The sequence below is a fragment of the Hyperolius riggenbachi genome, chromosome 3 (genome assembly GCF_040937935.1).
Source record: "Hyperolius riggenbachi isolate aHypRig1 chromosome 3, aHypRig1.pri, whole genome shotgun sequence".
NCBI classification, from domain to species: domain Eukaryota; kingdom Metazoa; phylum Chordata; class Amphibia; order Anura; family Hyperoliidae; genus Hyperolius; species Hyperolius riggenbachi.
In genome coordinates, this window is record NC_090648.1 from 58,949,815 (window position 1) to 59,093,993 (window position 144,179).

Consider the following 144,179-nt stretch of genomic DNA (forward strand, 5'->3'; position numbering starts at 1 on the left):
GTCGTCTTCCAGATCTTGTCGGCCGACCTCCTGCAATTGCAACCCCTCCTGCCCAAATTGCTCTGGGATTTGGGTTTCCGAGTCCTCTTCGGACTCGCCTCGTATTTCAGTGCGCGGTGCATTTCCCACAGTTAACGGTTGTGAATCCAGGCACAACATTTCTGGCTGTTCCTCCATTGACCTTTGAAAGGTGGAAGTTTGTTGGGCTGGGAATAGCTCCTGCGAATACCCCATTGTGTCCTGAGGTAATTCATCGGACTGGTTATCTGGCAGTTGTGTGCGTGGTGTCGCTGCCGGTTGTGTCAGCTTTGTGCCCACTGGCTCCTTGTAACTGGCTGAGGACTCGGACCTCGTGCGTGATGTGCTGGTGCTGCTTAACCCACTGCTGGACGCTTGAGAGGTCATCCAAGTAATTATCTGGTCCTGTTCTTTTGGATTTGTGAGGGTTGTTGTCCTGGACAACATGGGCGGTATTGAGTGGGTTTTCTTGGGTGCTCCCCTGTGGCCTGTACGTGAACCGTCAGGGGAAACACCTCTTCCCTTGCCCCTCCCTCTTTCACCGGATTTCTTCCTCATTTCACTTATCCTTACAGTACACGCTGACTGGCAGCAGTACAGTGGCAGTACAGAAATGCTATACAGTACCACTATTCCCAGCAGCGACACAGAGCACAATGCTATACAGTGACGGGTGAGCGGTGTACCACTATTCCCAGCAGACACAGAACAGTACACAGAATGCTATATAGTGTGGCTGAACGAGCGGTGTACTACTGTTCCCAGCAGACACAGAACAGTGAACAGAATGCTATATAGTGTGGCTGAGCGAGCGGTGTACCACTATTCCCAGCAGACACAGAACAGTGAACAGAATGCTATATAGTGTGGCTGAACGAGCGGTGTACTACTGTTCCCAGCAGACACAGAACAGTACACAGAATGCTATATAGTGTGGCTGAACGAGCGGTGTACTACTGTTCCCAGCAGACACAGAACAGTACACAGAATGCTATATAGTGTGGCTGAACGAGCGGTGTACTACTGTTCCCAGCAGACACAGAACAGTACACAGAATGCTATATAGTGTGGCTGAACGAGCGGTGTACTACTGTTCCCAGCAGACACAGAACAGTGAACAGAATGCTATATAGTGTGGCTGAGCGAGCGGTGTACCACTATTCCCAGCAGACACAGAACAGTGAACAGAATGCTATATAGTGTGGCTGAACGAGCGGTGTACTACTGTTCCCAGCAGACACAGAACAGTACACAGAATGCTATATAGTGTGGCTGAACGAGCGGTGTACTACTGTTCCCAACAGACACAGAACAGTACACAGAATGCTATATAGTGTGGCTGAACGAGCGGTGTACTACTGTTCCCAGCAGACACAGAACAGTGAACAGAATGCTATATAGTGTGGCTGAGCGAGCGGTGTACCACTATTCCCAGCAGACACAGAACAGTGAACAGAATGCTATATAGTGTGGCTGAACGAGCGGTGTACTACTGTTCCCAGCAGACACAGAACAGTACACAGAATGCTATATAGTGTGGCTGAACGAGCGGTGTACTACTGTTCCCAGCAGACACAGAACAGTACACAGAATGCTATATAGTGTGGCTGAACGAGCGGTGTACTACTGTTCCCAGCAGACACAGAACAGTACACAGAATGCTATATAGTGTGGCTGAACGAGCGGTGTACTACTGTTCCCAGCAGACACAGAACAGTGAACAGAATGCTATATAGTGTGGCTGAGCGAGCGGTGTACCACTATTCCCAGCAGACACAGAACAGTGAACAGAATGCTATATAGTGTGGCTGAACGAGCGGTGTACTACTGTTCCCAGCAGACACAGAACAGTACACAGAATGCTATATAGTGTGGCTGAACGAGCGGTGTACTACTGTTCCCAGCAGACACAGAACAGTACACAGAATGCTATATAGTGTGGCTGAACGAGCGGTGTACTACTGTTCCCAGCAGACACAGAACAGTGAACAGAATGCTATATAGTGTGGCTGAGCGAGCGGTGTACCACTATTCCCAGCAGACACAGAACAGTGAACAGAATGCTATATAGTGTGGCTGAGCGAGCGGTGTACCACTATTCCCAGCAGACACAGAACAGTGAACAGAATGCTATATAGTGTGGCTGAGCGAGCGGTGTACCACTATTCCCAGCAGACACAGAACAGTAAACAGAATGCTATATAGTGTGGCTGAGCGAGCGGTGTACCACTATTCCCAGCAGACACAGAACAGTGAACAGAATGCTATATAGTGTGGCTGAGCGAGCGGTGTACCACTATTCCCAGCAGACACAGAACAGTGAACAGAATGCTATATAGTGTGGCTGAGCGAGCGGTGTACCACTATTCCCAGCAGACACAGAACAGTGAACAGAATGCTATATAGTGTGGCTGAGCGAGCGGTGTACTACTGTTCCCAGCAGACACAGAACAGTACACAGAATGCTATATAGTGTGGCTGAACGAGCGGTGTACTACTGTTCCCAGCAGACACAGAACAGTACACAGAATGCTATATAGTGTGGCTGAACGAGCGGTGTACCACTATTCCAAGCAGACACAGAACAGTGAACAGAATGCTATATAGTGTGGCTGAGCGAGCGGTGTACCACTATTCCCAGCAGACACAGAGTGGCAGTAAACAGAATGCTATATAGTGTGGCTGAGCGAGGTACACAGAGTGGCAGTAAACAGAATGCTATATAGTGTGGCTGAGCAAGCGGTGTACTACTATTCCCAGCAGACACAGAGTGGCAGTAAACAGAATGCTATATAGTGTGGCTGAGCGAGGTACACAGAGTGGCAGTAAACAGAATGCTGAGCGAGCGGTGTACTACTATTCCCAGCAGCGACACACAATGACTGGGGGGGACCCTGGCTAGCGTGGCTGGAGCGCGAACTACCCTGCCTGCCTACCCAAAGCTAAACCCACAGACAAATGGCGGAGATATGACGTGGTTCGGGTATTTATTTACCCGAACCACGTGACAGTTCGGCCAATCAGAGCGCGTTCGGGTCCGAACCACGTGACCCGTTCGGCCAATCACAGCGCTAGCCGAACGTTCGGGGAACGTTCGGCCATGCGCTCTTAGTTCGGCCATATGGCCGAACGGTTTGGCCGAGCACCGTCAGGTGTTCGGCCGAACTCGAACATCACCCGAACAGGGTGATGTTCTGCAGAACCCGAACAGTGGCGAACACTGTTCGCCCAACACTACATGCAAACCTAGCCATTTTTTAAATATATGTTTACATTATGTGCACAATTGACTGTAATAATAGAAGGATACCCATTTTATCATGTAGTGTTAGGTTTATTATCTGTAACTTGCCCTTGGTATTATATTATCTGTAACTTGCCATGGTATTATTAACTTTGATGGGAAGTAATTCTACAACTTTTTTTTCCTATATTTGCATGAATGTTTGATTATTATTGGGTTTAGATAAATTATGTCAATTTAAAGTTGAAAGTCTTTGAGGCCATGATTGACTAATGCTAGGTACACACCATACAATTTTCTGGCAGATTTACCTGCCAGATCGATTATTTCCAACATGATTTTTATTCAGTTCTATGAAAATTGGTTAAAAAAATGAAAAAAGTGATTAAAAAATGTAATCGAAAAATTGATCGAAATTCAGATCGGACATGTTGGAAATAATCGATCTGGTAGGTAAATCTGCAAGAAAATTGTATGGTGCGTACATAAGGGTGGTGGGTGGTTAAAATTTTGCACATGTTTTGATTTGTTGTATGTGTTTTATCTGCTCATTGATGGAGGTGGTTGTGAGATTTAAGTTCTTTTTAATAAAAACTGTAAATTCTTTAATATGTGTTCTGTGTTGGATATATTGTTTGAAGTGTTATTCTATAATATGTATCTTTAGTTTGATTGCCACTGTATTATCTATTGAAGAAAAAAAATACAGGGCTCATCCTAGTACAGTTATCTGATTTATACAATCAGCAGAACATACAGAAAGACTAGCTCAGTGTTTCAGGACAGAATAATGGGGACCTGAGGAAAGGAATAAAGTCTGAAACATTATGCCGGTTTCGTCCCAACAGTTTTGGTGCCCCATTTTTAAACCTTAGGTCTTTTTAAGGCCAACTCACCTCACTGGCAGTGCTATTTATTCTCACAGCTTAGGCTAAGGCAGTGAGGCAAATTCTGTGCTTGTTTGCTTGTATTGCTGTTCCAGTACCAATCCTTGGCTGGTGACCCCAACTTCTCCATTTTCCACCTGTACTCACCTTGGCTAGTTCTCTGAAAACATTTGTTTTCTGTCTGCCCTAACTCTTGGCTTGTATCTTCGTCTACGCTGTCTTCTGCCTGTCCCAGCCTCGACTACGATTCATTGGATCCTGAACGACTCCACATTGCAGTTTCTCCTGTTCTCTTTCGTCACCGGTGGGGCAATCCCAGGGGTCCCAGATCAGGCATTTTTGTGATTACGCTTGTTATGGGTGTGAAGATCAGGATGGCCACACTTGTTTTATAGCCCTTGTGAGATGGATACCAAGGCATCGAGGAGAGGCAAAGGAAGGAGTGTTAATATTGTGGGAGGGACCAACAAAGTTTCACTGGGGGGCCCAATGAATTCTAGTTACGCAACTGGTGAGATGATGCTCTCTGGTCCTTATTAAATTTTTTGCTTAAGTTTTCTCCTAGTTGATAATTTCCCACCTTATCAAAAAAAAAAAAATTGCACGTTTTCAATTGCATAATGCTGAAAAGTTGTTTAAAACATTTTTTTGTATTATTTTATAATATTAATGTTTAATTTTTAAGACTTTAAATAGTGCTACTACATTCATCAGTACTTTTGACAGTATATAGTCATTTTTCTAACTGCCTCTGCTGCAGACATTTTGATGCCAGATATCACATGATACCTTTAACTACTTTATGACCGCTTCACGCCAATTGGCGTGGACGCGGAGGCAGCCCCAGGACCGCCTAACGCCGAGGGGCATGCCTTGCAGGAGATCGGTCAGATCTGTCTCCCAGCAGTGATTGCTGGTAGGACACTGTTAGACGGTGTAACCCCCGTCTAATAACACTGTACAGCGCTGCAATCTAAGACAGCTCTGTACTGGGAACAGACATGTGATATGGCTGTCCCCCTGGGAGGCACTGAAGTGATCCGCTGTGATAGGCCGAAGCCTGTCACAGTTGATCACTGTAATTGGCTGATGGAGGAAGGGAGGGAAGGAGAATAAAATTTTTAAAAATAGTAGAGTTTATTAGAAAAAAAAGGAAATAAATATTTATCAAAAAATAAACATTGGGGGAGCAATCAGAACCCACCAACAGAGTGCTCTGTTGGTGGGCAGAAAGGGGGGTTCACTTGTGTGCTGAGTTGTACGGCCCTGCAGAGAGCCATAAAGGTCCGTACACACGCCGGACTGCTGGCAACGACTGGTCCGTTGTCACCTCCCGCTGGGTGGGCGTTCCAGCGACAGTCCGGCATGTGTACAGTCTGTCTGCAGACTGATACGGCTGTTTCTGAGCGATCCGCCCGGCGGATTGCTCAGAAACAGCCGTATCAGTCCGCCGACAGACTGTACACACGCCGGACTGTCGCTGGAACGCCCACCCAGCGGGAGGTGACGACGGACCCGTCATTGCCTGCAGTCCGGCGTGTGTACGGACCTTAAAGCTGCAGTGGCCTAATTAGCAAAAAATGGCCTGGTCACTAGGGGGGTTTAAAGAGAACCAGAGATGAAAAAAATAACATATTTATACATAACTGAGGCTTCCTCCAGCCCCATCAGCCTGGATCGCTCCCACGCCGCCTTTCTCTGCTGCCTCTGTCTGCCAGTACCGGGTCCCGTCATTTCGGCCAGTCGATCCAGTCGACGCAAGCACAGTGCGCTCCCTCCATACTGCGCTGATGCCTATGAGAGCTGATCGCTGTGATTGGCTGGTGGGGGAGGGAGAAATTTAAAAAAAACAGCAATTTTATTCAAAATAAAATAACCAAAAAATTAATTAAAAAAACAAGAACTGGCAGCAGCGACCAGAGCCCACCAACATAAATCTGTAATGGTGGGCAGAAAAGGGGGAGATTGGTTTGTGTGCTACATTGTATGGCTCTGCATTTGACAGCTGCAGAGCACTGAATTGAAAAAAAATAGCCTGGTCAATGGGCAGGGGGGGGGGGGGGGGAGACTGTGGTTTATAAGTGGTTAAATTAAATGCAATTTATTAATTTAATTTAAAGTAAATTGATCAGTTTTCTGCATAATACTTTTATTTTTCAAAGTTGTATAGTATAAAAAAAACGGACTCTGGCTTTAATGATCCAGTGTGCTAGTAGCAGTAGCTGTTCTGGATTTAACTTTTAAAAATTAGACAAAAGAGTATTTGTAAGTTTTTATATTAGTTTTAAAAGGTTTTTTTATTATTAAAAAAAGTTTAATGATTTAAACATTTTGAAATATTGCTTTTCTAAAATGATGTTGAATAAATTAAAGTATAGATTATTTTTATTTTCTCATTTAATTTTAGAAGTTGTTTTAATGAAAAAAAGTTTTAGTTACATAGAAATGTATGAAATTTTGCTAGTGGGAGGAGGTCACCTGATAGCACAGCTAACAAGTTGCCAAAGTAAGGAGGTGAATTTTATGTTGTGGTACACAAGTTTTTCATATATTCAGATATTAAATATGTTTTAGGGCTCAGCAACACTATAAGCACTTTTCTGAGTACTTTGTGATTGATTTGGGCTTTCTGATCGCTTTTTAAAAATTGCAAATCACAATTTTAAAAATGTTAAATCACAGCGATTGCACAATTGCTTACGCAAAAAGTCACGGCTATTCTTGCACAATTTTTATTGCGATTTTAATGAAAGTGAATAGGAGCAATTTTTACACATGCCGTATTGTTACAAATGACTGGTCCGTCAGACGCTCCTGTGTGGAGGTCATTCTGCCGATAGTAGTGCGTGAGTACAGGCTGTCGGCAGACTGAGAAGACTGTTTTTGACTGCCTGTTCTCAAATACTACTGTCAGCAGAACGAACGCCTTGTGTGCATGCGCCTTAAGTGTCAGAGCTGGAAAATACAAAAAACAAACAAACAAAAACAAACAAACAAATGAATAAGAATAAAGGTTCCATTTAAAGATACATAAATGTATGTAAGATTTCTAATAAGATTTTAAGGAGATTGCTTTCCGAATTTGTGAATTTGTTACTGAACATTTTCTTACGTAAGCATAAAACGCTGAAACTGTCCATCCTCTGCTGACCTCTGTATTACATGGTTACATCTGTTGTTATTACATGTGGTTACATCTGTTATGTTATTGGAGGATCTCCAACCTTAATCAGCTTCTTCCATTTGCCTTTTGTTCATATTGTGGGATGATAATGAAGTGACCACCTTGCTGGGTGTGGGTAGATAAAGAAGTTTGTAAACTTCAATACTTCTGTAAACACACCTTTTGTTGTTAACAGTACACCCTTTTTTATCATGGAAAACAACCTCATGCTAGTGAATGGAGGAGACATGAATATAAGATGGGTCAGACTTAAATCAGTAGGATTTAATTTGGTTTTATATGCAGGTGTTGTTTCTCTAAACTAGCTCAGGTGAAGCATATTTGTTATGTAAGCATTCATTACATGCTGGGGAAACCTTTGTTTCTGAATGGATCCTCAGAAATGTAGTTTTTGTGTGTGATGTTGTAAAGCTCTCTCTTACGGGAAGTGATCATCACTAGTGATGTCATAAAATTTTTGGTTTGTAAACAAAACTTGATTTTTCCCAAAAAATTTGTGAACGGGCGAACTTGACGAACTGCCATAGACTTCAATGGGCAGGTTGTATCTTTTTTTTGAATGCTATGTGGAATTGCATATGCCTAAGGAAAATGCAGCAGCATCGTAGACTGTCATTACATTTGTTTCCACATGTATTTTTGGTATATAGCAAAAAGTTGTGGTTTCCCTGTGACCCCTGCCTCTCTTGTTGGGGGTCATGTTTGCTTTGACAGTATCTTAATCTTAAATATTATCAGTAAATTCTTGTGTACTCTGTATAGCTATGCCTATTCCATTAGTTACAGCAATTTACTTGCCATATAATTTTATAATATTAATGTTTAAATTTTGAAGTATTTATATTGTGCTGACATATTTATCAGTTCTTTTGACGGAATATAGTCATGTCCCTAACTGGCTCTGCTGCAGACATTTGGAGCCAGATATTGCAAGATACATTTGAAGGTGTCTTGGACCCCAAGCTCTACATAGGTCTGAGCTGTTTTGTTAGCATAAGGAGGTTTTTGAGAAAAAAAAATAGAAAGTTGTGTTTAAGTGTGTTTGATGACCAATATGTAATATAGTTTTGGTTTTTCCATAGTAACATCTGAAAATGAATATCTTCTGAAAACCTAAGGCACTTTTAATTAAATGGAAATGCCACGTTTGGTGATAAACAAATAAAAAATATAATTGCCATAAACACAGTTCAGTGTTGCACAAGGCATTTTGCATTCTAAGTTTAACAAATGTTTTTTACTTTTAGAATTTTCAAAAACGTACATAAGGCACAAAATATTCTGTAGTGGAACCTTGACTGCAATACTCTCTGCACTTTGTTTAAAGGGAATCTGAAATGAAAATAAACTTATGATATTATGATTTGTATGTGTAGTACTGCTAAGAAATAAAATATTATTAGCACAAATATGAGTCTCATATTGTTTCCAGTACAGGAAGAGTTAAGAAACTCTTCCTGTACTGCACTATGTGACAGAAGCCAGAAGACAACTGGAAGGCCCAGATGGGTTTTATGAAAAACTATCTAGGGACCCTAGCTGCCACTATAAAGATCTCCTACGTACTTTACTACGCAGGGGGGTTGAGTATGGATGGTTGTCTAAAAAACTGGGGGGGGGATCTTCTTCCCCCATTTCCTCGGAAGCCAGTCTGGTACTTCCTGCCTAAAGTGCATAAAAATCTGGAGGAGCCACCGGGACGCCCAATAGTGTCGGCCAGAGGTTCTCTTACAGAACCCTTATCCAAGTTTTTGGATTATCAATTAAGACCTTTTTTGACTTTAATTCCCTCTTATCTGGCCGACACTTTGGATGTCCTGTTAAAACTCCCAAATTTGCAATGGCGGGAGGGATTCAGACTGGCTTCCATTGATGTAGAAAGCTTATACACCAGGATCCCTCAAAAACTGGGGACGGAGGTGGTTGAGAATTTTCTGATTAAGAAGGGTAAAAATGGGGATTGGGCAAGGTATATCAGTCAATGTTTGCATTTTATCTTGTCTCATAACGCTTTTCTCTTCCAGGACTGTTGGTATAGACAGGCGTCTGGCGTGGCGATGGGGACCTCGGTGGCCCCGACTTTTGCTAACATTTTCTTGGCCGCCTGGGAGGAACAGTGTATTTTAACAAACATAAATCCCTATCGCCACGCCATAAAGTCATGGCTAAGATACATGGACGACGTCCTTTTGATCTGGGAGGGTGATGATACGGATTTTGCAAAGTTTATTGAATGGATCAATGTTAATGATTACAATATGCATTTTACAGGAGTGTGGGGTGGGGAAAAAATGGAATTTCTGGACCTTACAATAATGGTGGAGGATGGGGAATTAATTACAAAAGGCTACAGAAAACCCACAGCCACAAATAACATCCTTCTTTATTCCAGTTATCACCCAGAACATGTAAAAAATGCGATCCCTTACAGCCAGTTTATTCGTTTAAAAAGAAACAACAGCAAAAATTCAGATTTTTTGGAACAAAGTTTTGAATTAGGACGGAGATTCCTGTCCCGGGGTTACCCTCTGTCCCTCATTGTCACGGCCTTTAAGAGGGCCAATGAAAAATCGAGAACTGAACTGCTCAGTAGAAAGAGGAAAAAGAAGGGGAAGGGAGGAGATATGGCCCCTGGGGTACCTTTGGTTTTTGAATACTCACCTATGGCAAGAAAATTAAAAAATTCCATTCATATAAATTGGGGAGACCTTAGATTAAACCCTGTTCTAGGGAAAAAACTCCCTGAGAAACCCCTCATTACATTCCGCAGGGCCCAAACAATTGGGGATGTCATAGTGAGAAGTGAATGTAGAGCAGAGAAACAGTTGGATTGGTTGACAATAAATAGCAGCAAATGAGCCAAATTAGGTAAAAAAGTGCCATGGATGATTGTAGTCACAACTCAAACCAAAAAAGAAAGCCATCCATATAGCAAGTAATAATAATAATAAATTGTAATACACTAGGTACCAGCAAATATGAACAAGTTTATTAGGGACTTATCCCTTTAAAAACAAAAATAAAACACATAGCAGGGGAAATGGGCTAGCTGTCACAGCAAAGAATGACACATACAATAATGGTCATCAGCCACAAAATAAAGTATAATATTGTACAATGTAACACAGACCAATCTTAAAGTGAATACATGCATATATATGAGAGTACAAGCAATCCTCCTATCAATGTTTCTCCAGTAAACTGTTCTGCCGGCTATATGGAGAGAAAAACCACCAGAGTAAGTGAAGGGTGGATAAAAGAAAGGAGGAAGCTTACCACCAAAGGTCCCTGTATCGACAGCCTGGCCAGCACCCCTGCTAGATCTCACATGTTCCGCAGACCCCTCTGCTTCCTCGGAGATAAAAGAATTAGGGCTGGAAAGCCCCCTTATAAAGTTCCTACGCAGCGCGTATTAGCGCGGCATCCGTTCTGGTTGCTTCCTGATGGGCGTGGCCACGCCCCATGATGTCACCGCGCCGTGCGTTCCAGATGACGCACCGGCGCCATGCCATGAGTAACCATAAGGCTTTTGTGCGTTTCAAATGACGCACTAATATTAAACAGTCAAATTCAGAACGGAGTATTTTTGCCCATATATCGGGCTAGTGATATAATAAATAAATACGATTGATTAATAATGTAGTATGATAATTAAGATTCAAACAAGATGAAATATTAATGTATATATTTGGAGAGTATAATTTGTGAGCAAGAAAAGAGAAATGCAAGTCGGATAGCGCCACCTGGAGATCTTTTAACTAATTAAAAAGTTCTATCTCAATATACAAATTGATTCTTATGCCAAGATGGGTAAAAAGGTGTATACTCGTGACATTAAAAACATGACAACTCTAAACATATATATAGTGCAAAAATATATAAACAAATAACTCTTAATTTAAACGAATCTGTGACATAAAAAATATAAATATCAAAAAAGTGCTTGGTGCAAATACGTTGACGTCCATTGTGTTAAATCATCTTGATTTTAGTCCATCTGTGAACAATAAAAAATTTAATAACTCCAATCACAGTCACCTAGATTTTATTTGTAGCAAATTTGAACCGTGACCTGCATGACGCCATACATACTCTCTGTGATCTATCTATAACCGTATCTGGACTGCTACTCACCTCCAGTCCAGACAGATGAGAAAATATGTAAAAAGTGACTTATGCATAGTGATAGTGAAACAATGATTACATCCTGCTGTATACTCACTTACAGCATATGCAATATAATTATAATTCAAGTGATACAAATAAATTAATAATTGCAATATGCTGTTTACTCACTTCCAGCATTATGCAATAAGTGTAAAGTGTAAGGTGATATGTTAGGTAATTATATGTGCTCATATAATATGATACAAAGTGCTACGTGCATATCAAGGTGCTAATGCACCTCAAAGTGAACTGTGCAATAAAGTGCAGATGAGGGACAACTGAAAATCAAACATGATTGTTACTCACCTATAAGATTCTCATTGAGGCATATCTTCACAAACCTAAAGAACTAAGATATAAACGCATCCAAGTGTTAAAATCAAATTATAAATATACTCAACATCAAGACATGATAAAATACAAGCCACTATATGGAAGCAATCACTGAGGAAGATAACATGCAAAACTGAAGTCATCATTCAGTCCTGCAGGGCTACGAGTTTGCAATTTATAAATCCATCTCAGCTCAGCACGGAGGAGCCTGTTAACTACATCTCCTTCTCGGATATTGGTCTTAATGTGCTGTAACCCAGTAAATAGCCATCCTCTCAGGGACCCGTCATGACTGTTTAATGCATGTGTTGCCAAAGTGGTCAGTGTTTTTCCATTCATTTTATCTCGGCCGGCTAGTTTTGCTACTGAAACATGTTTCTGTAGCCTTAGCTTGAGTATGTTCTTGGTCTGGCCAACATATTGCCAACCGCAAGGGCATTGTAATAAGTAAATCACAGCAGCGGTTTTGCAATTAATGTAGTCATTTATAAAGAATTTTTTCCCATTAGCTGTGCTGATCACATATTTTGTGGCTCTCATGTTAGGACAGATTGAACAATTACCACATGCATAACTGCCTTTTATTCCCCCAATACGTGAAGGTCTCTGAAAGTGGCTATTACATAGTATGTTTCTCAAGGTGGGTGCTCTTTTAGCTGTGATGTTCGGTCGCTCAGTTAGGAAAGGTTTTAATTCCTTATCATTCAGTAAGACATTCCAGTGTCTAGAGATTGTTTTATATAGTTCATTCCACTGGCAATTGAAGGGAGTGGTTATTCTCACCTTCCCACTCTGTTTATTGCCCCATATATTTTTCGTTTGGGCTGTAATAAATCAGATCTAGGAGTAGCTCTGGCTCTCCTTAGTGCTGTCTCCAAACATCTCCTGGGGTAACCTCTCGCCTGGAACCGTCTCTTAAGTACCTCTGCTTCATGTTCAAATTCTCTCTCTCCTGAGCAATTACGCTTGACTCTTATGAATTGACCTATAGGTATACTCTTTTTTAATTTATTAGTATGATGTGAACTAAACTGCAATAAACTGTTAACGGCTGTTGGTTTTCTATATATAGTTGTAGAAATAGTGCCAGTAGTAGCTCCTTTCTTTATCAATAAATCCAAAAACTCAACTTGATCTCTGGAGGTATGGTAGGTAAGGAACAAATTGAGATCGTTTTCGTTCAAAGCCTCAAAAAACTTCACACAGAGATCATGTGGCCCCTGCCATAATATTAATAAATCGTCAATAAATCTGTACCACCCAAGTATATATGGGTGGTACAGTTTAAATTTTTCTAACCACACGATCTCTCGTTCCCACCATCCAAGATATAAATTAGCAATCGAGGGGGCACACTTGGCCCCTATCGCAACGCCTCTTACCTGTAAGTAGAATCTTGAATCAAAAACAAAGAAGTTGTGCGTTAAAACAAATGCAATCAGTTCCAAAAGAAACTCTTTTTTCTGTACAGTAAAATTGCCCATATCAAGGAAATATCTGATGGATCTGATACTTTCTGGATGTCCCACGTTTGAATATAGTGACTCAACATCACATGTAATTAATATGGTGTCGTCAGACAATTCTAGGCCATCGAGATGGTTCAAAAGATCACCCGTATCCCTTATGTATGACTCTAATGATGTCACCATTGGTTGTAAAAAAGAGTCAATAAATTGACTGGCTTTTTCAGTCATATTTCCTATCCCCGAAATAATTGGTCTACCTGGGGGATATGATGCGTTTTTATGAATTTTGGGGAGCATGTAAAATGTTGCGATAGTGGGTTTCTGTATCAATAAAAATTTCTGTTCTTTCTCTGAGATTAGGCCCTCCATTAAAGCTGTATCTAGGAGGGATTTAAAATCTAATTGATAGCGTTCGAGAGGATTACAGGGCAACAACCGATAATATCTCACGTCATGAAGTTGTCGTTTTGCCTCTCGCAAATACATCTCGGTTGGCCAGATCACTACGTTGCCCCCCTTATCCGCCTCTTTTATAAGTATATCTGTTCTCTTGCGGAGAGATTGGAGGGCCTTTTGTTCCAAAGGTTCTAAATTGCTCAATGTTCTTTGATGAATATTCATATTTTGTAGATCTTTACACACTAGATCAAAGAATATCCTGATTTCCGGTGTAAAAGAAGGCAGTGTTCTCCCCAGGCTCTTTTACCCGGGTGCTCCACCCGGCTAGATTTGGTATCCACCCGGCTGTCATCGGCTCACCTCCTCACCTTCTCCTATGCTGTAAGCACAGTTGCCCTGCATTTATAACTCGCCCCACCCGGCCACTTTTTCATGCCACCCGGCTACTATTTCATGCCACCCGGCTGGAAAAAAATTCTGGGGAGAACACTGGAAGGTATAAATTTAGATGGTGGTTTTAGGCCATGATCACTCACCTGACGATCTTCATTTTCTTGTAAGAGGTCCAACAGATCTTCCAATGCTTGTTGGTCATGTGTATCAAATCCAAGATCAATCAGCTCTTGGTCTTGTAAAGTTTTAGTAGCATATATTTTTTTAAGAGTTAACCGTCTGCAAAATAAGAAAACATCTTTTAGAACTTCAAATTGATCCATCTGATTATTAGGGGCAAAAGACAAACCCCTAGACAAAACTTTAATCTCATAGGGTGAGAGTGGTTGTGGTGACAAATTTACCACCTGTAGTACCTCATCTTCAGGTCGTTGTTGTCCAATCTTGCGTTTCTTGATCTTTGGATCTCCTCGACTCCCCGAGGTGTATGAACAGGAGGCCCCCTGTCTCCCATCCTGTGTCCCTTCAGTATCGGACTCAGTTATTTCACTTGAGTCAGAAACATATGAGTTCAGGCTCGCACCATGTGGTCTAGGGGGTACTTTGTTGGGTGGGTCATCTATAGGATTTTGACCTTTTTTGGGTATCCTCTTCTTTCTTTTCCAGAGCCCCCCACCCTTTGGGTTTCCAGAATGTCTCCATAGAAATGCTTTTTTCAAGCTATAGTCCATCCTATCCCTATCTAATTTCTTCCTCTTGGTGTTAATAATATCTTGTTCAATTTTACTGAGTTCCTTTTTGAGATCAATCATAAAGACTTCAATCCTATCTTTTGGACCCGCCTGGATCACCTGTTTTTTTAGGTCTGCAATTTTAGTCTTTAGTTGTTCTAATAGTTCTCTATCATAGTCAAGAAGCATTTCAACAATAATGTGTGAGCATTTGGCTAACCCACCTTCCCAGATTTTTTTCTTTTCTGGGTTAAGTTGCCAAGATGGAAATATTTGCACTCGTAGCCCACGTGGGTAGATACCCTCAGTGTCATAACCCTCCAGTGACTTGACATTCCACCAGGTCTTAATGTAAGAGATATGTGCATCCTTCAATTCATGAAAAATGCGTCTGGCGTCTTCCGAGACTCCATTGCCCACCCTACTCACAGTATCCCTCACAAATAAGGTTTTAAGTTTATCTTCCCAACAGGATTCCAATGTGTCCAACAAATCTAAATTCATCTTGAGCTTGTAGTGGGCTCTAGAAGAAACCAAAGAGATTCCATTTATTAGAAATAAATAGCAGCAAATTAGGTAAAAAAGTGCCATGGATGATTGTAGTCACAACTCAAACCAAAAAAGAAAGCCATCCATATAGCAAGTAATAATAATAATAAATTGTAATACACTAGGTACCAGCAAATATGAACAAGTTTATTAGGGACTTATCCCTTTAAAAACAAAAATAAAACACATAGCAGGGGAAACGGGCTAGCTGTCACAGCAAAGAATGACACATACAATAGTCTCGGAAGACGCCAGACGCATTTTTCATGAATTGAAGGATGCACATATCTCTTACATTAAGACCTGGTGGAATGTCAAGTCACTGAAGGGTTATGACACTGAGGGTATCTACTAGTGTTGGGCGAACATCTAGATGTTCGGGTTCGGGCCGAACAGGCCGAACATGGCCGCGATGTTCGGGTGTTCGACCCGAACTCCGAACATAATGGAAGTCAATGGGGACCCGAACTTTTGTGCTTTGTAAAGCCTCCTTACATGCTACATACCCCAAATTTACAGGGTATGTGCACCTTGGGAGTGGGTACAAGAGGAAAAAAAAATTTAGCAAAAAGAGCTTATAGTTTTTGAGAAAATCGATTTTAAAGTTTCAAAGGGAAAACTGTCTTTTAAATGCGGGAAATGTCTGTTTTCTTTGCACAGGTAACATGCTTTTTGTCGGCATGCAGTCATAAATGTAATACATATAAGAGGTTCCAGGAAAAGGGACCGGTACCGCTAACCCAGCAGCAGCACACGTGATGGAACAAGAGGAGGGTGGCGCAGGAGGAGAAGGCCACGCTTTGAGACACAACAACCCAGGCCTTGCATGAGGACAAGAAGCGTGCGGATAGCAATTTGCATTTTGTTGCCATGCAGTCATAAATGTAATACAGATGAGAGGTTCAATAAACAGGGACCGGAAACGCTAACCCATCACAGATGTTCATTGGTCATGCTACTTGGTTGGGGTCCGGGAGTGTTGCGTAGTCGTTTCCAATCCAGGATTGATTCATTTTAATTTGAGTCAGACGGTCTGCATTTTCTGTGGAGAGGCGGATACGCCGCCGATCTGTGACGATGCCTCCGGCAGCACTGAAACAGCGTTCCGACATAACGCTGGCTGCCGGGCAAGCCAGCACCTCTATTGCGTACATTGGCAGTTTGTGCCAGGTGTCTAGCTTCGATACCCAATAGTTGAAGGGTGCAGATGGATTGTTCAACACAGCTACGCCATCTGACATGTAGTCCTTGACCATCTTCTCCAGGCGATCGGTGTTGGAGGTGGATCTGCACGCTTGCTGTTCTGTGTGCTGCTGCATGGGTGTCAGAAAATTTTCCCACTCCAAGGACACTGCCGATACCATTCCCTTTTGGGCACTAGCTGTGGCTTGTGTTGTTTGCTGCCCTCCTGGTCGTCCTGGGTTTGCGGAAGTCAGTCTGTCGGCGTACAACTGGCTAGAGGAGGGGGAGGATGTCAATCTCCTCTCTAAAGTCTCCACAAGGGCCTGCTGGTATTCTTCCATTTTGACCTGTCTGGCTCTTTCTTCAAGCAGTTTTGGAACATTGTGTTTGTACCGTGGATCCAGAAGGGTATAAACCCAGTAATTGGTGTTGTCCAGAATGCGCACAATGCGTGGGTCGCGTTCAATGCAGTCCTAGGCCGAAGAGGTCATAGCCTAGGGTCACAAAACCTGTTTATTGGGCAATTTCAATGGTGGCGAGTCTGACGTACATAAATCGCAGCAATGGCCGTTAGCAACGTCTGAATCTCACGAAATGTCTCATGCAGGTAGAAGACATATTGTTAGACTTGGGCTCCAAAGATGGGTTCCCTACATCTCTGCAAACCAGAGTTACAGGGCTCCAAATTTGGTAAAATCCCCCATAGGCTTTCATTGGGCCTCCTATTTACAGTTCCAAAATCTCACATCTTTTCAAAGGGCAATTACTCAGCAGTGGCAAATTTTCTAGCATTGTAGGGACCCTTAGGGGGAACATGACTGGTGAGTTTCGGGCCCCTAGGCCGAAGAGGTCATAGCCTAGGGTCACAAAAACCTGTTTATTGGGGCTATTTCAATGGTAGTGATGGTGACGTACATAAATCGCAGCAATGGCTGTTAGCAAAGTCTGAATCTCACGAAATGTCTCATGCAGGTAGAAGACATATTGTTAGACTTGGATTCCAAAGATGGGGTCCCTACATCTCTGCAAACCAGAGTTACAGGGGTCCAAAATTGGTAAAATCCCCCATAGGATTTCATTGGCTCCCTATTTCACTTTCCAAAATCTCACATCTTTTCAAAGGGCAATGGTTCAGCAGTGGCAAATGTTCTAGCATTGTAGGGACCCTTAGGGGGAACATGACTGGTGAGTTTCGGGCCCCTAGGCCGAAGAGGTCATAGCCTAGGGTCACAAAAACCTGTTTATTGGGGCTATTTCAATGGTAGTGATGGTGACGTACATAAATCGCAGCAATGGCCGTTAGCAAAGTCTGAATCTCACGAAATGTCTCATGCAGGTAGAAGACATATTGTTAGACTTGGATTCCAAAGATGGGGTCCCTACATCTCTGCAAACCAGAGTTACAGGGGTCCAAAATTGGTAAAATCCCCCATAGGATTTCATTGGCTCCCTATTTCACTTTCCAAAATCTCACATCTTTTCAAAGGGCAATGGCTCAGCAGTACCAAATTTTCTAGCATTGTAGGGACCCTTAGGGGGAACATGACTGGTGAGTTTCGGGCCCCTAGGCCGAAGAGGTCATAGCCTAGGGTCACAAAAACCTGTTTATTGGGGCTATTTCAATGGTAGTGATGGTGACGTACATAAATCGCAGCAATGGCCGTTAGCAAAGTCTGAATCTCACGAAATGTCTCATGCAGGTAGAAGACATATTGTTAGACTTGGATTCCAAAGATGGGGTCCCTACATCTCTGCAAACCAGAGTTACAGGGGTCCAAAATTGGTAAAATCCCCCATAGGATTTCATTGGCTCCCTATTTCACTTTCCAAAATCTCACATCTTTTCAAAGGGCAATGGCTCAGCAGTACCAAATTTTCTAGCATTGTAGGGACCCTTAGGGGGAACATGACTGGTGAGTTTCGGGCCCCTAGGCCGAAGAGGTCATAGCCTAGGGTCACAAAAACCTGTTTATTGGGGCTATTTCAATGGTAGTGATGGTGACGTACATAAATCGCAGCAATGGCCGTTAGCAAAGTCTGAATCTCACGAAATGTCTCATGCAGGTAGAAGACATATTGTTAGACTTGGATTCCAAAGATGGGGTCCCTACATCTCTGCAAACCAGAGTTACAGGGGTCCAAAATTGGTAAAATCCCCCATAGGATTTCATTGGCTCCCTATTTCACTTTCCAAAATCTCACATCTTTTCAAAGGGCAATGGCTCAGCAGTACCAAATTTTCTAGCATTGTAGGGACCCTTAGGGGGAACATGACTGGTGAGTTTCGGGCCCCTAGGCCGAAGAGGTCATAGCCTAGGGTCACAAAAACCTGTTTATTTGGGCTATTTCAATGGTAGTGATGGTGGCGTACATAAATCTCAGCCATGGCCGTTAGCAACGTCTGAATCTCACGAAATGTCTCATGCAGGTAGAAGACATATTGTTAGACTTAGATTCCAAAGATGGGGTCCCTACATCTCTGCAAACCAGAGTTACAGGGGTCCAAAATTGGTAAAATCCCCCATAGGCTTTCATTGGGCCTCCTATTTACCGTTCCAAAATCTCACACCATTTCAAAGGGCAATGGCTCAGCAGTGGCAAAACTCACTAGTCATGTTCCCCCTAAGGGTCCCTACAATGCTAGAAAATTTGGTACTGCTGAGCCATTGCCCTTTGAAAAGATGTGAGATTTTGGAAAGTGAAATAGGGAGCCAATGAAATCCTATGGGGGATTTTACCAATTTTGGACCCCTGTAACTCTGGTTTGCAGAGATGTAGGGACCCCATCTTTGGAATCCAAGTCTAACAATATGTCTTCTACCTGCATGAGACATTTCGTGAGATTCAGACTTTGCTAACGGCCATTGCTGCGATTTATGTACGTCACCATCACTACCATTGAAATAGCCCCAATAAACAGGTTTTTGTGACCCTAGGCTATGACCTCTTCGGCCTAGGGGCCCGAAACTCACCAGTCATGTTCCCCCTAAGGGTCCCTACAATGCTAGAAAATTTGGTACTGCTGAGCCATTGCCCTTTGAAAAGATGTGAGATTTTGGAAAGTGAAATAGGGAGCCAATGAAATCCTATGGGGGATTTTACCAATTTTGGACCCCTGTAACTCTGGTTTGCAGAGATGTAGGGACCCCATCTTTGGAATCCAAGTCTAACAATATGTCTTCTACCTGCATGAGACATTTCGTGAGATTCAGACTTTGCTAACGGCCATTGCTGTGATTTATGTACGTCACCATCACTACCATTGAAATAGCCCCAATAAACAGGTTTTTGTGACCCTAGGCTATGACCTCTTCGGCCTAGGGGCCCGAAACTCACCAGTCATGTTCCCCCTAAGGGTCCCTACAATGCTAGAAAATTTGGTACTGCTGAGCCATTGCCCTTTGAAAAGATGTGAGATTTTGGAAAGTGAAATAGGGAGCCAATGAAATCCTATGGGGGATTTTACCAATTTTGGACCCCTGTAACTCTGGTTTGCAGAGATGTAGGGACCCCATCTTTGGAATCCAAGTCTAACAATATGTCTTCTACCTGCATGAGACATTTCGTGAGATTCAGACTTTGCTAACGGCCATTGCTGCGATTTATGTACGTCACCATCACTACCATTGAAATAGCCCCAATAAACAGGTTTTTGTGACCCTAGGCTATGACCTCTTCGGCCTAGGGGCCCGAAACTCACCAGTCATGTTCCCCCTAAGGGTCCCTACAATGCTAGAAAATTTGCCACTGCTGAGTAATTGCCCTTTGAAAAGATGTGAGATTTTGGAACTGTAAATAGGAGGCCCAATGAAAGCCTATGGGGGATTTTACCAAATTTGGAGCCCTGTAACTCTGGTTTGCAGAGATGTAGGGAACCCATCTTTGGAGCCCAAGTCTAACAATATGTCTTCTACCTGCATGAGACATTTCGTGAGATTCAGACGTTGCTAACGGCCATTGCTGCGATTTATGTACGTCAGACTCGCCACCATTGAAATTGCCCAATAAACAGGTTTTGTGACCCTAGGCTATGACCTCTTCGGCCTAGGACTGCATTGAACGCGACCCACGCATTGTGCGCATTCTGGACAACACCAATTACTGGGTTTATACCCTTCTGGATCCACGGTACAAACACAATGTTCCAAAACTGCTTGAAGAAAGAGCCAGACAGGTCAAAATGGAAGAATACCAGCAGGCCCTTGTGGAGACTTTAGAGAGGAGATTGACATCCTCCCCCTCCTCTAGCCAGTTGTACGCCGACAGACTGACTTCCGCAAACCCAGGACGACCAGGAGGGCAGCAAACAACACAAGCCGCAGCTAGTGCCCAAAAGGGAATGGTATCGGCAGTGTCCTTGGAGTGGGAAAATTTTCTGACACCCATGCAGCAGCACACAGAACAGCAAGCGTGCAGATCCACCTCCAACACCGATCGCCTGGAGAAGATGGTCAAGGACTACATGTCAGATGGCGGAGCTGTGTTGAACAATCCATCTGCACCCTTCAACTATTGGGTATCGAAGCTAGACACCTGGCACAAACTGGCAATGTACGCAATAGAGGTGCTGGCTTGCCCGGCAGCCAGCGTTATGTCGGAACGCTGTTTCAGTGCTGCCGGAGGCATCGTCACAGATCGGCGGCGTATCCGCCTCTCCACAGAAAATGCAGACCGTCTGACTCAAATTAAAATGAATCAATCCTGGATTGAAAACGACTACGCAACACACCCGGACCCCAACCAAGTAACATGAACAATGAACATCTGTGATGGGTTAGCGTTTCCGGTCCCTGTTTATTGAACCTCTCATCTGTATTACATTTATGACTGCATGGCGACAAAATGCAAATTGCTATCCGCACGCTTCTTGTCCTCATGCAAGGCCTGGGTTGTTGTGTCTCAAAGCGTGGCCTTCTCCTCCTGCGCCACCCTCCTCTTGTTCCATCACGTGTGCTGCTGCTGGGTTAGCGTTACCGGTCCCTTTTCCTGGAACCTCTTATATGTATTACATTTATGACTGCATGCCGACAAAAAGCATGTTACCTGTGCAAAGAAAACAGACATTTCCCGCATTTAAAAGACAGTTTTCCCTTTGAAACTTTAAAATCGATTTTCTCAAAAACTATAAGCTCTTTTTGCAAAAAAAATTTTTCCTTTTGTACCCACTCCCAAGGTGCACATACCCTGTAAATTTGGGGTATGTAGCATGTAAGGAGGCTTTACAAAGCACGAAAGTTCGGGTCCCCATTGACTTCCATTATGTTCGGAGTTCGGCCATGTTCGGCCCGAACCCGAACATCTAGATGTTCGCCCAACACTACACGTGACCCGTTCGGCCAATCACAGCGCTAGCCGAACGTTCGGGTAACGTTCGGCCATGCGCTCTTAGTTCGGCCATATGGCCGAACAGTTTGGCCGAACACCATCAGGTGTTCGGCCGAACCCGAACATCACCCGAACAGGGTGATGTTCTGCAGAACCCGAACAGTGGCGAACACTGTTCGCCCAACACTAGTATCTACCCACGTGGGCTACGAGTGCAAATATTTCCATCTTGGCAACTTAACCCAGAAAAGAAAAAAATCTGGGAAGGTGGGTTAGCCAAATGCTCGCACATTATTGTTGAAATGCTTCTTGACTATGATAGAGAACTATTAGAACAACTAAAGACTAAAATTGCAGACCTAAAAAAACAGGTGATCCAGGCGGGTCCAAAAGATAGGATTGAAGTCTTTATGATTGATCTCAAAAAGGAACTCAGTAAAATTGAACAAGATATTATTAACACCAAGAGGAAGAAATTAGATAGGGATAGGATGGACTATAGCTTGAAAAAAGCATTTCTATGGAGACATTCTGGAAACCCAAAGGGTGGGGGGCTCTGGAAAAGAAAGAAGAGGATACCCAAAAAAGGTCAAAATCCTATAGATGACCCACCCAACAAAGTACCCCCTAGACCACATGGTGCGAGCCTGAACTCATATGTTTCTGACTCAAGTGAAATAACTGAGTCCGATACTGAAGGGACACAGGATGGGAGACAGGGGGCCTCCTGTTCATACACCTCGGGGAGTCGAGGAGATCCAAAGATCAAGAAACGCAAGATTGGACAACAACGACCTGAAGATGAGGTACTAAAGGTGGTAAATTTGTCACCACAACCACTCTCACCCTATGAGATTAAAGTTTTGTCTAGGGGTTTGTCTTTTGCCCCTAATAATCAGATGGATCAATTTGAAGTTCTAAAAGATGTTTTCTTATTTTGCAGACGGTTAACTCTTAAAAAAATATATGCTACTAAACCTTTACAAGACCAAGAGCTGATTGATCTTGGATTTGATACACATGACCAACAAGCATTGGAAGATCTGTTGGACCTCTTACAAGAAAATGAAGATCGTCAGGTGAGTGATCATGGCCTAAAACCACCATCTAAATTTATACCTTCTTTTACACCGGAAATCAGGATATTCTTTGATCTAGTGTGTAAAGATCTACAAAATATGAATATTCATCAAAGAACATTGAGCAATTTAGAACCTTTGGAACAAAAGGCCCTCCAATCTCTCCGCAAGAGAACAGATATACTTATAAAAGAGGCGGATAAGGGGGGCAACGTAGTGATCTGGCCAACTGAGATGTATTTGCGAGAGGCAAAACGACAACTTCATGACGTGAGATATTATCGGTTGTTGCCCTGTAATCCTCTCGAACGCTATCAATTAGATTTTAAATCCCTCCTAGATACAGCTTTAATGGAGGGCCTAATCTCAGAGAAAGAACAGAAATTTTTATTGATACAGAAACCCACTATCGCAACATTTTACATGCTCCCCAAAATTCATAAAAACGCATCATATCCCCCAGGTAGACCAATTATTTTGGGGATAGGAAATATGACTGAAAAAGCCAGTCAATTTATTGACTCTTTTTTACAACCAATGGTGACATCATTAGAGTCATACATAAGGGATACGGGTGATCTTTTGAACCATCTCGATGGCCTAGAATTGTCTGACGACACCATATTAATTACATGTGATGTTGAGTCACTATATTCAAACGTGGGACATCCAGAAAGTATCAGATCCATCAGATATTTCCTTGATATGGGCAATTTTACTGTACAGAAAAAAGAGTTTCTTTTGGAACTGATTGCATTTGTTTTAACGCACAACTTCTTTGTTTTTGATTGAATCCCATGAGTGGGGTGTGCACTTTTTTGCAGGTAAGCACTCATCTGTTTTTAAGTAGCGCTGTTCATTTCTTTGCTGTGTTTGATTTAATTCTGGTCAGCTGCTCCCACTTGTTAGTGTTTCTTTGGTGTATATGCAGAGCCTCTGTTTGGTTCAAGGTGCGTTCGTAGTTCCTGGGGGGGCTCAGCGCATCTCTGAGCTGAGGCCATTCAGGGGCGGCCTGGTGATGCGCTGATCCCACTTTTTCTGCGCAATTCTTGATTTTACTGGTAGCGCGCCCAGGCTATGCATATGCACAGGTAGGTTTAGTTAGTGTTAGGTCCCCTCCCATGGAGGAAAGACTTCTGCGACAGTGGGAGGGACAAGTACCTAACAATTGCAAATTGTTAGTGAAACTAACATCCTCCAAGTGGTAGACAGGTCATGTGTGTGCTCATTGTGTATTTGAATCCCATGAGTGGGGTGTGCACTTTTTTGCAGGTAAGCACTCATCTGTTTTTAAGTAGCGCTGTTCATTTCTTTGCTGTGTTTGATTTAATTCTGGTCAGCTGCTCCCACTTGTTAGTGTTTCTTTGGTGTATATGCAGAGCCTCTGTTTGGTTCAAGGTGCGTTCGTAGTTCCTGGGGGGGCTCAGCGCATCTCTGAGCTGAGGCCATTCAGGGGCGGCCTGGTGATGCGCTGATCCCACTTTTTCTGCGCAATTCTTGATTTTACTGGTAGCGCGCCCAGGCTATGCATATGCACAGGTAGGTTTAGTTAGTGTTAGGTCCCCTCCCATGGAGGAAAGACTTCTGCGACAGTGGGAGGGACAAGTACCTAACAATTGCAAATTGTTAGTGAAACTAACATCCTCCAAGTGGTAGACAGGTCATGTGTGTGCTCATTGTGTATTTGAATCCCATGAGTGGGGTGTGCACTTTTTTGCAGGTAAGCACTCATCTGTTTTTAAGTAGCGCTGTTCATTTCTTTGCTGTATATATAGAAAACCAACAGCCGTTAACAGTTTATTGCAGTTTAGTTCACATCATACTAATAAATTAAAAAAGAGTATACCTATAGGTCAATTCATAAGAGTCAAGCGTAATTGCTCAGGAGAGAGAGAATTTGAACATGAAGCAGAGGTACTTAAGAGACGGTTCCAGGCGAGAGGTTACCCCAGGAGATGTTTGGAGACAGCACTAAGGAGAGCCAGAGCTACTCCTAGATCTGATTTATTACAGCCCAAACGAAAAATATATGGGGCAATAAACAGAGTGGGAAGGTGAGAATAACCACTCCCTTCAATTGCCAGTGGAATGAACTATATAAAACAATCTCTAGACACTGGAATGTCTTACTGAATGATAAGGAATTAAAACCTTTCCTAACTGAGCGACTGAACATCACAGCTAAAAGAGCACCCACCTTGAGAAACATACTATGTAATAGCCACTTTCAGAGACCTTCACGTATTGGGGGAATAAAAGGCAGTTATGCATGTGGTAATTGTTCAATCTGTCCTAACATGAGAGCCACAAAATATGTGATCAGCAAAGCTAATGGGAAAAAATTCTTTATAAATGACTACATTAATTGCAAAACCGCTGCTGTGATTTACTTATTACAATGCCCTTGCGGTTGGCAATATGTTGGCCAGACCAAGAACATACTCAAGCTAAGGCTACAGAAACATGTTTCAGTAGCAAAACTAGCCGGCCGAGATAAAATGAATGGAAAAACGCTGACCACTTTGGCAACACATGCATTAAACAGTCATGGCGGGTCCCTGAGAGGATGGCTATTTACTGGGTTACAGCACATTAAGACCAATATCCGAGAAGGAGATGTAGTTAACAGGCTCCTCCGTGCTGAGCTGAGATGGATTTATAAATTGCAAACTCGTAGCCCTGCAGGACTGAATGATGACTTCAGTTTTGCATGTTATCTTCCTCAGTGATTGCTTCCATATAGTGGCTTGTATTTTATCATGTCTTGATGTTGAGTATATTTATAATTTGATTTTAACACTTGGATGCGTTTATATCTTAGTTCTTTAGGTTTGTGAAGATATGCCTCAATGAGAATCTTATAGGTGAGTAACAATCATGTTTGATTTTCAGTTGTCCCTCACCTGCACTTTATTGCACAGTTCACTTTGAGGTGCATTAGCACCTTGATATGCACGTAGCACTTTGTATCATATTATATGAGCACATATAATTACCTAACATATCACCTTACACTTTACACTTATTGCATAATGCTGGAAGTGAGTAAACAGCATATTGCAATTATTAATTTATTTGTATCACTTGAATTATAATTATATTGCATATGCTGTAAGTGAGTATACAGCAGGATGTAATCATTGTTTCACTATCACTATGCATAAGTCACTTTTTACATATTTTCTCATCTGTCTGGACTGGAGGTGAGTAGCAGTCCAGATACGGTTATAGATAGATCACAGAGAGTATGTATGGCGTCATGCAGGTCACGGTTCAAATTTGCTACAAATAAAATCTAGGTGACTGTGATTGGAGTTATTAAATTTTTTATTGTTCACAGATGGACTAAAATCAAGATGATTTAACACAATGGACGTCAACGTATTTGCACCAAGCACTTTTTTGATATTTATATTTTTTATGTCACAGATTCGTTTAAATTAAGAGTTATTTGTTTATATATTTTTGCACTATATATATGTTTAGAGTTGTCATGTTTTTAATGTCACGAGTATACACCTTTTTACCCATCTTGGCATAAGAATCAATTTGTATATTGAGATAGAACTTTTTAATTAGTTAAAAGATCTCCAGGTGGCGCTATCCGACTTGCATTTCTCTTTTCTTGCTCACAAATTATACTCTCCAAATATATACATTAATATTTCATCTTGTTTGAATCTTAATTATCATACTACATTATTAATCAATCGTATTTATTTATTATATCACTAGCCCGATATATGGGCAAAAATACTCCGTTCTGAATTTGACTGTTTAATATTAGTGCGTCATTTGAAACGCACAAAAGCCTTATGGTTACTCATGGCATGGCGCCGGTGCATCATCTGGAACGCACGGCGCGGTGACATCATGGGGCGTGGCCACGCCCATCAGGAAGCAACCAGAACGGATGCCGCGCTAATACGCGCTGCGTAGGAACTTTATAAGGGGGCTTTCCAGCCCTAATTCTTTTATCTCCGAGGAAGCAGAGGGGTCTGCGGAACATGTGAGATCTAGCAGGGGTGCTGGCCAGGCTGTCGATACAGGGACCTTTGGTGGTAAGCTTCCTCCTTTCTTTTATCCACCCTTCACTTACTCTGGTGGTTTTTCTCTCCATATAGCCGGCAGAACAGTTTACTGGAGAAACATTGATAGGAGGATTGCTTGTACTCTCATATATATGCATGTATTCACTTTAAGATTGGTCTCTGTTACATTGTACAATATTATACTTTATTTTGTGGCTGATGACCATTATTGTATGTGTCATTCTTTGCTGTGACAGCTAGCCCGTTTCCCCTGCTATGTGTTTTATTTTTGTTTTTAAAGGGATAAGTCCCTAATAAACTTGTTCATATTTGCTGGTACCTAGTGTATTACAATTTATTATTATTATTACTTGCTATATGGATGGCTTTCTTTTTTGGTTTGGATTGGTTGACAAGTCTAAAACCTAAAGGTTGTTTTAAATGTGGGAATTGCAATCACTGTCTCAAATTTGTACCAGGGAAACACATTATACTGGGTGGTGAAACAATCCGGATTAAAGATTTCTTACACTGTCGTTCAACACATGTGGTATATGCAATACTCTGCCCCTGCGATCGCTTTTATATTGGAATGACCACTAGGCAACTTTGTACAAGGTTTCAGGAACACGTTAATTCGCTTAAAACTAAGAAAGGAGCAGGACGTATGATTAAACATGTTCTAGAGGCCCATGAAAATGTGAATTCCCCTTTAAGGTTTACTTGTATAAAGGCGGTGGACCAACCGAGGAGAGGGGGGGACTGGGAAAAACTTCTTAGACAGGAAGAAGCTAAGTGGATATCTAGAACAAAGGCCTGTGGACGTCTGGGCCTTAACGAAAGGAATGAGCTTTACTGTTTTCTTGAAAAATATTGAGCATTTTTTCGTGTCTCTGATGCTACTGTATGGGATGTTTATCCCAACTTTTTTCCTAAACGAAAGTGTCTTGCCAAAATCCTTTTAGGAATGCCTCACTGTAATGTTTTTAATTTACCTTGATTGTTTGTAATTTTCATATTTATAATAATTATTTATTGTTGTGTTTTTTGTCCCTGTCTTTAGGGTACCAGAAGGCTCCCCTGTAATTGGGCATGAAGATATCTGAATGGACTCTGGTCGGTAAGCTGACCTACCAGCATCAATTCCATGCCTTGCTCTGAGAACTGTAGTTTGCTGAGTTTGAGATTAAGCGAAAGCTTATGGACATAACCTGTTCTTTATGGGATAATGGGACATACCGGACTGGGTGTTCCTGATAGGTCCTGATACATGTAAAATCATGTGCTATTCTTGCAAATTATAGAACTCATGGTAACTGTGGTGTAATAAAACAGAGGAAATGTTTTTTCATTTAAATAACTGTGCTTTTCCATATTGGTGTAGTCGGAGGAATGATCTGACACCACGCTGTTTGGAAATGCGCCCAGCGTGGTCATCACTATGGTTACAACAGCTTTTTGTCCTCTGTAGCTTGCCGTCCCCCGCTGTGCGTCTATTGGCCGGCTGATACCGGCCTTTGTGTAGCGCTGATTGGTGAGGAAACCGCCGCCTAATAGGCTGTATGACATCAGAGGGGCGTTCCCGGGAGGGACGGACCCGAACGGCCGCGGCAGGCGTCTCCCACTAGCGCTATGGAATCAGAAAGGGAGGTAGGTTTATAGTACACTATGTATATATATGGGGGAGCCTTTTTACGTGCCCTATCTATGTGCCTCTGAAGAAGCAGGGAGACCTGCGAAACGGCTGTTAGGCCGACCCTTTCACTACCTGTCTGTATGCTGTACCCACTGGATTAAAGGAAATTGGTTAACTGCAGCCGGTGCCAGATCTGCCTTAATTCTCCTTCTTAAGAAACTTAAGTTATCTATGCAAAAGAGCTTCTTTGAGCTCTGTGACTTTATAAAGTCATGGACAGCACTGTCTTTTGAAGCTCTTATCTCAACTGGCTCTCTTTGTTTCCTCTTTGTTTATGGTTTTTCTGCAGAGAAAAGTTCAATGAGTCACTAGCCTGCTCTGTGAAATCATTTAAAATGCTGAGTGTATTGTGGAAACTGCAATTATTACAGATTGATGCAATGTTATAAAAAAAACTATATACCTGAAAATAAATATATGACACTATGTTCTTTGCTACCAATGTTCTAGTAATTATCCATATTACACCCAATTCATTATATCATGAGTTTTTTTTTTTTTTTTTTTTTTTTTGCTTCAGTGTCACTTTAAGGAACTGTTATTATTTAACCCTTCAGAAAATCTTTCTACATGAGCAATTAGCTGCACATGGGAAGAGTGTTTCTTGCATACTTTCAATATCTGGAATAATTCATTGTCTGGTGTCAAACTTTCATACTCCTACCTGCCAGTTTCTGTTAGATCCATTTGAGTGTCGCTTGTTTTATCAATACACAGAAACAAAGCAATTAAAGGGCAACTGAAGTGTGAAGAATATGGAGGCTGTCATATGTATTTCCATTTAAACAATACCAGTTGCCTGGTAGCACTGCTGTTCCATTTGGCAGCAGTAGTGTTTAAATCACACCAGAAACAAGCATGCAACTAATCTTTTCAGACAAGTATGTCAGAAGCACCTGTTCTGCATATGCCTATTCAGTGTCTAGGGCTTAAAGAAACACTGTAGGGGGGTCAGGGGAAAATGAGTTGAAGTTACCCAGTGGTCCCCCGCAGACATGCTGTACCCACGCAGCCACTCCTCAATGCTCCGGCCCCGCCTCTGGTTCACTTCTGGAATTTCAGTATTTAAAGTCTGAAAACCACTGCGCCTGTGTTGCCGGGTCCTCACTCCCACTGCTCCTGGTGACATCAGGGGAAGCGAGGAAATGGCAAACCAGGAGCAATGGTTTTCAGACTTTAAAGTCTGAAATTCCAAAAGTGAACCGAAGGCGGGGCTGGAGCATCAGTGAGTGGCTGCGCGGGTACAGCATGTCTGCGGGGGACCATTAGAAGCCCCGGGTAACTTCAACTCATTTTCCCCCAAACCCCCTACAGTATCCCTTTAAAGTATTATGCTGAGAATATACAGTTAGATTCTGAGCCATTTAGATGGCTCGACTGATAATTTCTAACACCTCTGATCTCCCGCCTGATCGTTTTCGCATAGAGGACAATGAAAAAAGATAAGAAAAATGAGTGGAAGATAAGAGAATTGCCCGCGGAAATAATGCGGCGAAACAATTGAGTGGGAGAATTGAGCGGAAAATTGAGCCGTGTATTCCCAGCATTAGAGGCAGAGGATCAGAAGTATAACCTGGAACTATTTGAGTATTGTTTGTGTTATCAACACACAGAAGCAAAGCAATTAAGTTGAAACAATAGTTGGCCTCAAAATATGAAGCCAACCTGTAAATACTGAGTTTTACTGCAATGAATTTCCATTTAAGTAACAGTAGCAAAAAAGTTTCTGTACCGTGTTAGCCAAACAAATTATATCGGTAGAAAAAAACAATGTTTTGTAAAAAATAATACCTTTTAATGGCTAACTAATATAGTTAAATGATGCAAGCTTTACTTCAGTATTACTGAGGTTACTTCAGCTAACATCTGGAAATATGCCTGAAGAAAGGGACTAGATCCCAGAAAGCTTGCATCATTTACCTCTATTAGTTAGCCATTAAAAGGTATTATTTTTTACAAAACGTTGTTTTTTTCTACCTATACATTTAAGTAACAAAGACAATACTTTTCAGCTTGAAGAGCAGGCCACAATTCTTCTATGAAAACCATAATAACCATAATTCAAGAGGACCTGTCTGTGATTTCGCAATCTTTAGCACTATGAACATCATTTTAAGGCAGTATTATCTTTTATAAAACAGAGGTGAGCATAAATAAACCATAAACAAGCACAGATTACATTTTTATAGTCTATCTTTTTAAGCATACTAAGACAGACTTTTTACAATTTTTTTTCCCAATAAAGAATATTGTACTATTATATTGCCGGTATATTATATTATTTAGTACAGTTATGATAAAAATATTGTACTAAATTATCCTGCAAAAAAAGGTTACAGTTAATCATATTTTAGAATTTTAAATACATTTTAAATAAATGCAATTTCTTGATTTATTTTAAAGTAAGCTGACCAGTAGCCTTTATAATAATATGTTTTTTCTCAAACTTGTATAGAATAAAAAAGACTCAAATGCAAGAATAACATCAACCTAGAGGATTGCCTGCATGGATTATCCAGGCAATACAAATAGCATTTTATTATCACTAATACATGTAGCTGCTTCCAAGTCAGTCTGGTTAGAGTGATTCATTGTGACATCAGCAGACATGCTCTCTAAAATTAAGTTGAATAGAATGAGTGAAGAGTATGTTTTTTTATTTTCAAATTTGTTTTAAATAAATAAAAAAAAAGTCTAGCTAAATAGAAAAGTATGAAATAAACCTAATGAGAGGAGGTCACTGGATAGCAGGGCTAACATGTTTGCAGTAGGAATAATAATTTCGTGCTGTGGTATACAAATATTGAATGTATTCAGCTATTAAATGCTGTATATTTTAGTGTCAGAGCAAAAAAAATAATAGAAAAAATAAATGAATAAATGTCGGGGAGAGTGTTTTCCAAATTTGTGAATTAGGTACTGAATATATTATTGTGTATGCATAGAACTCTGAAACTGTCTATCATCTACTGACCTCTGTGTTGTAAGGTTAATGCAGTTTTGATCAGCACCTTTAACTGTCCTTTGTTCGTTTGGTGGAATGTTAATGAAGTTATCACCTGGCTGGATGGGGGTGAGTTTAAATAAAGAGGTCTTAAAACTGTTCTTTAATCCTACTGTAAACACACCTTTTGTTGTTAACAATAAACCCTTTTCAACCAATGGTAAACCACCTCATGCTAGTGAATAGAGGCGAAGCGAATATAAGATGGTTTAGGCTTAAGTCAGGTAGCAGAATACCAGAGACTTCCCAGGAATAAGAAGCCCCAATACTACATCCTACCAGGTAACTATGATCATTCTGATTTACTCAGCTGCAATATTAGTCTAAATACATTGCAGTTAGAATTGGATTGTGTTATTTTGTTTTCTTTAGTTTGTATTTTTAAGATAAAGTATGTTAATAAGTTTGGCATTACAGAAACCAGTTATTTGTAAGTATGACTCTTATGACTGGGTAGCACATATGCCCCACTGTGTGAATGTTATACAATAGAAAAGTGTAGCTGTTAGAGGGAGAACATTAAGGCTAACTATCAATTTTTAAGATGAATTATGTTAGTAAGTTTGATATTACATAAAAGAACAGTAAGTGTAACTCTCATAACTGGGTGACACGTGTGAGCTTTATACTGTATAAAAGTGCACCTGTTATAAGGAGAGCGTTAAAACAAGAGTTAGGCCTGGGATACACTTTTTTGTAGGTGCTTAAAAGATTTAACTTCTTGACAACAGTTGTTCTTTACTTCAACTTTGTTATTTGCTTTAAAAAAAAAGTGTAAACAGTATCATTGTACATAAAGAGTCTGAATAAATCCCACATGCAAAATAGAATTTGATAAATAAATTATAATAATAAAAGGGATGCACAGTTTATCAGACTTTAGTATCCAGTTATGAGGCAATATATAGGTCAGTTAAAAAGAACGTAGATAATGTAACATTTTAAAAGAGAGGTATAACAATCTAAAATGTTAAAGGGCAGTAGTCAGATAAGAACTAAATACTGACTGGCAATGGATAATAGAGAAGGGGGGACTGACAATGAGTGGCCAGAGGGCACAGCACTCTTAGTCATCTGAGGGTAAGTGGTATGAGGAATAGTGGTATGAGCCAGTAAAAAATAATGCCCTCCCTGGCAAGGACCTATACCAAGATGCCAAGAAGCCTGCTAACTTTTGGCACACTATTCTGGCACCTGGAGAGTGCAGTTGTGTATGTGTAAAAGAGGCATAAAGTGTAAATGTGCAAATTTGGACAGAGGCGCCAGGCAGGTTAAAATGATCTTAAAACAACTAAAAAGGAGGAGTACAGGTGGACTTACCTCCTGAAATGATGGACAATTGAGATTGTTCAAATTGCAAATAACAATTTATTTTGGCACTCCGCAACGCGTTTCGCAGGTATAACCCGCTTCATCAGGCAAGGAGTGCAAGCTTAAAAAAGTCCAATAGTGGCAATGCGCCTCTGTGAGAGCTTGCACTCCTTGCCTGATGAAGTGGGTTATACCTGCGAAACGCGTTTCGGAGTGCCAAAATAAATTGTTATTTGCGATTTGAACAATCTCGATTGTCCATCATTTCAGGAGGTAAGTCCACCTGTACTCCTCCTTTTTAGTTGTTTTTAGATCATTTAACCTGCCTGGCGCCTCTGTCCAAATTTGCAAAGTATATAGTCCACCTTGGGTGGAGGGGACTCTCCCCTTCTTTCTATCTACAGAGAGCGACTTCTTAAACCTGAGTGGGGTCAGGTTCTAATGCTCCCCACCTGCATTTCAAGTGGTTGCCTATGTGGTAACCCGTGTTTGTGAATATATCCACATCTGTTAATTATTTTGCCAACAATTGTTAGACTTACTGCACTATATTGGGCTCTCGGTTTTTCTTTTTGTTTCAAGTGCATAAAGTGTAAATGTTGGTCCTGTTCTTGCTGTTGTTATGACAATTGTTAACAATATTGTAATAACAGCTCAGCATTAGTCATTTGAATGTCACTATAATCATTGCTTAACCACTTGAGGACTGCAGTGTTAAACCCCCCCTAAAGACCAGGCCATTTTTCTTGAAATTGGCCACTGCAGCTTTAAGGCCTCGCTGCAGGGCCGTACAACTCAGCACACAAGTGATTTCCCCCCCCCCTCCCTTTTTCTCCCAACCAACAGAGCTCTCTGTTGGTGGGGTCTGATCACTCCCTCAATGTTTATTTTTTTATAAATATTTATTTTATTATTTTGATGATAAATTTCACAATTGTTTTAAATAATTTTCTTACCCTCCCTCCCCCTGTCAGCCTATTACTGCGATCGGCTGTGATAAGCTTCAGCCTATCACTGCCTATTGCTTCTGTGTCCCCCAGGGGGACAGTCGTGTCACACGGATGTCCCCAGTACAGCGCTGCCTTAGATCGCAGTGCTGTACAGCCTAATTAGACAGCGGTTTTGCCATCTAAGAGTGTCCGAGTGGCGCATGCAATCTCCTGCTAGCCCCATAGAAAGCCGTTCATGCCAATCGGCGTGGAGCGTCCTGGGGCTGCTGCCGTGTTCACGCCAATTGGCATGGAGCGATTGGCTAGTAGTTAATTGGAGGGGTCCACTGTCACATGGGAGGTGCTGTAAGCATCCCCACACCTCCCCACACTCACACATAGCTGCTACATCTTTCTGCTATCCTCCTGTGTTTTTTAGTGTGTGACACTCCACAGCCCACTGACACCCAGAGCTGTGTGCACACTACTGCTGTGGCCCATTAAGTTGCAGGCGCAGAACCCTCCAGTGCATTAATATTTCACTGTATTCTGATAGTACTATTGCATTTCTCTGTGTGAGACACTCCACAGCCCACTGACACCCAGAGCTGTGCATAATGTATTGCCTGCCCTTTAGGGATTAAAATCCGACTTTGCGTCAACTCTATAATTTGTGGTGAGAGTTTCTGCATGGATCCCCCTTTGACATGACACAGTCCAGGTGTTAAACCCCTTGAAACAGCTTTTTCATCACTTTTGTGGCTGTCTTTGTAGGATTTAAAATTTGCCTGCCCATTGAAAACTATGGCGGTTCGCCAGATTCGCCTGTTCGGGAACATTTGCGGAAGTTCACATTCGGAGTTCGCAAACGGAAAATTCTATGTTTGCGACATCTCTAATGTCCAATCTACACGATACGATTCTTTGTGCGATTCGATTACGATTCGATTTACGATTCGATTAAATCCGACATATCCGATTTGGATTCGATTCGATTCAGTTCGATTTTTAATTGCAAAACAATGGCAAATTGAATTGCATTGAATCGAATCCCGATCGGACATGTCGGATTTAATCGAGTCGTAAATAGAATCATAATCGAATCGTACAAAGAATCGCATCGTGTAGATTGGGCTTAACCTCCTGCCGCCCGCGTCACGCCAGTAGGCGTGGCCGCGGCGGCAGCCCCAGGACCGCCTAACGCCAATTGGCGTAAAGTCCTGGGGCTCTGTTTAGCATGAGATCGCGCGCATGGTGCGCACGCATCTCATGCTCGGAGGGCGGAGCTCCGCCCCGCCTTCAGTCTCCGAGCGGTTATTGCCGCTCGGGAGACTGTTAGACGGCGATTACGCCGTCTATTTACACTGTGCAGCACTGTGATGAGCAGCAGCGCTGCACTGGGGACAGCCGTGTGACACGGCTGTCCCCATGGGGGACAAGAGAGCGATCGGCTCTCATAGGCAGAAGCCTATGACAGCCGATCGCCATAATTGGCCGGCTGTGGGGAGGGAGGGAGGGAGGGAATTTAAAGAAACAGTTTTTTTTCCTAAAATCCCACAACAATAATATTTATTTAAAAAAAAATAAACATGGGGGGAGCGATCAGACCCCACCAACAGAGAGCTCTGTTGGTGGGGAGGGGATCACTTGTGTGCTGAGTTGTGTGGCCCTGCAGCTTGGCCTTAAAGCTGCAGTGGCCAATTTAGCTAAAAATGGCCTGGTCACTAGGGGGGTTTAGCCCTGCAGTCCTCAAGTGGTTAATGTCTACATGCAGCAGCTGTTATTTCTTAGGAAAATTAAAATGGATGTATTTCTGGATACAATACAAACCGGAAAAGAGGCGCCCAAAATGTGATAAAAATGCATTAAAAACAGCTAAAATGAAAAAAACAATCAGGTGGCTTATCTCAAGGAAGACAAATTTGAGTAATAGTAACAAACTGTAATATGCACTTGGCAACACATTTCGTGGGTCTCAGCTGACTTCCTCAGACCGAATACAGTGCCACAGTGTATTTAAGCCAGAGCTATAAGCACCTCTAGTATTAATGCAGTTTCATCACATTTTGGGTGCCTTTTTTGCCCTTTCTATCGCACACGCCCCTACGGGAGGGGTAGTCTACCTAATTGGGGTTGGGACACCACCCCGATCACCATTTAGTACCTTTTGTATCAAGAGATCGACCGTGTCCAATTTACCTGGACACCCGAGTGGAGTCAGGTTTTTGCATCTTCACCTGCCTACAGTGGTCGGTTGCGCGTCTGAAACCTTCCTTTGTGAAGTACCATTTTATACTCTACTAACTCACTAACTACTGTGATGTACTACACCATAAGAACTCCCATTGTTTTTGTTTTTTGTTTCTCTCCAGGGTGTTCCCACATCACCCCACTTGTATGAGTGTACGTCTATACTATATCAGCAGGTGCAATAGGTGTATTTACTTGGAGCCAATTATTCAAATTGCATTTTTTTAGTTTACATTTTTTTTTGTGAAATTCTTGTGAATGACCATCTGATAAGAAACAAGCAGCAATATGGATTATCCTGTGCTAATTCCAAGTGTCTTAAGAGTGATTATCATCTGAAGTATATTTTTATGGCATACCTATTTTTTGTTTGATATGGTGTAAGAGCTTCTGGGAGTATAGTAACAGTAATATATAATATCTTCAATTGCAGGTGCAAAAAGTATCTCCAGCAGCCTATGATGAGTCACAGAGGAGACAAGCCGCATCACTGCTCAGAGTGTGGGAAAAGCTTCACTCGTCCATCACAGCTTATTATACACCAGAGGGTTCACACTGGGGAGAGGCCATTTTTCTGTTCAGAGTGTCAGAAATGTTTCAGTCAGAAGGGACACCTAATGACTCATCAGAGAATTCATACTGGACAAAAGCCTTTTTCCTGCTCAGAATGTGACAAATCTTACATTGAGAAGTCACGCCTTACAAGGCATCAGAAAATGCATACTGGAGAGAAGCCTTTTTCCTGCTCAGAATGTGACAAATATTTTACTGACAACACAATAAAGGAAAGAGGCGCCCTGAGATATTAAAAGCGTTTAAAAACACTAAAAACAATCGATATTTTGAGGTAGCTTACCTCAATGACGAAATCTCTGTAAAGGTTACAAAAGATTTTTATTAGCACAAGCGGCAACGCGTTTCACGGGTCACAGCCCGCTTCATCAGGCCAATTGCAGTGCCATCTAGCAAAACAAACAACACTCGGTGCCTCTGTGTTACAGAGGCACCGAGTGTTGTTTGTTTTGCTAGATGGCACTGCAATTGGCCTGATGAAGCGGGCTGTGACCCGTGAAACGCGTTGCCGCTTGTGCTAATAAAAATCTTTTGTAACCTTTACAGAGATTTCGTCATTGAGGTAAGCTACCTCAAAATATCGATTGTTTTTAGTGTTTTTAAACGCTTTTAATATCTCAGGGCGCCTCTTTCCTTTATTGTGCTAAGTATACCCCCGAACAGAGCCTGTTCGAGGGGTGGTGCTACACCACTAGTGGGGCTCCACAGTGGTTGTCTCAACCTTTTTTATTAAGAGAGCGACCTACCGTCCGGTCCTGGCTAGGACCACCCCGAGTGGAGTCGGGTTTATTGTCTCCACCTGCTTCCTGTGGTTGGTTGCCCCCAGCAACCCTCCTTTGTGAGTAGTGCTTTTTATTCTTCTCTTCATATTGTGGTATCATACATATTGCACTACTGGGCTCCCGTTTTGTCTCCTGTACCTTTTCTTATAGGGTGCTGCATCACCCCCACCATTACTGATTTTACTGACAAGACAGCCCTTACAAAGCATCAGAGGATTCATACTGGAGAGAAGACTGTTTCCTGCTCTGAATGTCAGAAATGTTTTGCCACAGATTTATCTCTCAATTTGCACCAAAGAATTCACACTGGAGTGAAGCCATTTAAGTGTACAGAATGTTATAAATGTTTTTCACTTAAGGAATATCTTACTGTGCATCAGAGAACTCACACAGGAGAAAAACCATTTAAATGTACAGAATGTGATAAATGTTTTTCAGAAAATGCAAATCTTACTCGGCATCAGAAAACTCACACAGGAGAAAAGCCATTTAAATGTACAGAATGTGATAAATGTTTTTCACTTAAGGAATATCTTACTGGGCATCAGAGAACTCACACAGGAGAAAAGCCATTTAGCTGTTTAGAATGTGGCAAGAGCTTCTCACAACAGTCACATCTGAGAAGTCATCAGAAGATACATGAGTGAGTGGATGTAAGCCTGTAAACTGTTAATGAACATTTTGTTCAAACATCACAGGATTTTGTTTGATAAGTAGAAAAGATTCATTCACATGTGTGATTTGAGGGTTGATGCATGATGCTGCAGTAATATTGCTGTACACAGTGACAAACAATGGTTCACACGACAGCCGGGGGCCCCAGTCTCTCTCATTGGCTGGGGTCCCCACTGCCTCTGAACTGAATGTTACAAAACACACAATTTGCAAATTGTGTGTTTTGTAGCATTCAGTTCAGAAGCAGTGGGGGTGAGTTTCCTGGGGGTGAGAGGTCCAGGGCCCACCCGCACTTCCCTCTGGGTATCGCATGGTGGTTTGGGGGCCCCAGCCAGTGAGAGAGACTGGGGCCCCCGGCTGTCGTGCGAACCATTGTTTATGATTTTACATTTTTTTGCAGCTTCCACGATGCAGTAACGGCAGCAGTACTTGAGAACCGCAGGTTGCGTTAACAACAAAACTCGCAGTAACCTGCTGCCGGTAGTAACATTAATATTGCTGTGCACTGTTTGTGTACAGCAATATTACTGCAGCTTTGAGTACCATATCAGAGATCACAGAACAGACAGAATGTATATAACTTGTGGTGATGTATTAAGAAAATTGCAAATGAAATGAACTGTGGTCAGCTGGTACATGCAAACCTAGCCATTTTTTAAATATATGTTTACATTATGTGCACAATTGACTGTAATAATAGAAGGATACCCATTTTATCATGTAGTGTTAGGTTTATTATCTGTATCTTGTCCTTGGTATTCTATTATCTGTAACTTGCCATGGTATTATTAACTTTGATGGGAAGTAATTCTACAACTTTTTTTTTCCTATATTTGCACGAATGTGTGATTATTATTGGGTTTAGATAAATTATGTAAATTTAAAGTTGAAAGGGTTGATGCATGATGCTGCAGTAATATTGCTGTACACAGTGACAAGCAATGGTTCACACGACAGCCGGGGGCCCCAGTCTCTCTCATTGGCTGGGGTCCCCACTGCCTCTGAACTGAATGTTACAAAACACACAATTTGCAAATTGTGTGTTTTGTAGCATTCAGTTCAGAAGCAGTGGGGGTGAGTTTCCTGGGGGTGAGAGGTCCAGGGCCCACCCGCACTTCCCTCTGGGTATCGCATGGTGGTTTGGGGGCCCCAGCCAGTGAGAGAGACTGGGGCCCCCGGCTGTCGTGCGAACCATTGTTTATGATTTTACATTTTTTTGCAGCTTCCACGATGCAGTAACGGCAGCAGTACTTGAGAACCGCAGGTTGCGCTAACAACAAAACTCGCAGTAACCTGCTGCCGGTAGTAACATTAATATTGCTGTGCACTGTTTGTGTACAGCAATATTACTGCAGCTTTGAGTACCATATCAGAGATCACAGAACAGACAGAATGTATATAACTTGTGGTGATGTATTAAGAAAATTGCAAATGAAATGAACTGTGGTCAGCTGGTACATGCAAACCTAGCCATTTTTTAAATATATGTTTACATTATGTGCACAATTGACTGTAATAATAGAAGGATACCCATTTTATCATGTAGTGTTAGGTTTATTATCTGTATCTTGTCCTTGGTATTCTATTATCTGTAACTTGCCATGGTATTATTAACTTTGATGGGAAGTAATTCTACAACTTTTTTTTTCCTATATTTGCACGAATGTGTGATTATTATTGGGTTTAGATAAATTATGTAAATTTAAAGTTGAAAGTCTTTGAGGCCATGATTGACTAATGGTAGGTACACACCATACAATTTTCTGGCAGATTTACCTGCCAGATCGATTATTTTCAACATGTCCGATCTGAATTTCAATAGATTTTTCAATTTTCCGATTCGTATCGCTTTTTCGTTCGGTTTTTCGATTGATTTTCATTCAGTTCTATGAAAATTGGTTAAAAAAATGAAAAAAGTGATGAAAAAATGTAATTGAAAAATTGATCGAAATTCAGATCGGACATATTGGAAATAATCGATCTGGTAATTTTCTGCCAGAAAATTGTATGGTGTGTACCTAGCATAAGGGTGGTGGGTGGTTAAAATGTTGCACATGTTTTGATTTTTGTATGTGTTTTCTCTGCTCATTGTTGGAGGTGGTTGTGAGATTTAAGTTCTTTTTAATAAAAAACTGTAAATTCTTTAATATGTGTTCTGTGTTGAATATATTGTTTGAATTTCTATTCTATAATATGTATCTTTAGTTTGATTGCCACTGTATCTTCTATTGAAGAAAAAAACACAGGGCTCTTCCTAGTACAGTTATTTGATTTATACAATCAGCAGAACATACAGAAAGACTTGCTCAGTGTTTCAGGAGAGAATAATGGGGACCCGAGGAAAGGAATAAAGTCTGAAACATTATGCCGGTTTCGTCCCAACAGTTTTGGTGCCCGTTTTTAAACCTTAGGTCTTTTTAAGGCCAACTCACCTCACTGGCAGTGCTATTTGTTCTCACAGCTTGGGCTAAGGCAGTGAGGTGAATTCTGTGCTTGTTTGCTTGTATTGCTGTTCCAGTACCGATCCTTGGCTAGTGACCCCAACTTCTCTATTTGCCGCCTGTCCTCACCTTGGCTATCGTTCTCTGACAACATTTGTTTTCTGTCTGCCATAACTCTTGGCTTCTATCTCCGTCTACGCTGTCTTCTGCCTGTCCTGGCCTCGACTATGATTCATTGGATCCTGAATGACTCCCCATTGCAGCATCTCCTGTTCTCTTTGGTCACCGGTGGGGCAATCCCAGGGGTCGTGACCTGGTGGGTACCAGGCAGCAAAGTAATCCACTTCTTGCTAGGGGTAGCAGCCCCATCATCCCTTGCGGGGTGCTCTGGTGAAGACCCATGGCCACTTAGACCCCACACACTCAGAGAGCCAACTCCTACCTCCTGTGACTGACTCAACAGGGTCTGCTCGAACCCAGCATCGTAACACTAACCTTCCCTTCCTCTGATACAAGGGACTATACTTCAGATCAGGTATTTTTGTGATTACACTTGTTATGGGTGTAATGATCAGGATGACCACACTTGTTTTATAGCCCTTGTGAGATGGACACCACGGCTGTGAAAGGCATCGAGGGGAGGCAAAGGAAAGTGTGTTAACATTGGGGGAGGGGCCAACAAAGTTTCATTGGGGGGCCCAATGAATTCTAGTTACGCAACTGGTGTGATGGTGCTCTATGGTCTATTCAATTTTTCGCTTAAGTTTTCTCCTAGGTGATAATTTCCCACCTTATCAATAAAATTGCACTTTTTCAATTACATAATGCTGAAAAGTTATTTAAAACAGAAGGAGAAAAATTATCCCCTGGAGAAAATCTAGGAGAAAATGTTAATTGCATCAGACCCTCTCTATCTGTACAAATCTTCCTTTCAATACTAATTATAAAACATTTTCAATTTAGTTTCTGTATTATTTTATATTATTAATATTTAATTTTTAAGACTTTAAATAGTGCTACTACATTCATCAGTACTTTTGACAGTATATAGTCATTTTTCTAACTGCCTCTGCTGCAGACATTTTGATGCCAGATATCACATGATACCTTTAACTACTTTACGACCACTCCTTGCCGATTGGCATGCAGTCCTGGGGGCATGCCTTACAGGAGATCGGTCAGATCTGTCTTCCAGCTTTGATCGCCGGTAGGACACAGTTAGACGGTGAAACCTCCGTCTAATAACACTGTACAGCTCTGCAACACTGCAAGCGATTCCGATTCTGATTCCGCTTTTTAATCGTTTTTTTACATCCGATTCCGATTTGCAGTTTTCTCCCTGCACACTACAAATCAGAATCTGAATCAGATGTAAAAACCGATTAAAACGCGGAATCTGAATCAGAATCGCTTGCAGTGTGCAAGAGGCCTAAGGCAGCTCTGTACTGGGAACACCCGTGTGATATGGCTGTCCCCCTGGGAGGCACTGAAGTGATCCGCTGTGATAGGCTGAAGACTATCACAGCGGATAGGCTGAAGCCTATCACAGTCAATCGCTGTAATTGGCTGATGGAGGAAGGGAGGGAGGGAGAATAACATTTTAAAAAATAGTAGATTTTATTAGAAAAAAAGGAAATAAATATTTGTTCAAAAATAAAAATAAACATTGGGGGAGCAATCAGAACCCACCAACAGAGTGCTCTGTTGGTGGACAGAAAGGGGGGGTTCACTTGTGTGCTGAGTTGTATGGCCCTGCAGAGAGCCCTAAAGCTGCAGTGGCCTAATTAGCAAAAAATGGCCTGGTCACTAGGGGGGTTTAAAGATAACCAGAGATGAAAAAATAACATATTTATACATACCTGAGGCTCCCTCCAGCCCCATCAGCCTGAATCGCTCCCATGCTGCCTTTCTCCGCTGCCTCTGTCTGCCAGTACCGGGTCCCGTCATTTTGGCCTGTCGAGCCAGTTGACGCAAGCGCAGTGCGCTCCCTCCATACTGCGCACGTGCATGCATAAGGAGACGGAGGGAGCCCCTGTGAATGCAGAAGATTGGCTGCGTCCTTCAGAAGTGACGGGACCCGATACCAGCGATAGAGGCAGCGGAGGACGGCGGCGTGGGAGTGATCCAAGCTTGTTGGGCTGGAGGAAGCCCCAGGTATGTATAACATCTTTTTTTCCTTTTTACCATCCATTTGTCTCTGGTTCCCTTTAAGCCTGTGGTCCTTAAGTGGTTAAAGGTGTTTTAGCTGTTTTTTTGGCATGAGGGGATTTTGATAAAATATTAGAAAGGTTGGTTTATCATACACCGGAATTTTTTGTTTTTAGTTAGATACTTTAGTAAGGGGAAAACTCTGGGTTATCCAGAGGCTTCTCCAATCATCCATGAACCCTCTGGTCAGAACCATCTTTATCTTTGCTTCCATGCTTCCCTGCATGTACAAGTGTAGCCGCACTGCCCAGGCACCAGTGGTTTTGCTCCTTTGGAGCATTATGAAGTCACTCATACACAGAGAAAAAAAGCTATGCATGGAGAAAAACGTTTACTTCACAATAAAGAATATTGTACTAAAATAGTCTGAGAAATGTTACAGGTAATGATATTTTAGAATTTTAACTTCATCCTAACTGCCTAATGCCGATTGACGTTGGGAAGGTGGCAGCCCCAGGACCGCCTAACGTTGAAAGGCATCAAGGTTTTTCAGGGGATCACGTGCGTTAATGCGTGCACATCCCCGCTTGAGTGAAGGAGCTCTGCTCTGTCATCAGTTTAACAATAGAGATCGCTTCTAGCAGACTGTTAGACGGCAAAACCGCCATCTATTTACATTGCACAGCGCTGTAATCTACGGCAGCACTGTAAACTGCGGACAGCCGTATCACTCGACTGTCCCCTAGAGAGGCTCAGAGAGCAATCAGCTCTCATAGGCTGATGCTTATGAGAGCTGATCGCTGTGATTGGCTGGCGGGGGAGGGAGATGTTTAAAAAAGAGCAATTTTATTCAAAATAAAAGAACCAAAAAATGTATAAAAAAAAACTGGCAGCAGCGATCAGAGCCCACCTACATAAATCTGTAATGGTGGGCAGAAAAGGGGGCAGATTGGTTTGTGTGCTACATTGTATGGATTTGCAGCGAGCTTTGATAGCACTGAATTGTAAAAAATAGCCTGGTCACTGGGGGGAGGGGGGGTGGTAAAGCCTGTGGTCTATAAGTGGTTAAATTAAATGCAATTTATTGATTTAATTTAAAGTAAATTGATCAGTTTTCTGCATAATAATTTTATTTTGCAAAGTTGTATAGTATAAAAAACTGACTCTGGCTTTAATGATCCAGTGTGCTAATAGCAGCAACTGTTCTAGATTTAACTTCTAAAAATTAGACAAAAGAGTATTTGTAAGTTTTTATTTTAGTTTTAAAAGTTTTTTATTATTAAATTTTTTTTTTAATGATTTAAACATTTTGAAATATTGCTTTTCTAAAATTAAGTTGAATAAATTAAAGATTATTTTTATTTTTTCATTTAATTTTAGAAGTTGTTTTAACTAAAAAAAAAAGTTTTAGTTACATAGAAATGTATGAAATTTTGCTAGTGAGAGGAGGTCGCCTGATAGTATAGCTAACAAGTTGCCAAAGTAAGAAGGTGAATTTTATGCTGTGGTACACAAGTTTTTCATATATTCAGATATTAAATATGTTTTAGGTATATTTATCCCTTCCTCATTCCGATTCCGATTCTGATTCCGCTTTTTAATCGTTTTTTTACATCCGATTCCGATTTGCAGTTTTCTCCCTGCACACTACAAATCAGAATCTGAATCAGATGTAAAAACCGATTAAAACGCGGAATCTGAATCAGAATCGCTTGCAGTGTGCAAGAGGCCTAAGGCAGCTCTGTACAGGGAACACCAGTGTGATATGGCTGTCCCCCTGGGAGGCACTGAAGTGATCCGCTGTGATAGGCTGAAGACTATCACAGCGGATAGGCTGAAGCTTATCACAGTCAATCGCTGTAATTGGCTGATGGAGGAAGGGAGGGAGGGAGAATAACATTTTAAAAAATAGTAGATTTTATTAGAAAAAAAGGAAATAAATATTTGTTCAAAAATAAAAATAAACATTGGGGGAGCAATCAGAACCCACCAACAGAGTGCTCTGTTGGTGGACAGAAAGGGGGGGTTCACTTGTGTGCTGAGTTGTATGGCCCTGCAGAGAGCCCTAAAGCTGCAGTGGCCTAATTAGCAAAAAATGGCCTGGTCACTAGGGGGGTTTAAAGATAACCAGAGATGAAAAAATAACATATTTATACATACCTGAGGCTCCCTCCAGCCCCATCAGCCTGAATCGCTCCCATGCTGCCTTTCTCCGCTGCCTCTGTCTGCCAGTACCGGGTCCCGTCATTTTGGCCTGTCGAGCCAGTTGACGCAAGCGCAGTGCGCTCCCTCCATACTGCGCACGTGCATGCATAAGGAGACGGAGGGAGCCCCTGTGAATGCAGAAGATTGGCTGCGTCCTTCAGAAGTGACGGGACCCGATACCAGCGATAGAGGCAGCGGAGGACGGCGGCGTGGGAGTGATCCAAGCTTGTTGGGCTGGAGGAAGCCCCAGGTATGTATAACATCTTTTTTTCCTTTTTACCATCCATTTGTCTCTGGTTCCCTTTAAGCCTGTGGTCCTTAAGTGGTTAAAGGTGTTTTAGCTGTTTTTTTGGCATGAGGGGATTTTGATAAAATATTAGAAAGGTTGGTTTATCATACACCGGAATTTTTTGTTTTTAGTTAGATACTTTAGTAAGGGGAAAACTCTGGGTTATCCAGAGGCTTCTCCAATCATCCATGAACCCTCTGGTCAGAACCATCTTTATCTTTGCTTCCATGCTTCCCTGCATGTACAAGTGTAGCCGCACTGCCCAGGCACCAGTGGTTTTGCTCCTTTGGAGCATTATGAAGTCACTCATACACAGAGAAAAAAAGCTATGCATGGAGAAAAACGTTTACTTCACAATAAAGAATATTGTACTAAAATAGTCTGAGAAATGTTACAGGTAATGATATTTTAGAATTTTAACTTCATCCTAACTGCCTAATGCCGATTGACGTTGGGAAGGTGGCAGCCCCAGGACCGCCTAACGTTGAAAGGCATCAAGGTTTTTCAGGGGATCACGTGCGTTAATGCGTGCACATCCCCGCTTGAGTGAAGGAGCTCTGCTCTGTCATCAGTTTAACAATAGAGATCGCTTCTAGCAGACTGTTAGACGGCAAAACCGCCATCTATTTACATTGCACAGCGCTGTAATCTACGGCAGCACTGTAAACTGCGGACAGCCGTATCACTCGACTGTCCCCTAGAGAGGCTCAGAGAGCAATCAGCTCTCATAGGCTGATGCTTATGAGAGCTGATCGCTGTGATTGGCTGGCGGGGGAGGGAGATGTTTAAAAAAGAGCAATTTTATTCAAAATAAAAGAACCAAAAAATGTATAAAAAAAAACTGGCAGCAGCGATCAGAGCCCACCTACATAAATCTGTAATGGTGGGCAGAAAAGGGGGCAGATTGGTTTGTGTGCTACATTGTATGGATTTGCAGCGAGCTTTGATAGCACTGAATTGTAAAAAATAGCCTGGTCACTGGGGGGAGGGGGGGTGGTAAAGCCTGTGGTCTATAAGTGGTTAAATTAAATGCAATTTATTGATTTAATTTAAAGTAAATTGATCAGTTTTCTGCATAATAATTTTATTTTGCAAAGTTGTATAGTATAAAAAACTGACTCTGGCTTTAATGATCCAGTGTGCTAATAGCAGCAACTGTTCTAGATTTAACTTCTAAAAATTAGACAAAAGAGTATTTGTAAGTTTTTATTTTAGTTTTAAAAGTTTTTTATTATTAAATTTTTTTTTAAATGATTTAAACATTTTGAAATATTGCTTTTCTAAAATTAAGTTGAATAAATTAAAGATTATTTTTATTTTTTCATTTAATTTTAGAAGTTGTTTTAACTAAAAAAAAAAGTTTTAGTTACATAGAAATGTATGAAATTTTGCTAGTGAGAGGAGGTCGCCTGATAGTATAGCTAACAAGTTGCCAAAGTAAGAAGGTGAATTTTATGCTGTGGTACACAAGTTTTTCATATATTCAGATATTAAATATGTTTTAGGTATATTTATCCCTTCCTCATATTTTAAACAGGTCTCCCAAGCCTTCTCTCGCTTTATCTGGAAAGGCCGCAAACCGAGATTGAAATATACTATTCAGACGGCCCCCAAGGAGCTGGGCGGTATGGCAATACCAAACCCCCGACTATATCACACAGCTGCAGTCCTTACTAGAATCGTTGACTGGCATAGACATGCAGCTCACAAACGCTGGGTGGGTATTGAGGAGGAACTAATGGGACATAAATTAGATCTACTACCCTGGTCGCTTCATTCCCCTCCTGCTCCGACGATGGCCACGACTTTAATCAACCATACCCTGAAAATATTCCTGAAAGTGAGGGAGAAACCAGCTATCTCACCATGGCCTTCCCCCCTCCTTCCCATCCTGGGTAATCCTAATTTTCTACTGGGTCTAAGTAATAATAGCTACCAGAAATGGCGACTGGACACCCCTCTCAGGGCTATGCATTTGATCCTAGGGGGACGGTGGGTAAATCTCGAAGAACTCCGGGCCTCTCTTAATACCCCCAATCTCGATGCTTGGAGCCTTCTTCAGTTTGACCATTTTCTTATGTCACAAGGATCAAAGGCGAACTTCTCATTCTTTGAAAAAACGTGCATGGATAGGGGGATGATAAGAGGCACTCTCTCCTTGGTATATTCATTACTAACTGATATGGAGGACCCCTGTTCTACATACAAGGCCAAATGGGAAAGGGATCTGAACACTTCCTTCTCTGATAAGCAATGGCACAAAATACTCGTTTTCTCCCATAAGTCCTCTATTTCCTCAAGGGGCCAGGAGGCAGGCTGTAAAATATTTACCAGATGGTATCTGACCCCTTCCAGGCTCCACAAGATGTACCCGTCAACCTCCCCGCTATGCTGGAGATGTGGGTTGGAAACAGGCACTCTAGTACATATATTTTGGTCCTGCAGAAAACTGAGGCAATTTTGGGGGGATGTGAGAGAAATAATGCATACACTAACTGATTATCTTCCTCCTGACTCTCCCGCCTTCTTTCTATTACATCACAATCAGTGGTCGATTAAGAAATACAAAAAAACCCTTACTAGACACTTGATCAATGCTGCAAAAATTCTGATAGCTAGGAAATGGAAATTGCCAGATCCCCCCACCATACAGGAATGGCTTCGAGAAATTGATTGGGTAGAAAAAATGGAAGATCTAACTGCTAGCATGAGGGAAAAACGAGATCAGTATTGGAAAACCTGGTTCGGGTGGTTCGAATTTAAAGAATCACCCAGATACGCCTCTCTCACATCCACTTAGATCTACTATGTCCCAAACCCCCATCCACATGGAACCACACTGTGAATATAACTAAATCCCCTTGGCTAATGGGCGTGCCGGGTGGCGGGCGCTTGGATGGAGCGGTGCACATTCTCCTCATTCTCCTACTTCTTTCTTTTCTTCTTCTTTCCTCTTTCTTCCCTGACTATACCATACTCATTCAATATAGATTGATATAGATTAAGCATGCAGACGGTTACCCTGTTGGACTCCCACGCTAAGTTGTAGCTAAGCTATAATGGTGTCCTAGGTGTATGTTCCCTATGGGCCCTGGGATCCCCTTTGATTTACAGATACAATATAACTTGGCCTCTTTTGGCGTTATAAATCTATTTCAGGTTCATCTGACTCTTAAGATTCTAGACGGTAGTTCAGTTAAAGCCGATAAAAAAAAAGATGCTTGATGGCACTGGATTGCTATCAAGACAACATTGCTCACTATACCAATGCTTCTATACATTTATGTTGTATGTACTATTCAATATGCATATTCTTATGTAATGTTCCCTAAAAACTGTTGTTATAAATAAAGAATCTTAAAAAAAAAAAAAAAAAAAATATGTTTTAGGGCTCAGCCACACTATAAGCACTTTTCTGAGCGCTTTGTGATTGATTTGCGCTTTCTGATCGCTTTTTAAAAATTGCTCCCATCCACTTTCATTAAATTTGCGGTAAAAATTGCATAAAAATCGCCGCAATTGCACGATCGCTTACGCAAAAAAAAGCTTACGCTATTCTTGCGCAATTTTTACTGCGATTTTAATGAAAGTAAATAGGAGCAATTCTTAAAAAGCGCTATTCAATCACAAAGCGCTCACTTGTAGTGTGGCTGAGCCCTAAAGGCGCATACACATGCCGTATTGTTACAAATGACGGGTCTGTCAGGCGCTCCCGTGGGGTGGAAGTTCTGCCGACTGATAAGCTGTCGGCAGACTGATAAGCTATTGGCAGACTGATAAGCTGTCGGCAGACTGATAAGACTTATCAGTCTGCCGACAGCCTGTACTCACTTACTACGGTAGTCAGAACGACCGCCCCTGGGAGGGTCTGACAGACCCTTCATTTGTAACAATACGGTGTGTGTAAGTGCCTTAAGTGTCAGAGCTGGAAAATACCAAAAAAAAAAACAACAACAACAAATGAATAAAAAATAAAGGCTCCATTTAAAGATACACAAATGTATGTAAGACTTCTAGTAAGCTTTCAAGGAGATTGCTTTCCAAATTTGTGAATTTGTTACTGAACATATTATTCCGTATGTATAGAACACTGAAACTGCCAATTCTCTGCTGACCTCTGTATTACATGGTTACATCTGTTGTTTGTTATTACATGTGATTACTTCTGTTATGTTATTGAAGGATCTCCAACCTTAACCACTTGCCGACCGCCCACAGCCCATGGGCGGCGGCAAAGTGGACGCCTTAAGGACCGCAATACGCCTGACGGCGGCGGGTCCTTAAGGCGTGTCCGGGGAGCGATCGCGTCATCTATGACGCGCGCTCCCCGCGGCGAAAGGTCCCGCCCACCTTGCCCGATACCCCGCCGGCCAATTAGCAGCGCCGGCGGGGTTTAAAAATACGATCTGGCCAATAGTATTGTATAATACACTTTGTTTACGTAACAAAGTGTATTATACAGGCTGCCTCCTCCTCCTCTGCACGCATCTTCGCACGGATCTCGGAGGAGGAGGCAGCCCTGTTAGAGCAAGCACAGAACAGGTTTTTTACACCCACAGACCCCCCCGATCGCCCACCCCAGCCTTCAGAACCCCCCCTGACCACCCCAGCAGACCCAAGTTTGCACCCAAGCACCCCCTAATAAACCTATCAATCACCCCCTGCCACTATCTGCCGACGCTATTATTTAGATTAGGTCCCTAACTGCCCCCTAGGGTCCCTTGATCACCCCCCCCTACCCTCAGATCCCCCCAGACCCCCCCCCCCCAGCCCCCCACCCCTGTACACTGTATACTGTACTGCATCTGCCTCACCCACTGACCACCTGTCTATCACCTGTCTGTCACTTGTCTATCACCCCTTGTCACCACCACCCATCAGAGCAGACCCTAAACTGTCCCTTGGGGGCACCTGATCACCCACCCAGACCCCCAGATTGTCCTCAGACCCCCCCCTGATAACCTCCCCAGTGCATTGTTTACATCTATTCTCCCCTGTAATCACTCACTGACCTCCCATCGGTCACCCCCTGTGTCTGCCACCCATCAGATCAGGACCCAATCTGCCCCGTGCGGGCACCTAATCAACCCCCCTCACCCTCAGATCGCCCTCAGACCCCCCCCCCCCCAATCACCTTCCCAGTGCATTGTATTTGATTGTGCTGTCATATTGTGCTGTCATTGTATTTGATTGTCCCGTAATTGTATTTGATTGTCCCGTGATTGGCCTGTGATTGTCCCGTGATTGGCCTGTGATTGTCCCGTGATTGGCCTGTGATTGTCCCGTGATTGGCCTGTGATTGTCCCGTGATTGGCCTGTGATTGTCCTGTGATTGTCCCGTGATTGGCCCGTGATTGTCCCGTGATTGGCCTGTGATTGTCCCGTGATTGTCCCGTGATTGGCCTGTGATTGTCCCGTGATTGGCCTGTGATTGCCCCGTGATTGGCCTGTGATTGGCCCGTGATTGGCCTGTGATTGTCCCGTGATTGGCCTGTGATTGTCCCGTGATTGGCCTGTGATTGTCCCGTGATTGGCCTGTGATTGGCTTTGATTGTCCCGTGATTCGCCTGTGATTGTTTCTGATTGCTTCTGATTCCCCACTCGCCACCACCCCCCTGTCACTATCCTAGTGATCTAAAAACAGTGATCAGTGGAAACTGTCACTTTTTTAGTATCACTAGTGTTAGCAGTTAGGCCAGTTAGCTAGGCCCCTTTGTTAGTGTCAGTTAGTGCTCAGCCCACTGCACCACAGTCACTAATTAGCGTCATCACTGTCGCTAATCAACATTGTTACTATATAGTATCTGTAAGTGATCATTACTGATCGCAGTCAGATCTATTAGGGTCACTAGGATCCACTAAAAAACGCAGTGTTTGCCCGATCAGGTCTGATCGCTCGCCTGCACTTGCGTTCAGCCCACCCCACCGCAGTGACAGAATTTTTTTTCTGATCACTGCAAAAACCACTGTACACTAGCTGTGCACTGTAAACATCAGTTTTGATTTTTTTTTTAATCAAAACTCAGTGATCACAGCTTTCTACCGCTCAAATACTCCCTTTCGCTAAGTAGGTGCTCTTTTTTCTGGGTAGTCTCAGAGGAATACCCCCTAAATTTAGCAGTCCACCATGGCAAAAAAGGGGTATTCCGATGATGAGGTTCTCAGGTACATGGCCCAGTCGGATGAGGACGATTGGGACGAACCATTCGACGAATCATCTGGGTCAGAGTTTGTACCTGAATTGAGCAGTGGCTCACTGACCGATAGTGATGACGAGGTTGAGGTCCCGGCTAGAGCCAGCCGTACCACACCCCATGTCGTTGGACCGCAGGTGGCGCAGGATCAGCCTCAAGGGCAGCAGAGTGGTGCTCGTGCTGGTCTGAGATTTCATGGTGGGGCAGGCAGCACAGCATCTCCTGGACCTAGAACCAGTACTTCCGTACACCCTGGTGAAGTGGCGAGCACCAGCGTGGAAGTTGAAACTGGTTCGGTGGCACGTGTAGTAACACCCCAGTCGCAGCCATCAAGTAGACGGGCCCGTACTACCCCTAGTTTACCAGAGGTGCTGGCAAATCCAAATTGGCAATCCCCTGATACCGCCGCACCCGTACTGCCCCCTTTCACCGCCCAGTCTGGAGTCCAGGTGATGACAGATAATCTAGGATCGCCCCTAGACTTTTTTTATCTGTTCATCACCCAGGATCTCTTAGACCTAGTCGTGGCAGAGACCAACCGTAAAGCCACACAATTTCTAACCGCCAATCCGAATGTCTTCCTTGCCCAGCCATTTCGGTGGAAACCAGTCCAAGTTTCCGAACTTAAAATTTTTTTGGGCCTTCTCTTAAACATGGGTCAAATCAAACAAAATGTGTTGCGGTCTTATTGGTCTACAGACCCATCACAACATGTTCCCTTGTACTCTGCTGCCATGTCCAGGACACGATTTGAGAACATCCTGCGCTTCCTGCACTTCAATGATGATGAAACCTGTCATGAAAGTGACCACCCTGCTTTTGACCGGCTCCACAAAATGCGGCCCCTCATAGACCACCTGTCATCAAAATTTGCAGATGCTTATACCCCTGAACAGCAAATCTGCGTAGATGAGTCCCTCATACGTTTTACCGGGCGCCTTGGCATCAAACAGTACATCCCAAGCAAGCGCGCCCGGTATGGGGTGAAACTGTATAAGCTCTGTGAAAGGGCCACAGGCTATACATCTTATTTTAGAGTCTATGAGGGAAAAGACTCCAAATTGGAGCCGGTCGGATGCCCTGACTACCTGGGGAGCAGTGGAAAGGTTGTGTGGGACTTGGCGTCACCCTTGTTCCAGAAGGGGTACCATCTTTATGTGGACAATTACTACTCAAGTGTGGCCCTCTATCAGCACTTAAAGTTAGAAGGAATCCGATGCTGTGGCACCGTGCGGCATAGTCGCCGGGGCTTCCCCCAACGGCTCATTACCACCAAACTTCAACGGGGGCAGAGGGCCGCATTGAGTGCTGACGACCTGCTCGCGGTGAAATGGAAGGACAAGAGGGACGTTTACTTTCTGTCCACCATTCACGCAGACACGACAGTCCAAATTCAACGGCGAACTGAGGTCATTGAAAAACCCCTTGTCGTCCACGAGTATAATACCAACATGGGAGGGGTGGACTTCAATGACCAGAGGTTAGCGCCCTATTTACTTTCCCGCAAAACAAGGCGCTGGTATAAAAAAGTGTCCTTTTATTTAATTCAATTGGCAGTTTACAACAGCTTTGTTCTCTACAGTAAGGCTGGGAGAACTGGATCGTTTCTACAATTTCAGAGACAGATCACTATGGAACTCCTGTATCCAGGAGGTGCCCGGGCCCAACCCCAAGATGCAACTAGCAGGCTGCATGGAAGGCATTACGCCTATCCGATTCCAAGTACCCCAGGTCACCGAATCCGAAGAAAACGCTGTCGTGTCTGCAGCAGGGCTGGAACAAGGCGTGACACCACTGTTTATTGTCCCCGCTGCCCTGACCAGCCTGGACTATGCCTAGGGGAGTGTTTTGAGAGGTACCATGAGCAGGTACACTATTAGAGAGTAGGGAACTACAGACACAGCGGTAGGCACACAAGGGTCTCTCAGTGCTATTTCACACTGCTGCGATGCGATAGGGCAAAATGCCTAGCGAAAGTCACACTTTGCGGTCCCCCCCTACGCCGGAAGTGCTTGACTTAACACTAGTGCATGCCTACGTTACTGCGTGGCTTCTGTGGCAATTTCGATCGGCCCGGAAGTCATGTTAGTCTATGGTGACGCAGTTCATTACTAGGCCGAATGCTACTCTTGTGGTATTCCCTGAAGGTCTGTTTTGGACGATACGGTGCGGCGGGCTCGACCCACCGGATATGTCAATATGCAGTGTGAAACCAAACATCTGGTTTTGAGAGAGCGTAATACACAGGGCTGCCAGAAACCTCTCCTTTCACTTGGGACAAAATGCGTAATGTACTTCGCCACAACTCTGTGCGATTTGCACTTCGCACATTGTCCCATGGGGGAGGAGAGGTTTGTCCTCGGGAGGTAAGTTAAAAAAAACAAAAAAAAACAAAAAACAGGTAAGCAAAGAAGCTAATGTTTAGTTTGCAATGTTAAGGTTTTTATTAAAAAAGTTCAGTTTATTAATGTTAATGAAGTAATTGCTTTGCTGCTTGCCTGTTTTTTGTTTTTTTTTGTATTTTTTTTCCTTTTTCCATCCAATAACCTTCCAGGTGGACCGAGCGAACGACTAACCAGCTGCAGCACTGATGGTGCATCCTGACAGAACATTGCGCGTCTGTCAGCTTACACATAAGTCGGTGCATGCAGCGCTGCAGGACGAGATTTCTCCTCCGCAGTCAAAAAGATACGTTTGCCGAGGCATATGGGCCGAGGAGTGGTGTTGGGGATTCATATGCTTTGGCAAACACTTTGTATCAAAAAAGAACTCTGGCAATGATTTGTTCATCCACATCGATCGGTGTGAATGGATAAATCAGGTTTGCCAGGGCATACGAGCTGGTGGGTTTGGATTTTTGGGGCGGCAGCTCCTATGTCCTGGCAGACGCCTTCTCCTCCTTTTTGTATTGTTTTGTCTTTTTTCTTCTCTCTTTTTTCTATCCAGACCGACCAATCAGCTGCAGCACTGATGGTGCATCCTGACAGAACAATGCGCGTCTGTCAGCTTACACATAAGTCGGTGCATGCAGCGCTGCAGGACGAGATTTCTCCTCCGCAGTCAAAAAGATACGTTTGCCGAGGCATATGGGCCGAGGAGTGGTGTTGGGGATTCATATGCTTTGGCAAACACTTTGTATCAAAAAAGAACTCTGGCAATGATTTGTTCATCCACATCGATCGGTGTGAATGGATAAATCAGGTTTGCCAGGGCATACGAGCTAGTGGGTTTGGATTTTTGGGGCGGCAGCTCCTATGTCCTGGCAGACGCCTTCTCCTTCTTTTTGTATTGTTTTGTCTTTTTTCTTCTCTCTTTTTTCTATCCAGACCGACCAATCAGCTGCAGCACTGATGGTGCATCCTGACAGAACAATGCGCGTCTGTCAGCTTACACATAAGTCGGTGCATGCAGCGCTGCAGGACGAGATTTCTCCTCCGCAGTCAAAAAGATACGTTTGCCGAGGCATATGGGCCGAGGAGTGGTGTTGGGGATTCATATGCTTTGGCAAACACTTTGTATCAAAAAAGAACTCTGGCAATGATTTGTTCATCCACATCGATCGGTGTGAATGGATAAATCAGGTTTGCCAGGGCATACGAGCTGGTGGGTTTGGATTTTTGGGGCGGCAGCTCCTATGTCCTGGCAGACGCCTTCCTCTTTTTTTTTTTTTTTTTTTCTCCAAAATTTTTTGGCAGATATTTTTTCATCCACATTGATTGATTGTTTGACGTTAATTTTTCCTTTCAGCCCACAGTGCATTACCCTTATGCCCAATATAAGGAGTATAGCAGAAACTCCTAATACTGGCCATACATGTAATGATTGCAGAGACCCTAAAATGCCAGGACAGACCCCACGAATGATGCCATTTTGGAAAGAGGACACCCAAAAGTATTCCGTGAGGTGCATGGTAAGTTCATAGAATGTTTTATTTTTTGTCACAAGTTAGCAGAAATTGTGGTTTTGTGGGGTTTTTTTGTTTTTTCACAAAATGTCATTTTCCGCTAACTTGTGACAAAAAATAACATTTTCTATGAACTCACCATGGCCCTCATGGAATACCTTAGCGTGTATTCTTTCCAAAATGGGGTCATTTGTGGGGTTTGTTAACTGTCCTGGCAAGTGGGCGGGGTGCTAAATTTTGAGCACCCCTGTAAAGCCTAAAGGTACTCATTGGACTCTGGGCCCCTTAGCGCCGTTAGGGTGCAAAAAAGTGCCACACATGTGGTATCGCCGTACTCGGGAGAAGTAGTACAATGTGTTTTGTGGTGTATTTTTACACATACCCATGCTGGGTGGGAGAAATACCTCTGTAAATGACAATCTTTTGATTTTTTTACACACAATTGTCCATTTACAGAGTTATTTCTCCCACCCAGCATGGGTATGTGTAAAAATACACCCCAAAACACATTGTACTACTTCTCCCGAGTACGGCGATACCACATGTGTGGCACTTTTTTGCACCCTAACTGCGCTAAAGGGCCCAAAGTCCAATGAGTACCTTTAGGATTTCACAGGTCATTTTGCGGAATTTGATTTCCAGACTACTCCTCACGGTTTAGGGCCCCTAAAATGCCAGGGCAGTATAGGAACCCCACAAATGACCCCATTTTAGAAAGAAGACACCCCAAGGTATTCCGTTAGGAGTATGGTAAGTTCATAGAAGATTTTATTTTTTGTCAAAAGTTAGCGGAAAATTGATTTTTATTGTTTTTTTCACAAAGTGTCATTTTCCACTAACTTGTGACAAAAAATAAAATCTTCTATGAACTCACCATACTCCTAACGGAATACCTTGGGGTGTCTTCTTTCTAAAATGGGGTCATTTGTGGGGTTCCTATACTGCCCTGGCATTTTAGGGGCCCTAAACCGTGAGGAGTAGTCTGGAAATCAAATTCCGCAAAATGACCTGTGAAATCCTAAAGGTACTCATTGGACTTTGGGCCCTTTAGCGCAGTTAGGGTGCAAAAAAGTGCCACACATGTGGTATTGCCGTACTCGGGAGAAGTAGTAAAATGTGTTTTGGGGTGTATTTTTACACATACCCATGCTGGGTGGGAGAAATAACTCTGTAAATGGACAATTGTGTGTAAAAAAATCAAAAGATTGTCATTTACAGAGGTATTTCTCCCACCCAGCATGGGTATGTGTAAAAATACACCCCAAAACACATTGTACTACTTCTCCCGAGTACGGCGATACCACATGTGTGGCACTTTTTTGCACCCTAACTGCGCTAAAGGGCCCAAAGTCCAATGAGTACCTTTAGGATTTCACAGGTCATTTTGCGGAATTTGATTTCCAGACTACTCCTCACGGTTTAGGGCCCCTAAAATGCCAGGGCAGTATAGGAACCCCACAAATGACCCCATTTTAGAAAGAAGACACCCCAAGGTATTCCGTTAGGAGTATGGTAAGTTCATAGAAGATTTTATTTTTTGTCAAAAGTTAGCGGAAAATTGATTTTTATTGTTTTTTTCACAAAGTGTCATTTTCCACTAACTTGTGACAAAAAATAAAATCTTCTATGAACTCACCATACTCCTAACGGAATACCTTGGGGTGTCTTCTTTCTAAAATGGGGTCATTTGTGGGGTTCCTATACTGCCCTGGCATTTTAGGGGCCCTAAACCGTGAGGAGTAGTCTGGAAATCAAATTCCGCAAAATGACCTGTGAAATCCTAAATGTACTCATTGGACTTTGGGCCCTTTAGCGCAGTTAGGGTGCAAAAAAGTGCCACACATGTGGTATCGCCGTACTCGGGAGAAGTAGTACAATGTGTTTTGGGGTGTATTTTTACACATACCCATGCTGGGTGGGAGAAATACCTCTGTAAATGACAATCTTTTGATTTTTTTACACACAATTGTCCATTTACAGAGTTATTTCTCCCACCCAGCATGGGTATGTGTAAAAATACACCCCAAAACACATTGTACTACTTCTCCCGAGTACGGCGATACCACATGTGTGGCACTTTTTTGCACCCTAACTGCGCTAAAGGGCCCAAAGTCCAATGAGTACCTTTAGGATTTCACAGGTCATTTTGCGGAATTTGATTTCCAGACTACTCCTCACGGTTTAGGGCCCCTAAAATGCCAGGGCAGTATAGGAACCCCACAAATGACCCCATTTTAGAAAGAAGACACCCCAAGGTATTCCGTTAGGAGTATTGTAAGTTCATAGAAGATTTTATTTTTTGTCAAAAGTTAGCGGAAAATTGATTTTTATTGTTTTTTTCACAAAGTGTCATTTTCCACTAACTTGTGACAAAAAATAAAATCTTCTATGAACTCGCCATACACCTAACGGAATACCTTGGGGTGTCTTCTTTCTAAAATGGGGTCATTTGTGGGGTTCCTATACTGCCCTGGCATTTTAGGGGCCCTAAACCGTGAGGAGTAGTCTGGAAATCAAATTCCGCAAAATGACCTGTGAAATCCTAAAGGTACTCATTGGACTTTGGGCCCTTTAGCGCAGTTAGGGTGCAAAAAAGTGCCACACATGTGGTATCGCCGTACTCGGGAGAAGTAGTACAATGTGTTTTGTGGTGTATTTTTACACATACCCATGCTGGGTGGGAGAAATACCTCTGTAAATGACACTCTTTTGATTTTTTTACACACAATTGTCCATTTACAGAGTTATTTCTCCCACCCAGCATGGGTATGTGTAAAAATACACCCCAAAACACATTTTACTACTTCTCCCGAGTACGGCAATACCACATGTGTGGCACTTTTTTGCACCCTAACTGCGCTAAAGGGCCCAAAGTCCAATGAGTACCTTTAGGATTTCACAGGTCATTTTGCGGAATTTGATTTCCAGACTACTCCTCACGGTTTAGGGCCCCTAAAATGCCAGGGCAGTATAGGAACCCCACAAATGACCCCATTTTAGAAAGAAGACACCCCAAGGTATTCCGTTAGGTGTATGGCGAGTTCATAGAAGATTTTATTTTTTGTCACAAGTTAGTGGAAAATGACACTTTGTGAAAAAACAATAAAAATCAATTTTCTGCTAATTTTTGACAAAAAATAAAATCTTCTATGAACTTACCATACTCCTAACAGAATACCTTGGGGTGTCTTCTTTCTAAAATGGGGTCATTTGTGGGGTTCCTATACTGCCCTGGCATTTTAGGAGCCCTAAACCGTGAGGAGTAGTCTGGAAATCAAATTCCGCAAAATGACCTGTGAAATCCTAAAGGTACTCATTGGACTTTGGGCCCTTTAGCGCAGTTAGGGTGCAAAAAAGTGCCACACATGTGGTATCGCCGTACTCGGGAGAAGTAGTACAATGTGTTTTGGGGTGTATTTTTACACATACCCATGCTGGGTGGGAGAAATAACTCTGTAAATGGACAATTGTGTGTAAAAAAATCAAAAGATTGTCATTTACAGAGGTATTTCTCCCACCCAGCATGGGTATGTGTAAAAATACACCCCAAAACACATTATAGTACTTCTACTGAGTATGGCAATACCACATGTGTGGCACTTTTTTGCACCCTAACTGCGCTAAGGGGTCCAAAGTCCAATGAGCACCTTTAGGCTTTACAGGGGTGCTTACAATTTAGCACCCCCCAAAATGTCAGGACAGTAAACACACCCCACAAATGACCCCATTTTGGAAAGTAGACACTTCAAGGTATTCAGAGAGGGGCATGGTGAGTCCGTGGCAGATTTCATTTTTTTTTTTGTCGCAAGTTAGCAGAAATGGAAACTTTTTTTTTTTTTTTGTCATTAAGTGTCATTTTCCGCTTACTTGTGACAAAAAATAATATCTTCTATGAACTCACTATGCCTCTCAGTGAATACTTTGGGATGTCTTCTTTCCAAAATGGGGTCATTTGGGGGGTATTTATACTATCCTGGAATTCTAGCCCCTCATGAAACATGACAGGGGGTCAGAAAAGTCATAGATGCTTGAAAATGGGAAAATTCACTTTTTGCACCATAGTTTGTAAACGCTATAACTTTTACCCAAACCAATAAATATACACTGAATGGGTTTTTTTTTAATCAAAAACATGTTTGTGCACATTTTTCGCGCTGCATGTATACAGAAATTTTACTTTATTTGAAAACTGTCAGCACAGAAAGTTAAAAAAATCATTTTTTTGCCAAAATTCATGTCTTTTTTGATGAATATAATAAAAAGTAAAAATCGCAGGAGCAATCAAATAGCAGCAAAAGAAAGCTTTATTAGTGACAAGAAAAGGAGCCAAAATTCATTTAGGTGGTAGGTTGTATGAGCGAGCAATAAACCGTGAAAGCTGCAGTGGTCTGAATGGAAAAAAAGTGCCTGGTCCTTAAGGTTTAGAAAGACTGTGGTCCTCAAGTGGTTAATCAGCTTCTTCAATTTGCCTTTTGTTCATATTGTGGGATGGTAATGAAGTTATCACCTTGCTGGGTGTGGGTTAGTTTAGATAAAGAAGTTTGGAAACTTTAATACTTCTGTAAACACACCTTTTGTTGTTAACAGTACACCCTTTTTAATCATGGAAAATAACCTCATGCTAGTGAATGGAGGAGACATTAATATAAGATGGGTCAGACTTAAGGCTGGTTTCACAGTTACAGCAGCCAGTAACGCAGCTTAACTCACAGCACTGTAAAATCAATGTGCTGTTCACAGTGCACACATTGCATTACATAATAATGCAGCACGTTTAAACAAAGTGCTGCATGCTGTACGTTATACTGGGCTAAGCAGCATTAGACTGTTTGCACATGCTCAGTAATGTTGGAGGAGGAGGTCTCCCCTCCTCCTCCGCGGCCAGCCACATGGCTAATTAATATCCACTGCACTGTGGAGACTTGTGGTGAGACTGAAGTGTTGTCCGAATCATGAACGAATCGCTCATTTGATCCAGATCTTTTTTGTGAGTCTAATCATCCAGATCATCACAATGAAAGATTCGGTTCACATGTCTGTCTGGAAGAAACAGGAACATACAGAATGTACAGTGCAGGAAAAGTCCTGTCCTGCTAGTCATTTCACGCAGTCTGCTTCCCTAGTAAAATTATTCAAATGATTTGGTTCAAAGATCCGGACTTCCTATCAGTATCCTGGATCGGCTGCTTTGAGAGCTGCATAACGCAGCTCAATCTGATGTCCAACTTCAACACCATGCATTGCGTTAGGGGCACGTTATGCGACCATAACGTCCCCTAAAACATAACGTCTTGGTGGGAAAGTAGCCTAAATTAGTAGGATTTAATTTGGTTTTATATGCAGGTGTTGTTTCTCTGAACTAGCTCAGGTGAAGCATATATGTTATGCCAGACATACACGGCAGTGTACTTTCTTATCAATGATATATGTTATGCTAGGCATACACGGCAGTATATTTTCTTATCAATCGAGCCGCTGATGGCTCAATTGATAATTTACGACATGTCCGATCACCACGTGGATCGATTCACAGCTCAATCCCCGCGGGCGTACAATAGGCAAAAACGAAGCGCTGATAAGTGTTGAGAAGAAAGTGCCCACGGGGGCGAGCGGGAATTGATCCGCGTGCATGCGCGGAAGAGCGGTGACGTGCCGGCATCAAGCCGCTGGCTCGATACCGGCGCACTATCTGCTAGATAGTATGCCGTGTATGCCCAGCATAAGATAAACATTCATTACGTGCTGGGGAAACCTTTGTTTCTGAATGGATTCTCAGAAATGTAGTTTTTGTGTGTGATGTTGTAAAGCTCTCTCCTTCGGGGAGTGATCACTAGTGATGTCATAAAAATTTTGGTTCACAAACTTGAATTTTCCCAAAAAGTTTGTGAACTGGCGAACCGGGCGAACTGCCATAGACTTCAATGGGCAGGTTGTATCTTTTTTTGAACGCTATGCAATACTGCATATACCTAAGGAAAACACAGCAGCATCCTAGACTGTCATTACAATTGTTTCCACATGCATTTTTGGTATATGGCGAAAACTTGTGGTTTCTCTGTGACCCCTGCCTCTCTTGTTGGGGGTCATGTTTGCTTTGACAGTATTTTAATCTTAAATATTATCAGTAAATTCTTGTGTACTCTGTATAGGTATGACTTTCTATTAATTACAGCAATTTACTTGCCACATAATTTTATAATGTTAATGTTTTTATTTTTAATATTTAGATTGTGCTGACATATTTATCAGTTATTTTGACAGAATATAGTCATGTCTCTAATTGGCTCTGCTGCAGACATTTTGGAGCCAGATATTGCAAGATACCTTTGAAGGTGTCTTGGACCCCAATTTCTACATAGGTCTGAGCTGTTTTGTAAGCATGGGGGGGGGGGGGGGGGGGGGGTGTTGATAAAAACATATTAGAAAGGTGAGTTTAAGTGTGTTTGTTGGTCAATATGTGATATAGTTTTGGTTTATCCATAGTAACATCTGAAAATGAGTACCTTTTGAAAACCTAAGGCACTTTTAATTAAATGGAAATGTCACTTTTGGTGATAAACAAATAAAAAATATAATTGCCATAAACAGAGATCAGTGTTGCACAAGGCATTTTGCATTCTAAGTTTAACAAATGTTTTCTACTTTTAGAATTTTCAAAAATGTACATAAGGCACACACTATTCTTTAGTGAAACCTTGACTGCAATACTCTCTGCACTTTGTTTAAAGGGAATCTGCAGTGAAATTAAACTTATGATATAATGATTTGTATGTGTAGTACTGCTAAGAAATACAATATTTTTGGCACAAATATGAGTCTCATATTGTTTCCAGTACAGGAAGAGTTAATAAAATTAAGTTGTTTTCTATGCAAAAGAGCTTCTTTGAGCTCTGTGACTTTATAGAGTCATGGACAGCCCTGTATTTTGAAGCTCTTATCTCAACTGGCTCTCTTTGTTTCCTCTTTATGGTTTTTCTGCAGAGAAAATTTCAATGAGTCACTAGCCTGCTCTGTGAAATAATTGAAAATGCTGAGTGTATTGTGGAAACTGCAATTATTAGAGATTGATGCAATTTTATAAAAAAACTATATACCTGAAAATAAAAATATGACACTATTTTCTTTGCTACCAATGTTCTATTTTTATCCATATTACACCCAATTCATTATATCATGAGTTTTTTTTTTTTTTTTGCTTCTGTGTAACTTTAAGGAACCCTTCAGAAAATCTTTCTACATGAGCAATTAGCTGCACATGGGAAGAGTGTTTCTTGCTTACTTTCAATATCTCGAATAATTCATTGTCTGGTATCAAACTTTCATACTCCTACCTGCCAGTTTCTGCTAGATCCATTTGAGTGTTGCTTGTTTTATCAATACACAGAAACAAAGCAATTAACCACCCTGGCGTTCTATTAAGATCGCCAGGGCGGCTGCGGGAGGGTTTTTTTTAAATTAAAAAAAAACTATTTCATGCAGCCAACTGAAAGTTGGCTGCATGAAAGCCCACTAGAGGGCGCTCCGGAGGCGGCCTTCCGTGTTTTGCTTACTTCATCGCCATGGCGACGAGCGGAGTGACGTCATGGACGTCAGCCGACGTCCTGACGTCAGCCGCCTCCGATCCAGCCCTTAGCGCTGGCCGGAACTATTTGTTCCGGCTGCGCAGGGCTCAGGTGGCTGGGGGGACCCTCTTTCGCCGCTGCTCGCGGCGTATCGCCGCAGAGCGGCGGCGATCAGGCAGCACACGCGGCTGGCAAAGTGCCGGCTGCGTGTGCTGCTTTTTATTTCAACAAAATCGGCCCAGCAGGGCCTGAGCGGCACCCTCTGGCGGTAATGGACGAGCTGAGCTCGTCCATACCGCTAAGGTGGTTAAAGGGCAACTGAAGTGTGAAGAATATGGAGGCTGTCATATTTATTTCCATTTAAACAATACCAGTTGCCTGGCAGCACTGCTGTTCTAGTTGGCTGGAGCAGTGTCTATTACACCAGAAACAAGCATGCAACTAATCTTGTCAGACAAGTATGTCAGAAACACCTGTTCTGCATATGCTTATTCAGTGTCTAGGGCTTAAAGTATTATGCTGAGAATACACGGTTAGATTATGAGCCATTTCAATGGCTCGATAGATAATTTCTGACACCTCCAATCTCCCACCTGATCATTTCTGCATAGAGGACAATGAAAAAAATAAGAAAAATGAGCGGAAGATAAGAGAATCGCCCGCAGAAATCGAGCGGTGAAACGATTGAGCGGGAGAATTGAGCGGAAAATTGAGCCGTGTATTCCCAGCATTAGAGGCAGAGGATCAGAAGGATAACCTGGAACTATTTGAGCATTGTTTCTTTTATCAACACACAGAAGCAAAGCAATTAAGTTGAAACAATAGTTGGCCTCAAAATATGAAGCCAACCTGTAAATACTTTTACTGCAATGAATTTCCATTTAAGTGACAAAGACAATACTTTTCAGCTTGAAGAGCAGGCCACAATTCTTCTATGCAAACCATAATAACCATAATTCAAGAGGACCTGTCTGTGATTCCACAATCTTTAGCACTATGAACATCATTATAAGGCAATATTATTTTTTTATAAAACAGAGGTGAGCATAAATAAACCATCAATAAGCACAGATTACATTTTTATAGTTTATCTTTTTAAGCATACTAAGACAGACTTTTAAAAAATTTTCTTCCCAATAAAGAATATTGTACTATTATATTACCGGTATATTATATCATTTAGTACAGTTATGATAAGAATATTGTACTAAATGATCCTGCAAAAAAAGGTTACAGTTAATCATATTTTAGAATTTTAAATACATTTTAAATAAATGCAATTTCTTGATTTATTTTAAAGTAAGCTGACCAGTAGTCTTTATAATAATGTGTTTTTTTTTCAAACTTGTATAGAATAAAACAGACTCAAACGCAAGAATAACATCAACCTAGAGGATTGCCTGCATGGATTATTCAGGCACTACAAATAGCATTTTATTATCACTAATACTGCGTCCAAGTCAGTCTGGTTAGAGTGAATTATTGTGACATCAGCAGACCTGCTCTCTAAAATTAAGTTGAATAAAATGAGTGAAGAGTATATTTTTTTATTTTCTCATTTAATTTTAAAAGTTGTAATAAATATATAAAAAAGTTTAGCTACATAGAAAATATTAAATAAACCTAATGAGAGGAGGTCACTGGATAGCACAGCTAACATGGTTCCAAAGTAGGAAGGAGAATTGTGTGCTGTGGTATACAAATATTTAATATATTCAGCTATTAAATACTGTATATTTTAGTGTCAGAGCAAAAAACAAAATGATAGAAAAAATAAAAGAATAAATTTTGGGGAGAGTGTTTTCCAAATTTGTGAATTAGGTACTGATTATATTATTGTGTATGCATAGAACACTGATACTGCCCATCCTCTACTGACCTCTGTGCTGTGGTTACATCCGTTGTAATGTTAATGCAGCATTGATCAGCACCTTTAACTTTGTTACTATTGTGAAATGTTAATGAAGTTATCACCTTGCTGGGTGGGGTTGAGTTAAAATAAAGAGGTCTTAAAACTCTTCTTTAATCCTACTGAAAACACCCCTTTTGTTGATCACAATAAACCCTTTTCAGCCAATGGTAAACCACCTCATGCTAGTGAATGGAGGGAAAGCGAATATAAAATGGGTCAGGTTTAAATCAGGTAGCAGAATACCAGAGACTTCCCAGGAATAAGAAGCCCCAATACTACATTCTACCAGGTAACTATGACCATTCTGATTACTGAGCTGCAATGTTAGTCTAAACACATTGTATTTAGGATTGCATTGTATTATTTTGCTTTCTTTAGTTTCTATTTTTAAGATAAATTATGTTAATAAGTTTGACATTACAGAAACCAGTTATTTGTAAATATGACTCTTATGACTGGGTAGCACATATGTAAATGTTATACTATACAAAAGTGTACCTGTTAGAGGGAGAACATTAAGGCTAAGTATCAATTTTTAAGATGAATTATGTTCAGAAGTTTGTTATTACATAAACCAGTAAGTGTAGCTCTCATAACTGAGTGACACATGTGTGAGTTTTATACTGTACAAAAGTGCACGTGTTATAAGGAGAACATTAAAACTAGGATTGGGGCTCGGATATACTTTTTTGTATGTGCTGGAAAGATTTAACTTCTTGACAACAGTTGCTCTTTACTTCAACTTTGTATTTTTGCTTGAAAAATAAAGTATAAACAGTATTATTGTACATAAAGAGTCTGAATAAATCCCACATGCAAAAGAGAATTTGCTAAGTCAATTAGGAATAATAAAAGGGATATACAGTTTAGCAGACTTTAGTAACCAGTCATGAGGCAATATATAGGTCAGTTAAAAAGAACGTAGATAATGTAACATTTTAAAAGAGAGGTATAACAATCTAAAATGTTAAATGGCAGTAGTCAAATAAGAACTAAATACTGACTGGCAAGGGATAATAGAGAAGGGGAGAGCTGACAATGAGTGGCCAGAGGGCATAGTACTCAGAGTCATCTGAGGGTAAATGGTGTGAGGAATAGTGGCATGAGCCAGTAAAAACTAAAGCCCTCCCTGGCAAGGACCTATACCAAGATGTCAACATAACTCATGGCACACTATTCTGGCAGCTGGAGAGTGCAGTTGTGTATGTGTAAAAGAGGCATAAAGTGTAAATGTTGGTGCTGTTCTTGCTGTTGTTATGTATATTGTTAACAATATTGTGATAACAGCTTAGCATTTGTCATTTGAATGTCACTATTAACAATGCTTAACCACTTGAGGACCCTGGGCTTAAACCCCCCAAATGACCAGGCTATTTTTCCCTAATTAGGCCACTGCAGCTTTAAGGGCTCACTGCATGGCCGTACAACCCAGCATGCAAGTGATCCCTCCCCCCTTTTCTCCCCATCAACAGAGCTTTCTGCTGATGGGGTCTGATCGCTCCCTCAATGTTTATTTATTTTTTTTGTAAGTATTTATTCTTTTTTATTAAATAAACATATTTTTGTCTTATTTTTCTTAACCCTCCTTCCCTCCAACCCCTAGCCAGCCTATGACAGTGATGGGCTGTCATAGGCTTCAGCATATGAGAGCGATAGCTCTCCTGCCTCCCAGAAGGGACAGCCGTGTCACACGGCTGTCCCCAGTACAGCGCTGCTGTAGATCGCAGCAGTGTACAGTGTAAATAGATGGTGGTTTCGCAGCTGGGAGACTGATGGCGGAGCGGAACTCCATCATCCATGCGGAGACACTCACACATCGGCACCCAATCTCCTGCAAATCCCCGCCCCAGGACTTGACACCAATTCCTGGGGCTACTGCCTTGGTCACGCCCATTGGCGTTAGGTGGTCCTAGACAGGTTAATTAGAGGGGGTCCGCTGTCACATGGGAGATGCTGTAAGCATCTGCACACCTCCCCACACTCACATATAGCTGGTACATTTTTCTGTACCAGCTCGGCTCTGCTATCCTTTAAGTGATGAGGACATTAAGAGATGTCTAGTAGAGATGGCCTGATCTGTTCACTGGCGAGCAGTATTCTGTGAACATACACTGTTCGACTTTGTGTCGAACATTTGGCTTGTTTGATTCACCCCCTATACATTACCATTGAGCTAAACTTTGACCCCTTACCTCACAATCAGCAGACACATGGCAGCCAATCAACTAGCACCCCCTCCTAGGCCCCCCATCCCCCTATGAAAAAGCAGTTGTGAGGCCATATTGGATTCATTCTCTGCTGGCTGCTGACTGTTAGTGGGAGCAGGGTCAGACTTGCTGCTGAAAGGTAGGAAAGCATTAGCTAGGCCTGTGTTCTTGTTCCTCGCTTGCTTTGAAAGCATCCCATACAGCCCTTTTGAGAGCAAGCACATCAGTCTCCTGTGTTTTTGTGTGTGTGTGACACACCACAGCCCACTGACACCCAGAGCTACATGCACACTACTGCTTTTGCTACATTAAGTTGCAGGCACAGAACCACTCCAGTGCATTATTATTTCACTGTATTCTGATTGTACTATTGCATTTCTCTGTGTGAGACACTCCACAGCCCACTGACACCCAAAACTGTGCATAATGTGTTTCCTGCCCTTTTGGGATTAAAATTCAACTTTGCGTCAACTCCATAATTTTTGGTGAGACTTTTGGCATAGATCCCCCTCTGACATGGCACAGTCCAGGCGTTAGACCCCTTGAAACAACTTTTTCATCACTTTTGTGGCCAGAAACCGTCTTTGTAGGTTTTAAAATTCGCCTGCCCATTGATAACTATGGCGGTTTGCCAGATTCGCTTGTTCGCAAACATTTGTGGAAGTTCGCATTCGCCGTTTGCAAACAGAAAAATCTATGTTTGCAACATCTCTCTAATGTCTACATGCAGCAGCTGTGATTTCTTAGGACAATTAAAATGAATGTATTTCTGGATGCAGTACAAAGGGGAAAAGAGGCGCCCAAAACGTGATAAAACAAAATTAAAAACAGCTCAAATGAAAAAAAAATATCAGGTGGCTTACCTCAAGGAAGACAAATTTGAGTAATAGTAACAAAAGTAACAAACTTTAATATGCACTTGGCAACACATTTCGTGGGTCTCAGCCGACTTCCTCAGACCATATACAGTGCCACAGTGTATTTAAGACAGAGCTATAAGCGCCTCTAGTATTAATGCAGATTTATCTAGAGTTGAGCTGAAATTTTCGTAATTTCGCATTACTATAATTACGCATGCGAAATTTGCGATTACGATGCGAAATTAGCGTAGCGAAATTGCCCTTAAAATCGTAATTGAAAATACCGTAAGCGTAATTTTCAACGCGAAATTTCGCGTTTCGTTCATGCCGTAATTTCGCATTAAACGCTACCGTAATTTCGCGTTAAACCGTAACGCTCTGTATAATATAAAAAAGCCGCTGACTTTAAGGGTTAATAGCAAAGCCCCCTTAAATGCTAAGAGCCTCAAATTTGGAGAATATATTAAGGAGATCAGGAGGAATAAGAGGAAAAATTTTTTTTTCAAAAAGACCTTATAGTTTTTGAGAAAATCGATGTTAAAGTTTCAAAGTAAAAATGTATACATTTAAAAACCTGCCGACTTTAACGGTTAATAGCAAAGCCTGCTTAAAGTTTAGGAACACCAAATTCCTAGGGTATATTAAGGGGATCAGTGGGAATAAGAGGAAAATTTTTTTTTTCAAAAACACCTTATAGTTTTTGAGAAAATCGATTTTTAAGTTTCAAGGGCAAAAATGTCTTTTAAATGCGGAAAATGTCAGTTTTTTTTGCACAGGTAACAATAGTGTATTATTTTCATAGATTCCCCCAAGTGGGAAGAGTTTTAATTACTTCGTTCTGAGTGTGGGAAATATAAAAAAAAAAACGACGTGGGGTCCCCCCTCCCAGACCTCTTTAACCCCTTGTCCCCCATGCAGGCTGGGATAGCCAGAATGCGGAGCACCGGCCGCGTGGGGCTCCGCACCCTGACTATACCAGCCCGCATGGTCCATGGATTGGGGGGTCTCGGAAGGGGAGGGGCAGCCAAGTTTTCCCCACCCCCTCCGAGCCCTTGTCCAATCCAAGGACAAGGGGCTCTTCTCCACCTCCGATGGGCGGTGGAGGTGGAGGCCGCGATTTCCTGGGTGGGGGGTTCATGGTGGAATCTGGGAGTCCCCTTTAAAAAGGGGTCCCCCAGATGCCCACCCCCCTCCCAGGAGAAATGAGTATAGAGGTACTTGTAGTACCCCTTACCCATTTCCTTTAAGAGTTAAAAGTAAATAAACACACAAACACATAGAAAAAGTATTTTAATTGAACAAAAAACATAACCACGAAAAAAGTCCTTTAATATTCTTAATTAACCATTAATACTTACCTGTCCCTTTAAATAAATGATCACACGCAATATCCTCGGAAATGTTCTATCAGTTACAATGTAACAAAGTTATTACAATATAACAACTTTGTTACATTGTAACTACGCCGCACCCCACGTCACTCACCGCCGCCGCCGCCACCGCGTCTGCGCTGCAGGACCCGACAGAGCTCTGAGCTATAGCTCAGAGCTCTCGAAAGCATCTTTGTATTTGGGCTCCAAGGAGCCCCATTGGTCCTTAGCAGACCAATGGGGTTCCTTCAAATCAGAAGGAACCCCATTGGTCTGCTAAGGACCAATGGGGCTCCTTGGAGCCCAAATACAAAGATGCTTTCGAGAGCTCTGAGCTATAGCTCAGAGCTCTGTCGGGTCCTGCAGCGCAGACGCGGTGGCGGCGGCGGCGGTGAGTGACGTGGGGTGCGGCGTAGTTACAATGTAACAAAGTTGTTATATTGTAATAACTTTGTTACATTGTAACTGATAGAACATTTCCGAGGATATTGCGTGTGATCATTTATTTAAAGGACCAATGGGGCTCCATTGCTAAGGACCAATGGGGCTCCTTGGAGCCCAAATACAAAGATGCTCCTCAGAGCTCTGAGCTATATAGCTCAGAGCTCTGTCGGGTCCGTGCAGGACGCTAAGTCCCCGCCGGCTCCGCTGCCCTCCCCGCCTCTCCCACATGTCACCCACATGTCACCCACATGTGGGTGACATGTGGGTGACAGATGTGGGCGGGGTGGACAGCGGGAGCTGCGGGGACTTAGCGTCCTGCACGGACGCGTATGCGGCGGCTGAGCGGCGAGTGGCGTCGGGTGCGGCGTAGTTACAATGTAACAAAGTTGTTACATAATAACTTTGTTACATTGTAACTGATAGAACATTTCCGAGGATATTGCGTGGGATCATTTATTTAAAGGGACAGGTAAGTATTAATGGTTAATTAAGAATAATAAAGGACTTTTTTCGTGGTTATGTTTTTTGTTCAATTAAAATACTTTTTCTATGTGTTTGTGTGTTTATTTACTTTTAACTCTTAAAGGAAATGGGTAAGGGGTACTACAAGTACCTCTATACTCATTTCTCCTGGGAGGGGGGTGGGCATCTGGGGGACCCCTTTTTAAAGGGGACTCCCAGATTCCACCATGAACCCCCCCACCCAGGAAATCGCGGCCTCCACCTCCACCGCCCATCGGAGGTGGAGAAGAGCCCCTTGTCCTTGGATTGGACAAGGGCTCGGAGGGGGAGGGGAAAGCTTGGCTGCCCTTCCCCTTCCGAGACCCCCCAATCCATGGACCATGCGGGCTGGTATAGTCAGGGTGCGGAGCCCCACGCGGCCGGTGCTCCGCATTCTGGCTATCCCAGCCTGCATGGGGGACAAGGGGTTAAAGAGGTCTGGGAGGGGGGACCCCACGTCGTTTTTTTTATATTTCCCACACTCAGAACGAAGTAAGTAAAACTCTTCCCACTTGGGGGAATCTATGAAAATAATACACTATTGTTACCTGTGCAAAAAAAACTGACATTTTCCGCATTTAAAAGACATTTTCGCCCTTGAAACTTAAAAATCGATTTTCTCAAAAACTATAAGGTCTTTTTGAAAAAAAAAATTTTCCTCTTATTCCCACTGATCCCCTTAATATACCCTGGGAATTTGGTGTTCCTAAACTTTAAGCAGGCTTTGCTATTAACCGTTAAAGTCGGCGGGTTTTTAAATGTTTACATTTTTCCTTTGAAACTTTAACATCGATTTTCTCAAAAACTATAAGGTCTTTTTGAAAAAAAATGTTTTCCTCTTATTCCTCCTGATCTCCTTAATATATTCTCCAAATTTGAGGCTCTTAGCATTTAAGGGGGCTTTGCTATTAACCCTTAAAGTCGGCGGCTTTTTTATATTATACGGAGCGTTACGGTTTAACGCGAAATTACGGTAGCGTTTAATGCGAAATTACGGCATGATATGACTGTAATGCGAAAAGTATGCGAAAATTACGCTTACGCGAAATTTCGCGAAATCCTTCTTCATTACGATTATGTACTTACGGCCATAATCGTAATTACACTAATTACGCGAAATTTCGCAAAATCGTAATTAGGTCATTACGCTCATCTCTAGATTTATCACATTTTGGGCGCCTCTTTTGCCCTTTTTATTGCACACCCCCTACGGGAGGAGTAGTCTACTTGATTGGGGTTGGTACACCACCCTGACCACCATCTAGAACATTTTGTATCAGGAGAGCGACCACATCCAGTTTACCTGGACACCCGAGTGGAGTCAGGTTTTTGCATCTTCACCTGCCTACAGTGGTCGGTTGCACATATGCAACCTTACTTTGTGAGTACCATTTTATACTCTACTAACTCACTAACAACTGTGACGTACTACACCATCAGAGCTCCTATTGTCTTTGTGTTTTTGTTTCCCTCCAGGGTGTTCCCACATCACCCCACCTGTATGTGTTCTGATTACAATATCAGCAGGTGCAATAGGTGAATTTATTTGGAGCAAATTATTCAAATTGCAATTTTTTAGAGTACAATTTTTTGTGTAATTCTTGTAAATGACGATCTGGTAAGATGGTAAGCAGCATTATGGATTATTATGTGTTAATTACAAGTGTCCTAAAAGTGATTATACACTAAAAGTGATTAAATGAAGTATAATTTTATGGCATACTTATTTTTTGTTTGATTTGCTGTCAAAGCTTCTGGGAACATAGTAACAATAATATATAATATCTTCAATTGCAGGAGCAAAAAGTACCTCCAGGACATGATGAGTCACAGAGGAGACAAGCCGCATCAGTGCTCAGAGTGTGAGAAAAGCTTCACTTATCAGTCAGAGCTTATTAAACACCAGAGGAGTCACACCGGGGAGAGGCCATTTTTCTGTTCAGAGTGTGAAAAACATTTCACTAAAAAGTCAAACCTTAAAGCACACCAGAGGATCCACACCAGAGAGAAGCCATTTTCCTGTTCTGTGTCAAAAATCTTTCAGCCGCAAGGAATACCTCAGGCTTCATCAGAGGCTTCATACTGGAGAGAAGCCTTTTTCCTGCTCAGAATGTGACAAATCTTTCTCTGAGAAATCAAAACTTACAAACCATCAGAGGATTTAACTGGAGAGAAGCCTTTTTCGTGCTCAGAATGTGACAAATCTTTCACTGAGAAGTCATCCCTTATTAGTCATCAGTGGATTCATACAGGAGAGAAGCCTTTTTCCTGCTCAGAATGTGACAAATCTTTCTCTAAGAAGTCAAACCTTATAAACCATCAGAGGATTCATACTGGAGAGAAACCTTTTTCCTGCTCAGAATGTGCCAATTCTTTCACTGAGAAGTCAACCCTTATAAATCATCAGAGGATTCATACTGGAGAGAAGACTCTTTCCTGCTCAGAATGTGACAAATCTTTCTCTAAGAAATCATTTCTTACAACCCATCTGAGGATTCATACTGGAGAGAAGCCTTTTTCGTGTTCAGAATGTGTCAAATCTTTCACTGACAAATCATCCTTTTTAAGGCATCAGAGGATTCATACTGGAGAGAAGCCTTTTTCGTGTTCAGAATGTGTCAAATCTTTCACTGTCAAATCATCCTTTATAAGGCATCAGAGGATTCATACTGGAGAGAAGCCTTTTTCCTGCTCTGAATGTGACAAATCTTTCACTGACAAGACAGCCCTTATAAGCCATGAAAGAAATCATACTGGAGAGAAGACTTTTTCGTGCTCTGAATGTCAGAAATGTTTTGCTACAAAATCATCTCTCAATTCACACCAAAGAATTCACACTGGAGTGAAGCCATTTAAATGTACAGAATGTGATAAATGTTTTTCACTTAAGGGATGTCTTACTGTGCATCAGAGAACTCACACAGGAGAAAAGCCATTTAATTGTACAGAATGTGATAAATGTTTTTCAAAAAAGGCATATCTTACTCAGCATCAGAGAACTCACACAGGAGAAAAGCCATTTAGTTGCTCAGAGTGTAACAAGAGCTTCTCACACCAGTCAGATCTGTGGAGGCATCAGAAGATACATAAGCGAGTGGCTGTCAGCCTGTAGACTGTGTTTCAATGAACATTTTGTTCTAACATCACAGGATTTAGTTTGATAAGTAGAGAATATTAATTCACATGTGAGATTTGGGGGTTGACGCATGATGCTGTGGTAATATGGCTGTAGACAGACAGTGCACAGCAATATTAGCGTTACTACCGGCAGCAGGTTACCATGAGTTCCATTATTAGTATGACTCGGGTAACATGAGTATTGCTATGGTAACAGCGTACAATGCTTGGCATCGTAGTAACACCAGCAGTACTTGAGCACCACAGGTTTCACTAATAACAAAACTCGCAGTAACTTGCTACCAGTAGTAACGTTTATATTGCTGTGCACTGTCTGCATACAGCAATATTACCACAGCTTCATGCAACCCTCAGAAGCTTAATCCACCATCAGAGATCACAGGACAGAACAAATGTATATTACTTTTTGTCACGTATTAAGAAAATTGCAAATTAAGTAAACTCTGATCAGCTGGTACATGAAAACCTGCCATTTTTATTAATATATCTGTTTACATTATGTGCACGATGGACTGTAATAACAGAAGGATACCTATTTTAGCATGTAGTGTTAGGTTTATTATCTGTAACTTGCCCTTGCTATTATTAACTTTGATAGGAAGTAATTCTAATTTTTTTTCTGTATTTGCATGCATGTTTGTTTGTTATTAGGTTTAGATAAATTATGTCAATTTGAAGTTGAAAGTCTTGGAGGCCATGATTTACTAAGGGTGGTGGGTAGTTAACATTTCACACGTTTTGATTTGTTTTATGTGTTTTATCTGCTCATTGATGGAGGTGGTTGTGAGATTTAAGTTCTTTTTAATAAAAACTGTAAATTCTTTAATATGTGTTCTGTGTTGGATATATTGTTTGAAGTGTTATTCTATAATTTGTATCTTTAGTTTGATTGCCACTGCATCTTTTATTGGAAAAAAACAGGGCTTATCCTAGTATGGTTATCTGATTTATACAATCAGCAGAACATACAGAAAGACTAGCTCAGTGTTTCAGGACAGAATAATGGGGACCTGAGGAAGGGAATAAAGCCTAAAACATTATGCTAGTTTCATCCCAACAGTTTTGGTGCCCGTTTTCAAACCTTAGGTCTATTTAAGGCCAACTCACCTCACTGGCAGTGCTGTTTGTTCTCACAGCTTGGGCTAAGCCAGTGAGGGGAATTCTGTGCTTGTTTGTTTGTATTGCTGTTCCGGTACTGATCCTTGATCCCAACTTCTCCATTTGCTATCTGTCCTGAAATTGGCTATAGTTCTCTGACAACATTTTTTTGCTGCCTGCCCTAACTCTTGGCTTGTATCTCCATCTATGTTGTCTTCCGCCTGTGCCGGCCTCGACTACGATTCATCGGATCCTGACCGACTCCACATTGTGGCATCTCCTGTTCTCTTTGGTTACTAGTGGGGCAATCCCAGGGGTCGTGACCTGGTGGCCACCAGGCAGCAAAGTAATCCACTGCCTGCTAGGGGTAGCAGGCCCATCATCCCTTGCGGGGTGCTCTGGTGAAGACCCATGGCCACTTAGACCCCACGCCCTCAGAGAGCCAACGCCTACCTCCTGTGACTCAACAGGGTCTGCTCGAACCCAGCATCGTAACACTAACCTTCCCTTCCTCTGATACAGGGGACTATACTTCAGATCAGGCATTTTTGTGGTTACGCTTGTTATGAGTGTAAAGATCATGATGGCCACACTTGTTTTATAGCCCTTGTGAGATGGACACCACAGCTGTGAAAGGCATCAACGGAAGGAAAAGGAAGGAGTGTAAACATTGTGGGAGGGGCCAACAAAGTTTCACTGGGGGGCCCAATGAATTCTAGTTACGCAACTGGTGTGATGATGCTATCTGGCCCTTATTCAATTTTTCGCTTAAGTTTTCTCCTAGGTTATAATTTCCCACCTTATCAATAAAATTGCACTTTTTCAATTACATAATGCTGAAAAGTTATTTAAAACAGAAGGAGAAAAATTATCTCCTAGGAGAAAAGCTAGGAGAAAATGTTAGTTGCATCAGACCCTCTCTATCTGTACAAATCTTCCTTTCAATACTAATTATAAAACATTTTCAATTTAGTTTATGTATTATTTTATAATATTAATGTTTAATTTTTAAGACTTTAAATAGTGCTACTACATTCATCAGTACTTTTGACAGTATGTAGTCATTTTTCTAACTGCCTCTGCTGCAGATATTTTGATGCCAGATATCACATGATACCTTTAACTACTTTACGACCGCTCCACGCCAATCTGCGTGGACGTGGAGGCAGCCCCAGAACTGCCTAATGCCGATCGCCGTGCAGTCCTGGGGGCATGCCTTGCAAGAGATCGGTCAGACCTGTCTCCCAGCAGTGATCGCCGGTAGTGCACTGTTAGATGGTTAAACCCAGTCTATTAACACTGTACAGCTCTGTACTGGGAACAGCTGTGTGACATGGCTGTCCCCCTGTGAGGCACTTAAGTGATCCGCTGTGATAGGCTGAAGCCTATCACAGTCGATTGCTGTAATTGGCTGACGGGGGGAGGGAGGGAGAATAACATTTAAACAATAGTAGATTAGAAAAAAGGAAATAAATATTTATCAAAAAATAAATATACATTGGGGGAGCGATCAAACCCCACCAACTGAAAGCTCTGTTGGTGGGCAGAAAGGGGGGGGTTGAATCACTAGAGGGGGTTTTAAGCTTGTGGCCCTCAAGCGGTTAAAGGTTTTTTTGCTGTTTTTTGTGGCATGAGGGGATTTTGATAAAATATTAGAAAGGTTGGTTTAACATACACCGGAATTTGTTGTTTTTTGTTAGATACTTACCTCAGTAAGGGGAAAACTCTTGGTTATCCAGAGGTAGTGTTGGGCGAAAACCTGGATGTTCGTGTTCGCGAACGTTCGCCGAACATGGCCGCGATGTTCGGGTGTTCGCGCCGAACTCCGAACATAATGGAAGTCAATGGGGACCTGAACTTTCGTGCTTTGTAAAGCCTCCTTACATGCTACATACCCCAAATTTACAGGGTATGTGCACCTTGGGATTGGGTACAAGAGGAAAAAAATGTAGCAAAAAGAGCTTATAGTTTTTGAGAAAATCGATTTTAAAGTTTCAAATGGAAAACTGTCTTTTAAATGCGGGAAATGTCTGTTTTCTTTGCACAGGTAACATGCATTTTGTTGGCATGCAGTCATAAATGTAATACAGATAAGAGGTTCCGTAAAAAGGGACCGGAAACGCTAACCCAGCAGCAGCACACGTGATGGAACAAGAGAAGGCGCAGGAGGAGAAGGCCACGCTTTGAGACACAACATCCCAGGCCTTGCATGAGGACAAGAAGCGTGCGGATAGCATGCATTTTGCCGCCATGCAGTCATAAATATAATACAGATAAGAGGTTCCAGGAAAAGGGACCGGTAACGCTAACTCAGCAGCAGCACATGTGATGGAACCCAGGCCTTGCATGAGGACAAGAAGCGTGTGGATAGCATGCTTTTTGCCGCCATGCAGTCATAAATGTAATACAGATAAGAGGTTCAATAAACAGGGACCGGAAACGCTAACCCAGCAGCAGCACACGGGATGGAACAGGAGGAGGTGCAGGAGGAGAAGGCCATGCTTTGAGACACAACAACCCAGGCCTTGCATGAGGACAAGAAGCGTGCAGATAGCATGCATTTTGCCACCATGCAGTCATAAATATAATACAGATAAGAGGTTCCAGGAAAAGGGACCGGTAACGCTAATCCAGCAGCAGCACAGTGATGGAACAGGAGGAGGCGCAGGAGGAGAAGGCCACGCTTTGAGACACAACAACCCAGGCCTTGCATGAGGACAAGAAGCGTGCGGATAGCATGCTTTTTGCCGCCATGCAGTCATAAATGTAATACAGATAAGAGGTTCAATAAACAGGGACTGGAAACGCTAACCCAGCAGAAGCACACGTGATGGAACAGGAGGAGGCGCAGGAGGAGAAGGCCACGCTTTGAGACACAACAACCCAGGCCTTGCATGAGGACAAGAAGCGTGCGGATAGCATGCTTTTTGCCGCCATGCAGTCATAAATATAATACAGATAAGAGGTTCCAGGAAAAGGGACCGGTAACGCTAACCCATCACAGATGTTCATTGTTCATGTTACTTGGTTGGGGTCCGGGAGTGTTGCGTAGTCGTTTCCAGGATTGATTCATTTTAATTTGAGTCAGACGGTCTGCATTTTCTGTGGAGAGGCGGATACGCCGATCTGTGACGATGCCTCCGGCAGCACTGAAACAGCGTTCCGACATAACGCTGGCTGCCGGGCAAGCCAGCACCTCTATTGCGTACATTGCCAGTCCATGCCAGGTGTCTAGCTTCGATACCCAATAGTTGAAGGGTGCAGATGGATTGTTCAACACAGCTACGCCATCTGACATGTAGTCCTTGACCATCTTCTCCAGGCGATCGGTGTTGGAGGTGGATCTGCACGCTTGCTGTTCTGTGGGCTGCTGCATGGGTGTCAGGAAATTTTCCCACTCCAACCACACTGCCGATACCATTCCCTTTTGGGCACTAGCTGCGGCTTGTGTTGTTTGCTGCCCTCCTGGTCGTCCTGGGTTTGCGGAAGTCAGTCTGTCTGCGTACAACTGGCTAGAGGAGGGGGAGGATGTCAATCTCCTCTCTAAAGTCTCCACAAGGGCCTGCTGGTATTCTTCCATTTTATCCTGTCTGACTCGTTCTTCAAGCAGTTTTGGAACATTGTGTTTGTACCGTGGATCCAGAAGGGTATAAACCCAGTAATTGGTGTTGTCCAGAATGCTCACAATGCGTGGGTCGCGTTCAATGCAGTCTAGCATGAATTGAGCCATGTGTGCCAGAGTCCTGCCAGAATCCTCATCATCCTCTTGTGAGCGTTGTGATAGTTGTTGTGATGCATCATAGTCGTCACCTTCTTCCTGGTCTGCTTCTGCTGACCATTCGCGCTGAATTGTGGAAGTCCAACGTGCACCGCTCTGACCCTCATCAGTGGTGGCATGAAATTCCTGCTCCAACTCCAGCTGTTCCTCCTCCTCTTCTTCGTCATAGCTGCTGGCGCCAGCGTTTCCTGAGGCGGATGGCCTGATGTTGGTACCATCACGCTGATCGCTTTCTCCTTCAGATTCCCCCAGTTGCATCATGACAGCTGTTTCCTTGATTTTCAACATTGACTTCTTCAGTAAACACAGCAGTGGTATGGTAATGCTGACTGAAGAGTTGTCACTGCTCACAAGCAACGTGGATTGCTCAAAATTTTGGAGGACTTGGCAGAGGTCCAACATGTTGGCCCAATCGGATCCACAGAAGCTTGGCAGCTGTCCGGATGCACCTCGGTACTGCGCCGTCATGTACTGGACAACTGCACTCTTCTGCTCGCAAAAGCGGGATAGCATGTGCATCGTAGAATTCCAGCGCGTAGGGACATCACACAGCAAGCGATGGTGGGGGAGATTGAAGCGCTCCTGCATCTTGGCGAGTGCCCCCGTAGCAGTACTGGAATTTCTACAATGTTTGGCCACTCGTCGCACCTTCAACAGAAGATTGGCCACGCCTGGGTATGTCCTCAGGAACCGCTGAACTACTAGGTTCATCACGTGCGCCAGGCAAGGGATGTGTGTCAGCTTAGCCAACCTTAAAGCACAAATGAGATTACTCCCATTATCACACACAACCATGCCCGGTTTCAGGTCCAGTGGTGCCAGCCACAAATCCGTCTGTTCCTTTATTCCCCTCCAAATTTTCTCCCCTGTGTGCCACTTATCCCCGAGGCAGATCAGCTTCAGCAACGCTTGCTGACGCATGCCAACAGCTGTGCTGCACTGCTTCCACGATCCTACTGCTGCTGGGTTAGCGTTTCCGGATGAGGTACAGCTTTGAGATGCGTTGGAGGAGAAGGAGTCAGAGAGGTAGGTGCTGCTGTTGTTATCCAGTGGGAGGGACGGCGGTGCAGCTGTTTGCGGCGTGGGCAACACCCACGCCGTAGCAGGTGAGGAATCGCTGCCAGGCTCCACAAGGTTCACCCAGTGCGCGGTAAGGGAGATGTATCGACCCTGGCCGAACGCACTCGTCCAGGTGTCAGTGGTGAGGTGAACTTTGCAGGCAACGGCATTCTTCAAGCTTCGGGTTATTTTGCTGACCACGTGCTCATGCAACTCAGGTACTGCAGAGCGCACAAAGTGGTAGCGGCTGGGAACCATGTACCGTGGGATGGCCACTGACATCATGCCCTTGAAGCTGTTTGTCTCCACCACTCGATATGGCAGCATTTCGCAGGCCAGAAGCTTGGCTATGCTGGCTGTTAGTGCCACGGCCCGGGGGTCATTTGCTGGCAATTTGCTCTTGTGCTCAAGCATCTCCGAGACAGACAACTGAACCGTAGGGCTGCACACTGAACGGCTGTTGGTTGTTGTGTTTGATGACTGGGAGACCTCAAGAGCACTATTCCGGAAAGTGACAGTGTCAGCGTCGTCTGATGTTTGTGAATGTTGTTGTGAACCACGCAATGGCTGGGCTACCGCTGCTGCTGAGGAGGGTCTGGTGGTGAGTCTGGTGACCCCAAGGGAGGCAGTGTTGCTGGTACCCTGTCCTGGTGGCCACAGAGTGGGATGTTTGGATACCATGTGGCGGGTCATGCTGGTGGTGGAGAGGTTGTTAATATGTTTCCCTGTGCTCAGGCGGGTCTTGCACACCTTGCAAATCACCATGGTACCATCCTCACTGCAGTCTTCAAAGAAAGGCCAGACTTTGGAGCACCTGCCTTGCTGGCGATTTCTGTTTGCGCCTCTTTTTTGTCTCACTTGAACTTCTACGCTTGTGGTGCCTGAAATTTCGCGCCGCCTACCTTGTGGCACAAGGCGAACTCATGCAGCAGTGGGTTCTTCAACAGACTCATCTGTGCTGCTGCTACGACGGCGATGTTCTCCTTCACATACAAAATCTGGGTCTCTGTCAACATTGTCCATACCCTCCTCCTCTTCCATCTCCTCAAACTCGTCATATGTGATTGTGGGCTGCCGCCGTGGATTAGAGCTCCCTACAACAACTTCTGCGCAGCACACTCCAACGTCGTCTTCAAGATCTTCTCGGCCGACCTCCTGCAATTGAAACCCCTCCTGCCCAACTTGCTCTGGGATTTGGGTTTCAAAGTCCTCGGACTCGCCTTGCATTTCAGTGCGCGGTGCATTTCCCACAGTCAATGGTTGTGAATCCGGGCACAACATTTCAGTCTGTTCCATTGACCTTTGAAAGGTGGAAGTTTGTTGGGCTGGGAATAGCTCCTGCGAATACCCCATTGTGTCCTGAGGAAATTCTTCGGACTGGTTATTTGGCAGTTGTGTGCGTGGTGTCGCTGCCGGTTGTGTCAGCTTTGTGCCCACTGGCTCCTTGTAACTGGCTGAGGACTCGGACCTCGTGCGTGATGTGCTGGTGCTGCTTAACCCACTGCTGGATGCTTGAGAGGTCATCCAATTAATTATCTGGTCCTGTTCTTTTGGATTTGTGATTGGATTTGTTGATTTCCTGGACAACATGGGCGGTATTGAGTGGGTTTTCTTCGGTGCTCCACTGTGGCCTGTACGTGAACCATCAGGGGGAACACCTCTTCCCTTGCCCCTCCCTCTTTCACAGGATTTCTTCTTCATTTCACTTATCCTTAAAGTACACGCTGACTGGCAGCAGTACAGTGGCAGTACAGAAATGCTATACAGTGGCGGGTGAGCGGTGTACTACTGTTCCCAGCAGAGACACAGAGTGGCAGTAAACACAATGCTTTACAGTGGTGGGTGAGCGGTGTACTACTATTCCCAGCAGCGACAGAGAGCACAATGCTATACAGTGGTGGGTGAGCGGTGTACTACTGTTCCCAGCAGAGACACAGAGTGGCAGTAAACACAATGCTATATAGTGTGGGTGAGCGGTGTACTGCTATTCCCAGCAGCGACACAGAGCACAATGCTATACAGGGTGAGCGGTGTACTACTGTTCCCAGCAGACACACAGAGTGGCAGTAAACACAATGCTATATAGTGTGGGTGAGCGGTGTACTACTATTCCCAGCAGCGACACAGAGCACAATGCTATACAGGGTGAGCGGTGTACTACTGTTCCCAGCAGAGACACAGAGTGGCAGTAAACACAATGCTATATAGTGTGGGTGAGCGGTGTACTACTATTCCCAGCAGCGACACAGAGCACATTGCTATACAGGGTGAGCAGTGTACTACTGTTCCCAACAGACACACAGAGTGGCAGTAAACACAATGCTATATAGTGTGGGTGAGCGGTGTACTACTATTCCCAGCAGCGACACAGAGCACAATGCTATACAGGGTGAGCGGTGTACTACTGTTCCCAGCAGAGACACAGAGTGGCAGTAAACACAATGCTATATAGTGTGGGTGAGCTGTGTACTACTATTCCCAGCAGCGACACAGAGCACAATGCTATACAGGGTGAGCGGTGTACTACTGTTCCCAGCAGAGACACAGAGTGGCAGTAAACACAATGCTATATAGTGTGGGTGAGCGGTGTACTACTATTCCCAGCAGCGACACAGAGCACAATGCTATACAGGGTGAGCGGTGTACTACTGTTCCCAGCAGACACACAGAGTGGCAGTAAACACAATGCTATATAGTGTGGGTGAGCTGTGTACTACTATTCCCAGCAGTGACACAGAGCACAATGCTATACAGGGTGAGCGGTGTACTACTGTTCCCAGCAGAGACACATAGTGGCAGTAAACACAATTCTATATAGTGTGGGTGAGCGGTGTACTACTATTCCCAGCAGCGACACAGAGCACAATGCTATACAGGGTGAGCGGTGTACTACTGTTCCCAGCAGAGACACAGAGTGGCAGTAAACACAATGCTATATAGTGTGGGTGAGCGGTGTACTACTATTCCCAGCAGCGACACAGAGCACAATGCTATACAGGGTGAGCTGTTTACCACTGTTCCCAGCAGAGACACAAAGTGGCAGTAAACACAATGCTATATAGTGTGGGTGAGCGGTGTACTACTATTCCCAGCAGCGACACAGAGCACAATGCTATACAGGGTGAGCGGTGTACTACTGTTCCCAGCAGACACACAGAGTGGCAGTAAACACAATGCTATATAGTGTGGGTGAGCGGTGTACTACTATTCCCAGCAGCGACACAGAGCACAATGCTATACAGGGTGAGCGGTGTACTACTGTTCCCAGCAGAGACACAGAGTGGCAGTAAACACAATGCTATATAGTGTGGGTGAGCGGTGTACTACTATTCCCAGCAGCGACACAGAGCACAATGCTATACAGGGTGAGCGGTGTACTACTGTTCCCAGCAGAGACACAGAGTGGCAGTAAACACAATGCTATATAGTGTGGGTGAGCGTTGTACTACTATTCCCAGCAGCGACACAGAGCACAATGCTATACAGGGTGAGCGGTGTACTACTGTTCCCAGCAGACACACAGAGTGGCAGTAAACACAATGCTATATAGTGTGGGTGAGCGGTGTACTACTATTCCCAGCAGCGACACAGAGCACAGTGCTATACAGGGTGAGCGGTGTACTACTGTTCCCAGCAGAGACACAGAGTGGCAGTAAACACAATGCTATATAGTGTGGGTGAGCGGTATACTACTATTCCCAGCAGTGACACAGAGCACAATGCTATACAGGGTGAGTGGTGTACTACTGTTCCCAGCAGAGACACAGAGTGGCAGTAAACACAATGCTATATAGTGTGGCTGAGCGGTGTACTACTATTCCCAGCAGCGACACAGAGCACAATGCTATACAGGGTGAGCGTTTTACTACTGTTCCCAGCAGACACACAGAGTGGCAGTAAACACAATGCTATATAGTGTGGGTGAGCGGTGTACTACTATTCCCAGCAGCGACACAGAGCACAGTGCTATACAGGGTAAGCGGTGTACTACTGTTCCCAGCAGACACACAGAGTGGCAGTAAACACAATGCTATATAGTGTGGGTGAGCAGTGTACTACTGTTCCCAGCAGCGACACAATGACTGGGGGGACCCTGGCTAGCCTGGCTGGAGAGAGAACTACCCTGCCTGCCTACCCAAAGCTAAACCCACAGACAAATGGCAGAGAAATGACGTGGATCGGGTATTTATTTACCCGAACCACGTGACCCGTTCGGCCAATCAGAGCGCGTTCGGGTCCGAACCACGTGACCCATTCGGCCAATCACAGCGCTAGCCGAACATTCGGGTAACGTTCGGCCATGCGCTCTTAGTTCGGCCATATGGCCGAATGGTTTGGCCGAACACCATCAGGTGTTCGGCCGAACTCGAACATCACCCGAACAGGGTGATGTTCTGCAGAACCCGAACAGTGGCGAACACTGTTCGCCCAACACTATCCAGAGGCTTCTCCAAGATTCCATGAACCCTCTGCTGCTTGTCAGAACCATCTTTATCTTTGCTGCCATGCTTCCCTGCATGTGAAAGTGTAACTACACTGCGCAGGCACCAGTGGTTCTGCTCCTGCGCAGCATTATGAAGTCGCTCATACACAGAGAAAAAAATGGAGAAAAAAGGTTTGCACTTTGCAACTGCGTAGTGCTAATACTCTTATTAACTTTTACTTCACAATAAAGAATATCTGAGAAATGTTACAGCTAATCATATTTTAGAATTGTAACTCCATCCCGACTGTCTAACGCTGATAGACGTTGGAAAGGTGGCAGCCCCAGGACTGCCTGACGTTGAAAGGCGTCAAGGTTTTTCAGGAGATCACGTGCGCTAATGCGTGCACATCCCTGCTTGAGTGAAGGAGCTCTGCTCTGTCATCAGTCTAACAGTAGCGATCGCTTCTAGCAGACTGTTAGACGGCAAAACTGCCATCTATTTACATTGTACAGCACTGTAATCTACGGCAGCGCTGTATTGGGGACAGCTGTATCACTCGACTGTCACCTGGAGAGGCTCAGAGAGCAATCAGCTCTCATAGGCTGATATCTATGAGAGCCGATCGCTGTGATTGGCTGCTGGGGAGGGAGAAATTAAAAAAGAGCAATTTTATTCAAAATAAAATAACTAAAAAATTAATTTAAAAAATCCCAAGAACTGGCAGCAGCGATCAGAGCCCACCAACAGAAATCTGTAATGGTGGGCAGAAAAGGGGGGGGGGGAGATTGGTTTGTGTGCTACATTGTATGGCTCTGTAGTGAGCTTTGAAGGCTGCAGAGTAATGAATTGTAAAAAAAATAGCCTGATCAATGGGGGGGGGGGGGGGGGGGGTTAAATCCTGTGGTCTATAAGTGGTTAAATTAAATGCAATTTATTGATTTCACTTAAAGTAAATTGATCAGTTTTCTGCATAATAATTTTATTTTTCAAAGTTGTATTGTATAAAAAGCTGACTCTGGCTTTAATGATCCTAATAGCAGCAGCTGTTCTAGATTTAACTTCTAAAAATTAGAAGAGTATTTGTAAGTTTTTATTTTAGTTTTAAAAGTTTTTTTTTATTATTAAAAAAAAGTTTAATGATTTAAACATTGTGGAATATTGCTTTTCTAAAATTAAGTTGAATAAATGAAAGTAAAGATTATTTTTATTTTCTCATTTAATTTTAGAAGTTGTTTTAATTAAAAAAAGTTTTAGTTACATAGAAATGTATGAAATGTTGCTAGTGAGAGGAGGTCACCTGATAGTATAGCTAACAAGTTGCCAAAGTAAGGAGGTGAATTGTATGCTGTGGTACACAAGTTTTTCATATATTCAGATATTAAATATGTTTTAGTGTCAGAGCTGGAAAATAATACAAAGAAAACAAATGAATAAGAATAAAGGTTCCATTTAAAGATACACAGATGTATGTAAGATTTCTAATAAGATTTTAAGGAGATTGCTTACCAAATTTGTGAATTTGTTACTGAACACAATATTCTATATGCATAGATCGCTGAAACTGTTCATCCTCTGCTGACCTCTATATTACATGGTTACATCTGTTATTACATGTGGTTACATCTGTTGTTATGTTAATGAAGGATCTCCAACCTTGATCAGCTTCTTCCAATTGAAAAGATAGAAGATCGAGAGCCCAATATAGTGTAGTACGTATTAGTAGGGGATGAGAGGTAATGAAAAGTAAGTAATATACTCACAAACCAGGGTTGCCTCTGAAGCAACCACTGTACAAGGCAGGTGGGGAGAACAAGCCTGTCCCCACTCAGGAGTAAAACGTCGCTCTCTGTGGATAGAGGAAATTGTAGGGTAGAACACCCTTCCACCAAGGGTGGATTTCTAGATGCGTAAAGGTAAACAGAGGCGCCGAAAGTATAAAAATAGATAAAAAGTTAAAAATGTTTTGGTTGCGGTGGTGGACCAGCTAACCACAAACAGACAACAAGGCTGTTGACATTCAAAAAATGTATACACAATTTATTCATTCAAAAGCTCCCAGTAAATAGTCGCAACGCGTTTCACGGGCAGAGCCCGCTTCCTCAGGCAATAAGGGACTGGAGCAACAACACTGAAAATGACAGAGATACATAGCAGGCATCAGCATACTGTGTGTGGTACAATTGTATAGGTACAGCAAATTACATACATACATAAATAGTATTTCTAGTAAAAATAGTGTTAACACAAATAGGCTATCATTGAACTGTCTAATATTGCACTTAACCCTGTATCAAAACATGTATGCAATGTATGTCCAGATATTTGTATTTGTAACAGTGCATATTTTCACCAGGAGGGTATACTTGTGGGCTGTGCTTACTTAGTAGGGAGTTGTGCTGCTCAGTGGTAAAGTCATTTCTATGCTAGGTGGAAAGACTAGTGTGTTAGATAGTGCCCAGGGGGTTAAAGATGTAATTAAGTTGCAATAGGTGGAAGGGAGTATCAACTTACCAGCGTGAAGTCTAGATGATGCTTGGCACCTCTGTGCCGATACAGCGTGTGTGCAGGGTATATGAGGGGAATATGGGAGGAGCTGGTGAGCGTGAGGGGGGTGGGTCAACACGGGGAGTGAAGTGAGGTTGCTGAAACTGATTGGCCAATGCGGAGAGGCCGGGCTGGAACCTGGATGCGCGCGCTGCGTCGTTTAGGAAGCGCCAATGCGCGCAATGGATTGTGGGGCGAGTGGCACGTGGCAATGTGTTAGTACGCATGCGCGCACTCTGTTTATGCGGAAAGTGTGGAACGCATGACACACTTCCGCATGTCGGGTGGATACGCCGGAAAAGGGGAAGGGAAAGGGTGAAATGAAGGGCAGGTTGCCCATACTTGTAACAATTACAGGCTTCGTGTAAAAACAGAGTGTCATTGTGGTACAATAGTTGTTCTGAAAGGATCTTAATCGTAATCCCACACTTTTACATTTTCAAGTTGTGTTATATACAATAAAGAGCGCTGGTGCCCCCCAGTGGACAAAATTCATAAACACTCTGTAAAATAAATGCATTTGGCAATACATTCAATGTTGCATTGTAAGAGACAATTTTAGCCAATGTCATATCAGTTATATAAAAAAGATTCTCTAGGTTTAGTACCATTCCTATTCAGAACATATGAACTTATAAAACTATAGGTCTCTGAGCAAAAATTGTCATACCTTTGGGTACACTTGTCACATTTCTACCCTATCATGGGTATCATAACCAGTGTTCTGATCACTACAGCCATACTGAAAACTGTCTACGTTTATGTGACCTTCTGGATAAAAATTATAAAACATACAATATAAAATATAATAATATATAGAAAACAATAGAAAACACCGACAAAAGTATACAGTACACTTTGATTTAAAAAAATCGGTGACTATTTCTTAAAAGGAGAGGACGGATAAAAAACTTGAAGCGAGACTGTAAAGGGATGGAATATTAATAGATTTTTTCCAGCTGCTCATTAAGGCCACCTGGAGTAAGTGTTTTCAGAATTTGGATCCAGTACATCTCACGTGATTTAAGAAGCTCAAACGAGTTGAACCGGTTTTGTGGAATTTTGTCAATGAGTGTGATGTGAAATAGTTCCGGGTTACTCTCGTGGTGGGTGGTGAAGTGTCGTGATACGCTGTGCAGGGGGTATTTGTTGATTATATTCCTTTTATGTTGTCCAATTCTTGATCTCGCAGGTTGAGTGGTTCTGCCCACATACTGGAGCTGGCATGGGCATGTGATGACGTAGATTACATATTTTGATTCGCAGTTTAGATGGTATTTGATCTGGTGCTCTGTTTTAGTGACCTGGGATTGGAAAGTCGAGGTCTGGTGGATAAAATTACAGGCCAGGCATTTTTTGTGATAGCATGGAACAGATCCCGTAGGGGACTCTATTGGAGTAGGAGGAGGGTTTTCCTGGGGTGTGCGTAGCTTACTCGGAGCCAGCATGCCGCGCAGGTTGGGGGCACGCCTGTAAGTGACCGCTGGTTTTGGGGTCAGGATGGGACGGAGGTGGGGATCTTGTAGTAGGATTTCCCACCTCTTTTTGAGTATATTACGGATGGATGAATGTTGAGCACTGTATTTTGTAATGAATCGGGGTATGTCGTTGGTTTGGGAATGGTTTGTGGGGAGTGGGGGATTTTGTATCTTAGCTTTCTGTTGTGCGTCTCTCAGTAGTTTCTTGGGGTATTTGCGGTCTGTGAATTTTTTGGTTAGAATTTTGGATTGGGTATTATACATCTGTATCTCTGTACAGTTGCGGTATATCCTTCTATATTGACTATATGGGATGTTTCTGGTCCAGGGGCGATGGTGGAAACTGTGGTAGTGTATGTAGTTGTTTGCATCAACTGGTTTGAAGAAGGTCTTGGTTAATATGCGGGATGAGTGAGTGTATAGGACCAGATCCAGAAATTCTATGGAGCTGGGGTCGTGGTGACAAGTGAATTGTAGGCCTGCTGGATTTGAGTTGAGAAAGTCCACAAAAGCCGGGATCAAATTGTTAGGGCCTTTCCATATAAAGATTAAGTCATCAATATATCTTTTGTAAAACATAATATTATTGTACCACAATGACACTTTGTTTTTACACGAAGCCTGTAATTGTTACAAGTATGGGCAACCTGCCCTTCATTTCACCCTTTCCCTTCCCCTTTTCCGGCGTATCCACCCGACATGCGGAAGTGTGTCATGCGTTCCACACTTTCCGCATAAACAGAGTGCGCGCATGCGTACTAACACATTGCCACGTGCCACTCGCCCCACAATCCATTGCGCGCATTGGCGCTTCCTAAACGACGCAGCGCGCGCATCCAGGTTCCAGCCCGGCCTCTCCGCATTGGCCAATCAGTTTCAGCAACCTCACTTCACTCCCCGTGTTGACCCACCCCCCTCACGCTCACCAGCTCCTCCCATATTCCCCTCATATACCCTGCACACACGCTGTATCGGCACAGAGGTGCCAAGCATCATCTAGACTTCACGCTGGTAAGTTGATACTCCCTTCCACCTATTGCAACTTAATTACATCTTTAACCCCCTGGGCACTATCTAACACACTAGTCTTTCCACCTAGCATAGAAATGGCTTTACCACTGAGCAGCACAACTCCCTACTAAGTAAGCACAGCCCACAAGTATACCCTCCTGGTGAAAATATGCACTGTTACAAATACAAATATCTGGACATACATTGCATACATGTTTTGATACAGGGTTAAGTGCAATATTAGTGTCACACTCACCATGGCGGCCGGTCACGACATTCGGGGATGCCTTCCCTGGTGCGCACGCGCAGGGGCTCATTCGCTGTCCTGTGTTCACTTCAGCTGCGGCGCGCGGCGCGGCGCGCAGTGCGCATGCGCGCAAAGTATTGCGCGCGCATGAAGTTGCGCGCGCATGCGCGTGTGCCGCTGCGCGCGTGTACGCGTGCGCATGCGCATGCGCAGAGCACTGCGCACGTCCCGCGCATGCGCAGGGCGTTAATTTCGGCGCCAATTTCAACTATATAAGCAGCACTGCCCTTTACTGCAGTGCTGCTCATTCTGACAGTTTGGCTAGCCTGTTTGGTGAACCGTGTTCCTGCATTCCTGATTCTGATTTGATTCCCTGTTGTGACCTTGGCCTGTGACCCCGACTTCCGCTGATCTCTGCCTGCCCTGACCTCTGGCTTGTTCCTGGATTCCCGCTGTCTGCCGCCTGCCCCGACCTTTGGCCTGTGTACCCGATACCGCTGATACCTGCCTGCCCTGACCTCTGGCTTGTTCCTGGATTCCCGCTGTCTGCCGCCTGCCCCGACCTTTGGCCTGTGTACCCGATACCGCTGATACCCGCCTGCCCTGACCTTTGGCTTGTGACCTCGACCTCTGTTGCACTCTGCCTGGCCTGGATTTACAATCATCGTTTGACCCAGCATACTCCACAATTAGTGTCACCTGTTCTCCTGACCACTCGCTGAGGCTATCCCAGTAGTGACCTGGTAGGGCACTAGGCAGCTAAGTTCCACTTCCCCCTCCTGGGGTTGTGGTCCTGCACTCCCCTCAAGGGGGTGTGGGTGAAGACCCGTGGTCACCTAGACTCCACTACTGGGTAACGCCTCTTCCTTCGTGGGAGGGTCAACAGGGACTGAAGAGAAACCTAACCAGGACCTAACAGTAACGAGCAGCCAGGATGGACACTAGTGGAGCTCGTTCTCCTGTGGAGATTTTGTATGAACTGGTCACGCAACTGCGTGTCTCCATCGATGAAGTCCAGAAGGGTTATCAGGAGATCCGGGATCAACTTCGCGGCACTCTTCCCGCTGCTGACGGAGCGTCGGCTCCTGCCTCGGCCCCTGTCCCTGCTCCTGCGATGCTTCCTCCAGCCGGTGATGGGACAGCCCTCAGTAGAGGGGGCTGCTATCCTTCTGCCCGAACCCAGACTACCTTTACCTGAGCGGTTCAGGTGGTTTCAGAGCGCCTGCCGTCTCCACTTCTCACTGATGCCTCGTACCTACGCGAATGAGGAGATAAAAGTTGGAGCTGTCATTTCACTTCTCCAAGGGGAACCCCAAGCTTGGGCCCTTCGGTTGGTGGAGCAATGTCATCCTTCTCTCAGCAGTCTCAATACCTTTTTTGAAACTATGGCGGAGATTTATGACGACCCTGGGAGGGCAGCTTCGGCTGAGACTGCTCTTCAATCTCTGAAGCAAGGCAGGAGACCGGTGGAAGAGTATGTTATGGATTTCCGCCGCTGGGAAGCAGACACCACCTGGAACGACTCCGCGCTCCGATTCCAGTTTCGCCAAGGCCTCTCAGATACACTCAAGGATGAGCTTGCCAGGGTCGGAGTTCCTGAATCGTTAAAGGATCTGATCCAGTTATCTATCCAGATAGACAGGCGTCTAAGGGAGAGAAGGGCCGAGAGATCAGGAGCTGTCAGACCAGCCTGGAGCCTGCCTGCTCCTAAAGTATCTTCTGCCCCTGTGCCTTTTACTCCTACAGTCCAAGACGAACCTGAACCAATGCAGATAGGCCTGGCTCGCCCGGCCATTTCACAGGAAGAAAGACAACGCCGGAGGTCGTCCAATCTATGCTTATACTGCAGGGCGTCCGGTCACTTCCGCATCAACTGCCCGGTCAGACCCACTGGTGAGCCTGAGATTCTAATATGTGCTAGTGGTTTTCCTTCTCCTCCGCTTATTTCCTCTCATATACCACTCACCCTCTCGTTACAGGGCCCGCAAGGAAGAACCGTTACGATTAAGGCCATCGTGGACTCAGGAGCCTGTTCTTGTTTTCTGGACTGTCAAGTGGCTCAACAACTTATGCTTCCCACTTGCCGGAAACGCCTACCTCTAGCCATCCAGCTGGCAGATGGATCAGCTATCGGCTCCGGCCCTATCACTATGGAAACTTTGCCACTTCTGGTCACCATCCAAGGGGAGCATCAGGAATATCTAAGCTTTGATCTGCTGCCCTCTCCTTTGTTTCCTGCGATCCTAGGCATGCCCTGGTTAAAGACCCATAATCCTACCATCGATTGGGTTTCTCACGAGGTATCCTTTCCCTCTGACTACTGCCGACGCTCTTGCTTTCCACGAGCGGGGACTCTGTTCTGTTCGAACTCTCCTAAGAAAGACATCATCCCCGCAGCATACCATGATTTCTTGGATGTCTTTGACAAATCTAAAGCAGACACTCTTCCTCCTCATCGTCCGTACGATTGTCCTGTCGAACTCCAACCGGGAGCTCCCATTCCTTACGGAAGAACATATCCACTCTCGGAACCTGAGACTCTAGTACTTAAAGACTATATTGAAGAGAATCTTAGGAAGGGATTCATTCGGCCATCTACTTCTCCTGCTGGGGCTGGAATCTTCTTTGTTGAGAAAAAAGATGGCTCCCTTCGACCGTGTATAGATTACCGGGAACTCAACAAGATTACCATCAAGAACCGGTACCCTCTACCTCTCATGCCTGACTTGTTTCAGAGACTCCGTTCCGCTTGCATCTTCTCTAAGTTGGACTTGCGAGGAGCCTACAACTTGATCCGAATCCGCGAGGGAGATGAGTGGAAAACTGCCTTCCGGTCCCGGTTTGGGCATTTTGAGTACTTGGTGATGCCCTTTGGGCTGTGCAACGCCCCGGCAACTTTCCAACACTTTGTAAACGATATTTTCAGAGACTATATCGATAATTTCATGGTAGTCTATTTAGACGACATCCTGATCTTTTCTCCATCCCAAGAAGAACACCAGAAGCATGTGAGGAAAGTTTTAAGTCGTCTTCGCACGCACGGACTCTATGCCAAGCCTGAAAAGTGCGAATTTAATAGGGAGAATATTCAGTTTCTAGGCCTCAAGATATCCCCGGGAGGAGTGGAGATGGACCCTCAGAAGGTCTCAGCTATCCTCGATTGGCCTGTCCCCGTGGATCGAAGGTCTGTACAGCGTTTTATTGGCTTTGCCAATTTCTACAGAAAATTCATCCAGAACTTCTCACGGATAGTAGCTCCTATCACTCAGCTGACCAGTACTCGTCAGACCTTTCGGTGGACTCCTGAAGCTCAATCCGCGTTTGAGAAGCTGAAAGCCCGCTTTACCTCCGCACCCATACTGAAGCACCCTGATCCCTCCAAAGCCTTTGTGTTGGAGGTGGACGCCTCTGAAGTGGCCGTGGGTGCTATCCTGTCCCAGCGTTTCGGCCCGAAGGCTGTTCTTCATCCAGTAGCTTTCTTTTCTAGGAAGTTGAGCACAGCTGAAAAGAACTATGATGTGGCTGACCGGGAACTCTTGGCGATTAAAGCAGCTCTCGAGGAGTGGCGTTATCTCCTGGAGGGTGCGGAGCAACCTATTCTGATACTCACCGACCACAAGAACCTGGAGTATCTCCGGACTGCGAAGAGGTTGAGACCCCGACAAGCCCGGTGGTCTCTCTTCTTCTCCAGATTTAACTTTCATCTGACTTATCGTCCTGGGGCTAAGAACTCTAAACCTGATGCCCTGTCCAGAATGTACCAACCAGAAGCTACTGCTGATCCCACTCCTGAGAACATCTTGTCCTCTCAACATTTTCTTCTCCTGCAGTCTAGCTTGCTGGATCATCTCAGACAAGTCTCCTCCTGTCTCAGCACGGTTCCAGAGTTACCGCTAAAGGAGGGTCTTTACTACTTCCAGGACAAGATCTATGTGCCCGCTGACGCTCGTTTGGCTGTTCTTCAATCCTGTCACGATAACCGTCTAGCCGGACACTTTGGGGTCACTCGGACTCGAGAACTTCTCCAACGAAATTTCTGGTGGCCGGAACTTTCCAAGGATTGCAACTCCTTTGTTTCTTCATGTGAGATCTGTGCCCGTTCCAAGAGCACCCGTACTCGACCCTGGGGCCTTTTGAATCCCTTGCCTGTTCCAACTCGACCATGGAAGGACATTGCCTTGGATTTTGTGGTGGAATTGCCTCCTTCTGAAGGGTTTACCACTATCCTGGTGGTCGTAGACCGGTTCTCAAAGATGGCCCATTTCTTACCTTTCAAACAGATTCCCTCTGCCGCAGAGACTGCTCAGGTGTTCATCCGAGAAATTGTCCGTCTCCACGGATTGCCGTCGGATATTGTTTCCGATCGTGGGTCGCAGTTCACCTCTAAGTTTTGGCAAGAACTCTGCAAGGGCCTGGGAATTAATCTTTCCCTCTCATCTGGGTATCATCCTCAGTCCAATGGGCAAACGGAGCGGACGAACCAGACCTTGGAGCAATACATCAGGTGCTTTACCTCCGCCTCCCAAGACGATTGGTTTCCGCTGTTGGCGTCGGCTGAATTTGCCTTTAATAATTCCGCACATGCATCCACGCATAAGTCTCCATTCTTTATCAACTATGGCTTCCATCCTTCGTTCTTGCCTGGGTTGGATATTTCCTCACCCTGTCCTGGGGTACAGGAGAGGCTCTCATCGCTCCAAAAGAACTTTGATATTGTTCACCAAGCTCTGAAAGCAGCACAAGAGAGCGGAAAAAGATTTGCTGACAGACGCAGAAGAGAAACTCCAGCTCTTATCCCGGGGGATCTAGTCTGGTTATCGACTATCAATCTCAAACTTCACTGCCCCTCTAAAAAGTTAGCACCAAAATTCATCGGTCCGTTTCCTATCCTGCAGCAAATTAATCCGGTGGCATTCAAGATATCTCTTCTCGCATCCTTACGAATTCACCCGGTCTTTCACGTTTCCTGCCTGAAGAAGGTGGTGCCTAATAGCTTTCCGGGCCGGTCTTTTCTTCCTCCTCCGCCAGTTCTAGTTGATGGCTCAGAAGAATTCGAGATAGAAAAGATTCTGGACAGCAGGAGAGTGAGAAATTCCCTTCAATATCTCATTAAATGGAAAGGGTATGGAATGGAGGAGAATTCCTGGGAACCTGCAAACAATGTACATGCTCCTGGACTGGTGAGAAGGTACCATTTAAGATTCCCTGATAGGCCAGGTCCTAGGGGCACCCGGAGGTTGCCCCTGGGGGGGGGGGCAATGTCACACTCACCATGGCGGCCGGTCACGACATTCGGGGATGCCTTCCCTGGTGCGCACGCGCAGGGGCTCATTCGCTGTCCTGTGTTCACTTCAGCTGCGGCGCGCGGCGCGGCGCGCAGTGCGCATGCGCGCAAAGTATTGCGCGCGCATGAAGTTGCGCGCGCATGCGCGTGTGCCGCTGCGCGCGTGTACGCGTGCGCATGCGCATGCGCAGAGCACTGCGCACGTCCCGCGCATGCGCAGGGCGTTAATTTCGGCGCCAATTTCAACTATATAAGCAGCACTGCCCTTTACTGCAGTGCTGCTCGTTCTGACAGTTTGGCTAGCCTGTTTGGTGAACCGTGTTCCTGCATTCCTGATTCTGATTTGATTCCCTGTTGTGACCTTGGCCTGTGACCCCGACTTCCGCTGATCTCTGCCTGCCCTGACCTCTGGCTTGTTCCTGGATTCCCGCTGTCTGCCGCCTGCCCCGACCTTTGGCCTGTGTACCCGATACCGCTGATACCTGCCTGCCCTGACCTCTGGCTTGTTCCTGGATTCCCGCTGTCTGCCGCCTGCCCCGACCTTTGGCCTGTGTACCCGATACCGCTGATACCCGCCTGCCCTGACCTTTGGCTTGTGACCTCGACCTCTGTTGCACTCTGCCTGGCCTGGATTTACAATCATCGTTTGACCCAGCATACTCCACAATTAGTGTCACCTGTTCTCCTGACCACTCGCTGAGGCTATCCCAGTAGTGACCTGGTAGGGCACTAGGCAGCTAAGTTCCACTTCCCCCTCCTGGGGTTTTGGTCCTGCACTCCCCTCAAGGGGGTGTGGGTGAAGACCCGTGGTCACCTAGACTCCACTACTGGGTAACGCCTCTTCCTTCGTGGGAGGGTCAACAGGGACTGAAGAGAAACCTAACCAGGACCTAACAATTAGACAGTTCAATGATAGCCTATTTGTGTTAACACTATTTTTACTAGAAATACTATTTATGTATGTATGTAATTTGCTGTACCTATACAATTGTACCACACACAGTATGCTGATGCCTGCTATGTATCTCTGTCATTTTCAGTGTTGTTGCTCCAGTCCCTTATTGCCTGAGGAAGCGGGCTCTGCCCGTGAAACGCGTTGCGACTATTTACTGGGAGCTTTTGAATGAATAAATTGTGTATACATTTTTTGAATGTCAACAGCCTTGTTGTCTGTTTGTGGTTAGCTGGTCCACCACCGCAACCAAAACATTTTTAACTTTTTATCTATTTTTATACTTTCGGCGCCTCTGTTTACCTTTACGCATCTAGAAATCCACCCTTGGTGGAAGGGTGTTCTACCCTACAATTTCCTCTATCCACAGAGAGCGACGTTTTACTCCTGAGTGGGGACAGGCTTGTTCTCCCCACCTGCCTTGTACAGTGGTTGCTTCAGAGGCAACCCTGGTTTGTGAGTATATTACTTACTTTTCATTACCTCTCATCCCCTACTAATACGTACTACACTATATTGGGCTCTCGATCTTCTATCTTTTCATATTCTGCAAGTACGCTTGGCCAAGTCTTTCGACGACTACACGGCAACCCAGACTCGATTGCAGCCCACAACAAACATGGATTTCCTTGAAGAACATACCATACACAGAAAAGTCCTGTTGGCACAATTCAAAAAGAACACTTCATCTGCAACAGAACCCACCAATAACTCCTATACTCCCGATATCACTCCTAGTATAGATCTCAAACCCACTTTTCAAAAATTGGAAACTGCCCTTAAAGATGAATTTTTTAATCTAGCCGATGTAGCCATGCAGGAGACGTACATTAACGAAAAAATCTCCCCAGATGGCATACGCATCAAAACTTTGTCTGCATTTCCAAAAGACACAGTATTTACCACAGAATTTTACAATTATCTAGAAACTTGTACCCAGGGTATTATGGAAAGAATTATCAGAAAAAGAAAATCCCTAGTCAGTGAACTACAACCAAATATCATTGAATACAAAGAATTCATAGCCCAAAATAAAACCAACCCTCAATATTATCCTCTCTTGTCCAACCTCACCTCTAGACTTAAACGATTTGAACAGGACACTACCGAAACAAAACTTAAGAAATTGAACCGTGACAGGTTGGCATATGCCGAACACAGAGAACGCGAACGCAAACCACGGTTCATACCAAACCCGCCCACCCCACCAACACCTAACACCGGTTCCACCATTCCACCACCCCCATTAATGAGCTTGACCATACCCAAGCCCACACAGATTAAATATCCACCGTTCCCTCCCCCACCCCTCACTCTCACAACCCCAGCAGTCTACCCAACACATCCACCACCACCACTTACTCCGGCACCTTCCAATTTCATTAACCAGCCCAATCTCATAGCACCACCACCACACAGCTTCAATTACACAAAACCTATCCAGAACAAAAATACACTAAAAACACAATGCCCAAAACCGCACCCTCCTTCCACCATATCTCCCCATACAGGAGCCATTCCCAGGAACCCACCTACTGGAGCTGATCAGGCAAAAGCCAATACCGGGTCTCTACCCTCCTCCTTCAAGTTTAGCTTCAAAAAGTGGGTTACTTGCAAAACCCCTACTGAAATACCCCCAACAGCCAACAGCACCCTACCACCATCTCCCAACCCAGATAAAAACCCTTCCCCTAACGACCTGAGATTATCCCAAATCAGTACCTACACATCAGACTCCAGCCCCACCACATCACCAAGTCAATCCACCACACCTATCTGCCCTCCAAATCTCCCATCCACCATTATGAGTCCCACACAGACCACCCGTAACGATAAACATCCTGAACCCACAGAAATCACTCCAACTGAGGTGACTCAAAACGTAAACATGTCCTCGTCTTTTTTAGACCTACCAGCTTCTCTCTCACAGAACCTCCTCTCCACCCAGTTACCCAGCCCTATCACAACTCGCACAATCATGCAACCACTTCGGAAAACAAAACGCCAATTATCAGACACAGAAAACGAGGATGCCGAGGGAAAAGAAAAAAGAAACAAACGTTAACAATATCATACGCCACCGACCCCACCAACAGCTCAACAAATAATAAAACAAGCATCTTTAATCTATCTAACCATATCTTGACAAAACAAGAATCCAACCTTCTAGAAAAAGGCCTGTCATTTTGTCCCACCAACAATTCTGACCTATTTGAACTGTTTAGTGACCTCAATACATATGTTCGCAAACTTACTCTAAAACGACATTTTGCAATAAAAAAACTCCAAGACACTACACATGGACCCAACCAACGTAATCATCACCAATAACAACTCTATCCCGTTGGTCACAGTACCCCCTGCAGACGTGGCCATAGAAAAATTCATCAGCACAAATTTAAAGGGTAGATCAAGATTCTACCCCACCGCCTCCAAAGGCAATTTCATTGATACCTTTTATTCCCTGGTCCTCAATGATTTACAAGAATTATTCACCCCCTACTCTCTTCGTCAATCAAACCTCACACCATCTGAAAAGACCGCCCTAAAAAACCTACGTGATAATGCCAACATCGTTATTAAACCTGCGGACAAAGGGGGAGGGATTGTCATTCTCAATAAAACGGATTATCTAGAGGAATCCACCAGACTATTAAGTGACTCCAAACACTATACCTTACTGGACACTGACCCCACAATAGAACTTAACAAAACCCTCAAAGATTTCATCAACAACGCTCTACTCAATAACATTGTTACCAAGAATGAAAGGAATTTCATTATTAATCAGAACCCGAAAACCCCATTCTTTTATTATCTTCCAAAAATACACAAAAACCTTCATAAACCCCCAGGAAGGCCCATCATTTCAGGAATAGACTCAGTCACCAGCAACCTATCCAGATTCATAGATACACACCTACAGGTTCATGTCCAAGCCCTCCCCTCGTACATTAAGGACTCACAGCACCTCATCAGTTTCCTACAGCATATACCCTGGCAGGAGGACTACACATGGCTTACCTGCGACGTAACGTCCCTTTATACAAACATACCACATCACTTCGGACTTACTGCCCTACAATACTACCTGCAAACAAATAATGACATGCCCACAATACAACAAACTTTCCTGATAAACTGCGTTGAATTCATCCTCCAAAACAACTTCTTTACATTTGGCAATAACGTATACCAACAGGTAAATGGAGTTTCGATGGGAAGCTCGTTCTCGCCCTCATACGCAAACCTGGCAATGGGATACCTTGAACAGCTAAAAATGTACAATGATAACCCTTTTATCAATAATATTATGTTTTACAAAAGATATATTGATGACTTAATCTTTATATGGAAAGGCCCTAACAATTTGATCCCGGCTTTTGTGGACTTTCTCAACTCAAATCCAGCAGGCCTACAATTCACTTGTCACCACGACCCCAGCTCCATAGAATTTCTGGATCTGGTCCTATACACTCACTCATCCCGCATATTAACCAAGACCTTCTTCAAACCAGTTGATGCAAACAACTACATACACTACCACAGTTTCCACCATCGCCCCTGGACCAGAAACACCCCATATAGTCAATATAGAAGGATATACCGCAACTGTACAGAGATACAGATGTATAACACCCAATCCAAAATTCTAACCAAAAAATTCACAGACCGCAAATACCCCAAGAAACTACTGAGAGACGCACAACAGAAAGCTAAGATACAAAATCCCCCACTCCCCACAAACCATTCCCAAACCAACGACATACCCCGATTCATTACAAAATACAGTGCTCAACATTCATCCATCCGTAATATACTCAACAAGAGGTGGGAAATCCTACTACAAGATCCCCACCTCCGTCCCATCCTGACCCCAAAACCAGCGGTCACTTACAGGCGTGCCCCCAACCTGCGCGGCATGCTGGCTCCGAGTAAGCTACGCACACCCCAGGAAAACCCTCCTCCTACTCCAATAGAGTCCCCTACGGGATCTGTTCCATGCTATCACAAAAAATGCCTGGCCTGTAATTTTATCCACCAGACCTCGACTTTCCAATCCCAGGTCACTAAAACAGAGCACCAGATCAAATACCATCTAAACTGCGAATCAAAATATGTAATCTACGTCATCACATGCCCATGCCAGCTCCAGTATGTGGGCAGAACCACTCAACCTGCGAGATCAAGAATTGGACAACATAAAAGGAATATAATCAACAAATACCCCCTGCACAGCGTATCACGACACTTCACCACCCACCACGAGAGTAACCCGGAACTATTTCACATCACACTCATTGACAAAATTCCACAAAACCGGTTCAACTCGTTTGAGCTTCTTAAATCACGTGAGATGTACTGGATCCAAATTCTGAAAACACTTACTCCAGGTGGCCTTAATGAGCAGCTGGAAAAAATCTATTAATATTCCATCCCTTTACAGTCTCGCTTCAAGTTTTTTATCCGTCCTCTCCTTTTAAGAAATAGTCACCGATTTTTTTAAATCAAAGTGTACTGTATACTTTTGTCGGTGTTTTCTATTGTTTTCTATATATTATTATATTTTATATTGTATGTTTTATAATTTTTATCCAGAAGGTCACATAAACGTAGACAGTTTTCAGTATGGCTGTAGTGATCAGAACACTGGTTATGATACCCATGATAGGGTAGAAATGTGACAAGTGTACCCAAAGGTATGACAATTTTTGCTCAGAGACCTATAGTTTTATAAGTTCATATGTTCTGAATAGGAATGGTACTAAACCTAGAGAATCTTTTTTATATAACTGATATGACATTGGCTAAAATTGTCTCTTACAATGCAACATTGAATGTATTGCCAAATGCATTTATTTTACAGAGTGTTTATGAATTTTGTCCACTGGGGGGCACCAGCGCTCTTTATTGTATATAACACAACTTGAAAATGTAAAAGTGTGGGATTACGATTAAGATCCTTTCAGAACAACTATTGTACCACAATGACACTCTGTTTTTACACGAAGCCTGTAATTGTTACAAGTATGGGCAACCTGCCCTTCATTTCACCCTTTCCCTTCCCCTTTTCCGGCGTATCCACCCGACATGCGGAAGTGTGTCATGCGTTCCACACTTTCCGCATAAACAGAGTGCGCGCATGCGTACTAACACATTGCCACGTGCCACTCGCCCCACAATCCATTGCGCGCATTGGCGCTTCCTAAACGACGCAGCGCGCGCATCCAGGTTCCAGCCCGGCCTCTCCGCATTGGCCAATCAGTTTCAGCAACCTCACTTCACTCCCCGTGTTGACCCACCCCCTCACGCTCACCAGCTCCTCCCATATTCCCCTCATATACCCTGCACACACGCTGTATCGGCACAGAGGTGCCAAGCATCATCTAGACTTCACGCTGGTAAGTTGATACTCCCTTCCACCTATTGCAACTTAATTACATCTTTAACCCCCTGGGCACTATCTAACACACTAGTCTTTCCACCTAGCATAGAAATGACTTTACCACTGAGCAGCACAACTCCCTACTAAGTAAGCACAGCCCACAAGTATACCCTCCTGGTGAAAATATGCACTGTTACAAATACAAATATCTGGACATACATTGCATACATGTTTTGATACAGGGTTAAGTGCAATATTAGACAGTTCAATGATAGCCTATTTGTGTTAACACTATTTTTACTAGAAATACTATTTATGTATGTATGTAATTTGCTGTACCTATACAATTGTACCACACACAGTATGCTGATGCCTGCTATGTATCTCTGTCATTTTCAGTGTTGTTGCTCCAGTCCCTTATTGCCTGAGGAAGCGGGCTCTGCCCGTGAAACGCGTTGCGACTATTTACTGGGAGCTTTTGAATGAATAAATTGTGTATACATTTTTTGAATGTCAACAGCCTTGTTGTCTGTTTGTGGTTAGCTGGTCCACCACCGCAACCAAAACATTTTTAACTTTTTATCTATTTTTATACTTTCGGCGCCTCTGTTTACCTTTACGCAGCTTCTTCCAATTGCCTTTTGTTCATATTGGTGGATGTTCATGAAGTTACCACTTTGCTGGGTGTGGGCTAGTTTAGATAAGGAAGTTTGAAAATTGCCCTTTAATACTTCTGTAAACACACATTTTGTTGATAACAATAAACCCTTTTTAATCATTGAAAACAACCTCATGCTAGTGAATGGAGGAGACATGAATATAAGATGGGTCAGAACTAAATCAGTAGGATTTAATTTGGTTTTATATGTAGGTGTTGTTTCTCTAAATAAGCTCAGGTGAAGCATATATGTAAGATAAACATTCATTACATGCTGGGGAAACTTTTGTGTATAAATGGATCCTTAGAAATGTACATAAACAAGGTTTTTGTGTGTGTTGTAAAGCTCTCTCTTTCAGGGAGTGATCACAAGTGATGTAGTGAACATTACATTTTTGGTTCGTGAATGCAAACTTGAATTTTCGTGGGAGTGCAGGCGATCGCGGTTTTCCAGGCCTATGGTCAGGCTCAGGTAGTTCAATCACAGTTAAGTGATGAAGAAAACAGTGGTGCTCATCCGGATTCCGGATATCCGGGTAACCCGGATATCCAAACTTTTTTCAGATATCCTATCCGGATATCTGAAGCAGAAAAAAGGTGTATACAAACAATGAACAATGAAATCATAACAAAAGGCAGTATAATATACATATACAAAAACAACAGGGGGAGCATCTTCACATAGATTAAGTAGAAAATAAAGCGGAACAACCTGGAAAATGGGGGACTTAAACCACCCTGCTGAGATTCCAGGGATCACCTTCAATATAAAGTCCAATATAGTCTTAAGGCTCAACCAACCTGTATGAAGGGAAAAGTAAAAAAAAGAAAATACAAACAAAATAAAATAAAGCAAACTAACAGTAACAGAATACATGGGTCCTGATTATCAAGGTAGGGCTAAGTGTATATAAGAAGGGCAAGCCAGGGAGAGTAAGAAATCCATAAAGAAAATTTTCACATAGGCTGATCATAACTGTCTATAGGATTTCCAGTTTTCCCAGATAAGATCTAGTTACATTTTCTATATAATAATAATGTACTCTATCCATAAGCATAATCATGTCCAATCTCTGAGTAACCAGGGAAATATCAAGAGTAGAGGTTTTCAATTGGAAGGCTACACACCACTGAGCAGCAAGAAGCATATATCTATATAGAGTACGGAAGATACCAGGTACATCATAATTAGGGGTGTATAAGAGAGCCTGAGAGGCTGTCAAAGAAATCAGGAATCCAAATACTTTGCGGACCAAAGTTTTCCATTTGTCCCAGAACCTATTGGCCTCAGGGAAGCATATATCTATATAGAGTACGGAAGATACTGTTATAATTTAAGTAGGCCTCAGTTATTTGGACTGAGTTAGTCAAAAAGGCTTGATGAGCAGACCTGCCCTTTAAGGGGATTTTCTCTTAGAGAGAAAATCTATCTGCAGTTCTGACAGCAGAACTAGAACATACCAAGAAGCTGTTCTGTGGACAAGGCAGCAGGTCTCACTGACCTCAGCTTGTATGCCACTGGAACAATAAACATCAGCCATATTTACTAAACAACCAGATTCCTTGTAAGTGGGGCAGAAGCCTCATTGACTATTAATTGAGTAGGTGTGTATGATGACACCATGAGTGGATCCACCAATAGTCTGATCTAGGGGATGGCGAATATGATGTCACGTTTAACTCTTTCCTAGTCAGTATTAAACACCTAGGTGGGCGATCAGAGCTCACTATGCTTCTGACTTTCCCACTAGATATAAAGGCTGACTGGAACCTCTATTTTCATTCTATATGTAATCTGATATAATGTATGCTGTACATACTGTAGGTAGTCTAGTGTAACGTAGTTAGGAAGAAGGTACCTGATTGACTTCAGCAGGAAGTCTAATCAAGAAGCTTGTAACGCAACATGAAGATTGGCGTGGCTAGGATATGATGAACTGTGTCTATCTGAATTCCTGTTTCTTGAATAAATAATGTAAACCTTGAAGAAGCCTGAGAAAGTCTATCTCCTGCTTGCTGTGTGGAGAGTCAAGTGATCTCACAGTCTGTGAGACGCAACTGTAAGAAGTTACTGGTGTCGAAATAGGTGAATTAGAAAGAATATAACAGATACCAGGTACATCGTTATTAGGGGTGTATAAGAGATCCTGAGAGGCTGTCAAAGAAATCAGGAATCCAAATACTTTGCAGACCAAAGTTTTCCATTTCTCCCAGAACCTATTGGCCTCAGGGCATTCCCACAAAATGTGTATAAGGGTACCTTCAGACCCACATCCATGAAAGCAGTTAGGAGATACCGAGGGGTCAAATTTATGCAGTTTGGCTGGGGTATAATACCACCAGAACAGAAGCTTAATTGTTATGTCTTTAACAATGTTGGATTTGAATTAGAAATTGAGGTCCAAGAGACTGACCAATCTGATTGTGAAATCTGGACTCCCAATTCCTGTTCCCAAGCTCTCATATACTGCATTTTCTTATCAGAGTTACTGCCAAGCAGCAGAGCGTAAAGTAGTGAGATCCCAAAATAAAGAGACTCATGCATCCTCAATTCGATGTTAGGAGGGGAAGGGAATTGTGAACAAAACAAGTGTCTAAATTGGCAGTAATAAAGTGTTTCACTAAGGGGGGCATCTCAACCAAATCTAAACACAGAAAAAGAAAGAAATTTTCTGCCCAACCAGAATTTATTAGCTGAGGTCAGCCTCCACTCCCTCCACCAGGAAAATTCCTGAGGACTATGGAATGCGGGAGGGAACCGAGGATTGTCCAAAAAGGATAACCTAGAGGAAGGAGGGGATATTATTCAAATTGAGGAGCTACACACACCCATAGTTTGGCCAAAGATGGCACTATTCTATTCTTACGAGAAAGGGAAGTTATGTTGCTACCGGTCACCACTGTAATTAGGGAAGGCAAATAAAAAGGGGAAATAGATGATGACTCAAATTGAAACCATAAGGGTTTCTAGGCCCCAAACCAATATCTGACCTAATCTGGCTGCCAAATAATAATGCCATATGCTAGGGAGGCCTACACCCCCCTGAAGAGGGTGTTTATACATCACTTAAAGCCTAACTCTGGCTGGTTTATTATCCCAAACAAAATTATTTATCTGAGACTGTAGGTCCGACAGAGAATGTTTCATAAGAGTAATAGGAAGCCTGCAAAATAAATACAATAGCTTAGGAAGTATAATAATTTTGCAAGCGATACATCTACCCAGCCATGAGACCTTATATGAGGATCAACTCTTTAGAAGTTGTGAGATCATTTTGTAAGTAGAAAAAATTTGGCCTCATACAGATTACCATAGAGAGGAGTAAGGAACACACCAAGGTATTTAAATTTGGAGTCTAAAAATTTTGACGTGCGTGGGAGAAGATTAACCGGAAGGGCGGTGAACTTAGTAGAGTTAACTTTAAGGCCTGAAAAAGTAGCAAAGTGATCTAATAAGCCAAACAAGTTAGGGGGAGTGGTGACTAGTCTGGTTAAAAATAGAAGAGTTTCATCAGCATATAGGGCAAGCTTTATGTTATGTGAACCATAACCGGTAATATCAGGATGTTGTCTGAAGGCAACAGCCAATGGTTCTAGGACTAAAGCAAATAATAAGGGTGAAAGTGGGCAGCCCTGACCAGTACCCCTTCTAAGAGTAATGATGGGGAAGGTGGCACCTGGGATACATATCATAGTGGAGGGGTTATTATATAATGCTAACACCGCTAATATAATAGGACCAGATAGGCCAAAGCCTTCCAGTGCTGTGATCAAATATTGCCATCCAGCGGAATCGAAAGCTTTACTGATATCAAGTCCCAACATTAAAAATCTAGAATTAGTTCCTTCTTTAGGAACATTAGGTTTCTATTTTTTATGCTTTTCCCTCACTGTTATACTCACCTGGGTTCTCCAGTCATAATGTACGATTGGAACTTTAATTTCCTCCTTTCTCGAAGGACTCACCCGGAGCTCAGATCTCATTTCCACAGTCTGAAGAAATCTTTCTAGACTCTTTAATCACTCCTAGGTGTGGTCTTCATTTGCCACTAAGTTAGACTGTTAAATGTTTTTATCATTACTTGACCATGTTAAACGGAGGAAAAACAAAACAAAAACAAAATGGAGATGCATATATCAATATCTGTTAATTAGTTCACCCTTATATTGCCATGTAACTCTTATGTTGAACGATGCAATAAAAAAACAGTGTTGAAAAAAAAAATCTAGAATTAGTTAACTCTGCATCCTGCAAAATATTAATAGCTAAACGGACATTGTCAGAGCCATGTCTATCTGGGATAAACCCAGTCTGAGAAGGAGCTATAAGATTGCCTACCATAGAGCCAGAATTTTATCAAATAACTTAACATCATTGTTAAGAATAGAAATAGGAGGAAACCTAGCTGGGGAAGTGTGATCAGCAGCAGGTTTAGTGCAATACTTTCTGTACTATGTTTAAGGAGCTGTTATGATTTAACTTTCCAGAAATTCTCATCTTTCTACACAAGCAAGTAGCTGCACATGGGAAGAGTGTTTGTTACTTAAGGTGGCTGTACATCTAGTGATGATGGGCAGCTTCAACCAAGAGACAAATCTCTCTCTGATTGAATCTGATTGGAGAGAGATCTGCCCATACACCGCAGGATAATTTCCAATTGATTTCAGCATGAAATCTCTCAGGAATCGTCCGAGTCCGCTGCATCCACCACATCCGCCGCCTCACCACTGTTCCCTAATATATAAATGTACATGTATGCATTTATACATTACCTGTCCTGTGTCGCAGTGCCCATCCATATTCTGAATCCGATGCGCTTCATTTGCTCTTCATTAGCCCAATATACACTGGCGCATCTGTGATGTCACACACGGCCCGGCGTGCTTTGCGCCTGAAGTGATTATGAGGCTAATGAAGAGCTGCAGATTCAGAAGATGGACAAAAAGCACAACACAAGACTGGTAATGTTCAGTGGTACGTGCGTGACCAAGCGTCAGGAGACGCGAAACGGCCGTCGCCAGCCACCCTTGTGCCCACCACCCACCTCCCACCTGGGACCCATCAGCGTTTGGATATGTAAGATTCACTTTGTTTGTTATATTATTGTACACAGTACTGCACATTGAAGAGCCTTGTATGATTCACATACTGCCTACGTATTGGCAATAAATCCTTGGCGGAAGGTGCACGCCTCTGTTACATTATATTGCCACATGGCTAATATATAAATGTACATGTATGCATTTATACATTACCTGTCCTGTGTCGCGGTGCCCATCCATATTCTGAATCCGATGCTCTTCATTAGCCCAATATACACTGGCGCATCTGTGATGTCACACACGGCCCGGCGTGCTTTGCGCTTGAAGTGATTATGAGGCTAATGAAGAGCTGCAGATTCAGAAGACGGCCAAAAAGCGCAACACAGGACTGGTAATGTATAAACGCACACATGCACACAGCACACATGCACACTTATACACTGAGGGGACAGCTCTGAGGGTTTCATTCCATTCGTCGCTCGTCCCAATATACTGTAACTCGCCATTACCACAATGCACCTGCTTGAGTTGGTCGGCCCTACATCTTGCAGCATGTCCGAATGATGATGCAAGCGACCAATATTAGCCCGAAATTGGTTGCATCGTCACACGAACATGTACTTGGCAGCTCCAATCTTCATCTGATTTGATTATAATAATCGAATAGGATGGTCGATCTGCTGCCAAGTCGCCAGATGTATGGCCACCTTTATTTCAATAGCTGGGATGATTTATTAACTGGTGTCAAACTTTCACACTCCAACCTGCCAGTTTCTGTTAGGGCCCATTTACAAAATGGTAGCACTAGTGCTTAGCGCTACCGTTTTGCGCAGGTGACTTTACCACGATTAAATCAGTAAAATCACTGTACACTCTCACGATTCCTGACGATCGTGATCAGCGTTTTTATAAGCACTGTATCACAATTGCTCCTGAATCAACAGAAAATGCAGCAGGCAACACATTTTGTGATTGTCATTAATCACGATATGCCCATTATTGGCGGCAATTGGGACAGTGAGATCACTGCCATAGGGTTAATATGAGTCACCCGCTAATTGCCCTTGTGTGAATGGGCCCTTAGGGCTGGTGCACACTACAAGAGCTTTTCTAAGCGCTTTGTGATTTTAAAAGCTCCTGCTAATGTTATCCTATGTGTGTGTTCACACTGGAGCGATGTGATTTTGTAAAAATCCCCCGTAGAATTCCATTAGCAAGCGCTTTAAAATCTCTAGCGTTTAAAAAGCTCTTGTGGTGTGCACCAATCCTTGGAACTATGTGAGCATTGCTTGTTTTATCAACACACAGAAGCAAAACAATTAGGTTGAAACAATAGTTGGCCTCAAAATATGAAGCCAACCTGTAAGTACTGAGTTTTACTGCACTGAATTTCCATTTACGTGACAAAGACAATACTTTTCAGCTTGAAGAGCAGACCACAATTCTACGCAAACCATAATAACCATAATTCAAGAGGACCTGTCTGTGATTCCACAATCTTTAGCACTATGGACATCATTATAAGGCAGTATAATCTTTTACAAAACAGAGGTGAGCATAAATAAGCACAGATTACATTTTTATAATCTTTCTTTTTAAGCATACTAAGACAGACTTTTTAAATGTTTTCTTCCCAATAAAGAATAGTGTACTATTATATTACAGGTATATTATATTGTTTAGTACAGTTATGATAAGAATATTGTACTAAATTATCCTGCAAAAAAGGTTACAGTTAATCATATTTTAGAATTTTAAATACATTTTAAATACGTGCAATTTCTTGATTTATTTTAAAGTAAGCTGACCAGTAGTCTTTAATAATGTGTTTTTTTTCAAAGTTGTATAGAATAACAGAGTAACCAAGCAGCTCAGGGTGACCCAAACTACTAGGAATGTATAGGGGGATAAAAGGGACCAAAAAGCCCTCCTACTAAAAAAGCAAAGCTTGGTGTAATTGCCTTCTTAAAACAGAAGGAAATTTGCAATAATTCAGTTATAAATGAACATTTGTGGTTACCCACAATGCACTACCACTAAATATGCAAATTATCCCTTTTCGCCCTTGTAAGCCAAGCAAGCATCCAGAACCGCTGGTTTATAGCAAGCTTATAGCTTTGTATAGAATAAAACAGACTCAAATGCAAGAATAACATCAACCTAGAGGATTGCCTGCATGGATTACCCAGGCACTACAAATAGCATTTTATTATCACTAATACGTGTAGCAGCGTCCAAGTCAGTCTGATTCAAGTGATTCATTGTGACATCAGCAGGAATGCGCTCTAAAATTAAGTTGAATAAAATGAGAGTGAAGAGTATATTTTTTATTTTCTCATTGATAACTTATTTTAAAAGTTGTTTTAAATTAAAAAAAGTTTAGTTAAATAGAAAAGTATGAAATAAACCTAATGAGAGGAGGTCACTGGATAGCACAGCTATCATGTTTCCAAAGTAGGAAGGAGAATTGTGTGCTGTGGTATACAAATATTTAATGTATTCAGCTATTAAATACTGTATATTTTAGTGTCAGAGCAAAAAAAATAATAGAAAAAATAAATGATTAGATTTTGTGGAGAGTGTTTTCCAAATGTGTGAATTAGGTACTGAATATATTATTTTGTGTGCATAGAACACTGAAACTGTCCATCATCTACTGATACTGGTTACATCTGTTGTAATGTTAATGCAGCTTTGATCAGCACCTTGAACTGCCCTTTGTTCATATTGTGGAATGTTAATGAAGATATCACCTTGCTGGGTGGGGTGAGTTTAAATAAAGAGGCCTTAAAACAGTCCTTTAATCCTACTGTAAACACCCCTTTTGTTGTTAACAATAAACTCGTTTCAACCAATGGTAAACCACCTCATGCTAGTGAATGGAGAGGAAGCGAATATAAGACCCAAGTCAGGTAGCAGAATACTAGAGACTTCCCAGGAATAAGAAGCCCCAATACTACATCCTACCAGGTAACTATGACCCTTCTGATTTACTCAGCTACAATATTACTCTAAAGACTAAACACATTGTAGTTAGAATTGGATTGTGTTATTTTGCTTTCTTTAGTTTGTATTTTTAAGATAAATTATGTTAATACGTTTGACATTACAGAAACCAGTTATTTGTAAATATGATGCTTATGACTGGGTAGCACATGTTTGAATGTTATACTATACAAAAGTGTACCTGTTAGGGGGAGAACATTAAGGCTAAGTATCAATTTTTAAGATGAATTATGTTAATAAGTTTGATATTACATAAACCAGTTAGTGTAACACTCATAACTGGGTGACACATGTGTGAGTTTTATACTGTACAAAATTACACCTGTTATAAGGAGAGAGTTAAAACTAGAGTTAAGCCTGGGATATACTTTTTTTGTATATGCTTAAAAGATTTAACTTCTTGACAACATTTGCTCTTTACTTCAACTTTGTTTGTTTTTTGATGTTTTTTTTGGTTTAAAAATAAAGTGTAAACAGTATTATTGTACATAAAGAGTCTGAATAAATCCCACGTGCAAAAGAGAATCTGATAAATAAACTAGGAACAATAAAAGGGATGTACAGTTTATCAGACTTCAGTAACCAGTCATGAGGCTATATGTTGGTCAGTTAAAAAGAACGTAGATAATGTAACATTTCAAAAGAGAGGTATAACAATCTAAAATTTTAAAGGGCAGTAGTCAAATAAGAACTAAATACTGACTGGCAAGGGATAATAGAGAAGGGGAGAGCTGACAATGAGTGGCCAGAGGGCACAGTACTCAGAGTCATCTGAGGGTAAGTGGTATGAGGAATAGTGGCATGAGCCAGTAAAAAATAAAGCCCTCCCTGGCAAGGACCTATACCAAGATGCCAAGAAGCCTGCTAACTCATGGCACACTATTCTGGCAGCTGGAGAGTGCACTTGTGTATGTATAAAGGAGGCATAAAGTGTAAATGTTGGTGCTGTTCTTGCTGTTGTTATGAATATTGTTAACAATATTGTAATAACAGCTCAGCATTAGTTATTTGAATGTCACTATAATCATTGCTTAACCACTTGAGGACTGCAGTGTTAAACCCCCCTAAAGACCAGGCCATTTTTCTTGAAATTTGCCAATCTGCAGGGCCATACAACTCAGCACACAAGTGATCCCCCCCCCCTTTTCTCCCCACCAACAGAGCTCTCTGTTGGTGGGGTCTGATTGCTCCCCCAGTGTTTTTTTTTAATATTTATTTTATTCTTTTTTTTAAATACATTTCACTTTTTTTTATAATTTTCTTACTCTCCCTCCCCCGTCAGCCTATTACTGCGATTGGCTGTGATAGAGTTCAGCCTATCACTCCCTATCGCTTCTGTGTCCCCCAGGGGGACAGCCGTGTCACTAAGTACAGCGATGCCGTAGATCGCAGTGCTGTACAGCCTAATTAGACAGCGTTTTCACCATCTAACAGTCTCCAAGCGGCGCAATCTCCAATCTCCCGCTAGCCCCGTAGAAAGCCATTCACGCCAATCGGTATGGAGCGGTCCTGGGGCTGGTGCCACGTTCACGCCAATTTGCATTGATTGGTCGGCTAGTAGTTAATTGGAGGGGGATGCTGGCACATGGGAGGTGCTCTAAGCATCTGCACACCTCCCCACACTCACATATAGCTGTTACATTTTTCTGTACCAGCTCGGCTCTGCTATCCTTTAAGTGATAACCAGCTCGGCTCTGCTATCCTTTAAGTGATAATCCATAAAGTGTTGTTTAGTAGAGATGGCACAATCTTTTCTCCAGTATTCTGTGAACATCCACTGTTTGACTTTGTGGCAAACAGTGAACATTTGGCATGTTTGATTCACCCCTACAGATTATCATTGAGCTAAACTTTGGCTCCTTACCTCACAATCAGCAGACACATGGCAGCCAATCAGCTAGCACCTCCTCCAGGGCCCCCCACTCCTCTATCAAAAAGCAGTTGTGGTGGTCATATTGGATTCATTCTCTGCTGGCTGCTGACTGTTAGTGAGAGCAGGGTCAGACTTGCTGCTGATAGGTAGGGAAAGCATTAGCTATGCCTGTGTTCTTGTTCCTCACTTGCTGTGAAAGCATCCCAAACAGCTCTTTTGAGAGCTAGCACATCGGTCTCCTGTGTTTTTCTGTGTGTGTGACACTCCACAGCCCACTGACACCCAGAGCTATGTGCACACTACTGCTGATGCTACATTAAAGTGGACCCAAATTAAAAATACAAGATTTCAGAAATAAAATCTATTTTCTAAATTATAATAATAAGTAGCAGCCTTTTTTCAGCTGCATGATGACAAATATAAAATATTTTACATTTATTGGAGGAACCCCTCCCTTCCTTTCAAAGTGCCGGGATTTTTCTGGCAAACTGGTGGAGTAGATGGTGTCCGGCAATGGAGGAATTGCTAATGGCTGCCCCCAGTATAATCCTAGCTATGAAAAGAGAAGGGTGAAAAGCATGCACTGAAATGATCATAGGTTTGAAGGAGTGTTTATTTATCTTTGTATGTGTCAGAGTGGTGCAACTAAATATTTTTAATTAAAAAAATGTTTGGTTTGGGTCCGCTTTAAGTTGCAGGCACAGAACCATTCCAGTGCATTATTATTTCACTGTATTCTGATAGTACTATTGCATTTTTCTGTGTGAGGCACTTCACAGCCCACTGACACTTAGAGCTGTGCATAATGTATTGCCTGCCCTTTAGGGATTAAAATCCGACTTTGCATCAACTCTGTAATTTTTGGTGGGACTGTTGGAATCCCTCTCTGACATGACACAGTCCAGGTGTTAGACCCCTTGAACAAAATTTTCATCACTTTTGTGGCCAGAAAGTATCTTTGTAGGTTTTAAAATTCAGTGGCTGGATAGTGTAGCGGTTAAGGGCTCTGCCTCTGACACGGGAGACCTAGGTTCGAATCTCGGCTCTGCCTGTTCAGTAAGCCAGCACCTATTCAGTAGGAGACCTTGGGCAAGTCCCCTAACACTGCTACTGCCTATAGAGTGCGTCCTAGTGGCTGCAGCTCTGGCACTTTGAGTCCGCCAGGAGAAAAGCGCAGTATAAATGTTCTGTGTTTGTTTGTTTATTTGTTTAAAATTTGCCTGCCCATTGAAATCTATGGCGGTTCACCAGATTCACCTGTTCGCAAACATTTGCAGAAGTTTGCATTCGGAGTTCGCAAACAGAAAATTCTATGTTTGCGACATCTCTAATGTCTACATCCAGCAGCTGTGATTTCTTAGGAAAATTAAAATGAATTTATTTCTGGATACAATACAAAGGGGAAAAGAGGCGTCCAAAATGTGATAAAAATGCATTAAAAACTGCTAAAATGAAAAAAAAAAATCAGGTGGCTTACCTCAAGGAAGGCCAATTCGAGTAATAGTAACAAACTTAAATATGCACTTGGCAACACATTTTGTGAGTCTCAGCCAACTTCCTCAGACCAAAGACAGTGTCACAGTGTATCTAAGCCAGAGCTATAAGCGCCTTTAGTATTAATGCAGTCTTATCACTTTTTGAGTGACTCTTTTGCTCTTTCTATCTCACACCCCCCTACGGGAGGGGTAGTCTACTTAATTGGGGTTGAGACACCAACCTGACCACCATCTAGAACCTTAGAACCTTTTGTATCAAGAGATTGACTGTGTCCAATTTACCTGGACACTCGAGTGGAGTCAGGTTTTTGGATCTTCACCTGCCTACAGTGGTTGGTTGCATGTCTGCAACCTTCCTTTGTGAGTACCATTTTATACTCTACTAACTCACTAACTACTGTGACATACTACACCATCAGAAATCCCATTGTTTTTGTGTTTTTGTCTCCCTCCAGGGGGTTCCCACATCACCCACCTGTACGTGTTCTGAATGCAATATCAGCATGTGCAATAGGTGGATTAACTTGGAGCAAATTATTCAAATTGCATTTTTTTAGGTTACAATTTTTTAGTGAAATTCTTGTGAATGACAATCTGATAAGAAACAAGCAGCATTATGGATTATCCTGTGCTAATTCCAAGTGTCTAAAAAAGTGATTATCATCTGAATTTGTAGTTTTATAATATACCTATTTTTCCTTTAATACGCTTTAAGAGCTTCTGGGAATATAGTAACAATAATATATAATGTATTCAATTGCAGGAGGAAAAAAGGATCTCCAGCAACCCATGATGAGTCACAGAGGAGACAATCCACATCACTGCCCAGAGTGTGAGAAAATCTTCACTTATAAATCAGAGCTTATTAGACACCAGAGGAGTCACACCGGGGAGAGGCCGTTTTTCTGTTCAGAGTGTGAAAAAAAATTCACTCAAAAGTATAAACTTGAAGTACACCAGAGGATCCACACCGGAGAAAAGCCATTTTCTTGTTCTGAGTGTCAGAAATGTTTCAGTCGGAAGGGAAACCTCATGACTCATCAGAGGATTCATACTGGAGAGAAGCCTTTTTCCTGCTCAGAATGTGACAAATGTTTCTCTGACAAGTCAAGCCTTACAAAGCATCAGAGGATTCATACTGGAGAAAAGCCCTTTTCCTGCTCAGAATGTGACAAATCTTTCACTGACAAGAAATCCCTTACAAACCATCGGAGGATTCATACTGGAGAGAAGACTTTTTCCTGCTCTGAATGTCAGACATGTTTTGCAACAGAATTATCTCTCAATTCACACCAAAGAATTCACACTGGAGTGAAGCCATTTAAATGTACAGAATGTTATAAATGTTTTTCACTTAAGGAATATCTTACAGTGCATCAGAGAACTCACACAGGAGAAAAGCCATTTAAATGTAAAGAATGTGATAAATGTTTTTCACACCGGGCACATCTTACTCGGCATCAGAGAATTCACACAGGAGAAAAGCCATTTAGTTGTTTAGAATGTGGCAAGAGCTTCTCACAACAGTCACATCTAAGAAGTCATCAGAAAATACATAAGCGAGTGGATTTAAGCCTGTAAACTGTTAATGAACATTTTGTTCAAACATCACAGGATTTTGTTTGATAAGTAGAAAAGATTCATTCACATGTGTGATTTGAGGGTTGATGCATGATGCTGCAGTAATATTGCTGTACACAGTGACAAACAATGGTTCGCACAACAGCCGGGGGCCCCAATCTCTCTCATTGGCTGTGGCCCCACTGCCTCTGAACTGAATGTTACAAAACACACAATTTGCAAATTGTGTGTTTTGTAGCATTTAGTTCAGAGGCAGTGGGGGTGAGTTCCCTGGGAGTGAGAGATCCAGGGCCCACCTGCACTTCCCTCTGGGTATCGCATGGTGGTTTGGGGGCCCCAGCTAGTGAGAGAGACTGGGGACCAAACCATTGTTTATGATTTTAAATTTTTTTGCAGCTTCCAGGATGCAGTTGACAGGTGAGTGGTTAGAGAGCGGACCGTGTGGGAGATGTGCCTACACGGGGCATCCCTGTAAAATATGTAATCTTCAAAGCCTCCCACCTGAATGCTACCTAATTTATGCAATACCTGCTTAATTTGGTACGGCAGGCAAAGGGTGTATGACAGTACACCTGATTGGCTGACTGGAGTCTGCTGACCAAATAAAGGTAGGAAATTGCTATAGCTGGGAGTGAGCAAATTGTGTGTTTTGTACACAAACAGTGCACAGCAATATTACCATTACTATACTGGCAGCAGGTTATCGTGAGTTCCATTATTAGTATAACCCGTGGTACTCTGGTAACAAGAGTATTGCTATAATAACAACATACAACGCTTGTTATCATAGCAATGGCAGCAGTACTTGAGAACCGCAGGTTGCGCTAACAACAAAACTTGCAGTAACCTGCTGCCGGTAGTAACATTAATATTGCTGTGCACTGTTTGTGTACAGCAATATTACTGCAGCTTTGAGTACCACTTAGAAGCTTAATCCACCATCAGAGATTACAGAACAGACAGAATGTGTATAACTTTTGGTGATGTATTAAGAAAACTGCAAATGAAATGAAACTGTGATCAGCTGGTACATGCAAACCTAACCATTTTTTAAATACATGTTTACATTATGTGCACAATTGACTGTAATAATAGAAGGATACCCATTTTATCATGTAGTGTTAGGTTTATTATCTGTAACTTGCCCTTAGTATTCTATTATCTGTAACTTGCCATGGTATTATTAACTTTGATGGGAAGTAATTCTACAACTTTTTTTTCCTATATTTGCACGAATGTTTGATTATTATTGGATTTAGATAAATTATGTTAATTTAAAGTTGAAAGTCTTTGAGGCCATGATTGACTGATGCTAGGTACACACCATACAATTTTCTGGCAGATTTACCTGCCAGATCGATTATTTCCAACATGTCCGAACTGAATTTCAATAGATTTTTCAATTTTCCGATTCATATCGCTTTTTCGTTCAGTTTTTCGATTGATTTTCATTCAGTTCAATGAAATTGGTTAAAAAAAATGAAAAAAGTGATTAAAAATGTAATCGAAAAAATTGATCAAACTTCAGATCGGACATGTTGGAAATATTCGATCTGGTAGGTAAATCTGCCAGAAAATTGTATGGTGTGTACCTAGCATAAGGGTGGTGGGTGGTTAAAATTTTGCTCATGCTTTGATTTGTTGTATGTGTTTTCTCTGCTCATTGATGGAGGTGGTTGTGAGATTTACGTTCTTTTTAATAAAAACTGTAAATCCTTTAATATATGTTCTGTGTTGAATATATTGTTTGAATTGCTATTCTATAATATGTATCTTTAGTTTGATTGCCACTGTATCTTCTATTGAAGAAAAAAACACAGGGCTCATTCTAGTACAGTTATCTGATTTATACAATCAGCAGAAAATACAGAAAGACTTGCTCAGTGTTTCAGGACAGAATAATGGGGACCCGAGGAAAGGAATAAAGCCTGAAACATTATGCCGGTTTTGTCCTAACAGTTTTGGTGCCCCGTTTTTAAACCTTAGGTCTTTTTAACCACTTGAGGACCTAGGGCTTTCTACCCCTTAAGGACCGGCCACTTTTTTTCCATTCAGACCACTGCAGCTTTCACGGTTTATTGCTCGCTCATACAACCTACCACCTAAATGAATTTTGGCTCCTTTTCTTGTCACTAATAAAGCTTTCTTTTGGTGCTATTTGATTGCTCCTGCGATTTTTACTTTTTATTATATTCAGCAAAAAAGACATGAATTTTGGCAAAAAAATGATTTTTTTTAACTAAAATTTCTGTATACATGCAGCGTGAAAAATGTGGACAAACATGTTTTTGATAAAAAAAAACCATTCAGTGTATATTTATTGGTTTGGGTAAAAGTTATAGCGTTTACAAACTATGGTGCAAAAAGTGAATTTTCCCATTTTCAAGCATCTCTGACTTTTCTGACCCTCTGTCATGTTTCATGAGGGGCTAGAATTCCAGGATAGTATAAATACCCCCCAAATGACCCCATTTTGGAAAGAAGACATCCCAAAGTATTCACTGAGAGGCATAGTGAGTTCATAGAAGATATTATTTTTTGTCACAAGTAAGCGGAAAATGACACTTTGTGAAAAAAAAAAAAAAAAAAAGTTTCCATTTCTTCTAACTTGCGACAAAAAAAAATTAAATCTGCCATGGACTCACCATGCCCCTCTCTGAATACCTTGAAGGGTCTACTTTCCAAAATGGGGTCATTTGTGGGGTGTGTTTACTGTCCTGACATTTTGGGGGGTGCTAAATTGTAAGCACCCCTGTAAAGCCTAAAGGTGCTCATTGGACTTTGGACCCCTTAGCGCAGTTAGGCTGCAAAAAAGTGCCACACATGTGGTATTGCCGTACTCAGGAGAAGTAGTATAATGTGTTTTGGGGTGTATTTTTACACATACCCATGCTGGGTGGGAGAAATATCTCTGTAAATGACAATTTGTTAATTTTTTTTACACACAATTGTCCATTTACAGAGATCTTTCTCCCACTCAGCATGGGTATGTGTAAAAATACACCACAAAACACATTATACTACTTCTCCTGAGTACGGCGATACCACATGTGTGGCACTTTTTTGCACCCTAACTGCGCTAAAGGGCCCAAAGTCCAATGAGTACCTTTAGAATTTCACAGGTCATTTTGAGAAATTTCGTTTCAAGACTACTCCTCACGGTTTAGGGCACCTAAAATGCCAGGGCAGTATAGGAACCCCACAAATGACCCCATTTTAGAAAGAAGACACCCCAAGGTATTCCGTTAGGAGTATGGTGAGTTCATAGAAGATTTTATTTTTTGTCAAAAGTTAGCGGAAAATGACACTTTGTGAAAAAACACAATTAAAATCAATTTCCGCTAACTTTTGACAAAAAATAAAATCTTCTATGAACTCACCATACTCCTAACGGAATACCTTGGGGTGTCTTCTTTCTAAAATGGGGTCATTTGTGGGGTTCCTATACTGCCCTGGCATTTTAGGGGCCCTAAACCATGAGGAGTAGTCTTGAAACGAAATTTCTCAAAATGACCTGTGAAATTCTAAAGGTACTCATTGGACTTTGGGCCCTTTAGCGCAGTTAGGGTGCAAAAAAGTGCCACACATGTGGTATCGCCATACTCGGGAGAAGTAGTACAATGTGTTTTGGGGTGTATTTTTACACATACCCATGCTGGGTGGGAGAAATACCTCTGTAAATGGACAATTGTGTGTAAAAAAATCAAAAGATTGTCATTTACAGAGGTATTTCTCCCACCCAGCATGGGTATGTGTAAAAATACACCCCAAAACACATTATACTACTTCTCCCGAGTACGGCGATACCACATGTGTGGCACTTTTTTGCACCCTAACTGCACTAAGGGGCCCAAAGTCCAATGAGTACCTTTAGGATTTCACAGGTCATTTTTGTTTCAAGACTACTCCTCACGGTTTAGGGCCCCTAAAATGCCAGGGCAGTATAGGAACCCCACTAATGACCCCATTTTAGAAAGAAGACACCCCAAGGTATTCCGTTAGGAGTATGGTGAGTTCATAGAAGTTTTTATTTTTTTGTCACAAGTTAGCGGAAATTGATTTTAATAGTTTTTTTTCACAAAGTGTCATTTTCCGCTAACTTGTGACAAAAAATAAAATCTTCTATGAACTCACCATACTCCGTACGGAATACCTTTGGGTGTCTTCTTTCTAGAATGGGGTCATTTGTGGGGTTCCTATACTGCCCTGGCATTTTAGGGGCCCTAAACCGTGAGGAGTAGTCTTGAAACCAAATGTCGCAAAATGACCTGTGAAATCCTAAAGGTACTCATTGGACTTTGGGCCCCTTAGCGTACTTAGGGTGTAAAAAAGTGCCACACATGTGGTACCGCCGTACTCAGGAGAAGTAGTATAATGCGTTTTGGGGTGTATTTTTACACATACCCATGCTAAGTGGGAGAAATATCTCTGTAAATGACAATTGTTTGATTTTTTTACACACAATTGTCCATTTACATAGAAATTTCTCCCATCCAGCATGGGTATGTGTAAAAATACACCCCAAAACACATTATACTACTTTTCCTGAGTACGGCGGTACCACATGTGTGACAATTTTTTGCAGCCTAGGTGCGCTAAGGGGCCCAACGTCCTATTCACAGGTCATTTTGAAGCATTTGTTTTCTAGACTACTCCTCGCGGTTTAGGGCCCCTAAAATGCCAGGGCAGTATAGGAACCCCACAAGTGACCCCATTTTAGAAAGAAGACACCCCAAGGTATTCCGTTAGGTGTATGGCGAGTTCATAGAAGATTTTATTTTTTGTCACAAGTTAGTGAAAAATGACACTTTGTGAAAAAAAAACAATAAAAATTAATTTCCGCTAACTTTTGACAAAAAATAAAATCTTCTATGAACTTGTCATACACCTAACAGAATACCTTGGGGTGTCTTTTTTTCTAAAATGGGGTCACTTGTGGGGTTCCTATACCGCCCTGGCATTTTACAGGCCCAAAACCGTGAGTAGTCTGGAAACCAAATGTCTCAAAATGACTGTTCAGGGGTATAAGCATCTGCAAATTTTGATGACAGGTGGTCTATGAGGGGGCGAATTTTGTGGAACCGGTCATAAGCAAGGTGGCCTTTTAGATGACAGGTTGTATTGGGCCTGATCTGATGGATAGGAGTGCTAGGGGGGTGACAGGAGGTGATTGATGGGTGTCTCAGGGGGTGGTTAGAGGGGAAAATAGATGCAATCAATGCACTGGGGAGGTGATCGGAAGGGGGTCTGAGGGGGATCTGAGGGATTGGCCGAGTGATCAGGAGCCCACACGGGGCAAATTGGGGCCTGATCTGATGGGTAGGTGTGCTAGGGGGTGACAGGAGGTGATTGATGGGTGTCTCAAGGTGTGATTAGAGGGGGGAATAGATGCAAGCAATGATCAGTGCTGGGGTCTGAGGGCATTCTGAGGGTGTGGGCGGGTGATTGAGTGCCCTAGGGGCAGATAGGGGTCTAATCTGATAGGTAGCAGTGACAGGGGGTTATTGATGGGTAATTAGTGGGTGTTTAGGGTAGAGAATAGATGGAAACACTGCGCTTGGGTGGTGATCTGATGTCGGATCTGCGGGCGATCTATTGGTGTGGGTGGGTGATCAGTTTTCCCCCAAGGGGCAGGTTAGGGGCTGATTGATGGGTGGCAGTGACAGCGGGTGATTGATGGGTGGCAGTGACAGGGGGTGATTGATGGGTGGCAGTGACAGGGGGTGATTGATGGGTGATTGATAGGTGATTGACAGGTAATCAGTGGGTTATTACAGGGGAGAACAGATGTAAATATTGCACTGGCGAATTGATAAGGGGGGGTCTGAGGGCAATCTGAGCGTGTAGGCGGGCGATTGGGTGCCCGCAAGGGGCAGATTAGGGTCTGATCTGATGGGTAACAGTGACAGGTGGTGATAGGTGGTGATAGGGGGTGATTGATGGGTAATTAGTGGGTGTTTAGAGGAGAGAATAGATGTAAACGCTGCGCTTGGGTGGTGATCTGATGTCGGATCTGCGGGCGATCTATTGGTGTGGGTGGGTGATCAGATTGCCCGCAAGGGGCAGGTTAGGGGCTGATTGTTGGGTGGCAGTGACAGGGGGTGATTGATGGGTGATAGGTGATTGGCAGGTGATTGACAGGTGATCAGTGGGTTATTACAGGGAAGAACAGATGTAATTAATACACTGGCGAATTGATAAGGGGGGGTCAGAGGGCAATCTGAGCATGTGGGCGGGTGATTGGGTGCCCGCAAGGGGCAGATTAGGGTCTGATCTGATAGGTAAAAGTGACAGGTGGTGATAGGGGGTGATTGATGGGTGATTGATGGGTAATTAGTGGGTGTTTAGAGGAGAGAATAGATGTAAACAATGGATTTGGGAGGTGATCTGATGTCGGATCTGCGGGCGATCTATTGGTGTGGGGGGGTGATCAGATTGCCCGCAAGGGGCAGGTTAGGGGCTGGCTGATGGGTGGCAGTGACAGGGGGTGATTGACGGGTGATTGATGGGTGATTGACAGGTGATTGACAGGTGATTGACAGGTGATCAGGGGGATAGATGCATACAGTAAACAGGAGGGGTGGTCTGGGGGGGGGGTCTGGGGAGAATCTGAGGGGTGGGGGGTGATCAGGAGGGGGCAGGGAGCAGGGTGGGGGATAAAAAAAATAGCGTTGACAGATAGTGACAGGGAGTGATTGATGGGTGATTAGGGGGGTGATTGGGTGCAAACAGGGGTCTGGGGGGTGGGCAGGGGGGGTCTGATGGGTGCTGTGGGCGATCTGGGGCAGGGGGGGGGGGGAAATCAGTGTGCTTGGTGCAGACTAGGGTGGCTGCAGCCTGCCCTGGTGGTCCCTCGGACACTGGGACCACCAGGGCAGGAGGCAGCCTGTATAATACACTTTGTAAACATTACAAAGTGTATTATACACTTTGTATGCGGCGATCGCGGGGTTAACATCCCGCCGGCGCTTCCGTATAGCCGGCGGCATGTTGCGGCGGGTGAGCGGCGCCAGGCGGAGGCGGAGGATCGCGTCACTGATGACGCGATCGCTCCACCCATGCCCCTACAAGGACCGCCGCCAATTGTCAATACGGCGGTCCTTGCGGGGTGCACTTCCCGGCCGCCAATTGTACATACGGCGGTCGGGAAGTGGTTAAGGCCAATTCACCTCACTGGCAGTGCTATTTGTTCTCACAGCTTGGTCTAATGCAGTGAGGCAAATTCTGTGCTTGTCTGCTTGTATTGCTGTTCCAGTACCGATCCTTGGCTAGTGACCCCAACTTCTCCATTTGCCGCCTGTCCTCACCTTGGCTATCGTTCTCTGACAACATTTTTTTTCTGTCTGTCCTAACTCTTGGCTTCTATCTCCATCTACGCTGTCTTCTGCCTGTCCCAGCCTCGACTACGGTTCATTGGATCCTGAATGACTCCACGTTGCAGCATCTCCTGTTCTCTTTGGTCACCGGTGGGGCAATCCCAGGGGTCGTGACCTGATGGCCACCAGGCAGCAAAGTAATCCACTGCCTGCTAGGGGTAGCAGGCCCATCATCCCTTGCGGGGTGCTCTGGTGAAGACCCGTGGCCACTTAGACCCCACACCCTCAGAGAGCCAATGCCTACCTCCTGTGACTCAACCGGGTCTGCTCGAACCCAGCATCGTAACACTAACCTTCCCTTCCTCTGATACATGGGACTATACTTCAGATCAGGTATTTTTGTGATTACGCTTGTTATGGGTGTAAAGATCAGGATGGCCACACTTGTTTTATAGCCCTTATGAGATGGACACCACAGCTGTGAAAGGCATCAAGGGGAGGCAAAGGAAAGTGTGTTAAAATTGTGGGAGGGGCCAACAAAGTTTCACTGGGGGGCCCAATGAATTCTAGTTATGCTACTGGTGTGCTCTATGGTCTATTCAATTTTTCGCTTAAGTTTTCTCCTAGGTGATAATTTCCCACCTTATCAATAAAATTGCACTTTTTCAATTGCATAATGCTGAAAAGTTATTTAAAACAGAAGGAGAAAAATTATCTCCTAGGAGAAAAGCTAGGAGAAAATGTTAGTTGCATCAGACCCTCTCTATCTGTACAAATCTTCCTTTCAATACTAATTATAAAACATTTTCAATTTAGTTTCTGTATTATTTTATAATATTAATGTTTAATTTTTAAGACTTTAAATAGTGCTACTACATTCATCAGTACTTTTGACAGTATGTAGTCATTTTTCTAACTGCCTCTGCTGCAGACATTTTGATGTCAGATATCACATGATACCTTTAACTACTTTACGACCACTCCTTGCCGATTGGCATGCAGTCCTGGGAGCATGCCTTGCAGGAGATCGGTCAGATCTGTCTCCCAGCAGTGATCACTGGTAGGACGCTGTTAGACGGTGAAACCCCCGTCTAATAACACTGTACAGTGCTGCAATCTAAGGCAGCTCTGTACTGGGAACAGCCGTGTGATATGGCTGTCCCCCTGGGAGGCACTGAAGTGATCGCTGTAATTGGCTGATGGAGGAAGGGAGGGAGGGAGAATAAAGTTTTAAAAAATACTAGATTTGATTAGAAAAAAAGGAAATAAATATTTATCAAAAAATAAAAATAAACATTGGGGGAGTTATCAGAACCCACCAACAGAGCAGTGGCGTAGCAACGGGGATAGCCGCCATAGCGTTGCTATGGGGCCCGCGGTATCCCTACGCCACAGGGGCCCGTGCAGAGTCAGTGGACTTTTTTTGGACTTTTTTATTTTTTTTTTAATGATGCCGTCCGGGCCCCCCCTCAGGCCCGTCCGCCCCCCCCCCGATAATTTTAAAACAGAGGCGCGCCGCCCTCCCCCGGCCCCCCTCCTCTGATAAGGTGGCTGGTGAGGAGGGGGACCACGTGGCGGCGCATTGATCCTCCCTGGCTGCCGGGCCGACACTTACTGTATAGTTCCGGCCAGCCAGGGAGGCAGAAGGAGGAGACAGCAGGAGGAGTCATAGAGTGACTCAATCTCTCCGAGACTCCACAGTCAGTCAGACCTCGTGGTGACTGTCTGACTGGCTGCGACCAAAAGCAGGAGGGAGAGGAGAGGACCGAGGAGGAGAGCGGAGCACACCGACCTCACCCGACCCGACCGTGCACCGTCCCACGCAAGCTTGTAAGTACTTTGTGCGTGCGTGGGGACGCGTGCCTCACTGGTGCTGCTGCCTGCAGTGGACAGAGGTGGGTGGGTGATGGGGCCAGCCCGGGGGACTTGCTGCCTGCTGCTGCCAGCCTGCCACCCATACCTGGCCAGCGGGCGGCCATGATGCAACCTGGTGCTGGGGGGGGGGGCAGGGTAGAGAGAGAGAGTTGCTGGGGGGGGGGGGCGGAGAGAGAGTTGCTTTTGCTGGCTGCTGGGGAGGTGGATGGGGGGAGCGAGTTGCTGGCAGGGGAGGGGGGGGGGGGTGTAGAGAGTTGCTGGCTGCTGTGGGGGGGGGGGGGGGGAATGGGGGAGAGAAAGGTGCTGGCTGCTGTGGGGGGGGGGGATGGGAGGAGAGAAAGGTGCTGGCTGCTGTGGGGGGGGGGGGGGAGGGGTATGGGGGAGAGAGAGGTGCTGGCTGCTGTGGGGGGGGGGGGGTATGGGGGAGAGAGAGGTGCTGGCTGCTGTGGGGGGGGGGGGAATGGGGGGAGAGAGAGGTGCTGGCTGCTGTGTGTGGGGGGATGGGGGAGAGAAAGGTGCTGGCTGCTGTGTGTGGGGGGATGGGGGAGAGAAAGGTGCTGGCTGCTGTGTGTGGGGGGATGGGGGAGAGAAAGGTGCTGGCTGCTGTGTGTGGGGGGATGGGGGAGAGAAAGGTGCTGGCTGCTGTGTGTGGGGGGATGGGGGAGAGAAAGGTGCTGGCTGCTGTGTGTGGGGGGATGGGGGAGAGAAAGGTGCTGGCTGCTGTGTGTGGGGGGATGGGGGAGAGAAAGGTGCTGGCTGCTGTGTGTGGGGGGATGGGGAGAGAGAGAGGTGCTGGCTGCTGTGTGTGGGGGGATGGGGAGAGAGAGAGGTGCTGGCTGCTGTGTGTGGGGGGATGGGGGAGAGAAAGGTGCTGGCTGCTGTGTGTGAGGGGATGGGGAGAGAGAGAGGTGCTGGCTGCTGTGTGTGAGGGGATGGGGAGAGAGAGAGGTGCTGGCTGCTGTGTGTGAGGGGATGGGGAGAGAGAGAGGTGCTGGCTGCTGTGTGTGAGGGGATGGGGAGAGAGAGAGGTGCTGGCTGCTGTGTGTGAGGGGATGGGGAGAGAGAGAGGTGCTGGCTGCTGTGTGTGAGGGGATGGGGAGAGAGAGAGGTGCTGGCTGCTGTGTGTGAGGGGATGGGGAGAGAGAGAGGTGCTGGCTGCTGTGTGTGGGGGGATGGGGAGAGAGAGAGGTGCTGGCTGCTGAGGGGGATGGGGAGAGAGAGTTGCTGGCTGCTGCCAACCGCCACCCATACCTGGCCGGCGGCCATGATGCTACATGTGCCTGGCTGCTGTGTGGGGGGGGGGGGGCGAGGATTGGTTTATTTTCTGCGCACATAACAATTATGTGAATTCTCCCCACATAGCGACTATTTTCTGGTGGCTGCTCCCCACATAACGATTATGTTCTGGTAATTGCTCCCCACATAACGATTATTTTCTGGTGATTGCTCCCCACATAACGATTATTTTCTGGTGATTGCTCCCCACATAACGATTATTTTCTGGTGACTGCTCCCCACATAGCGATTATTGTCTGGTGACTGCTCCCCACATAGCGATTATTGTCTGGTGACTGCTCCCCACATAGCGATTATTGTCTGGTGACTGCTCCCCATATAATGATTTTTGTCTGGTGAATGCTCCCCCCACATAGCGATTATTGTCTGGTGACTGCTGCTCCCCACATAGCTTTTATTGTCTGGTGACTGCTCCCCCCCACATAGCGATTATTGTCTGGTGGATGCTCCCCCACATAGCGATTATTGTCTGGTGATAGTTCCCCATATAACGATTATTGTCTGGTGAATGCTCCCCCACATAGCGATTATTTTCTGGTGAAATGCTGCTCTCTTTACAAATATTTTCTGGTGAAATGCTGCTCTCTTTACAATTAATTTATTGTGAAATGCTGCTCTCTTTACGATTAATTCAGGGCTGAGGAGTCGAGGCAATTTTGGGCACTCGGAGTTGGAGTCGGAGTCGTTGATTTCATAAACGTCAGAGTCGGATGATTTCTGTACAAAATCTACAGCCCTGTTAAGTATTAGACTAAGGAGTTGGAGTCGAGGAGTCGGAGCCATTTTGGGTATCTGGAGTCGGAGTTGGAATCATGGTTTCATAAACTGAGGAGTTGGAGTCGGAAGATTTTTGTACCGACTCCACAGCCCTGAATTATTTATGGTGAAACGCTGCCCACTTTACAATTCATTTCTGGTGAAATGCTGCTCACTTTACAATTATTTTCTGGTGAAATGGGGGGAGGGGGTGGCGGAGGGGGGGGGAGGGGGGGAGGGGGGGGAGGGGGGGGGCCCATACAAAAAATTTGCTATGGGGCCCAGTCATTTCTAGCTACGCCCCTGCAACAGAGGGCTCTGTTGGTGAGTAGAAAGGGGGGGGGGGGGGGTCACTTGTGTGCTGAGTTGTACGGCCCTGCAGAGAGCCCAAAAGCTGCAGTGGCCTAATTAGCAAAAAATGGCCTGGTCACTAGGGGGGTTTAAAGAGAACCAGAGATGAAAAAATAACATATTTATACATACCTGAGGCTTCCTCCAGCCCCATCAGCCTGGATCGCTCCCATGCCGCCTTTCTCCACATCCTCTGTCCACCAGTACCGGGTCCCGTCATTTCGGCCTGTCGAGCCAATTGACACAAGGGCAGTGCGCTCCCTCCATACTGCGCAGATGCGTACAGGGGGCCTCTGTGAATGCAGAAGACTGGCCACGTCCTGCGAAAGTGACGGGACCCGGTACCAGCGATAGAGGCAGTGGAGGACGGCGGCGTGGGAGTAATCCAAGCTTATGGGGCTGGAGGAAGCCCCAGGTATGTATAACATCTTTTTTTCCTTTTTAACATCCATTTGTCTCTGGTTCCCTTTAGCCTGTGGTCCTTAAGTGGTTAAAGGTGTTTAGCTGTTTTTGTGGCATGAGGGGATTTTGATAAAATATTAGAAAGGTTGGTTTAACATACACCAGAATTTTTTGTTTTTAGTTAGATACTTACCTCAGTAAGGGGAAAACTCTGGATTATCCAGAGGCTTCTCCAATCCTCCATGAACCATCTGGTCGGAACCGTCTCTATCTTTGCTGCCATGCTTCCCTGCATGTACAAGTGAAGCCGCATTGCCCAGGCACCAGTGGTTTTGCTCCTGCACAGCATTATGAAGTCACTCATACACAGAGAAAAAAAGCTATGCATGGAGAAAAAAAGTGTGCATGAGCAGCCCTGTGCTACTTGTGTAAGAGTGTACTTTGTGCCTGCGCAGTGCAGCCACTTTGCAACTGCATAGTGCTAATACTCTTTTGAAACTTTTACTTTACAATAAAGAATATTGTAGTAAAATAGTCTGAGAAATGTTGCAGCTAATGATATTTTAGAATTTTAACTCCACCCCAACTGCCTAATACCGATTGATGTTGGGAAGGTGGCAGCCTCAGGACTGCCTAACGTTGAAAGGCGTCAAGGTTTTGCAGGGGATCATGAGTACTAATGCGTGCACATCCCTGCTTGAGTGAAGGAGCTCTGCTCTGTCATCAGTTTAACAATAGAGATCGCTTCTAGCAGACTGTTAAGAGGAGCTGTTAGGTATAAGGTCTCAGAGAAAATAAACACATATATCAGTAGCTAAAGATTGGCTGTACTTACATTACATATGCATTTCTCTCTCCACGTTTGGATTTCACAGAATTTGTATATAGTATATGCAGAGATAGATGCTCCTGACAGCTCATGGCAGGCTCCGTGTTTTTCTGTCAAATGTGTCGTCATGTCCTGCCTGCTTCCTGATCACAGATAAGCTCCTACTTGAACAACACAGTGTGCAGTGAATATTAATGAGCCATGTGGCTAGGAACAATAGCTGACTCCTGCAGTGTACTCTGCCCGAGATTTATCAGTGCTACGCGCTGGACTGATTACACAAGCTGCTGTAACTTCTCATTAGCAGCCGAGGGGAGGGCCCCAGAATGCTTTGCAGTTTAGTATGCGGCTTGCGTCTTTATGGGTCTATAACAGACTTGCTGATAAGCACACATCAAAGGTAACTGAGATTTTTATCTTCACTAATGGCTTTTGAGCTTCCTTCTAAACTGTTTAACACAGGAGAATAGAGGTTTAAATTAGCTTCTGCAGCCTGACAGTTACTCTTTAGATGGCAAAACCGCCATCTATTTACATTGCACAGCGCTGTAATATACGGCAGCACTGTACTGGGGACAGCCGTGTCACTCGACTGTCCCCTGGAGAGGCTCAGAGAGCGATCATCTCTCATAGGCTGATGCCTATGAGAGCTGATCGCTGTGATTGGCTGGTGGGGGAGGGAATTTTTTTTTAAAAAGAGCAATTTTATTCAAAATAAAATAACCAAAAAATTAATTTAAAAAAACAGAACTGGCAGCAGCGATCAGAGCCCACCAACAGAAATCTGTAATGGTGGGCAGAAAAGGGGGGAGAGTTGTTTGTGTGCTACATTGTATGGCTCTGCATTTGACAGCTGCAGAGCACTGAATTGTAAAAAATAGCCTGATCAATGGGGAGGGGGGGGGGGACTGTGGTTTATAAGTGGTTAAATTAAATGCAATTTATTAATTTAATTTAAAGTAAATTGATCAGTTTTCTGCATAATAATTTTATTTTTCAAAGTTGTATAGTATAAAAAAAACTGACTCTGGCTTCAATGATCCAGTGTGCTAGTAGCAGCAGCTGTTCTGGATTTAACTTCTAAAAATTAGCCAAAAGAGTATTTGTAAGTTTTTATTTTAGTTTTAAAAGTTTTTTTATTATTAGAAAAAAGTTTAAGGATTTAAACATTTTGAAATATTGCTTTTCTAAAATGATGTTGAATAAATTAAAGTAAAGATTATTTTTATTTTCTCATTTAATTTTAAAAGTTTTTTAATTAAAAAAAAGTTTTAGTTACATAGTAATGTATGAAATTTTGCTAGCGAGCGGAGGTCACCTGATAGTATAGCTAACAAGTTGCCAAAGTAAGGAGGTTAATTTTATGCTGTGGTACACACGTTTTTCATATATTCAGATATTAAATACGTTTTAGGGCTCAGCAACACTATAAGCACTTTTCTGAGCGATTTGTGATTGATTTGGGCTTTCTGATCGCTTTTAAAAAATTGCAAATCACAATTTTAAAATTTTTAAATCACAGCGATTGCACAATTGCTTATGCAAAAAATCACTGCTATTCTTGCACAATTTTTACTGCGATTTTAATGAAAGTGAATAGGAGCAATTTTTAAAAAGCGCTAATCAATCACAAAGTGCTCGCTTATAGTGTGGCTGAGCACTAAAGGCACAAACACACGCCGTATTGTTACAAATGACGGGTCCATCAGATGCTACTGCGTGGAGGTCATTTTGCCGATAGTAGTACGTGAGTACAGGCTGTCGGCAGACTGAGAAGACAGTTTTTGACTGCCTGTACTCAAATACTATTGTCAGCAGAACGAACGCCCCGTGTGCATGCGCCTTAACCTCCTTAGCGGTAACCCCGTGTGTGACACGGGGTAAGCCGCCGGAGGGTGCCGCTCAGGCCCTGCTGGGCCGATTTACTTAAATTTTTTTTTGCTGGACGCAGCTAGCACTTTGCTAGCTGCGCCAGCACCCCGATCGCCGCCGCCGCGCGCCCGATTGCCGCTATCCGGTGCGGCGCGCGGCCCCCCCCCCCAGACCCCGAGCGCTGCCTGGCCAATCAGTGCCAGGCAGCGCCGAGGGGTGGATCGGGTCTCCCAATGACGTCCCGACGTCGCTGACGCCGGTGACGTCATCCCGCCCCGTCGCCATGGCGACGGGGGAAGCCCTCCAGGAAATCCCGTTCTTTGAATGGGATTTCCTGATCGGTGATCGCCGAAGGCGATCGAAGCGGGCGGGGGGATGCCGCTGAGCAGCGGCTATCATGTAGCAAGCCCTCGGCTCGCTACATGATAAAAAAAAAAAAATTAAAAAAAACTGCTGCGCTTCCCCCTGGCGGTATTTTTCATACCGCCAAGGGGGTTAAGTGTCAGAGCTGGAAAATACAAAAAAAAATGAATAAGAATAAAGGTTCCATTTAAAGATACACAAATGTATGTAAGATTTCCAATAAGATTTTAAGGAGATTGCTTTCCGAATTTGTGAAATTGTTACTGAACATATTATTCCGTATGCATAGAATGCTGAAACTGTCCATCCTCTGCAGACCTCTGTATTACATGGTTGCATCTGTTGTTATTACATGTGATTTCATCTGTTATGTTATTGAAGGATCTCCAACCTTAATCAGCTTCTTCCATTTGCCTTTTGTTCATATTGTGGGATGGTAATGAAGTTACCACCTTGCTGGGTGTGGATAGATAAAGAAGTTTGAAACTTCAATACATCTGGAAACATACCTTTTGTTGTTAACAGTACACCCTTTTTAATCATGGAAAACAACCTCATGCTAGTGAATGGAGGAGACATGAATATAAGATGGGTCAGACCAAAATCAGTAGGATTTAATTTGGTTTTATATGTAGGTGTTGTTTCTCTAAACTAGCTCAGGTGAAGCATATATGTAAGATAAACATACATTACGTGCTGGGGAAACCTTTGTTTCTGAATGGATCCTCAGAAATGTAGTTTTTGTGTGTGATGTTGTAAAGCTCTCTCTTTCAGGGAGTGATCACTAGTGATGTCATAAAATGTTTGGTTCGTAAACACAAAATTGAATTTTCCCCAAAATTTTGTGAATGGGTGAATTTGAAGAACAGCCATAGACTTCAATGGGCAGGTTGTATCTTTTTTTTTAATACTATGTGGAATTGCATATGCCTATGGAAAATGCAGCAGCATCGTAGACTGTCATTACATTTGTTTCCACATGCATTTTTGGTATATAGCAAAAAGTTGTGCTTTCCCTGTGACCCCTGCCTCTGTTGTTGGGGGTCATGTTTGCTTTGACAGTATCTTAATCTTAAATATTATCAGTAAATTCTTGTGTACTCTGTATAGGTATGCCTTTTCCATTAATTCAATCAATTTACTTGCAATTTACTTGCCATATAATTTTATAATATAAATGTTTACATTTTGAGTTTTAGTATAGTATAGTATAGTATAGTATAGTATAGTATTATATTGTGCTGACATATCTATCAGTTCTTTTAACAGAATATAGTCATGTCTCTAACTGGCTCTGCTGCAGACATTTTGGAGCCAGATGTTGCAAGATTCCTTTGAAGGTGTCTTGGACCCCAATCTCTACATAGGTCTGAGCTGTTTTGTTAGCATAATGAGGGGTTTTGAGAAAAAAAATAGAAAGGTGTGCTTAAGTGTGTTTGATGATCAATATGTGATATATTTTTGGTTTTTCCACAGTAACATCTGAACATGAATACCTTTTGAAAACCTAAGGCACTTTTAATTAAATGTAAATGCCACTTTTGTTGATAAACAAATAAAAAAAATATAATTGCCATAAACAGAGATCGGTGTTGCACAAGGCAATTTGCATTCTACGTTTAACTAACATTTTCTACTTTTAGAATTTTCAAAAACTTACATAAGGCACAAAGTATTATTTAGTAGAACCTTGACTTCAATACTCTCTGCACTCTGTGGGAATCTGAAGTGAAAATAAACTTATGATATAATGATTTGTATGTGTAGTACTGCTAAGAAATAAAACATTATTAGCACAGCTATGAGTCTCATATTGTTTCCAGTACAGGAAGAGTTAAGAAACTTCAGTTGTTATCTATGCAAAAGAGCTTCTTTGAGCTCTGCAACTTTATAAAGTCATGGACAGCACTTTTTTTTGAAGCACCTATCTCAACTGTGTCTCATTGTTTCTTCTTTGTTTATGTTTTTTCTGCAGAGAAAAGTACCTGAAAAAAATATGACACAATTTTCTTTGACACAATGTTCTATTAATTATCCATATTACAAAACCAATTCATTATATAATGAGTTTTTGTTTTTTGATTCAGTGTCACTTTAAGGAGCTGTTATTATTTAACCCTTCAGAAAATCATGAGCAATTAGCTGCACAATTAGCTGCACATGGGAAGTGTGTTTCTTGCTTACTTTCAATATCTTTTCTTTCCAATTAACCCATTCGCGTTCCGTCGTTTTCACTTGAGAAATGTTCACCTCCCATTCATTAGCCTATAACTTTATCACTACTTATCACAATGAACTGATCTATATCTTGTTTTTTCCGCCACCAATTAGGCTTTCTTTGGGGGGTACATTTTGCTAAGAGCCACTTTACTGTAAATGCATTTTAACAGGAAGAATAAGAAAAAAACTGAAAAAAAATCATTATTTCTCAGTTTTCAGCCATTATAGTTTTAAAATAATACATGCCTCCATAATTAAAACTCACGTATTGTATTTGCCCATATGTCCCGGTTATTACACCGTTAAAATTATGTCCCTATCACAATGTATGGTGACAATATTTTATTTGGAAATAAAGGTGCATTTTTTCCTTTTTTTCATCTATCACTATTTACAAGTTTAAAATAATAAAAATATAGTAATATTTCATCTTTACATTGATATTAAAAAAGTTTAAAACCTTTAGGTAAATATTTACTGTTTTTTTTTTTATTGTAATGTTTTTTTTTTTTATATTAAACATTTTATTTGGGTAGTTTTGGGAGGGTGGGAGGTAAACAATATGTTTATAATGTAAATGTGTGTTGATTTTTTTTTTTTTTAACTTTTAGTTGTAGTATTACTTTTTGGCCACAAGATGGCGGCTATGAGTTTGTTTACATGACGTCACTCTAAGCATAACACACGCTTAGAGCGACGCATGGGGGAGGTAACAGCCAGAAAAGGCGCAGCTTCCGAGAGAAGCTGTCGCTTTTTCAGCGGGGGAGAGGAATCAGTGATCGGGCTCCCTAGCCCGATTCACTGATTGCCTGGCTAACGAACCACGGGCCTGGAGCGCGCGTGAACGCGCACGATCGGCTGCGGTAGCGCGCATGGTTCCTGGACGTAGTTTGTGTTTAACTGAAAAGGGTTACAGTTAAACATATTTTAGAATTTTAAATTAAATGCAATTACTTGATTTATTTTAAAGTAAGATGACCAGTGGTCTATGTAATAATGTTATTATTTCTCAAACTTGTATAGAATAGAAAAAGGACTCAAATGCAAGAATTACAACAACCTGGAGGATAGCCTCCATGGATTACCCAGGCAATACAAATAACATTTTATTATCACACAAATACATGCGGTTGTGTCCAAGTCAGTCTGGTTCGAGTGATTCATTGTGACATCAGCAGACATGCTCTTCTAACATTAAGTTAAATAAATGAGAGTGCAGACAATTTTTTCCTTTGATTTTAAAAGTTGTTTTAAGTAACATAAAAAAGGTTTAGTTAAATAGAAAAGTAGGAAATATTGCTAATGATGGGAGGTCACCTGATAGCAGAGCTAACATGTTTCCAAATTAGGAAGGAGAATGTTGTGCTGTGCTATATGAATATTTAACCTTTAAAAGACCGCTCCACGCCAATTGGAGTGGATGCGTTGGCAGCCCCAGGACCGCTTAACGCCAATCGGCGTGCAGTCGATTGGCGTTAAGCGGTCCTGGGGCTGCCGACGTTTAAGCGGTCCTGGGGGCAGAGTTTACAGGGGATTGCGCACGCCGATGAGTGCACATCCCCACTTGTATGACGGAGCTCCACTCTGCCATCAGTCTCCCTGCAGCGATCGCCGCTAGGAGACTGTTAGATGGTGAAACTTCCATCTAATAACAGTATACAGCGCTGTGATTTACAGCAGCGCTGTACTGGGGACAGTTGTGTGACACAGCTGTCCCCCTGGGGAAGACAGGGGTGATTGGCTGTCATAGGCTGAAGCCTATGACAGCTGATAATGGTAATTGGCTGGTGGGGGAGGAAGGGCTGGGAAATAAATTATAAACAAAAAGGAAAAATGAATTTAAAAAATAATCATGTAAATATTTATAAACAAAATAAATATTGGGCGAGCGATCAGACCCCACCAACAGAAATCTCTGTTGGTGGGGAGAAAAAGGGGGGGGGGGGAATCACTTGTGACTGAGTTATACAGCCTTGCAGTGAGGCCTTAAAGCTGCAGTGGCCTATTTAATGAAAAATGGCCTGGTCTTTAGTGGGGTTTAAGCCCGTGGTCCTTAAGTGGTTAAAAGTTCCATGTATTAACCTCCTGCATGGTATGCCCAACACTGTATTGGGCAAGAAAATTTAGCTGAAAGCGGTATGCCCAACACAGTGTTAGGCATCTCCCAATATAAGTTAACCAGGTTTAGGTACCTCAGTATAAGTTAGCCAGTTGTAGGTGACCTAGTATATATTCCCCCCACCCCTGTTCCCTTGCACTGTTACTTACCACGCCTCTCTCCAGCGATCGCATCACCCCCATGTACAGCTCTGCTATTTTCTATGTGGAGGATCAGGACTTGATGATGTCATGACATAGATGACATCATGATGTTCCAATCCTCTGCATAGAGAATAGTGAAGCTGTGCGACGGGGGTGCAGCAATCGCTGGAGAGAGACAAGTATGCTAGTTCACCTATTGCTGGCTAACTAATACTGAGGCACCTTAATCTGGCTAACCTATACTGAAGGACACCTGTAACTGGCTAACCAATACTGGGGGACATCTGTAACTGGCTAACCTATACTGAAGGACATCTGTAACAGGCTGACCTATACTGGGGGACATTTGTAGCTGGCTAACCTATACTGGTGGACATCTGTAACTGGCTAACCTATACTGGGGGACATCTGTAACTGGCTAACCTATACTGGGGGACATCTGTAACTAGCTAACCTATACTGGGGGACATCTTTAACTGTCTAACCTATACTGGGGGACATTTGTAACTGGCTAACCTATACTGGGGGACATCTTTAACTGTCTAACCTATACTGGGGGACATTTGTAACTGGCTAACCTATACTGGAGGACACATGTACCTGGCTACCTATATTGAGGGGCTAAATACTGCATCAAAAATAACGTTTTTTTGTGTTGAATTTAACACAATAACCTGCGGGAGATTCTGAAGACAGATGGACACCATGCAGTGACAGACACAAGACAAGTAATGTATAAATGCACACATGGGGGTACAATTATACACTAAGAGGGCAGCAATGAGGCAGCCGATGCAGCTTACACCTGAGAGATTTCATGCTGAAATCAATCAAGAATCATGGGCAGTGTATAGGCAGCTGACAGGAAATTTGTTTCTTGGTCAAATCTGTCCATCGTTGCTAGATATATGGCTATCTTTACATTCATATTAATGCAGGTTAAGCAGCAGCAGCTTGGAAGTGTTAATGATGAGAGAATTTGTGGAACAAGGAAAAAGGGTTATGAAAATAAATTGGATTACTGTTTGCACAGAAATCCAGCAGAAAGAAAAATTAAATGAGCAGATTTTAAGGAGGGTGCTTTCCAAATCTGTGAGTTAGGTACTGAACATATTATTGTGTATGCATGGAACACTGATAGTGGCAATCATCTACTGACCTCTGTATTGTGGTTACATGTGTTGTTATGTTATTAAAGAAGCTCCAACTTTGATCAGCTCCTTCCATTTACCTTTTGTTCATATTGTGGAATGTTAATGAAGCTATCACCTTGCTGGGTGGGGGCGAGTTTAAATAAAGAGGTCATGAAACTGCCCTTTAATACTATTGTAAACACACCTTTTGTTGTTCACAATAAACCATTTTTAACCAATGGAAAACCACCTCATGCTAGTGATGGAGGGGAAGCAAATATAAGATGGGTCAGGCCTAAGTCAGGTAGCAGAATACCAAAGACTTCCAAGGAATAAGGTGTCTATACTACATCCTACCAGGTAACTATGACCATTGATTTACTCAGCTACAATATTAGTCGAAATTCATTGTCGTTACGATTGTATTGTGTTATTTTGCTTTCTTTAGTATGTATTTTTAAGATGAATTATGTTAATAAGTTTGATATTGGATAAGCCAGTAAGTGTGACTTTTATAACTGGGTGACACGTGTGGCTTTTATACTGTACAAAAGTGCACCAGTTATAAGGAAAACATTAAAACTAATGTTAAGCCTGGGCTAACTTTTTTGTATGTGGTTAAAAGTTTAAACTTCTTGTTAAAAGTATCTCTTTATATCAACTTTGTTGATTAACCATTGAAGCCTTTTGGATGTAGCTTCTACATTCAAAAGGCTGCCCGTCGCACTTCTATGAGAAGCCGCAATCCTTCTGAGTTCTACGCCTCCTCTTCACTTCCTGTAAGCGTACATGTTATGCTTACATGACGCATTAAAAAAATGGACTGAATTAGTAGTGAAAATAGTAAATAGTAAAATAGTAAATACTACATCTACATACATTTTCTTTAAATAAACACACAATCAATTACATTTAAAAGTAGCTGTTTACCCCCCACACTACAAAAAATACCAAAATAAAATTTTTAACAAAAAAAAAACAATTACAATAGAAAAACACATAAATTGTTACCTAAGGGTCTGAACTTTTTTAATATGCATGTCAACAGGTTATAGTAGTATTATTTTTTAAATTATAAGCTTGTAAATAGTGATGGATGCAAAACTGAAAAATGCACCTTTATTTCCAAATAAAATATTGGCGCCATACATTGTGATAGGGACATCATTTAAATGGTGTAATAACCGGGACAAATGGGCACATAAAATATGTGGGTTTTATTTAAGGTAGCATGTATTATTTTCAAGCTATAATGGCCAAAAACTGAAAAATTATGATTGTCTCCATTTTTTTTCTTAATATTCCCGTTAAAATGCATTTAGAAAAAAATAATTCTTACCAATTGCACCACCCAAAGAAAGCCTAATTGGTGGTGGAAAAAACAAGCTATAGATCATTTCATTGTGATAAGTAGTGATAAAGTTATTGACAAATGAATAGGAGGTGAAAATTGCTTCAATGCATAAGGTGAAAAAACACTAAAGGCTGAAGTGGTTAAAAACATAAAGTGTAAACATTATTTTATACATATAGAGTCTGAATAAATCCCAAACGCAAAAGTGAATCCAATAAACAAATTAGGAATAATAAAAGGGATGTACAGTTTATAAGACTTCAGTAACCAGTGTTGAGGCGATATGTAGGTCAGTTATAAAGAACGTAGATAATGTAACATTTTAGAAGGGAGGTACAAAAATCTCAAATATTGGAGGGCAGTAGTCCAATAAGAACTAAAGACTGACTGGTAAGGGATAGTAGAGAAGGGGAGGGCTGACAATAAGTGGCCAGATGGAACAGTTCTCAGAGTCATCTGAGGGTAAGTGGTATGAGCCAGTAAAAAATAAATTCCTCCCTGGCAAGGACCTATACCAAGATGCCAACAAGCCTGCTTACTTATGGCACAGTATTCTGGGAGCTGGAGAGTGCAATTTGCACATATGTAAAAGAGGATTGTGTTCATTTTGGTGCTGTTATTGCCATTGTTGTGAATATTGTTAATAATACTGTAATAATAGCTTAGCACCAGTCATTTAAATGTCACTATTATCATTGCTTAATTATCTCTAACACTTCTAGTGTTAAATTTAGCTTAGCCTAACACTATCAAATTGGGACTCCTACTACCCAGTCCCATATGTTTTCTCCTAGGAGATAATTTTTAATCTTCAATTTAAAATAACTTTTTAGCACTTGCAATGGAAAAAAGTACCAAAAAGTAGGTAAAACATTACTGTAAAAATATTTGGAGTATTTGTTTGCTTGCTGGCGGCTTGAAATGCATTTTATTTTAAGTTGTAAAAGTATCACCTTGGAGAAAACACAGGTGAAAAAGTGAATTGCATATGCCCCCCATCTCATAACATTAAGGGCCATATGCAATTCACTTTTTCACATGTGTTTTCTCCTAGGTGATATTTTCACAACTTGTAAATAAAGTGCCTTTTACACCACCAGCAAGCAAACAAATACTCAAAAAAAAATTCCAGATTTATTTAACCTACTTTTTGGTACCTCTTCAATTGCAAAATTCTAAAAAGTTAACTTAAATCTGAGATGAAACATTATCTCCTATGAGAAAATCCAGGAGAAAAAGTGAATTGCATATGGACACTAAGGGCCATATTCTATTGATGAACTCGCCAGTGCCAAGCACTGGCGAGTTCTTAACTTAGGCGATGGTTGCATCACCTAATCTTATAAAACTTTAGACCTCCCCAGGTGGAAAAGAACTCGCTTGGGCGATATAATCGCCCAGCGAGTTCAAAACACGTTATCCAAATACCCTTATTATGCCTCCGGGAAGCGATACAGGTCTAAACTGGCTAACGCACGTCGCCGCCGCAGCATCTGGGGGTCTCCTTTAATAAGGAGACCCCCAAAGCTCCCCGTCGGGTCGCCGCACACTGTAGAAGCCCCCCATGTAGCTGCACCGGCACCCCTGCATACATACCATCGCAGATCACCCGACGCCTCTCGCCGCAAAATCCGTCGTGTTATTACAGTGTATCTGACACTGTAATTACTGTGCGCATAGAAGGAGCCCGGGCAAAGCATCTTTGATTCTGCAGCCTGGGCTCCCCATTGGTCCGCTGTCTGAACCAATAAAATGGCTCTTATCTATCTTATCTTATCAGCTTCTTATCTCCTCGAATTGCATATGGCCGCAGGGGCTATGTGCAATTGACTTTTTCTCCTGAGTCTTCTCCTAGGAGATAATTTTTCATCTTTTGTTTAAAATAAATTTTCAGCACTTTGGAAATGAAAAAGTACCAAAAGTAGGTGAAAAAGTACTAACAAAATTATTTTGAGTATTTTCTTGCTTGCTGGTGTGTTAACCCTCTGCGACCACCTAATGCGGAATCTCTCAGTGCCCGTTCCATGCAGGCGGACACAGAAGGCCACCGCAATCAGTCTGCTTGCCCGCGATCACTGTTACAAAGAAAAAAAACTGTTTATTTACAACGCCAAGTGGTGTTGATCGGTCCTTGGGCTGCCGCTGCGTCCACGCCGATTGGCGTGGAGCGGTCGTTAAGTTGTTAAACATTTTGAAATATTGCTCTTCTAAAATTAAGTTGAATAAATGAAAGTAACGATTATTTTTATTTTCTCATTTAATTTAAGAAGTTTTTTTTAATTAAAAAAAAAGTTTACCATAGAAATGTATGAGATTTTGCTAGTGAGGGGAGGACACCTAATACTAAAGCTAATAAGTTACTAAATTAAGGAGGAGAATTTTATGCTGTGGTACACAAGTTTTTCATATATTCAGATTTATTTATTTAAGCATTTATATAGTGCAGACATATTACGCAGCGCTGTACAGAGTATATTGTCTTGTCACTTAACTGTCCCTCAGAGGAGCTCACAGTCTAGTCCCTACCATAGTCATATGTCTATGCATGTATTGTGTAGTGTAAATATCGTAGTCTAGGGCCAATTTTAGGGGGACGCCAATTAACTTATCTGTGTTTTTTGGGGGGATGTGGGAGGAAATCAGAGTGCCCGGAGGAAACCCACGCAGACACCGGGAGAACATCCAACCTCTTTGCAGATGTTGACCTGGCTGGTATTCAAACCGGTAACCCAGTGCTGCAAGGCGAGAGCGCTAACCACTACGCCACCGTGCAAAACATATTAAATATGTTTTAGTGTCAGAGCTGGAAAATATAGAAACAAAGAAAAACTAATTCATAAGAACAAAGGTTCCATTTAAATATATACATATGTATGTAAGATTTCTAAAAAAAAATTAAGGAGTGCTTTCCAAATTTGTGACTTTGTAACTGAACATAATATTCTATATGCATAGAACGCTGAAACTGTCCATCCTCTGCTGACCTCTGTATTACATGGTTACATCTGTTGTTATTACATGTGGTTACATCTGTTATTATGTTATTAATCTCCAACCTTGTTCAACTTCTTCCATTTGCCCTTTTTTCCTATTGTGGGATGTTAATGAAGTTACCACTTTGCTGGGTGGGGGTTCATTTAGATAAAGAAGTTTGCAAACTGTCCTTTAATACTTCTGCAAACACACCTTTTGTTGTTAACAATACACCCTTTTTAATCATGGAAAACAACCTCATGCTAGTGAATGGAGGAGACATGAATATAAGATGGGTCAGACCAAAATCAGTAGGATTTAATTTGGTTTTATATGTAGGTGTTGTTTCTCTAAACAAGCTCAGGTGAAGCATATATGTAAGATAAACATTCATTACATGCTGGGGAAACTTTTGTGTCTGAATGGATCCTTAGAAATGTAAATAAACAAGGTTTTTGTGTGTGATGTTGTAAAGCTCTCTCTTTCAGGAAGTGATCGCTAGTGATGTAGCGAACATTACATTTTTGGTTGGCGAACACAAATTTTCAGCAAAAGTGTGCGAATGGGCGAACCGCACGAACCGCCATAGACTTCAATGGGCAGGTGAATTTTAAAACCTATAGGGACTGTTTCTGGCCACAAAAGTGATGGGAAAGTTGTTTCAAGGGGCCTAACATCTGGACTGTGAACATGCCAGAGGGAAATCCATGCCAAAGGTCCCACCAAAAATTATGTTGTTGACTCAGAGTTGTGTTTTAATCTCTAAAGGGCAGAAATCACAGTACATTCCTAAATGTGTGGAATTAAGTGCTTTAACACATCTGACATGCATAAGCAGCAGTAAGTTAGTGTAAGGGTTAGGCCTGGTTCACATTGACAGACGAAACTCTGCGTTTAATGCACCACAAACAACCGTAAAGAGCTTTAGTGATAACATCAAGCAAGCAAATCATTGTTTTTGCTAGTTGACACCTCCTGGACATAAATGTTAGTCCTCTCGGCGGCAATCTTTGTGTAGTGGTGTGTAGTGGCCGCCGTGCTTGTATGGACATTCATGGGAGTGCAGGCGATCACAGTTTTCCAGCCCCAATGGTCAGGCTGAGGCAATTCAGTGACAATTAAGTGATGAAAAAAATGCTGATTCTGCACTGAGGCCTTATACAGGGGGCAGTAGTGGATATTAGATGCCAGTAGTGGTGATGAAGCATTGTTGGGTTATGGTCGGTGCACTACTAGGACTAGCAGACCTGTCTCAAACAGCTAACGTGTGCACTGGACACACAGAACTACAATATAAAATTGAGCAAGAAAAAGAAAAACAGCCCTTACAAGGGTGATTGATTTATCAAGTTGGTGCACTACTAGGACGAGCAGACCTGTCTCTAACAGCTAATAGGTGTGCTGGACACACAGAACTGCAATATAACAGCCCTTAGAAGGGGGAACTACTGTAGCACTAAGCACTGACTGCACATGTCGCCAACAGCTAAAGTGCACTGTGTGGACACAGTGAACAGCAATATCACAAGATCAAAACACAGCCTTTAGAAGGGCTCTTGTGGTTATGTAGATGGTGAATTGGTACTATAGCGGCAAGAAACTCCACTGGGGACACAAATCACAGGCCTATCTAACCCTTTCCCTAATAGCAGAACAGCTCTGTCCCCAGTAGTGTTGGGCCGAACAGTTCGCCTGGCGAACCTCTCTGGGCCTCTTACTACTTCTGGGTCGCAATGACCCGGAGTAGTACGCCTGCGCTGCCCGACGGAGCGCATCCTAGATCGTGCTCCTGTTGCCGGGCACTCTCTGCGCATGAGCGTGACGTCACTCGTGACATCACGCACATGCGCAGAGAGTGCCCGGCAACGGGAGCGCGATCTAGGACGCGCTCCGCCGGGCAGCGCAGGCGTACTACTCCGGGTCATTGCGACCCGGAAGTAGTAAGAGGCCCAGGGATTTAGAGATGTTCGCCGGCGAACGGTTCGGGAACCGTTCGCCACATCTCTAGTCCCCAGTCTCCTTCATAGCAGTGATAGTCTTTTTTTTTTTACCGCTATGCAAAATTGCATATGCCTCTGGAAAATGCACCAGCATCGTAGACTATCATTACATGTGTTTCCACATGCGTTTTTGCTATGTGCCAAAAAGCTGTGGGGTCTCTGTGACCCCTGCCTCTCTTGTTGGGGGTCATGCTTGTTTTGCTAGTCTTTTAATCTTAAATATTATTAGTAAATTCTATTTGTGTACTCTGTAAAGGCATGCATTTTCCATTAATTACATCAATGTACTTGCCGTATTATTTTATAATATTAATGTTTACATTTTGAGTATTTATATTGTGCTGACATATTTATCAGTTCTTTTGACAGAATATAGTCATGTCCCTAACTGCCCCTGCTGCAGACATTTTGGAGCCTGATGTCACAAGATACCTTTGAAGGTGTCTTGGACCCCAATCTCTACTTAGGTCTGAGCTGTTTTGTTAGTATAAGGGGGGTGTTAATAAAAAAAATAGAAAGGTTAGTTTATAGGGACCCTGAACAGTCCAGAAAAATGAAATTGGTAATTACCTGGGGCTTCCTCCAGCCCACCGTAGGCCACGAGGTCCCTCTGCGTCCTCTTGGCTCCTCTCCCGGCCCCACTGGCAGCTCAGTTATTGGCGACTTTCCGAGCTGAAGTTCGGCTATATACTTCCTGAATGGAAATTCTCTGCATCATCACGCCGGCCGCTACACGTCATTGTGCCGCCCAGCGTGACAGTCCTGCACATGCACGGTTTTCTAAATCTGAACTGCACATGTGCAGGACTGTCACGCCGGCCAGCGCGATGACGTGTAGTGGCCAGCATGATGACGCAGAGTGTCTCCATTACGGAAGTATACAGCCGACCTTCAGCTCGAAAGTCGCTGGTAAAAGAGCCTCCTGCGGGACCGGGAGAGGAGGCAGGAGGACGGCGGGGGACCTCGCGTCCTACAGTGGGCTGGAAGACGCCCCAGGTAAGTACCAGTTTCATTTTTTTGGACTGCTCAGGGTCCCTTTAAGTATGTTTGATGATCAATATGTGATATACAGTAGTTTTGGTTTTTCCATAGTAACCTCTGAAAATGAATACCTTTTAAAACCTAAGGCACTTTTAAATAAATTGAAATGTCACGTTTGGTAATAAACAAATACAAATTGCCATAAACAGAGATCAGTGTTGCACAGAGCATTTTGCATTCTAAGTTTAAAAAATGTTTCCTACTTTTAGAATTTTCAAAAACTTACATAAGGCACAAATTATTCTGTAGTGGAACCTTGACTGCAATACTCTCTGCACTCTGTTAAAGGAGCTGTTATTAATTAACTCTAGAAAATCTTTGTACAAAAGCAGTTAGCTGCACATGGGAAGAGTTTTTCTTGCTTACTTTCAATATCTGGAATAATTCATTGACTGGTGTCAAAATTTCACAATCCTACCTGCCAGTTTCTGTTAGATCCATTTGAGTGTTGCTTGTTTTATCAACACACAGAAACAAGGCAATTAACCTCCTTAGCGGTAATCCTGAGTCAGGCTCGGGACGGAAAGCCACATAAAAGGGTGGTAATCCCGTGCCTGAGTGAGTTTCATGCAGGTGCTGCTGCAGATCTTTTTGTGGTACAGTATGTTTTTCTTCTTGTTATTAGGGTCTAAAACTGAAGTGTGAAGAATATGGAGGCTGCCATATTTATTTTCATTTAAACAATACCAGTTACCTGGCAGCCCTGCTGTTCTATTTGGCTGCAGTAGTGTCTTAATCACACCAGAAACAAGCATGCAGATAATCTTGTCAGATCAGACAAGTATGTCAGAAACACCTGATCTACATATGCTTATTCGGTGTCTAGGGCTAAAAGTATTAGAGGCAGAGGATCAGCAGTATAACCTGGAAACTGGTATTGCTTGAAAGAAAATACATATGTCAGCTTCCATATCCCTCTGGCTTCAGTTGTTATTTAAGTTGAAACAATGTTTAGCCTCAATATATGAAGCTATCCTGTAAATAGTGAGTTTTACTGCATTGAATTTTCCTTTAAGTGACAAAGACAATACTTTGCAGCTTGTGTTGAGTAGACCACAATTCTTCTATGCCAGGGGTCGAGTGGTGAGTGGACGCGGGTCGACGACATCCACTTACTATTTCCAGAGAGTGGACATCGTCCACCCTGGCATGTTCGGAGGGGAGCAGTGCAGTGGAAGGAGAGCTGTGAGCAGCGGTGGAGAATGGGGGCCATCCCCCCCCTTCCCTCACCTTAAGGCTCTACATCCCTCGCTCTTCCCTCCAGAAGTAACGTGCGGGCGGCTGGCATCGGGTGAGACTTACCTCTTCTCGTTCCGGTGCCGGATCTGCGTGCCGCTGCTCTGGTCTGGACTAGACCAGACTAGCGGCAGTGGAATGCTCGCGCCGGAACGAGGAGAGTTAAGTCGGCTGCCCACACATTACTTCTGGAGGGGAGAGCAAGGGATGGAGAGCCTTAAGGTGAGGGAAGGGGGGGGGGAGATGGCCCCCATTCTCCACCGCTGCTCACAGCTCTCCTTCCACTGCGCTGCTCCCCTCATGCTGGGGGGGACACCTGACTACCTATTCTGGGGACATACACCCCTGACTACATATATACTGAGTATTTAATATAATCAGATATTAACCTCCTGGGCGATATGCCCAACACTGTGTTGGGCAAGAAAATGTAGCTGAAAGCGGTATGCCCAACACAGTTGTGCTAATAATGTTACACCAATATAGGTTAGCCAGGTTTAGGTGCCTCAGTATAAGTTAGCCAGTAATAGGTGACCTAGTATATGTTCCCCCCACCCTCGTTCCCTGGCACTGTTACTTACCATGCCTCTCTC

General features: G+C 43.1%; 1 pseudogene; it reads left to right on the plus strand.

Moving 5' to 3' along the window:
• Positions 1–22,183: 22,183 nt before the first annotated feature.
• Positions 22,184–114,219, plus strand: LOC137562128 (zinc finger protein 585A-like; annotated as a pseudogene).
• The last annotated feature ends 29,960 nt before the right edge of the window (positions 114,220–144,179 follow it).